The sequence below is a fragment of the Castor canadensis genome, chromosome X, assembly GCF_047511655.1.
Source record: "Castor canadensis chromosome X, mCasCan1.hap1v2, whole genome shotgun sequence".
Lineage (NCBI taxonomy): Eukaryota > Metazoa > Chordata > Mammalia > Rodentia > Castoridae > Castor > Castor canadensis.
The window spans coordinates 137,795,599-137,919,778 of record NC_133405.1 but is presented as its reverse complement, the minus strand read 5'-3'; the positions used below and the strand labels follow the sequence as shown (position 1 = coordinate 137,919,778).

General features: G+C 35.5%; 1 long non-coding RNA gene across 1 annotated transcript; it reads left to right on the top strand.

Annotated features, from left to right (window-relative positions):
* The first annotated feature begins 10,898 nt into the window (after positions 1–10,898).
* On the top strand, positions 10,899–97,400 carry LOC141419759 (uncharacterized). Its single transcript, XR_012444430.1, has 4 exons — positions 10,899–11,316; positions 18,761–19,070; positions 26,980–27,075; positions 97,154–97,400. It is a non-coding gene; the product is annotated as an uncharacterized lncRNA (long non-coding RNA).
* Positions 97,401–124,180: the final 26,780 nt, after the last annotated feature.

Here is a 124,180-nt window from a genome sequence, read left to right as displayed (position 1 = left end):
CCAGAATATATAGGGAACTTAAAAAACTAAATTCTCCCAAAACTAATGTAGTATGGCTCTTGATCCAAGGAGGGTTAGGAGTCTCTGTGGCTGTGTGATGAGTCTGGAATTCACTGGTTCAGTGTAAGTGAGGGTTGAAGATGTCTCTGCATAATAATTCAGTATCAGACTGGATTCTGGGATTTCAAGATCCATCTGGTTAAGCAGGAAAGTGGGCCCAGTGTTCACCTATTTGATTGAGATAAAAGATTTGGTTAGCAAACACATCTGAGAAGGGGAGATGCTTTAAAAAAACATTTACTCTATGCTTTTAACATTGATTGTGGGAGAGAATCAATTACAGGTTGAGTATCCCTAACCTGAAAATATGAAATTAAAAATGCTCCAAAATCTGAGAAGTTTTGAGCATAGACCGGATGCCACAAGAGGAAAATCCCACATCATGAAATATTATTTTGTGCACAAAATTATTTTAAAATACTTTATAAAATTACCTTCAGACCGTGTGATTAAGATGGTGTGTTAGTTGGGTTTCTGTCATGATAACAAATACCTGAGACAATCAGGTTTACTGAGAAAAGGTTTATTTTGCCTCACAGTTTTGGAAATTCCACTCTGACTAACTCCATTGCTTTTGGGCTAGTGGTAAGGCAGCAAATCATGGCAGGAGTGTGTGGTGAAACAAAACTGCTATTAAGAGAGGAAGAGGAAGGGACTGGGGCCCCACTATCTTCTTTAAGGACATGCCCCCAATAATCTGGAGACCTTTGCCCTTGCCCCCTCCCCCTTAAATTGCCCGCCACCTCCCAATACCTCCACAGAGGAAACAAATCTTTGCTACATGGACCTTTTGGGAGATACTTAAGATCCACACTATAGTGTATGTATATGAAATAGAAATAAATTTTGTGCTTAGATTTGGGTCCTATCCCCAATATTTCTCATTATAAACATGCAACTATTTCAAAGTCTTAAATCTGAAACAATTCTGGTCCCAAGCATTTGGAATATGGGACACTCAGCCTTTATTTTGAGCAGCTCAGATCCAAAACTTGTTTCCAGCCAAGTTCTAGGACATAGGTGTCAATCTTAAAAGGAGACAGTAGATATTAACTGTCCCAAGGGAACATTGTGAAAGTTAAAGGGATATTCAACTTTACTGGGCATTTTGCCTAGTTCCTGACATTTAGTAAGTGCCCAATGACTGTAAAATATAAAAGGAACACTTTGTTAAAATTGGTAGTGCACTGAAGCAAAAGCAAAGTAGTGTAAAAATCCTGTAACTGTATTATACACCAAGATAAGGTGCTCCTTCTCTCATCTTCTTTGTCTTTTTGGACCTCAATCCACTACAGTGAGTAGAAACCATATGTACTCTGAGCCTGTATGATGTTTCCTGGTAGGATTATAGGTGGATTGTTTGCTTGTACTCAGTGGGATACACCAGTTAGCAACCAGAATCTGTGTTGGATATTCTTATGTACCTTTTGGTAGAAGGACTTGGCCATCTTTAAGTCAAGAGGGAAAATTAGGAGACTTACTTGTCTTTAATGTAGCCATTATAGAAAAGCTGGTATTTTTGTTTTATCTCCTAACAATGCAAGGATAATTGACCAAAACTAAAATATTTCTTAAGGCAGTTCTTGAAGGATGGACATGTAATTTCTCACTTCTTATTCAAAGAAATTTGGGGTTATAATCATTTAACAAATAACAAAATAGAGAATAACATAAAATGATGCTTGCATACTTTATTATATTCAGTTATATTTATATGTACAGATTTCTTTCTATTCATTATCTCCCATTGAGACTTTCTTTTCTTTGTGTGTTCAGCTTGAAATTCTTCTAATCCCAGTGGTGGATCCTGACAGAGAATGGGCTACTCACTGATTTTTGATTCATAGAAATGCAAAGCTAGAAAATGTGTGTTGTTCTAAGCCACTAAGGTTTGTGGAAATTTGTTAGATAGTATTGATAACTAATCTTTTCTATGCAATTTCCAGTATTTGCTATCTTTAAAGTAGAAGTAGAATCTATGATACACATAAAGCAATCTCATGAAGAATTCTAGATTTTTTTGAATTTCTTCTCATAATTCTATAGTTACTTTGTTCACACATAATTTAGTAGATATATTTGCTTCTATTTTCTTTTCATCTCCCACCCTAAAACTATGTCATCCTGAAAATTGTAGCTCCTTTTCTTAATGTACTCAAATGTTAGTAGGTTACATATTGGCTAATTAAATCCCACAAACACAATAACAAGTGTAAGTAGTACAAACGGGTTTGGGATCAAACCAGTGCATTTATGGTAGGCAAAATATCTACCATAGAAAACTATAGTTAGTCTAAAGGATAAAGGGTTTCTAACAAGGGTTCAGTGTTTTAGCAAATTAGGCAAAATGCTTAAAAAAGGAATATGTTCTGTTATCAATCTGATAAAAAAAATTTAGTGGTATTCATTTTGCAGAAATTTTATGATCATAAAACCAATTATTTCTTATTTTTTTTTTTAGTTTATTTTTCCATTTATTCACAAGTGCATACATTGTTTGGGTCATTTCTCCACCCTGCCCCCTCCCCCACCCTTCCCCCCTCCCCCTCTCAGTTCCAGGCAGGTCCTGTTTTGCCTTTATCACTAATTTTTTTGAAGAAATGACATAAGCATAATAAGGAAGACAAAGCATTTTTGCTAGTTGAGATAAGGACAGCTATACAGAGAGATTCTTAGCATTGCTTTCATGTACACATGTGTTATGACCCATGTTGATTCAATGTTGATGTGAGTTTTTTTTCTTGTGTATGTTTCTTATATGTTAGGAAAACTGACATCCTCTCCAAGTTTTTGTTGTTGTTGTCGTTCTCTAAGCATTTAGTCTTATTTATTTATTTATTTTGTTCATTTATTCACATGTGCAAACATTGTTTGGGTCACTTCCCCACCCCACCCCCTCCCCCACTCTTCCCCCCCTCCCCTCCTCAGTTCCAGGCAGGTCCCATTCTGTCCTTATGACTGATTTTGTTGAAGAGAAGACATAAGCATAATAAGAAAGACAAAGTGTTTTTGCTAGTTGAGTTAAGGATAGCTATACAGAGAGATTCCTACTATTGCCCTCATGTACCCATGTGTTACGACCCATGTTGATTCATCTCTAACTGATCTTTACATTAGTTCCTGATACCCTGCTAGTGATAACCTGTCATTTTAAGGTTTCTGTATTAGTTCCTCTGGAGTGGGGAAATCAAATGCTTTCATGTTTTGGGTTTTCTACCTATTCCTATATTTCCCGTATGTGCTCTCCCCTTTTCTTGTGATCCAAGTCCAACAACATTGATGCATTTGCCCTAGATCTAAAGTCTGCATATGAGGGAGAACACACGATTTTTGGTCTTCTGAGCCTGGCTGACCTCGCTGAGAATGATGTTCTCCAGTTCCATCCATTTACCTGCAAATGATAAGATTTCATTTTTTTTCATGGCTGAGTAAAATTCCATTGTGTACAAGTACCACATTTTCTTGATCCATTCATCAGTAGTGGGGCATCTTGGTTATTTCCATAACTTGGCTATTGTGAATAGTGCTGCAATAAACATGGGTGTGCAGGTGCCTCTGGAGTAACCTGTGTTGCATTCCTTTGGGTATATCCCCAGGAGTGGGATTGCTGGATCATATGGCAGGTCTATGTTTAGATTTTTAAGAAGTCTCCAAATGTTTTTCCAGAGTGGTTGCACCAGCTTGCATTCCCACCAGCAGTGGATTAGGGCTCCTTTTTTCCCACATCCTTGCCAGCATTTTTTGGTGATGTTTTTGATGATGGCTATTCTAACAGGGGTGAGGCGGAATCTTAGGGTGGTTTTGATTTGCATTTCCTTTATGGCTAGAGATGGTGAGCATTTTTTCATGTGTTTTTAGACCATTTGAATTTCTTCTTTTGAAAATGTTCTGTTTAGTTCAGTTGCCCATTTCTTAATTGGTTCATTGATTTTTAGGAGAGTTTAGTTTCTTAAGTTCCCTGTGTATTCTGGTTATCAGTCCCTTGTCTGATGTATAGCTGGCAAATATTTTCTCCAACTCTGGGGTGGTCTTTTCATTTTAGAGAACATTTCTTTTGTTGTGCAGAAGCTTTTAAATTTTATGAAGTCCCATTTATTCATCCTTTCTCTTAGTTGCTGGGCTGCTGGGGTTGTATTGAGGAAGTCTTTGCCTATACCTATTAGTTCCAGAGTGTTTCCTGCTCTTTCCTGTACTAACTTCAGAGTTTCAGGTCTGATATTTAGGTCCTTGATCAATTTTGAGTTGATACTAGTACAGGGTGATAGACATGGATCTAGTTTCAATTTCTTGCAGACTGGTAACCACTTTTCCCAGCAACATTTGTTGAAGAGACTGTCTTTTCTCCATCGTATATTTTTGGCACCTTTGTCAAAAATGTGGTGGGTGTAGTTGTGTGGGTTCATATCTGGATCCTCTATTCTGTTCCACTGGTCTTCATGTCTGTTTTTGTACCAGTACCATGCTGTTTTTATTGGTATTGCTTTGTAATATGTTTTGAAGTCAGGTATTGTGATACCTCCAGAATTGCTCTTTTTGCTGAGTATTGCCTTGGCTATTTGTGGTCTCTTGTGTTTCTAAATGAACTTTAGGGTAGATTTTTCAATCTCTGTGATGAAAGTCATTGGGTTTTTGATGGGAATTGCATTAAACATGTAGATTGCTTTCAGTAGTATAGCCATTTTTACTATGTTGATTCTACGGATCCAAGACTACAGAAGTCTTTCCATCTTCTGTAGTCTTCCTCCATCTCTTTCTTCAAGGGTTTATAGTTCTCCTTGTAGAGGTCATTCACATCCTTTGTTAAATTTACTACTAAGTATTTGATATTTTTGAGGCTATTGTGAATGGAATTGTTTATTTCTTCTCAGTTTGTTCATTGTTGGTGTATAGAAAAGCTAATTATTTTTGTAGGTTGATTTTGTATCCTGCTACCTTACTGTAGCTGTTTATGGTGTCTAAGAGTTTTTGAGTAGAGCTTTTTGGGTCTTTAAGATATAGGATCATATTGCCTGCAAATAAGGATATTTTGACAGTTTCTTTACTTATTTGTATTCCTTTTATTTCTTCTTCTTGCCTAATTGCTCTGGCTAGAAATTCCAGTACTATGTTGAATAGGAGTGGGGAGAGTGGGCATCTTTGTCTCGTTCCTGATTTTAGGGAGAATGGTTTCAGTTTTTCACCATTAAGTATGCTGTTGGCTATAGGTTTGTCATATGTAGTCTTTACAATGTTGAGGTACATTCCTTCTTTTCCTAGTTTTCTTAGAGCTTTTACCATGAAGTGGTGTTGGATCTTGTCGAAGGCTTTTTCTGCATCTATTGAGATGATCAAGTGGTTTTTGATCTCCATGTTTTAGTTGTCAGACATCCTCTGCCTTCAGTAATGCTGTTTTGATTCTACCCTGGGCAGTTATTATAAGTATGAATTGAAAATTGAAAGCTGCTCAGTTTTTTTTGTTGTGTTCTTCTGTATCTGGTTTTACTCCAAAATTTTCTAATAACGATTATCAGGCAGCAAGTTTCATAAATGTTGAACAAACACAGCTTAATAAATAAATTCATGATTTTTATCCATCTGTTCACTGAGAGAAAAGAGAGGGCACCTCACTTTAAAGGGAATATTGAATAAGTTATTTGTAACTTACCATGTAGGAAAATGACCCAAATCTGCATATTCTACATGTGTGTGACATACCATGGATCTTGGTCTTTTGTTTTTTTTAAATCAAATGCAATATCTGTAAATCTCATAAATACTTGCTGCAAGAGATAAGTATGGTTTCTCTGAAGTTGATCTTCTTGGGCTTTTCAGATGTGTGAGTTACATGGAATACAGATCTTCTAAACTGAATCCAAACCAGCCATGTGAGAAAATAAAAGAAAGAATTCTGACAACAGCTGCTCATTTTACCAAGCTCTGATCCACATCCTAACTGGATGGAGAACACAAGTGACTTGGTGAAAAAAATTCCAAAGACCAGTTGCAATGCTGCTTTTCCTGAGTTATTAAGGTGTAATGGATGCCTTATCACCTCAAACACTTTGGTAGTTTTGGATATTTCTGTGTTATCTCTCAAGTGTGTTCTTCCTTTTCTAACAAAATCTCACTTCAAATCTTATCTCCTTCATGAAGCTCTTGGCCCCAAAACTTGCTTCTTCATGATAAGTTGCATGCTGTTTCATACCTTTATATAGTCATTTGTAAAATGTTGACAATAATATAATTTCTTTCATATTTATTGAGCTGTTGGGATTCAATGCAGAAATATATGTGCAACTCCTAACACAAATTGTGGCTTATTTTAGAGTTAACTAATGCAAACTTTTATTACCATTAATAGCTATTGCCATTGGTGCTAATCAGTACTACAGGTAGCCAGTCTCTGTCATCATTTTAAGTAACTCCTTAGTGTTTCACTGTACTTAAATTTGTATACCAGCTCTATTGATGATCACTTGGTGTTTCTAAACTTTTCGCTGTTTTAAACAAAACTGAGACAAATGTGTTTTCACCTCTGCTCATCCTCCTTAGATAAATTTTTATAGTGGAATTGCTGAATAGGAAGACATGCAAAACTAGGATTTTGGATACACATTTTCAGTGGTTCTTTCATAATTTTATTGACATTATGGATCACTTAAGAATGGGGATATATTCTGGGAAATATGTCATTATGCAATTTCATCCTGTGAACATCACAGAGTGAACCTATATAACTAAGACAGCTATCACCTTGGTAGGTAGGTCATTGTTAATTTTTCATCTTTGTCAATCTAAGTTGTTGAAACATATATATTTTGATTTAGATGCATGAGGAATCCTTAAAACTCAACTTTTTCTTTCTTTTTATTTTTTAATAAAAGATTCTACTTCATTGCCCCAGAGGGACTTTCTGTTTCCACCCTAGTATTCTAATGATACTCATGCAGCTTGGTCTTCACCTTACTGAATCTAAGTTTGATTCTGCCTGCCCCCTAGAAAATTTGCTTAGACCTTGTATGTGTACTTGTTTATTGGATGGAGATGTCATGGCTTCTTTCAGAGAACAGTGAAGGCAACAGTGAAGATTGGGCTGTTATATGGCACAAAAGATGTACATGAGCCAGCCTGATTTCTCTCTTTGCCAAACCTTCCACCACTGGAGCAGTGGAAAGGAAACAGACAGGAAAATAAATGGTTTTGGTACATATGAACTATCATTTAAAAATTCAATATCATTTGTTCATAGTCTCATGTATACATTTACTATGTAGAAGACTTGCAAGCATTCAAAGCTAAACCTTGAGTTTGGCATGTTTTTGTTTATATGAACAACACAGTGGTCTACATTGTTGTTTGGTCAAGGTTATCATATCCAAAATGATTTCCTCAATATTTCATGGACTAATGCCTCCTTCACACTTTCCATTAAGTTGTTCTTAGACAAGCTCCATTCTTTCCTTCCGTACCCCATTCTCATCATCTTCTCTCTGTTGCCATCTGCAACTTGATGCTAAATCTATGACTATAGATAGTCCAGGAATGTCTTGTTTTCAAGGAATGAATTCAAATTGGAGCTACTGGAGTGGCTCAAGAGGTAAGAGTGCCTGCTTAGGAAGTGTGAGGCCCTGAGTTCAAACCCCAGTGCCATCAAAAAAAAAGATAAAATAAAACTCTAGCTACTTCCTTGTAATATGGAATTAAACAGAATTGCAATATACTAGAGAGAAGACCCCCACTCCCAACACATTGGAGGGAACAACTCATAATTGGCACAGAGAAAAGAAGGGTATGAATCAAGAAATTCAAATTCTTTCTGTAACAATTGGGTCTATGGAAAGATCACTTGATTTTCTTGTGTTTCAGTTTTTCTATGTGTAAAATGATATGAACTTCCATAGGGTTTATCTATTTCAGGGTTTTTGGTAGATTTTATTTGAAAAAATTAATTTTATAACTAAAGAATGATAAAATATTTGATTACCTTAGAACTATTTTTATTTCTAGGGTAACTTCCAGTTATGAAGCTAGGAATCTGAACAGAAACTTTAATATGCCTCAGAACTAGAAGTACTCACATTTGATATTCTCTATTCAGCTCTTTGTTATTTTGAAGAAGGTATATCAATTAGAACGATACTCCTAATTTTACTAATAAAAAATCATTTCATCTATTTTAATTGTTAATTTTATATTACATTTCCATGAGAAAAGAATAAAGGTAGCTAAATCATTCTTTGGAACAGACAATATAATTAATAAGAAATAAGAAACAAAGGCACTATTAAACAAATTAATTTAACAGATGATAAAATTTTGAAATATATGTTTAAAATGTGTTCTCACCCTGGAAGTAGTGGGGTTTTATCTTGTGGTATTCTTCTTTTCCCTGACTTTTGTAATAAGGGGCTGAGTTTTAGTTTGCCCTGGAGAGGAAGTTGGTAGGTAAGGGAAGAAGAATTTGTGTAGAAATATGAACTATTGTTGTGCAGAAGCTTTTTAATTTTATGAAGTCTCATTTGCCCATTCTTTCTCTTAGTTGCTGGGCAGCTGGGGTTCTATAGAGGAAGTCCTTGCCTATACCTACTAGTTCCAGAGTGTTTCCTGCTCTTTCCTGTACTAACTTCAGAGTTTTGGGTCTGATATTTAGGTCCTTGATCCATTTTGAGTTGATTCTAGTACAGGGTGATAGACATGGATCTAGTTTCAGTTTCTTGCAGATGGATAACTACTTTTCCCAGCAATATTTGTTGAAGAGGCTGTCTTTTCTCCATTGTATATTTTTGGCCCTTTTGTCAAAAATAAGGTGGTATGTTCTCCCTCATATGTGGTCTTTAGATCTAGGGCAAATATAGCAATGTTGTAGGACTTGGGTTACATAACAAGGGGAGAACACATATGGGAGATATGGGGTTATATAGGAAACCCAAAACATGAAAGCATTTGATGTCCCCACTCCAGAGGAATTAATACAAAAACCTTAAAGTGACAGAGGTCAACATGAGAAGGGGAACAGGAACCAGTGTAAAGATCAGTTAGAGATGAATCAACATGAGTTGTAACACATTTGTACATGATAGCAATGCTAGGAATCTCACTGTATAGCTGTCCTTATCTCAACTAGCAAAAAGCTATGTCTCTCTTATTATTACTTATTTCTACTCTTCAATGGAACTGGAGAAAAGCGCAGAACAGGTTCTGCCTGGAAGCGAGGGGGGAGGGGGAAAAGGTGGGGGTGGGGGCAGGGGGGAGAAATGACCCAAACAATGTATGCACATGTGAATAAATGAATAATAATAATAATAAAAAAATATGAACCACTGGGAATCTTGGGTCAGTCTCTTAGTAGGTAAAAAGGCATTAAAAACATTCATTTCTGCTATGGATATAACTTGAGGAAAAATTAACTTACTAAGTTGATTCTGGGTATTAAAAAGCATTAAGTAAAAGTGTGTTCTCACTAGGGTAAGAGATAGCATTATACCTGGAGCTTCTGTAAAAATGTATTTACACATAGTATGGTCAAAACATATTTAAATAATGTTATTTTTAAAAGTTTAATCTGGTGAGTTTGATGCAAAGATTGATCCTGAATCTCTGTTTATGAGCATTAACCACATTGAAAATTGTTAGGCATCATGCATTTATTCACAGATCTTTGAGGGACCCTAGCAATTGTGACAAAGTTTCTATTGAGAGATAAGATAATCCTAGATGAAATGAATCCCAAAAGTAACCATTGACTCTTGAAGAGAATAGTAATAGTACTAGGTGAACATGTATTCTATGTGAGAGGCATGAATGGAGTGACATTCGCTATGGGCTAGACCCTGGGGTGGTGGTTCAAAGCAGAATATAGAGATTCTGAAGTCTTCAGGAGCTAGGAAGAGAAGCCCAGGACTATGGAATTGGGGACTTGACATTTAGGTGATTTAAGACATTTGTGTATTGTCTCAAGGGAACCTTTACCTAACTCCAATCCATGATTGTTAAGAAGAATGCTGGGAGCTAGGTGGGATGGCTCAGTCTTCTAATCCCAGCTCTACAGCAGGCAGAGATAGGATTGCAGTTCAAGGCCAACCTAGGCAAAAAGTTAGTGAGACCCAAGCCAAGCATGGTGGCACACAACTGTAGTTTCAGCTACATGAGAGGCATTGGTAGATGGATCATTATTGGAAGATTTCTCTAGGTAAAAGGCTGACCCTACCTGGAAAATAACCTAAAGCAAAAATGGCTGGGGCCATGGCTCAAGTGGAAGAGCGTCTGTCTAGCAAGAGGAAAGCCCAGGGTTCAAACCCTAGTACCACCACAAAGAAAGGAAGAAATGATGCTAATTGTATGTCACCATGTCATCTGCTTTTCATCATTTGTAATGAGTTTGATGTTGTGCCTCACAAAACATATTCCTATTACAAAAATATAAGACTACTGTCCTGCTTTCACTATTTATGCATTTCTGGATCATGAACCAGTATTGAGGCACCCTAGAGATATATGAAGTTATGTGTCTCTCTTGGTTTAACGAAAAATAGTTCTAGGAACCCTGGAACAGAAAGAAAAGTGTTCAGGAAGCCCCATTGGTGAGTATTGTCTTCTTTTTGTTTTGTTTCTGAAGAAATGAATGCTATCTTACTGAAGGTGCTTTTGTTTGCAAACAACAGGAAACCTCTTACATAAGCTCAACAAAGTAAACAGGATTTATTAGAACAATGTGCTCTGCCTCCTTCCAAATCTTGGGAGAGGATGTATAACTAGGTCTCTTGAGGACTGGAGCAAGGTGCTGCTAAGATATTACAAAATAGATTTATCTTACTATCCCTCACCTCATCGGCCTCTAGAGGAAAAGAATAACTGTACTTCATTGAAAAACTATACACTAGCTTTTACACATTTGCAGGCTGTCTGATTCTAGCCCTGTTCATTGTCTTTGAGCTATTTCATAACTCTTTGTAAACTGCAAGTAACTGATATGCAAAGTCTGTCTTGTTCAATAGAGTTTCAACTGACTCTCAAAAAATCGAACAGTTTTATCTCTTTTTGCAATTCAATTCCTTTGCTCAATATGAATTTTTACATTTTTTCCTTTGAACCAGTTATAACATCTGTCTGGTTGGCTCGTTGATTCATGAGTAAAATAAAATCCTTTACATGTGTTCATTTTAAAAATCCGTATTAAAAAAAGTCACAATTTTTACTTTTTTTTCTGAAACTTGTTTTTCTCCAGTCTTACTCATACTAATTCTGAATGGACATGGAAACCTGAGGATTTTATCCCTGGTGAGTTTGCATAATGAACAGTGTTTCTTAATTCCTTTTCTGATTCCCAATAGATGAAAAATATGCTTGTCTGTGTCTGGTTTGCATCATTCCATCCTTGTTATAATGAGATATGTCCAGAGAGTGATGCCAACACTGCTAACAAGTTTTCTGAATGCAAGACGCTAAATATGCTGTACTGCTGAGGAAGACGGTCTCAGCAGCACAAAGCTGTTTGCATTTGTGTGCTTGAATCCTTAGTGGTTGTGAATCATTCTTGTGTGGGACGAATAGTCAAACAGAAGGTGACATCCCCAAACATTAGGCTTAAGTCACTTGTATATTCCTTATAGAATGGGATATTCATGGGGCAGAAAAGAACCTTGAACAGGAATGGACAGCATACATTCATCTCATAAAACTTTATTAAATTATATCTATTATGTAAACTTGTTAGTAAAGCTTCTACTGCCTATCAAGGGAATGCAGAACAGACACATTGCTCACTATAATTCAAATTAGGGTACAGTAAGTGCCATAAAGAATTATAGACAAGTGTCTATGGGAATATGGGGGAGGAGAAAATTACTTCCTAGGCAAGGGAATTCAATCAGGCTTTATGGCATAAATAGCATTTGATGGGGACATTCAATAAAAGACCAAATTAGAAGATGTGGGACATGGTATGGTGGTGATGGTAGTTAGCAGGAGAATAGGTAGAAGGGTTCAATATGTCATATGTGAGGAAAAACCTAAGCAAATGTTCAGAAACAAAGAATTACTGCACCAGGGTGAGGAGATGTCAATGGTTTGGCCACATTGATATCATTGTGCAAGCTGTGGAAAATAATATTAATCTACAGAGATAAGGAGTGATTTGCCAACTCCAAAGCAAAGCATGAGTCTTCTGAGGTTCAACAGTCAGCCTTTTTGAGTGGTGTTTTGGAACCACTTTAAACAAATATGTGAGTATCAGAATCTAATTCAAGATAGTACGAGCAAAAATAATCATGTTTCTTACAAGGACAGAGGAGTATCTCAGGGCAGAAAAGGGGAAGTAGAGCTCGGAAAAAACAAGGACCAGGGACTAAGATATTGTCAACTACCCAGGCAGGGTCTCTGCTGCATTGCTTGTTTCTGTTTCTATCATCCTGTAGAAAAATAATATCTGTATTCTAGCAAATTTTCTATAGCATATTGGATTAAGCACAGTTCAGTGTCTCTGAGCTATTCTGTGTCTGCTTTTTAAATTGTAGGTAACTGATGCATATACAAACCATTCATAGATTTAGAGAGACTTTATTCCTCCTCCCAGTGAGGGGAAATGTTTGTGAGATTTGCAATTAAATTCCTTTTCTCTATATGTCTTGTTGATATTTCCTTTCAACAGGTGATAACATCTGATTGAGTTCCTCATTAGTCAGATAAAATCTTTAATAAATGTTTACTTTATATCTGTAGGAGAGTCATGATTTTGCCTTTTTCTCTGAAAAATTTCTTTTAATGGGCCCATGCTATCTTTCTCAAATTAGCCCCCAGGTTTATGCCTGTTTCAAGAGAACATTTCCTATTCAAGAAAGAATAGGTCCAGGGCTAGGTGTGGTGGTGTAATCACAGCTATTCAAGAGGCAGAGATTGGGAGCATTGCAGTTCAAGGCCAGCTTAGGTAAAATGTTAGTGAGACCCTCATCTTAACAAACAAGCTAGACATGGTGATGTAGGCCTGTGGTCCAAGCTATGTCAGTAGGAGAATTGTGGTACAAAGGCAACCCTGGACAAAAAAACACAAGACCCTATCCAAAAACTACCTAAAACAAAAAGAGCCAGTGCAGTGTGGCTAAAGTGGTTAGAATGTCTACCTAGCAAGTGTAGGGGATTGAATTCAAACCTCAGCACTGCCCCATCACTTCAAAAAAAAAAGGAATAGGTCCTTCCCCCAAGGAAGCTTCAAATTTGTGAATCTGATATATCTAAGATATTATAAAGTAGATTGAGGTAAAACTTTGGAAAAATATTTTTGAAACTTTTTCTTGCTCCATAACCATGTTCTTTTAACTACAGGAGTTCTTTTGACTAGAATTTGGTATGATAAAAATTATTTCCCATTTTTATTGGTAGTTTTATCCTTTTGGCATTACAAAATGATTTATTGTTTATTCATTCTTTTGCAATTCTTACCTTGAGACAGCTGTGGAAAGCCTTTCTATCCAACCCTGAGACAGTTTGATTGCCGTGCTCATACAAAAGCATTTTAACATTAAAAATGAATCCTGAGGGCATGAAAGATTGAAAAGTGCCTTGGCAGAAGAAAATCTTCTAGCTAAATTTCATTTATTCATTGAGAAGTTAGAAAACAAATGGAATTCAGAGGTACATGTAGCATCATCACTGAACTTCACAAGATAGTCTGGAGAAAGTAAACAGGAAGCATTTGAATTTAAATTAACCTTTCTAATCCATAGGCATATGGTATGGGGAAAAGTGATGAATAAAATGGTCAAGAAGGACAGATGGGAACAGAAAAGAGTCAAAGATAATCCACAGAACATGATCCATGACTGGAGAAGCAGTGGGTGAATTGCAAGGAAAACTTTGACAAAGTCATTTCATAAATTTACAATGCTTTTATTTCAAGCAGATAGCTGTAACTGTGAAACATAAGTGGTTCCCAAATATCTGTTTATTGGAAGAAGCTTGTATAGAAACTCTTCAAAAACTTTGTTAAAATTGAGAAATGACAATTCAATTTTTCTTTTTGATTTCAGAAAGTCAATACTGTATCCCATCACTTTGTTTCCCTTTATGTAGGCACATGCCTTCTTCAAATACATATTTTTTAATTCAAAAGAAAATTTTATGAATCTGAAATTCAGGAACAACAGAATAACTTCTTCAAATACATATTTTTTAATTCAAAAGAAAATCTTATGAATCTGAAATTCAGGAACAACAGAATAGACCAGGAAGGGAAGTTTGTGCTTTTTTGTTTTTTCTTTTGGAAGGTGAAACAATCGAGAAGATTGCCAGGGTCTTAAACAATACACATGCTACAAATGAATCCTCTAAGTTGAATTAATTGGAAGCATGTTGGATCTCAAATCTCATAAAACTAGCAACAGAAGATTAAATTAAATATAATAGAAAGTATTCATGTTTATCACAATCCTTATTTATTTGTTTGTATAGTCTGTATATTCATCATTTGATTTATGGCTAATATCTTCCTTTAAAGACAGCAGCTCAACACTTCATGTTTTTAATGTATGCTCATTATTAGATTTTATATCCCATTACTCAGAAGTCACATTTCCCATGCTTACAAATGTTTGCATGCACCTACATTTAACATTTTGGAAAAGTTTAATTTTTTAAATTATCTTGAAAGGTTACTTACATATGTTATATATTACTTAATAAATCTAATCCAAGACCACATACTGCATTTAGTTTTTCTTTAATCTGGAACATCTCCTTAGCCAGGTGTTTTGTACACTAGTTTCCAATGCCATTGAGTGACCAATATTTAATTATGATATGCAATTGATTCTTAACTGAGCTTGTGGCACAGGTATTGTACAACATGCACTTATAAGACCAATCTGAAGATAATAAACTAAAATTCAGTGTTCTGATCCTCAGAGGGGGCCTGAGATTAGTAATATGTTGACACAGTTTTGATCTCTCTCTAGGGTCTTCAGCCAAAAGATCAAAAACTTAATCTGACTTAGGTCACCCTCAGAAATTCTTAGGTTCTATAACAAGTATAGTCTGAATATTATTATAAAATGCAACAAAAAGCATATACTTTGTTTTTATTTCAGTACCTGTAAAGCTGCATAATGTCTTGTTGCTTCCTTTGATAGAAATTCACATCATCAGCATTCAGGTAGTATTTCACCTTAGCTCAAGACAGAAAATTCAAGTAACAAGGATCTCTGACCCCAAATAGGGCAGTGCCCTCACCTGCATAAGACCAGGAACACTTGCATAAAAGACTAATCCCTGGTTAGGAGAATTGATAGATTCCTGGTATTAAGCTTGCCATATTTACTATTAAATTTCAACTGTTAAGCTATAATATGTCATCTATTGCATGGGTTGAATTCTTCTCCAGGTAGCCTTTTATTTTTCTCAAAAATTACTGTGGTATACAACATTAATGTTAATATTCTGTAAATAAACCCAGATAAGCCAAAAGGGTTCATGGAACTCTACTGGAACACAAATATTATGTGACATATCACAAGGGCTCATAGAATTGGTGGCCAAAGGAATGACCATTTCCTTCTTAATTGAGTCATGAAATGAAAGAACTTCCTCAAATTAGCAGCATCTCTGGGAGGGGTGAGGAATTCCCAATTGAGCCCTTTCTGGGTAAGCAAATCAATTCAACAAACACTTATAGGATGCCAATGTAGTTGTTTGATTAATAGAGAAGCCGGTCTTGTCTGTAATACAGTTAGTGAATAATAGAATGGCAGTAATGAAGTAGCAAAGTAGTGGAAGTTATCTGGGACCAGTTTAAGAGAAATCCTGTGGGAGTCATAGTAAGCTGCCTGAATTTTATTATAAGTTGAATGAGAATGCATTATAGAAAGAAGAAACACATACACTGCTCTTAAATATTTATCTCAAGCACTTCTATTTTATTCACAAAAAATAGTGTAGAGGACAACAAGAGATGCTCAGACAAGGAAATTACTAGGTTATCATTCCTTTGAAAGCCCAATATAAAAATTCATAGCAGAATGTGTCAACTTTGGTAATATCAAGGACAAGGTGTTTAAAAAGACAAGATGATGGAGTATGGGTTTTTAATCTTAACCTTGATGAAGGAAATCAAGATAGCAACTGAAGTTGGGAATATATATATGTTTCTCTTTTTGTTCTGCAACTATTTAGTCAAAGGGACTAAAGGGAGAGTGAGAATGTAAAAGAAGAAAGTGCTTGTGTAGGACAGGAGGTAACTATTTTTGCAGTATCAATTGGAAAATTAGACCTTCTCCAACATTCTGGTGAGGATCTCACAGCCTCATAGATTAAGTCATGAAGACTTCTTGGAGGAGGGAAGTTGTAATTCTGCAGACTCCAGATTTTATTCCTAGCATTGTCCTTCCTAGGAGTCCTTCCTAGAAGTGTGATTTTAAGTAAGGTTTTGCTTGCTGACTCCTTAGGATTCTCAAATATGAAATGAAGAAAATGGTGGAAACTCTATGAAGGAGAAGTTTGAGGGCTCAAACAAGCTATTACTTGTACAGAAAAAAATTGAGCTGGGTTCTGTGGCACACACCTGTAGTTCTAGCTACTTGGGAGGCTGAGACAGGATCACTTGAGTCCAGGAGTTCTGGGCTGCAGTGTGCTATGCTGATCATATGTCTGCACAAAATTTAACATCAATATGGTACCTGCAGGGAGTTGGAGACCACCAGGCTGCCTGAGGAGGTGTGAACTGGCCCAGGGCAGAGAAAAATTGAATAATGCTTAATATGTTGTTAGAGCTCTGTAAGTGGTAGTTGCTGTTTTATTTTATTGATGTTTATAGTAGCTTTATTTGTAATTGCCAAAATTTGCAATCAACCAAGATACCCTTCAGTAGGGTAAATAGATAAATAAACCATGGTATATTCAAACAAGTGTATACTATTAAACATTTAAAAACGTTATTGAGCTTTAAAAACATAAAAGAACTGTGAATGCATATTACTTAGTAAAAGAAGCCAATATGAAAATGGTACATATTATACAATTCCAACTAAGTGACATTCTAGAAAAAACACAACTATAGACAATAAAAAGACTAGTGGTTGTTAGAGGTTAGGGAGAAGGGACAGATGAGTCAAGTGGGACACAGAACTTTTTAGAACAGTGAAACTATTTATTATATTACAATGGTGGATACCTGTTATCACACATTTACCCTTACCCAAACATTGTACAACACCAAAAGTGAATCGTAATGTAACTTACGGACTTTGGGTGACAATGATGTGTTATCGTTCATTGATTATAGCAAATGCACTATTCTGGTGTATGATTTGGTATTGGCAGAGGCTATATTTGTGGTGTGGTGGTACATGGGAAGTATATGGGAACTCTCTAGTCTCTGCTCCATATTGTTGTGAGCTTAAAACTGCTCTAAAATATAAAGGGTTGTATGTTTGTTTGTTTGTGGGGCTGGGGATGTGCAATAGATAAAATAACCTGGTTGTTCCCAAGTGTATTTGGCTAAGAGTAGAGCACAGTTAAGTACTGTTAAAGCACTTCTAATATTATGATAGGCACCTATATATTGTAAGCACCCTTTTTAAAGTTTATTTTCACCTCAAATATGCTAAGATGTGTGGGGCTAGGGCAATTTGACTCTCTGATGGTTGTTAGTCCCTTTCTTGCTGCCCAGTTTTCTTGAGCAGAAGACTGTCATCCAAGCAGCCTCTCTTTGGCAGCTGACTGGACTACCCTTATGGCATCCCATCTGCTTTGAGCATTCATAGATGCCTTGAGGAAGCTACACTGCAACCAGAGCTGCTTGATATGAAAACACAACTTCAGTTCCACAAGGCACTATTCTAGTGCTCTTTCAAACAGCTTGTGCTAGACTTTTTGCCGTCACAAGATTTGGTGAACTTTAATAGCTATTTTCACTCAGGCCAGAGGAGAAGCTCTTCCCTGGTGGCTCAGCAAAAATCCCATGATTGGTGCAAACCCGTTTCTTCATTTGCACCTGATGGATGCAAACACTCTTGCCACATACCCTTTCTGGCTATGTAAGCAGGCTGTTCATCTCACTTTTTGAGTCAGCTGGGAGACGTCTTTCTGTGCTGACCCTTGGTATTGCAACATCAGGGCTATTAAAAGGCATCTCTTGAGTGGTCTTTTCTTGCTTACTTTTGATTTTTACCATTAGTACAGTGGTCTAGGCTATTGATATGAACAGAAGATGGCAAAAATAGCAGCTGAGATGTAGCAGTATTTAAGGCAGCAGTAACAGCAGCAGCAGAGACAAAAGCAGTAGCTGCAAGCAGGTGACTGAAAAGTTCCAGAGAGCATCTGGAAGTGGGGGTAGAAACAATGGGGGTCAAAGGTGGTGGAGCAGAAACAAGAAATTGCAGACTTGGGTCATTGGAAGAATCCAGAGGGCTGCTAAGGACCAAGAGGCCCAAAGCCTTTGGCCCAAGAGCTATAACATTAGCCACTGTAGGAGCTAAGGCTTGTTCAAGAGCTATAACATTAGCAGGCACTGCTTGTTGATTAGCTGCTGTTTTAAAGGAACAGTGGAAATGCACTCAAGATCAGTACCTTGGGATGAAATGCTAAGCCACCAAAAAAACAAAGGATCACAAAAGGAGGCCACTAGTTAGGTTAAGAGTCAAAGTGAGTTAATGGTCAGCTTTCCATGACTGTAAACAAATACATGTGATAGTTAACTTATAAAGAGAAAGGTTTATTTTGGCTCATTGTTCTACAGGTTTCAGATCATGATTGGACAGATCCAATGCTTTGGGCCTGTGATGGGAGTGTTGGATGGCCACGTTGGAGAACACATGGAGGAGCAAGCTTTGCACTTTATGAGTATGGAAACAAAAGGAAGAGGAAGAGACTAGTGTTCCATAATCCCCTCTGAGGGCATGCTTCCAATGACTAAGGATCTCCTAAGGGACCCCATCTCCTTCAGGTCCACAGTACCTTTCATAGGACAATGATGGAAACCCGTGCTTTAACACATATACCATAGCACTGGGTTGAAAAAAAAAAGACAAATTCATCTCATGTGGCAGGTAAGCAAGCAAGCAAATACAGTTATTTCAGGTAAAGATGAGTGTTAATGAAAAAATTGCACAGAGGGAATCCAAGAAGAATCCCCTGTTTACAATGTTTTCTCCTTTTGTGTTTTTCTCCAAGAAAAAAGTTAAGACAAGTCTGATGGCACAGGTGTTAAGATTCAGGGACTTCCTCATATCACCTTGCTGAGGAATCATACTTAGGATAAATACTTTACGTGGAGTGAATTTTGAGTGTGAGAAAATCATCAGATGTTGTCTTCTAGGGCTGGATTTTCATGGAAGCAGAATGTCTAGGTATTTCTCAATAAACAAGAAATATTCACAAGTCCCATGGACAAAGATTTTCAAAGATCTACTAATGTATAAGCTGTTCAATATTTGTTATTATTGTGCATTAATCTAAGCTTCTATTTCACTCTATCTGCAATTTTTTGTGATGGTAGGATTGAACCCAGGTCTTACACATGCTAGGCAAGCACTCTACCACTGAGTTACAACTCTAGCCCTCTGCCAGCATTTTAACTGAGATTTACCTTGATTGTGTGATTGTGTCTGCTTGGGGTTTCTTCTCTTCCCACTTTCAAAATATCTGCTTGATTTTTTTTTCACAGAAAGGTCTGCCTGAAGGATATATGAATTTTTAAATCTTGTCCAGGGATTCATTGAATGTCTTTGGAAAAAAAGAGTGAACAAATTGCTTTTTTTCCCTTTTTTTGGTGCAGAGTATTAACTGTGCTTGTTCAGAGCCCAAAAGGAAGATACTGTGGGGAAATGAGGTCAGCAAAGGCCACAGTGAAGCACTTTTTCAGTTTCAGGATGATTTAAAGTTTTCCACACTGTGGAACTACTAAAAATAAAACAAGAAGAAAGACATTTTTATTAGAGTTTTCTCTTCATGTAGGTGACTCCCATTGGTTAAAGTGCTGAGAAAAAGATGTTGGCTCTGTGTACAGAGAATAATGGGGCTATAAAACTCTTCTTGATTGAGATACATATAAAAATAGTCAAACTTTAGACAAAAAACTTCTTGAAAAAGGTGCTTGAGGAAAGTTGAGCTTCAAATTGAAATATTTATATATATATTATATGTTCAATGCTCTGTATTTATAGGTCCACATCTGTGGATTCAACCAACTATGGATTGAAAATGTTAGAAAAATTTTGCGTGTGTAATGAATATGTACATACTATTTTCTTGTCATTATTCCCTTAAAAATACAGTATAACAACTACTGACACAGCATTTACATTGTTGTACCAGGTATTCTAAGTCACTACAGATGGTTTAAAATATATGGGATGGGGCTGGAGGCATGGCTCAAGTGGTAGAGTGTCTTTCAATCAAGCATGAATCTCTGAGTTCAAATCCCAGTACTGGGGAAAAGAAATCAAGTATACGGAATGATGTGTGTAGGTTATTTACAAACACTATGCCATTAAATATATATATACACACACTCACACACACACACACACACACACACACACACCACACACACACATGAGGGATTCAACATCCACAGAGTTTGGTATCCAAGAGAGGCCCTGGAACCAATTTATCATGGATACCAAAGAATGGAAGCATTTCTTTCTCTCTTTTTTTTTCTTTCTCTCTCTCTTTCTTTCTTTCTCTCTCTCTCTCTCTCTTTCTTTCCTGTCATCTGTCAATCAAGAGATTTATGTTATAAATTATTATAGTCATATATTTTATACTTTGTATAATTGTACTATAACAATGTGTATATATAACATTTAAGCATTTTATATTATATATGTTATATATGTAGTTTTGTATATATACATATATAATACTTTATATACATATATATGCATGCAGGTATATAACCACAAACATATACATACATCATGTGAGTACATCTAGCATGATAGAAGCAATGTTTTTCCCAACTTTTGTAACTGGAATAATCAGTAGACTAAATAGATTATCTTTTAAAATCTTTCTATCTATCTATCTATCTATTTATTTATTTTGCTTAAATCTCCTCAGCAAGCATTCTGTCATGTGAGCCATACTCCCAACCCTTTTGTTTTTATTTTGTTTCTGAAGTGGGGTCTTGCTAATTTTACCCAAGCTGACGTCAATCTCATTCTCTTCCTGCCTCTGCCCCAAAGTAGCTGAGATTAGAGGTATGTGTCAACATGCCTGGGTCTAATTAAAAGCATTTATGTATTGTATATGCCGCTTATTTAAATGTTACTAGACATGGTTAACCAAAACATACAAGAGGCACTCAGGAAATTCCAAGACAACAAAAGCAAAGTATATGAGAAAACCCAGAAACAAATAAATGAAATCATAGAAGCCCTAAATAAAAACCAAACTGAAACTGAGACCACAATAAACAGAGAGATAAACGAATTAAGGACAAAAATTGACAATATTAAATAGGAAGTAATCCATGGTATGGAAAAACTCAGAAAAAAGAATGACATAGAAATACAAAAACAAAATGGAAGGCCATTCCAGCAGAATAGAACAAACAGAAGACAGAATCTCAGAATGTGAGGTGAAATGTCAATTAAAGGAAAAACTGAAGAACTATTAGATAAACAGTGCAAGACCTGTGAAAAGAAAATGCAAGACATCACTGACTCCATCAGAAAACCAAACCTGAGAATCATGGGCATTGAAGAAGGAGAAGAGGTGCAAGCAAAAGGAACACATAATATATTCAACAAAATAATAACAGAAAATTTCCCAAATCTAGAGAAAAGTATGCCCATTCAAGTACAGGAAGCCTCCAGAACACCAAACAGATGTGACCAAAATAGAACTACCCCATGACATATTATAATTAACCCAACAAGTACAGAGACCAAAGAAAGAATATTGAAGGCTGTAAGAGAGAAAAAACAAATAACATACAAAGGTAAACCCATCAAAATCATAACAGACTTCTCAACAGAAACATTAAAAGCAAGAAGAACATGGAGTGAGGTCTTCCAAGCACTGAATGAAAATAACTTCAATCCTAGGATACTTTACCCAGCAAAACTATCATTCAAAATATATGCAACAATAAAAGTCTTCCATGATAAGCAGAAACTAAAACAATATATGACCACCAAGCCACCACTACAAAAGATTCTCCAAGGAATTCTGCACACAGAAAATGAAAGCAAATAAAACCATGAAAGGGCAGGCATTACCAAATCACAGGAGAAGAAAAGGCAAGAAAGTAAAGAGTAACATTGATTCAGCTATACATAATCAAACTCTTAACCAACAAAGACAACTACATGACAGGGATCACCATGTACTTATCTAAATTCCTCCATCAAAAGACACTGACTGGCAAACTGGATTAAAAAGGAAGATCCAACAATCTGCTGCCTACAGGAGACCCACCTCATCGACAGAAATAAGCACTGGCTGAGAGTGAAAGACTGGAAGAAGATTTACCAAGCCAATATTCCCCGAAAACAGGCAGGTGTAGCAATACTTCTCTCAGACAAAGTAGACTTCAAACCTACATTGATCAAAGGAGATAAAGAAGGACACTCCATACTAAAAAAAGGGGAAATACAACAAAAAGAAATAACTATTGTCAACCTATACGCACCCACTGTCAATGCACCCAATTTCATCAAACATACTCTGAAGGACCTAAAAACATACATAAACTCCAACACAGTGATAGTGGGAGATCTTAATATTCCCCTGTCACCAATAAATAGGTCATCCAAACAAAAAATCAGTAAAGAAACCCAAGAAATAAATTATACCATAGATCAAATGGACCTAGCTGATGGCTACAAAATATTTCATCCAACTTCTGCACAATACACATCTTCTCAGCAGCCCATGGAACATTCTCAAAAATTGATCATATCTTAAGCCTCAGCAAATATAAGAAAATAGAAATAATCCCATGCATTCTATCTGACCACAGTGCATTAAAACTAGAAATCAACATCAAAAACAGCAGTAAAAAAACATGCAAACAACTGGAAACTGAACAACACATTGCTCAATGACGAAAGGGTCATCGATGAAATAAAAGAGGAAATTAAAAGGTTCCTGGAAGCTAATGAAAGTGAAAACACGACCTACCAGAACCTATGGGACACATAAAGGGAGTCCTAAGAGGAGAGTTTATAGCCATGACTGCATAAATTAAAAGGGCAAAAAGATCTCAAATCAATAACCTAATACTACAGCTCAAACTCCTAGAAAAACAAGAACAAGCAAATCCCAAAAGAAGCAGAAGAAAAGAAATAATTAAATTAAGGGCTGAAATCAATGAAATAGAAACAAAAAAAATACAAAAAATCAATAAAAAAAAAGCTAGTTCTTTGAAAAAATAAATAAGATTGACAGATCCCTGGCACACCTGACTAAAATGAGGAAAGAAAAAACCCAACTGAGTACAATCAGGAATGCAAAAGGGGAGATAACAACAAACACCACGGAAATCCAGGAAATCATCAGAGACTACTTTGAGAGGCTATACTCTAACAAATTTGAAAATTCTGAAGAAATGGACAGATTTCTAGAAACTTACAACCACCCAAAACCGAACCAAGAAGATATTAATCACCTGAATAGATCTATAACACAAAATGAAATTGAAGCAGCAATCAAGAGTCTAAGAAAAAAGAAAAGTTCAGGACCTGATGGATTCTATCAGACCTTTAAATTAGAACTTATACCAATCCTCCTTAAACTATTCCATGAAACAGAAAGGGAAGGAACACTGCCTAACTCGTTTTATGATGCCAACATTACTCTCATCCCAAAACTAGACAAAGACACCTCCAAAAAGGAGAACTATAGGCCAATTTCCTTAATGAATATCAATGCAAAAATCCTCAATAAAATAATGGCAAACTGAATCTAAAAACACATCAGAAAGATCATACACCATGACCAAGTTGGCTTCATCCCAGGGATGCAGGGGTGGTTCACCATACACAAATCTATAAATGTAATACAGCACATTAATAGAAGCAAAGACAAAAACCACTTGATCATATCAATAGATGCAGAAAAAGCCTTCTACAAGATCCAACACCACTTCATGATAAAAGCTCTAAGAAAACTAAGAATAGAAGGAATATACCTCAACATTGTAAAGGCTATATATGACAAACCTACAGCCAATCAACATCACAATTAATGGTGAAAAACTGAAACCAGTCCCACTAAAATGAGGAACGAGATAAGGATGCCCACTATCCCCACTCCTATTCAACATAGTACTGGAATTTCTAGCCAGAGCAATTAGGCAAGAAGAAGAAATAAAAGGAATACAAGTAGGTAAAGAAACTGTCAAAATATCCTTATTTGCAGATCATATGGTCCTATACCTTAAAGACCCAAAAACTCTTAGACACCATAAACAGCTACAGTAAGGTGGGAGGAAACAATATCAACCTACAAAAGTCATTAGCTTTTCTATACACCAACAATGAACAAACTGAGAAGGAATATATGGAAACAATTCCATTCACAGTAGCCTCAAAAAAAATCAAATACCTAGGAGTAAATTTAACAAAAGATGTGAATGACCTCTACATGGAAATTACAAACTTCTGAAGAAAGAGATCGAGGAAGACTACAGAAGATGGAAAGATCTCCCGTGCTCATGGATCAATAGAATCAACATAGTAAAAATGGCTATACTACTGAAAGTAATCTACATGTTTAATGCAATTCCCATCAAAATCTCAATGACATTCATCACAGAGATTGAAAAATCTACTCTAAAGTTCATTTGGCAACACAAGAGACTACGAACAGCCAAGGCAATACTCAGCAAAAATAAGCAATGCTGGAGGTATCACAATACCCGACTTCAAACTATATTACAAAGCAATAGCAATAAAAACAGCATGGTACTGGCACAAAAACAGACATGAAGACAAGTAGAACAGAATAGAAGATCCAGATATGAATCCACACAACTGTACCCACCTCATTTTTGACAAAGGTGTCAAAAACATACAATGGAGAAAAGACAGCCTCTTCAATAAATGTTGCTGGGAAAAGTGGTTATCCATCTGCAAGAAATTGAAACAAAATCCATGTCTATCACCCTGTACTAGTATCAACTCAAAATGGATCAAGGACCTAAATATCAGACCTGAAACTCTGAACTTACTACAGGAAGGAGAGGAAACACTCTGGATCAAATAGGTATAGGCAAAGACTTCCTGAACACAACCTCAGCAGCCCAGCAACTATGAGAAAGGATGTACAAATGGGACTTTATGAAATTAAAAAAGTTCTGCGCAACAAAAGAAATGGTCTCTAAACTGAAGAGACCATCCACAGAGTGGAGAAAATATTTGCCAGCTATACATCAGACATGGGACTGATAACCAGAATATACAGGGAACTTAAGAATCTAAACTCTCCTAAAATCAATGAACCAATTAAAAAATGGGCAACTGAACTTAATGGAACTTTCTCAAAAGAAGAAATTCAAATGGTAAAATAGCACGTGAAAAAATGCTCACCATCTCTAGCCATAAAGGAAATGCAAATCAAAACCACACTAAGATTCCACTTTACACCTGTTAGAATAGCCATCATCAAAAACACAACCACCAACAGGTGTTGGCCAGGATGTGGGGAAAATGGAACCCTGGTACACTGCTAGTGGGAAAGCAAGCAGGTGCAACCACTCTGGAAAAACATTTGGAGACTTCTTAAAAATCTAAACATAGACCTGCCATATGATCCAACAGTCTCACTCCTGGGGATATACCCTAAGGAATGCAACACAGGTTATTCCAGAGGCACCTGCACACCCATGTTTATTGCAGCACTATTCACAATAGCCAAGTTATGGAAACAACCAAGATGCCCCACTACTGATGAATGGATCAAGAAAATGTGGTACTTGTATACAGTGGAATTTTACTCAGCCATGAAAAAGAATGAAACCTTATCATTTGCAGGTAAATGGATGGAACTGGAGAACATCATTCTGAGCAAGGTCAGCCAGGCTCAGAAGACCAAAAATCATATGTTGTCCCTCATATGCAGACTTTAGATCTAGGGCAATTGCAGCAGTGTGGTTGGACTTGGATCACATGACAAGGGGAGAGAACATATAGGAGATATAAGAATAGGTAGAAAACCCAAACATGAAAGCAGTTGATGTCCCCACTCCAGAAGAGCTAATACAGAAACCTTAAAGCGACAGAGGTTATCATGAGAAGGGGATCAGTAACCAGTGCAAAGATCAGTTAGAGATGAATTAACATGGGTCATAACACATGTGTACACGAAAGCAATGCTAGGAATATTTCTGTATATCTATCCTCAACTCAACTAGCAAAAACACGTTGTCTTCCTTATTAGGCTTGTGTTTTTTCCTTCAACAAAACTAGTGATAAAGGCAGAACAGGACCTGTCTGGAACTGAGGGAGGGAGGGGGGTAAAGGGTAGGGGATGGGGGCAGGGGGGAGAAATGACTCAAACAATGTATGCACATGTGAATAAATGATTAATTAATTAAAAAAGTTAAATGAGATCATAAGAGTGGGGCCCTGATCTGATAGGATTTGTGTCTTTATAAGAAGAGACACCACAGTGCTCCAGCTTTCTCCCTGTGCATGTAAGTGAGAAGAGGCCCTGTAAAGATGAAGTGAGAAGGCAGCCATCTGCAAGCCAAGAAGAAAGCCTTCACTCAAATCAGTGCCCAAATCAGTCGGCTCCTTGATTTTGAACTTCCAGTCTCCAGGACTTGAGAAAATAAATGTTTGTTGTTAAATTCACCCAGTCTATGGTATTAGGTTATAACAGCCTAAGCAGAATAATGCAGAGAGTCTCCCCACAATTCTTCTCATGATGCCCCTCAGAAATTTTTAACCAATTTCTCATATTAATGTATCTTTAGTCACATGAACCTACTTCTGATTTCCTGATTAGATCCTGGCAGATCCAGAAGCTGGGGGAGAGACAGGAAGATCATACTTACCGGTCAAGATGGCCCCATCTTCAGAAAATGGAGCAAAGCAAACTCAGGTAAAGACAGGATCCTAGCAGCACAGCTCCAAGATGCTCTGGTCACCTGTACCAGGAGCTCATGCTGCAAAAACATTAGATGTAGAACACCACACTCAAATGGGCAAGCTGTGGCCAGAGCAACCCTTCAAGGCATCTCCCCCATAGAGGCAATTGGGCTCTCTGCTTTCTCACTGCTTCCTTTAAACCAGTCATTCAGACATTTCCCCATGAACTGAAAGTGACCTACATCCTTCTGCCTGACTCTTCATTCCTGCCTTGTGTGTCTGAGAGACAGGGGACTGTGCTCCTGATTCCTTGCACCCTCCCTGCTCTAAGATGTGTTAGTAATAAATCTTTGAACTTAAAAAAAAATATATATATTCCTAATTAGGAATATTAATTATCTCCTAAATTATCTGCAATAGAGATGATAACTAGCTTTGATTTCCAATGAGGGCAAACATTGTAATTTGTGGTAAAGTGCACTAACTCAACAGGGTTCTATTTATTTATTTTATGTTGAAATTCAATACATAGTGATTGTAAAGAGAAGAGCATAATCTCTGTGTGAGAAGTATAAACATTCATGTATCCAGATATAAATAGTAAATCCCTTTTATATTGCATACTTGAATGAGGGCCCATGGGGGAGAGAATTAGAGGGAGAGATAAAGATGAGTAGGAAACTTTCCTTTCATTTAAATTTTCTTCCCTTAAGCATTAATCTAGTATTATGAATTTTTTCCAGCAATATGCAAAATTATTTCCTTTTTTTCCTTATATTATTCTGAGCTGACATGAAAACTCTATCAGTTCTCATCTTTTTTTATCCTTTTTTGAGCTATGGAAATAAAAATTGTTATTCCTGAGTTTTTTCTGTCTTGTTCTCCTCATCCCCCTCCTCCATCTTTTCTTTCTCCTCTTGCTCCTTGTCTTCTTCCTCCTCATCTCCATCCTAGGATTTACTTTTCTCTTTGCTTTGTAATCTAAGCCCATACCTTCCAAACTCCATGAGACATATTTTAGTTTGTTTATATAGTGTCTTTACATCCCTGCCTGATGTATTGTGAACGTCCTGCTGTCCTTCTTGGCTTTTCCCAGCTAAGCTCATGCATTCATAAATGCTGTCATACAGGTATACATTTTATGTGCATCTATAAGGTAAACTCCTGATGGTAATGAAATTTCTGTCCTAGAGACTTCAAACTGAAGAGGCTTGATGTGAACTCATGAATGACTTGATGGAAGTACAGAATATTTAGAGAATTATGTATTATTCATCTTTTTACTGTGTATTTCTTGAACATCTGTTATGTGAAAATACCTGTCCAAGAGTGAGGTATTGTACAACAGTATACACAATGACAAAAATCTTTTCTCTCCCAGAACCAATATTGCTGGGAACATGGGAGAGAAATTTTACTCACAGAAATATAGATAATAGAGATTTTAATTACAAATTATCATTTTGTTATTTAGCTACTTAGAGTAATAAATTGACCTGAGGTTTATAAGAATGTTAGTACAATAACTTTGTTTTGCATTTTAAATTTTGCTTTTGGGAGGATGATTGTGTTTTTTCTGTTTCATTTTGCTATTTTTTTAAGCAATGTCTTGTTGTATATCTCTGACTCGCCTCAAGATTACTATCCTTCTGCCTCAGCCTCCCGAATACTGGGATTACAGAAATACAACACCACACCAGGGCAAAAAGCTTGTTCTATTTGATTTGTTTATTTATTATTTATTTATTCATTCATTCATTCATTTATTCATTAATTTGTTACAGTGTGAAAGATCCAACCGGGGACCCTAGACATACTAGGCAAGTGCTCTACCTCAGCCTGGTCATTCTTTTAAACTTGTCTTGTATTATTATTCCCTCAACTCTTCCATTGTTCTTCAGATCAGCCTCAAATTTCCATATCTCCTTGGTAGTAAATACTTTAAAATATATTGTGTGTGAAAGACAACCCCACAAATTCATTGTCTGAGAGTGGATATAATAAATGCTCAAAAATACCTCAAATTTACATGTTTAGGGGTATTACATTGTAATTATATACTTACATTGGTTGAGCTATGGGAGTGGTACACGAAACACATTCCTAATGTAGGCTTGCTCTATCAGAAAAGGAAATTTCTTGTCTCATGGAAACAGAATGCTTAGGCCAAATTGAACCCATCAGGTCTGCAAAGTGACCATTTATGCCTCTGTCATTTCTATCACATAAGTCCACACCTGACGTCTCCCATTGACCAGATTTTTCCTAGCAGAAAGAGCTTTCTCTATATGACTGGGAACATGGCCACCATAAGCTCAAAGTCATCCACTCAACTTGACTTAGTAACCCTAACACAAGATCCTGTCACTCTTAGCTCCCACAGACAAAACTGCTCTAGAGGACAAAGACTGGACATGTTAAGGTACAACAAAATTTCAGTTATATAGAAGGAATAAATTCATGAGATCTATGATATGACATAATGAATATAGTTAATAACAATATTGTATACTGGGAAATAGCTCAGAGAGTAGATTTTAGAGTGCTCTTATTAGAAAAAATGCTAAGGTTTTGAGTTGCCTTTGGTTCTATTTTGTGTTGCTATAGCAGAACACCATAGATTGGGTAAAGAAGAGAAATTTATAAAGAAAAAATTCTTTATAAATTAGAGGCTGGACGGTCCAAATTCAAGGGTTTGCATCTGGTGATAGCCTTCTTGCTGCATCATCCCATTGCAGAAGGCAGATGACAAGAGAGAACAGAAGGAGAGAATGTTGAACTTGCTTTTACAACTCACCTTCATAATACTGACATTAATCCATTCACCATGGCTCTGTCTATAATCACCTCTTATTAAGTACCATCTCAACATTGTTGCACTGGGGATGAAGTTTCCAACAAGGAACTTTGGGAGACACATTAAAATCATAGCAAGACATAATGTGTAATTTAATTAGCTCAATTTAGTCATTAAGCCATCCCATAATGTGTTCATATTTTAAAACATCATGTTGTATACCATAAATATAAATGATGTTTATCTGTTATTTTAAAGAAACAAATCATTTTTATAAAGAGGGACTATAAAGTGACTAGACCAGGGCTTAAAATGAAGTTTGTATTCAGTGACTTTTAATTCTTATAATCAATTCCTACTGATTATATGACTTTCTTGTGGCATACATTAGCTATTATAATCAGTCTCATGGCATGTACATGCAGATATCCACTAAAAGTTCTGAAATGATTATAATTTCTCTCAAGACAATATAGGTCAGAGAAGTTACCTTTTCTAAAAATATGAAGAAAAGGAAGAAAGTGCATCCCTTTCTGTTTTCCTTGGCATGAGCCTATTGATTGACTTCCAAACTCTTTTAGCATGTTGGATGTTGTCTTGAATATATTTTCCCATTATGGTCAGTGGATTTTTTTCTCTTTGTTTGCTACCTTCTATCTCAAAAGCTCATTATTCTATATGCCCTAAACATGTTTATTTTGATTTCAAGAAAATTGTTATAGTCCTAATAGATGCAAATGATATCTACACCACTTAACATCTGACACTGTTTGTAAGCTGTTAGCATATATTTTAGTAACCTTAGCAGATCTATCCATAGGCTTTAAACCTATAAAGTGGTTATGAGGACAACCAGATCTTTGTCCCAGGCCTGTCTTTTTCTTCATGCTTAGATACTTAATGTTCCCGTTCTAAATTGTGCATTATGAACTCTAACAACCTCATGGAGATTTTATGGAATATTGCAGCCAATCCTTTGTATTTAATTTTAAGTAAAATTTTTCTTATAGTAGTATACAGAAAAGTACACAAATCTTGATGAATTTTTACAAAAGGGACAGCATGGTGTCACCAACAAGAAGAGAAAAAGTATAACCGTATCCCCTTTCTGAAACATTCATTTGTGCCCACTTTGAACCACTACAGTCCCCCAACATGGTAATACTGTTCTGGCTTCCTTTACAATGGATTCCTCCTGCCTGTTTATAATGTCAAGAGAGGCACAAGGTGGACTTTCTTCATTTCCACCCTACTTTGGGCTTGGAATCTATTTTTATAATTTAATTTTCATTTTGATAGCATTCCAGTTGTGAGATAGGCAAATGTGTGGGCACAATCACCCTTAGACCAGAAATCCTAACCACAATTTATCATCTGACTTCCAGAACAGCCTAGTAGATGGTATATCACTTTCTTAAAATTTTCTTTATAAATATTTTATCATTAACTAGATGATCAGGTCTGGTGTTATATCCCACATTTACAAGAAATAGTTTGTGGATTTTCACATGTTCTCTTTAGACCAAAACTATTTACATGTGATGACCCCAAGTCACATTTATCCACATTGGGCCATAGCCAACTTTCTCAAGGCTACTTAGGTCTTTGGGAGATGGATCTTTATCCAATTTCAATTTAGCTTATATTTTACAATCAGTTCTTCAACCTATGGACTTTGAGTTTGTACTTTCAAATATTTTTCACATGATTCTCTCACTAATTCTTTTCTCTCTCCCATTCACCTCACCTTCCCCCCACCGCCCCATTTTTCTCTTTTCTATTTTATCAGCACAACTGTACAGAGAATATGAGTAATTATTTAGCAACAGAAGGTTGACCATATCTCTATCAGGAAGCTTAAGTTTTATGTTCAAGCAGATTCTTTTTCCACTAACGAGGAAACATAAACATCACTTCATTTGCAAGTTCATACCCTCCTTAACACAAAGAATAACATGGGCTTATCATATTGAGCTATTTCTCACAGTTAGATTTCCTAGTTCTGATAGGGAACTTTGAAATAGATAAGAGGGCACAAATTTGGAATGTAAGATGATTCTCCTATTAACATTTATGAGGTCATATAATGCTTGAAGCAAATTAATCTTTATAAAAATTCTTTAAAACTGCATCTCAGTTTATATATTATGGCTACTTACTAAGATCATTTCACCCAAAATAGTGAAATATGGGCTAAACTGAAACTGGTAGTTTCTTAGAAAAGAGAATATGTCAATAAGAGAAACACTCTATTAACTATTCCCTCATGTATAAATATACTAAATTATTTTCACGTAGGGTATTAACACTTGAAAATGTACTCACCAGTTATTTTTGAACATTAAAAATTAGATTTCCTCAATTCATAGCATGAGCAAAGGAGATATATACTCAAATTGAGAATTCCTTGAATTGGTTCAATGTACCTCATGCAGCAAAGAATAGAGTTAATATACTTTAAACCAAAATGAGATCATCATTTGGACCAGAAACTAATAGTTTAGGAACTTTCCTGATTCTAAATTCAGCTTGGAGTATAGGAAGTTGGTGCTTAAAGCTCTTTGAATGGTAGTAAAATGTTTCCTGCTATGTGCTGTAGAGGTAAAGATACACACCAATCTCATGGGGGAAGCAAATCTCAACCCTTTCATCATAGCCAGTGATATATTAATTATGGAACTTCTCCTACCTTCCTATAGCTCACTAAAAGGCATTCCAGTCATTGTTGAAACTGGATTTCTATAACTTGGCTTCTCAGGATTCTTCCATTCCTCATTAGGCAAGATACAATTTATTCATTTGTACAATTGGGATATAGGAATATAGGAGTGTATCTCAGCATGGTGCAGGAGGATTGAGTAGGGGGTAAGACTTTGTATTCAGAGTTTTGCAGTGGCCACATGTTGAGGTCAAAGAATACAGGTGGCCCCATACTTTCTTGGTAGGGAACCAACGGTCAATGCACCATCTTTCTGATGATGAAAATGAGGTTGGATGCAGGAAACTGTAATAAAAGCCAACCTCTATCTACAACAAAGCAGAACAAAATACCAACGAAAGGAAAGACTGGTTGCTATGCCTTAGTACATGATGCATTCAAAATTCCAAGCTATATTTTCCCCTTAAATTATGAATTGAGGAAAGTTTGACTACTATAAACACTTTTTCATGGCTGGATGCTAGTGCCTTTAGACTCATTTGCCACCTAAAACGACTTACCTAGAGTTTATCTGATAGGGTATGTCAGAAATTGATTTCAGTGTTTCGAGCAGTTCCTCCAATAATTGATCAAAACTTTTGCTTTTAATTTTTATTTCTGTAATTTCATATTATTACCACATTTTGGTTAATAATATTATTTGGTTTCTGGATTTCACATTAAATAATACCATTAAAACTTAATGTTGAAAGGACTTTTTGTAAGTATACTGTTATAAATCAAGTTGCTTGGTAACCTGGAAAATCTTGCTCTGTGTTTAGTTGATACTTCATGTCTGAATAGATCCTTTCATGGAAACAAATGCATTAAACTTTTCAGAAACCACATTGCATGGGGAAAAAAAGAAATGCAGCCCCACTCCTTCTAAACACTGTTAATAAACACGTGAAATGTCAATATAACAAATATACAAGTAAATGTATTAAATGAGGAAAATACATGTTTCATATACTAAGAGGTGGCAAATGTGCATTCTCAGGAGGAACTCATTTTGGATAAGGGGAAAAAAAAGCAAGTGTTTGACAAAAAAGTGCCCCATAAATCAAACATTTAATAGTTCAGGTGAGACAATGATAAATATTCCTAAATGTCAAAATTAATAAAATTGCCTGGGTCAAAGAAAGGAGATTTTATTCAGATGCTGCTTTTCATTAGCAATCCAATGAGTTTGAAGGACTTTCCCAAAACTGTTGTTAATCCTTATAGCAATTGTGCAAGAAAAATCTTATTACATACACTGTAGAGATGAAAAATAGAAACTCACAAGGCAAAAGGCATTTATTGGTGCCATCTGTGGCTATTTACATTAAGCAACACCCTGGGGCAGGTGAATTTGATGTTGAGTATGTTGGTTGTGAATATGGGCCCCATAGACACTTGAAAGGTCAACTGAAAAAAATTTAATTTTGATTAATGTCACCGATGCAAGAATATTACTAATATTTCTTGGTTATCATCCTGAAGGATTCTAGTAAGCAATTGATTCAGTTAGCATTCAGTTTTTCCTTTTTCCTGTTGTCACCCTAGTCATTCCTTTATTCAGCATTTGCTCATTCATTCTGCATTCACTCAACAAATATGCTAAATATCAGCCAGAATCTAGGCTCCCCACTTCATCTTTCTGCATTGAGCTGAAACAAGGATTTACTTTAACAAGGGAGGTTTTCCATTACTGGCCAGTAACTTGTTTCCTGCCACAGTGGTGTTTTCTCACCAAGTTTAGTTAGTAATACCAGTGTCTGAGTTCTTAAATCACATGCCATTTTTTAAGCTATTAGGTCAATTTCCATCTCCTGAAATAACTTTTAACCTTTTTTATATGTAAAAGCACAATACAATTATTTCATGTACCTCAATACTGCAATTATATCATGCAATTATCTTGGAATTCTTTTCTTGGAACATTGCTTTATGTGTTTGGAGGATTCCAAGCTCAGTCAGAAAAGTGGATTTTGAGAGACAACACATGCTACAGCTGATTTGAAAAGTTATATTTGGTGGGTGGTGGAAATCAAATGAACTCACAGGTATTCTTTGCCACCGACACTATTTGCCAGTTTTAAGTACCTTCTTTAAGTGCAGCCATTCAGAGATTCTACCATGCAAAATCATAAAGGAGTTTATGCAGATTTACTTTTAAATGAAGTAGGGTTGTTGCTAATACTGGCTGTAAGATGTTGCATAATTCCAGAAGAGGGGACTCAGGGGTGGAAGATATCTGTAGTGGCTGGGGTGGAAGCCAGGACTCAGAATCATTGTAATTGTAGATGAAATAATAATTATTTGAGATCACTTGCTAATCAGCAAAACCATGGAAGAGGCTGCTGACAAGGACCAGTGAGGTAATTAAGGTGAAGCACTGTATTTGCATACATTTACACTTTGATCATTGTTTGTAAAATTCTCTCTCTAGAAATAGACTTGGCTTCTCTGAAGTTGCATACTAAATCAAAGGAGCGGGTCAATGAGGAGCTGTAGCACATCCATATGCTTTCAAAATCCCACCCAGAACTCTCTCACATAGACAATTATTTAAAGACTCTCTTATCTTTAACTATAATACTTGGTTCACCTTATGCTTTTATGTAATTATTAAATATCACTAATTAATAATTGGCTTTTTGGCATCTGCAATACATATTGAAGTTGGGAACTTTGCAAACACATTTCATGTGCTTGTGAAGACATATCAATATTGATCATATAAGTCTTATATTCTCTATTTGTTGAGTGACCTGTTCTAACATTTAATCAGAATTGTTTTGTACCACTTTACATCAGATGTCAAATACTTTAGATTAAAGGAACACAATGCAGGTGGAAGTTTTAGATGTGATTGGAACTTTAGCATTACCAAAATTACCATGTGTATTTCAAATTTAAAGTGAAGCTTAATTGAAAAGGAACCCTCCTGAGAAAACCCCATGTCAAAATATTTTAAAGATAGCATTGCAATTTGAAAAGTCAAGCATGGAACATGTGGTATGGACCATGCCTTTTAGTAGCTGTATAACCTTAAGGAAGTCAATTTATCTTTCTGTTCCTAAAATCCTAATTTAGAAATTTAAAGAATTGGTCTCTAATACTCAAATACCAGTAGGATATAGTCTAATGGCTATACAGCCAGCAATAATCATAGTAATAACACACATACACAGAAAGAGAGAGAGGAATTTACATACATAGGTACATGATCATTCTAAAATTCTGTTCCGTTAATTAATGATTTGCAACTTATTTTTTTAAATATGTTTTCTTCTTGTAAATATTTATTACTAATCCTAACTGGCAATAATTTCAAATTGATGGGACTTTGCAAATGAACTTGAGAGACTGAATATAGAAATGGCAAAAGGATAACTGATATACGACAAAAGAACACTGACTTACCAGCTATTCAGCAACCAGTCCTTGAAATCCAACCACACCCTCTGCAATAGTCATTCCAGAATCGTCAAGACTTCATCAATTTCTTCCAGATTTCCTACTTATTGTCTTCTCTTTGAACTCTGGACCAACCAGAGAAAATGAGATAAGCTTCCCAATCCAATTACATGAGATTCTCTACCTTCTAGTTTGGTCCATCTCTGGCGCTCCCAGCCAACGGCTTCTAATTACAGCATCTCCAAAGTCTTCCATTTTTTCCCTATAAAGTATTCACTGAGTCTCCACCTGTCTTCTAGTCTATGCCAAATTCAAGTGCTGAACCTCTTGCTATATCCAGTTCTGAATGAAGAGCCCATTCTGGCTTTCATTTGGAGGAGACACAGAAAGGTCTTCTTTTATTTCCATAAACTCGAGATGGTTTTTAGTAACTATGAATGAAGTAGGTATACAGACTAAACACATCACCATAATTATTATGACACAAGTGCTATTGGGAGGTGATACAACCTTCAGGAGGTGAGACCTACTTGGAGGAAGTAGGTCATTGTAGACATGCTCTTGAATGGGATTTTGGGACCCATCCTCTTTCTTTCTCTTTCTACTTTCTGACTGCCATGAGGTAAGCAGCTTTGCTCTACCACTTGCCCCCGACCATGATGTTCTGCCTCACCACAGACCTAGAAACAGTGAACCCTGCTGACAATAGACTGAAACCTCTGAAGCCATGAACCAAAATCTTTCCTCCTTTAAGTTGATTTTCTTAGGTATTTATTTTATCACAACCATAGAAGCCTGACTAGTATGTGAGCTAATTTCCATTTTGTACTATGAATGTTTCTATTTGGAGGAAATTGGGAATAATTATGGTCAACTCCTGAAAGAATGGAAGAGTAATGTTTTCTGCTTTTTTGTTTCTTATTAACAATTACATATAACTTTCCTACAAATCCCAGTGGTATTGGTGGTGGTTTTTCTTCTTGTTTTTCTCTGGTTTATCTGAAAATCCACAGCTTTAGAAAGTTTAGTCAGCAAGGCAAAAAATAAACATGAATGTAGAATTCAGGTTGTTTGCATAGTTGATTTTGTATAGAAACAAGCTTTTAGGGTGAGTGATCTAAAATATCTTCCCATGGGAAAGTTTAACAATTGGAAGGCAATTCATCAGATGGTTGTACAGAAAGGACAAGATTTAGAGAAAATATGTACAGCTGAATAGGAGATTTTCTCTGTAGTTCACTGCATTTAAGTGATGCCAACAGGAGATCAAGATAGTTGACTCCAGGAGTTCTTTTTGTGGGTTTGTTTTGTCTGGGCTTTTTTTTTTTCCTGCTGGATCATGTGATCCTTGGCATTGACCTCTGAAGGCTCTCTCCCTTGTAACATGGTTTCTTACTTGTGGGCATTTATAAAAAAAAAGGAATAGAAGATGAAGCACTCAGCTTAGACCTGTGTGATGTCTCTCAGCCACCCAGGTTTCACAGAGAATCTAATGACAGCCCTTTGGTGTGTCCCATTCTCAGAGACAACCCTTGGTCTCTCCAGGAATTTCACTGTTGGTGCTTTGAAGAAGCAAGGCATTATACAGTTTAATTTTAATGCAATTTAAGCAAAAGAGACTCAGGAGCAAGTTGTGGATTTGATCCCTCTGAAAGGGAAAGACAGACAATGTTTCCAAAAATAAAAGCTTTTGAACATAAAATAGAGAAATTTTATCCTCTGTGTTTGATGCTACTTCACTGCTGTTTCCACCTGTTTCAGATAAAATTTCAGTGGAGATTGCCTTCCTTTTTAACCAGTTTCTGGAAACAAACTCACCCATAATTTTAAGTTATTGACAGGCTTTGAAACATTTCTTATAGAAAAGGCACCTTTAAGACTTAGCTCTCTTATATTTCCTCATATAAAGAAATCCCAATAGACCTATAGGTCTGTATCCACACAGTTAGGCATAGTAACGTGAAGCATTAAAGGCAGATCAGACAAAAGGGCTCTGTTCAACCTCTTACACAAGCTCATTGAGACCTTTTGGATAAACTATTTTGGGAAAACAAGAATGGGAAGTTGGGGCACTTGTTCACTGATTTCCATCTCTGATTAGTTTAGGGGTGGTCTCCAGGGTGTTCCCTTCCTGGTATGCCATTCTGTAGGCAGGAATGTAGTGAAGCAATGAAACTGATTACAGATTATCAGATGCTGGGCAAAGCCCAGGTGCTGAAGTTGTCTGCTATGCCAGGGCTGAAATCAGAATCACATAGAGGGGTGCCAGGAAGGTGGCAATGTAAGATAGGTTTTGTGATGTTGCCATCTGTTCTATGAAATAAATGTAATTCAGGTTGAAGAAAGCCACAGCACATTCATAGAGAAGTTAGTTATCTGTATTTGGCAAGTATGATGTATGGAAGTCAAAATCAAGAATAATTAATTTATACTAGATTTTATAAAGGTGAAAGTTTTAAAGTAAGGTAATTCTGTGGTCAGGGAATGAGTATTATAATCAAACCAGGGAAAAGAGGAGGAAAGATGACAAAGAACAGACCTTGTTTCCAATGCTTTCTGGAGAGAGAACGACCCAAGTTTGGTGGAAATATATGTTGTGGAAGAATCAGATTATGGAGAATAAAAAAAGACCTAAATGGGAAACATGAAATTAAGAAGTTTTAAATCTCAGTCACAAAGTGGATTAATTTTGACTGTATTATATTAACACATGACTGCGTTTTAGTTATTGACCAGTAAAAAATGTATGAATTCTACTGACTTCTTGGATCAAAGGCATTTTCTTGTAAGCCAGTCCTTTTTCTGTTTGCAGAACAATGATATAGAGAACTGCTAGCCATTCTGCTTGTTTAGAACCTACTGTACCATGAATATTTTATTAGTGTATATTAATTACACAAAGTAGTTTCATTGTGATATCTCCATACATACATAGAATGTACTTTCATCAAATTTACCCCCTCCATTACTCTTTTTATCTCCCATTCTCTTTATTTGTTTTTATAATTTTTAATGAGTATTTTGATGTCTCTTATCTTAAGTGACCATTCTGGTAAAATTGACAAAATGCCATAAGAAGAAATACCAGTAATTTTATATTCTGATTACAAAATTATTTTTCATTAGCTATCTAATGGCATTATATGTTGACCAAGATATATAATCCTGAATGTTTTCTACCAAAAATATAGAAATGGAGGCAACAAAATGAAACCTATGCCAATGGAACAACCCAGAAGTAAAAACACCTTCTGAGATGATAGTCATTGCTATGAAATATAATGCTTATATCCCACATACCAGTGTAGTGAATTAAAAATATTTATCTCTCAGTTTTCTCTATCATAGCTTAATTTGCCTTTTAGATGCAATTACTGTGTTATTTATTTTAGAAGTACGTTATATTCTATTTTGTGGCTGTTAGATTACAGCTTTACATACTTTATATTTGTTTTGTTAAAGTAATGTCTAGCTTATTCTAATTTTGTTTATTGCCATATCCTATCCCCAAAGTTACACAAAGCATTAAATAAGAAAGTGCATCTTTTTGTTCTCCTAGAATATTTCACACATTAATTAGCAGCTGGGCTTCTTTGAGAGTTGGTTAAGTGTTATATCACCATGAACTATCAATGCTGTCTTCCATATTGATTTCCACTTGATGTGGTACTTTCCACAGAGCCGAGAAGCATCTTGGCTTTTAATTTGCACTCTTCCTTCATTCAATTCTCATTTAAAGAGTGTCAATATGATGCTTGGCACTTCAACATGGCTTATTGGTCCTCATTCAGCATTTTAAACATACTTTTATTGTGGTAGAATAACATTGTTTCATGATTATTCATTTCTGCAGCTTCAGTAACCTTTGAACTCTGTGTGGTTAGAACTATATCGCAAATATTCATGCACATTTCTCCTACCATTTATTTTTCCCAAATACACATCCATAAATGAACACATCATACTTACTCCATTTCTTGCCTAGATGAAGACCATCAATAACCACTTGTCAAATGACTTGAATCATGGTACCCAAATCACAATATGTCCCTTCCTCAGAGAGCCTGTAAACTGAAGAGGTATAGTCAAAAATCATATGTCCAATTGGGTATGTAATTATGCCTTGCTTCTTAGTCCAGACAAGCTGGGAAAAGATATCAGAGAAAAAGTGATCACTGAAAGATGATTCTTTAGCTGGAATTCATTGGATTTTGGTTATTTGATAAATTTGATTGCAATTTTCTTCTTGAATTTTCTGTCATTCTCATGGGAGTGCTTCTTGCTTTGGAAAAACATGGTGAACACCTTTGATCCAGCAAGATAATACCCTGTAGACCCCAGATGGTACGTTCATAGAGACTTCAAGCAATAGGACACCTCTCCTGAAAGAGTCAGAGATATAAATTGGCCAGTGAGTGCATTCTGCTCCATGTCAGCCCAGACCCAGTTTCTGCAAGAGAATGATGACTCTCATTCAAATATCCCTTTCCCTGAGCTCCACAGCATTTCTCATTGATACTCCACTTTTAGTGCTTGATTACACCCAGCTTTTTTCCTTTTGTTAATTCCTTCTAATGTGAGCCTTAACGTTTTCATTTATGAGTTTTAGTAAAAAGCAAGGTTTCATTTGCATAATTATAAGCTTAAGACTGACAGGAGGAATAAGGTATTGGAACACTTGATAATTGCTTTGACCACTACCTCTTGTGTTTAAAACCTAGTCTATATTACCTAAATTTAAATATTTCAAATTTGAAATTTTTGAAAGAGAATTGATATGAATTGCTGGGTATCAAATTTATGAGAGCATCCTGTGACACTCTGATAAGGTTGTAAGAGCCCAACATATATAATTAAAGACAGGTAAGAAATCATTCCAGAGCATCCAACTTTGCAATGAACATTATGGATAAATTTAACAGGGTATGTGAATCCCTTGTAAGTGTGTAAAATTGTGTGTGCTTTTGTGTATTGAAAGTTGCCATACATTTCATCCAATTTCCAAAGGGACATTTTTAAGAATAAGCAGAAGAAAAGACCCATTGTTTTTCCAAAGAGAGATATTTATTTTCTAGGCTGATTCTAGAGGTAAAGAAAGTGCTGCCATTGCTGGGCCAGGACAGGAAAAACCTCCTCTGAGCAGATTTCATCTTCAACATTGTTTAGCATCCAGCTTATCAGTTCAGTAGTTCTACTAAGCTTCCATACTCGAGATGGGAAAGGCTCCTTGGGGTTTCTATGTAAAGACTATACAATCATGCTAGGATGAATAAGTAGCTAAAAGTATTTTCAATGTTCTCTTCCACTAGCAAAAAAATCTCTGGATTATTCAAGTTGTCAGTTCACTGGGCTGAAATGTCAGTTCACAGAAGGGTGGTCAGAGAAGGTATTAGTCAAAGCTTTGCTTTTCTCTTTCAGGAACTTCTTCTCTCTGGCCTATATCTCTTTCCTTTCTAATTCCTCTTTAGAACTTAATCCTACAGAGCAGTTTCTGCTGGAACTATTAGTTTCTCCAAAGTCATCCAGTGATGGATTGGTATGAACACTGCTCTGCTTGTCTTTCATTCTGTACTTTCCCTGGCCCAGCCTAATTTGATTTCACTAGACAAGCATTTTTTCTATCAAATAAGTCTTAGAGATCAATCATTTTGTTATAAATCATAACTATAATTCATAGCAACTTAACGTTATTCATTTTGGAGATTGGACAATGATTATGTTTTGCAATGATTTTGCACTTATTGTGGTACTTTTCTGAGATTCCTCTTGGCATTAAGGAATGATAGCACATTTTATAAATACAAATGCTTCATACACGGTAGGATATCAACCACAAATTAAGACATCTTCCAGGCAAGTATCTTTAAAAATTTGTCAAATGCAGGAGCAATTATCTGGTAATAACAGGGAAAAAACTCCCACACCATATATCTGTAGTAAAAAATATTGCTGAGAACCAAGCAGTCTTGACATTAAATGCGGTCCTTAATGTATGGTGTTCAGGTCCCTTGGAATCTCTCAGCCTTTTCAGGGGTGAGTTAAAATTGTCTTGATGATGATATTGAGGTAATGTTTGCCCTTTTTAATCACTGGATTGCCTTTTGAGTCAGAGTACAAAAGTAGCACAGGAGAAAGCTATTGGTTCTTTAACCAATTCATGATAATAAACTTTGCTAGTTGTCATAGTATTCTGCCTTGATATGCACTGATGCCTTATAAAAAGACAGCTTCACTTAAGAATGTCCTCAATGAAGCAGAAAATGACACTAATTTTACTAAACCTTAGTCCTGAGGTATATATTTCCCCAATATTTGGTATGACAAATCAAAAGTATACATGTAGTTCTCCTGGTACCAGTACTTTGTTTATGAGAAGAAGTATGTTTGCAGTTATTTGAGTTGTGTGCTGACATGGCCACTTTTTTCATGGAATATTATACCACTCTGTAAGGGTTCCTTCTGAGTAAACTCTGATCCTTTCAACTTACAGATATTTTCTTGAAAGTGAGTAGAGTGAATTGTTCATTTTGAGGATAATAGCTGGCAGCAAATGTTGTCAGTGATGACACCAGACTGCTTCCCAATACTTAAAGATGTCCTTAGCAAGATTAGTGGTGATTTTAACAAATGGTATATTTTTAATACTATACAATAAAATATAAAAATATCTGAAAGATCTGAAATACTTACTGAAACACGATTTTTCAAATTGGTAATGCATGATACAAAATCATGCAGTAGCTAAAAGATCCATTGAAAAGGCAAGATAGATGCATGGATTTTAATATCAGAGTAATAATATAATTGTGGATATTGACTATAGATCCCACATTTTAAGCAATCTTTCAGAAACAACCCATTTTTACCTTCTAGGTAGAGTGCCAAAGAAGGATATCTACAGTTGCCTGAAATGGCTATTACATTGCTCCTTCCTTTTCCAACTACTTACCTGTTTCAGATTGGATTTTCTTCATAGGCTCAAACCAAAACAATATGTCACAGATAGAATGCAAGCATCCATATTAGAATCTATCCATCCTCTAGGAAGCCAAAAATAAAATATATTTATGAGAGCATAAATGATAATGCACTTTCCAGCTTTTTATTTTCTGGTGTAAATATGTTTATTTCCTTTTTATTATAAATATTTTTATTAGGATATTTTCATTATACAGGGAAGAGGTGAGTTGCAGTGACAATTCCAATCAGTCTTATATTGCACATTATTTAAATTACCCCATCGTTTCTCCCCCTTAACCACCTCTCCCCCACTTAAAGCAATTGCAAGTTTTTCAGTTTTGTTTCATATAGGTATGTGAAGTCCATCAACTATATACCATCACCTTAATCTCCTTCCTTCACCCTCCTCCCTCCCACTAGTACCTCACACACATACTGTGCCTATTTTATAGTCCTGGTTTTCATTATTAATATTTGAGCTGACATTCAAAGGGATGTCTCAATGCATGAGCTTTACTTTGGTCTGCTCAATCCCTTCAAATACTCTTCCTTACCCCTTTACCTCTCACTGCCCGTTTTCAACAGCTTTCAATACACATCCTTATATACTCTACCTTCACATCTTATTGTATATGATATTACTGATGCTCTATCATTCTGTTTTCCTTCTTTCTTTCTCCAAGTTCCTTAGAGTGGTTCCACTGTTACAAATATGTTCTACATCTGGGTTTGCATATGATCATGCTTGTTCTTGTGTGTATGTTTACCTTTGGATCTATCTTCCATATATGAGAGACAACGTGTCTTTTGTGTTTCTGATCCTGGCTAACTTCACTTAAACTGATGTCCTCCAATTGCATCCATTTACCATCAAATCCCATGTCATTATTCCTTGTGGCTGAGTAATATTCCATTGTGTATATATATCACAATTTCTTGATCAATTCATCAGTTATAAGGCATCTGGGTTGTTTCTAGAGCTTCGCTATTGTGACTAGTGCTGTGATGAACATCAGTGTACAGGTGTCTCTACTGTATCCTGTCTTATGTTCTTTTGGGTAGATTCCCAGGAGCAGTATCACTGGATCATAAGGCAGTTCTATCTCTAGTTGTTTGATGAATCTCCATACTGCTTTCCATGGTGGTTATACTAATTTGCATTCCCTCTAGCAGTATATAAGGGTTCCTGTATTGCCACATTCTCACCAGCATTTGTTGTTGTTATTACCCTTGATTATGGCCATTCTAACTAGGGTGAGATGAAATCTAAGGGTTGTTTTGATTTGCTTGCATCTCTTTTATAACCAGGGAAGTTGAACACTTCTTTGTATTTTTACTGGCCATTTTAAATCTTCCTTTGAGAATTCCCTGTTTAGTTCATGTACCCATTTCTTCATTGGGGTGTTGATTCTTTGGGGGCTCATGTTTTTGAGTTCCCTGTAGATTTTGGATATTATTACCTTGTCAGATGAGTAGCTGGAAAAGATTTTTCTCTCATTCTGTGGGCTGTCTCTTGAGTCTGGTGACTGTTTACTTTGCTGTGCAGAAGCTCTAAAGCTTAATTCAGTCCCATTTGTTCATTGTTTCTCTTAGATGCTGAGCCTTTTGAGTTCTGTTTAGGAAGGTGTTCCCTATACATATCTATTCCAGTGTATTTCCTGCTGCTTCTTGAGGTTGTTTCAAAGTTTCAGGCCTTGAATTAAGGTCTTTGATCCATTTTGAGTTGATTTTGGTATGGGGTAAAAGACAGGGATCTAATTTCATTCTTCTACATGTGGATATTCAGTTTTCCCAGCAGCATTTGTTGAAGAGGCTGTCTTTTCCTCATCCTGTGTTTTGGGATCCTTTGTTGAAGATCAGTTGGCTATAGATGCATGGGTTTATGTCTGGATCTTCCATTTTGATCCACTGGTCTTCCTGTCTGCTTTTGTGCCAATACCATGCTGTTTTTTTGTTATGGCTCTGTAGTATAATTTGAAGTCAGGTATTGTGATGCCTGTACCATTGGTCTTTTTGCTCAGAATTGCTTTGGCTATTTGAGCTCTTTTGTTTTCCATATGTGTTTCATGATTGTCTTTTTCTATTTCTGTGCTGAGTGTCATTGAAATTTTGATAGGGGTTGCATTGAACATATAGGTTGCTTTTGGTAGTATGACCATTTTTACAATGTTGATTCTACTGATCCACAAGCATAGAAGGTCTTTCCATCTTATGATATCTTCAATATTTCTCTTCAGTGGTTTATAGTGTTCATTAAAAAAGTCTTTTGTTTCTTTCATTAAATTTATTCTGAGGTACTTCATTGTTTTTGAGGCTACTGTAAACAGGATTGTTTCCCTGATTTCTTTCTTAATCTGTGCATTGTTGGTATATAGAAAAGCTACTGATTTCTGTATGTTAATTTTGTATCTTGTTACTTTGATCAAAGAGTTTATGATTTCTAGTAGTTTTTTGGTAGAGTTTTTGGGGTCTCTTAGGTGTAGGATCATGTCATCTGCAAATAGGGGTAGTTTGACTTCTTCCTTCCTATTTGAATCCTTTTTGTTTCTTGCTTTTGTCTTATTGCTCTGAGTAGTAATACCAAAACCATATTGAATAGTTGTGGAGAAAGTGGACAATGCTGTTTTGTTCCTGACTTTAAGGGGAATGGTTTCAATTGTTTTCCATTTAGAATGATGTTGGCTCTAGGTTTGTCATATATAGACTTTATTATGTTGAGGAACATTTCTTCTGTTCCTAGTTTCTTCCAAGTTTTTATCATGAAAGGGTGTTGGATTTTGTCAAAGGCTTTTTCTGCATCAATTGAGAGGATCATGTGGTTTTTGTCCTTGCTTCTGTTCATGTACTATATTACATTTATGGATTTATATATGTTGAACCACTCTTGCATCCCTGGAATGAAACTGACTTGGTCATGGTGTATGATCTTTTGACATGTTATTGAATTCTGTTTTTCAGTATTTTGTTGAGAATATTTGTACCTATATTCATTAAAGAAATTGGTCTATAATTCTCTTTCCTGGTTTCATCTTTATTGTGTTTCAGAATGAGTGCAATGCTGGCTTTGTAGAAAGAGTTTGGTAGTGTCCCTTCCCTTTCTATTTCCTGGAAAAGTTTGAGGAGTATTGGTGTTAGTTCTTCTTTAAAAGACTCTTAATTACTGCTTCAATTTCACTTCATGTAATTGGACTATTTAGGTGATTAATATCTTCTTGGTTCAATTTTGGTTGGTTATATGCATCTAGGAATTTGTTCATTTCATCTAGATTTTCCAGATTACTTGAATATAAATTTTCAAAGTACTCTAATGATTCTCTGGATTTCATTGGTATTTGTATTTATGTCCTCATTTTCATCACTAATTTTAGTAATTTGGGAGTTCTCCCTCCTCCATTTTGTTATGTTGGCTTAGGGTTTGTAGATCTTGTTAATCTTTTGAAATAACCTACTTTTTGTTTCATTGATTGTTTGTACAGTTTGCTCAGTTTTGATTTCATTGATCTTGGCCCTGATCTTTATTATTTCTCTCTGCTGGGTTTGGGTTTGGTTTAATCTTGTTTTTCTAGGAGCTTAAGGTATATCATTAGATTCTTTATTTGAGAGGTCTGTTTTTTTTTAAATATAGGCACTTATAGCTATCAACTTTCCCTTTTGCTGTGTTCCAAAGATTCTGGTAGGTTGTATTTTCATTTTCATTGGATTCTAGGAACTCTTTGAATTCTTCCCTTATTGTTTTGGTCACCCATTATTTTTTAGCAGTGTGTTGTTCAGTCTGCATGTGTTTGAATATTTTATGGGGTTTCTTTTTTTGTTGAGATCTAGTTTTATTCCATTGTGATCTGATATGATGTGGAGGGTTATTTCAATTTTCTTGAATTTGTCCAGGAGGCTTCCTTCCCCACAGAGCTGGATAGAGTGGTCTAGATTGACCATTACTTTCTTTCAGGGCCTGAATTATGTCTTTCCATGATCTTTTTGCATTTAGAGTTTAAGTTGTGAAATCTCTTGTTACTCTAATGGGTTTGCCTTTATATGTGACTTTTATTTCTCTTTTGGAGCTTTCAGAATTCTTTATTTGTTCTGTGTATTGAGTGTTTTGATTATGATGTGTCCAGGGGTGTTTGTCTTTTGGTCCTGAAGGTTTGGTGTTCTGTAAGTTTCCTGTACCTAGGTGACTCCCTCTTTCTTGAGGTTAGGGAATTTCTCTGCTATTATTCTATTGAATAAGTTGTCATTGTCTTTAGTTTGTATCTCCTCACCTTCTTCTACACCCATAATTCATAGGTTTGGTCTTTTCATGGTGTTCTGGAGTTGTTTTTTTTCTTATGGTATTAGTCTCTTGTGCCCCTGTAGTTGATGTTTTGAGTTTTTTTCTTGGAACTCCAGCAGTGTCCCTCAGAGAAGAGAGTGCTGGATATGTTACTGCTTGCAATGGTGTTGCTGTGGTGGCAATTACTTTTCTCCCCTCAGTGAAGGGACTGGAATGCCTACTCTTTGATGGGGCACAGAGGCTCTCCCGCAGTTGCAGTGGGGACCGCTGGGTCTCTATGCACTGTGGGGGTAGGCCTTCTAGCATCAGCAGAGTAGCAGATTGCCACTTAGTGGAGGAGCTAGGATTTCAGCTCTTGGACAGGAGAGACATGACTCTTCTGCAGTATGAAGCACTGGGCTTCTGTGTACCTTGGGGGAACAGGGCTTCTGGTGCTGCCTGCAGAGTAGCTGGTTATAGCTTTCCTCCCCTCAGTGGGGAATCTGGTGTTCTCACTCTTTGACAGGGGAGTAAGGGCTCTTTTGCTCTCAGGGACAGTGGAGAGTTCTGGGCCTCCATGCTCTATGGGGAGGGAAGCCTCCTGGAACCAGAAGAATAGCAATGCCTGGAGCCTGGGGTTCACTGGGGTGTAGGGTAGCAGGCTCCTGGCACTTTGTAGCAAGTTGAGGGTAGCTGTGAGGTACCAAGGCCAACAGGCTTGAATTGTCTGGTGCCCACAGGGCGGCAGAGGCTCTGTGGTCTGTGTTGGGTCATGGGCTTCCAGGAGCCACACAGCTGCTGCAGGCAAGGAGATCAAAGCTTGTGGGCAGCAGGTGTTCCAGGGCCTGATTTCCCACATGGGCTTCAGGGAGTGCCTGATGGCATCTGCTGCCATCTCAGCCTAAAGGTGGGGGTGGCAGGAGTTCCAGGGCCTGATTTCTTGCACAGGCCTCTGGGAGAGCAGTTCTGTGGCTCTGTTGCTTGTGCAGGAGTGCAAAGCCTGTGGGCAGTGGGTGTTCCTGCCCGTTTCCTGCATGGGCTTAAGGGAGCTCAGTTCTGTGGTGCTACTGCTGATCCATGGAGCAGCGGATGCCAGTTTCCCTGGCGTTTCAGGGTGTAGGTGCAGATCGTGTGTTGGGGGAAACGTGGAGCTCTGAGTTCCTGTGTGTGCCTGGGAGTGGGACTTACTGCCAGTAATGGAGCCTGGAGCTGCGCAGCGACCTTAGGGATGGGGAATCGGGAGTGTTGAGCTGCCAATTCTTCTCATTCTTTCTGTGGTTAGTTGTTTCTCTATTTGTGCATTTGGAGAGGGCTTTGCTTTTTGCTGGTTTTGGGACCCTGTGTGTGCCTTTTGGCGTCCTCTGATCTTCCTTTTTCAGGGTAGTTGGTCGCTGCTGGGCTATAAGAATGTCAACAATCCACCTTCTTCATGTTTGTTTCTATAAAGGAATTCTTTATGCTGTGGCATAAATCCCAAAGCAAATGTTATAGAAATGCATGAGTTTTAATTTCCAATGTGGTAAGTAATAGCGGATATACTTTCTGAAGCTCTTTGGGGTACTCAATAACCTTGAAGAATATAAAGAGGTTTGAGACTGAAAAGTTTGAAAACCTCTGCTTTAGTGATTTTGAAACTGACATAATCATTGAAATAAATGGAGAATTTTAAACATCAGAATCTTTTGCCTTGTCTCCTGAAAATTATAATCTTGCCCTGGGGTTCAGGCCAGTTGTCCTTAACCTACTGTAGTCAATGCAGTGACTGAAGTGCTTAGAGGAATGATTCATGTGATAAACTTTGAAAATCAAATTGAAATTACATTCTGTGCTAAGCAATTTCTAAGTCTCCAAGTAAATGCCAGTTTCTGATTTCTCCACCACAGTTTTTCAACTTTATTAAAATAAATGAATACGGCTGTTGATTTGGGAATCTATAAATGACCTTTTGTTGTTCTTTCATGGGGCTTGATTGTTACATCTGGAAAAAAAAAACCGGTCCCCTTTATTATGCACATTTCTTCTTCTTTTTTGGTGGACTTGGAATCATGTTGTTTGGATAAAATAATTAGAATTAAAATGCTTGCCCCACTTATTTTATTCAGCCAGGCATAAAACACAAATGTTATTTACCGAACTAGTTATAACTAAACAAAAAAAGCTTGTTAAAAGCTGTCATTTCAATTGAAGGAAAAAAAGTACATAATTCAAACATCATTTCTTTAAAATTCCTATTATCCATTTTTGTATGAAACTGTGCAAATTGAGGAATGAACTTAGACATTTTATTTCTACATGTAAAAAATGACTAATAGAAAACTTAATAGTGTAAGACTGGAAGTTGATAAAATCAGGTTTGATTAACAGAGGAAAGGACTTATACTGAGGGTCTTGGAAAAAAATTCTGCTCAAGATTCAATTTGACTCAACAAATTTTGAGTACCTGCTATGAATTCTACCTATGAGAGAGAGATGTAGAGGGTAGAATTGTTTTCTTTTTTTTATGCATTTCAAATCTAGAGCAAGGATTGAACATTTGAGCAGTACCACACACGATATGATATATTGTAGAAATATTTCCAAACATAGCTATAGAGTAATATTGCACTATGAAGATTAGGGGCAATCTCCAATTAAAAGCCAACAAAGGACTTCCTGCCTGGCTGAAATTCACAAATCAAACAGGAAATGCAATTCCGAGTGTTAAACTGACCTTAGCCTGGTATCCATTGGTGTGTGTGAATAACCCCAGAAGTCTTCTAAAAATGAGCTTTATGGTGGTTTTCCTTTGAAGGCCATGTCTGTTGTCACTTGTGGAATTTTTCTTGGAAGAGTAATACTTGGAAAATCCATTATGCATGGACGGTTGATAAAATTCACAGAAACAGCACCTAGTTTGACATGGAAGAATGTAATAGGAAGCTGTTCATTATGAGGAGTTTACCTATTAAGTCCAGAAAATCTATGCATTGTTTGCCAGGTAAACTGATAAATTTCAAAATCAGAGCAAGAATTTCTATGTTTGGCTTTTTTAATTCTGAAAGTCACTACAGTTAAATTCTTGTCAAGGTTTTGGATGGTATGCTTTGCCAGTGGAGATTATTCACAGATGATGTGGATGGCTTATGACCTCAAGGATTTCATGGTGTCATGGCATTGTATTTAGATATGGGACTCAGAGCCATGTAGCACAGACACATGGAATTCTCCTTCAGTTTATGGTGTGCTGGATTATGTTTATCTATTTATCTATATCATAGTTCTTGAGACAGAAATCATGGCTTTGTCAAAATAATAGATTGTCTTTCTTTAATTAACTGTGAGAAACATCTCTCCAACTTTTGGTATATATTCTTGTATGATAACAATTGAGTGAATTGTTTGGGAAACAGAGACTTTATCAATGAAAACAGCAGATCAATTTAAAATGAACTGCCCCCCCAAATATCTAAACCACCTAAAATATTACTTATTCTCCAAAATGTTTAGAAAATAATGCCAGTGCAATTAAAGAAGAAGTTGCTCTAATTCAAGACATCTTAAAAAGCATGGCAGAAGGATTATAAAAGGATTGTAAATGTCTTATACTTAATTTTACAGGGGAAATGGATGGTTTCCTAGGAAAATGTGAACTTCCAAATTTGACCATCGAGAAAATCTTAATAAATGTGAAAAACATTGGTAGAAATGGTAGAAGACCTTTTTATGGCTGAATTATATATTCCCTTATTTGATTAATTATTCCAATGTGGGAGATAGCATTGTTTCTGGAAATGGTATGAAGTGCTAGCTCACTACCAATAACAGCATCACCTACGGGCTTGTTAGAAGTGAAAATCCTCAGAACTCACAATGTTATATCTGATTAGAAACTAAAGGTGTTGGAGGTGGGGCTAAAATCTGTAATTTAAAAATCTGTCCACATGTGATCTTTGTACAAAATTTAAGAAACCCAGTCTAAAATACCATAGACAATAGAAAATATGTATACTGTCCAAATTCATTTTATATAAGAATTCAACATTAACAAAAAAAATTGTATGGTTACGTTTTTTAAAAGATAGAAAGAATACTTGTTCTTTTATGAGCACAGATGAAAAATTCTCAATAAAATGTTGGTAGATCTTATGCAAGTCTAGCTCTGAAGAATAATATATTATAATTGAATAAAATTTATGTATTCTATGAATGACAAAAGGCACAGTATCAGGAAGTATTTCAACACATATAATTAATAACAAAATTTGGAAGTGAAAACACCATTTAATTACATCAATGGATGCCACATAGGTAGTTTAATAAATAAAATAACTTTCACAAGTAAAAATGTTAGCAAAAACACATATAGTAAGTGTTTAAATATGATAAATTTTATTTACCCACAATAACAATTGTGAATGCAATAGTGATATTCTGGATACAATTTAATATAATTAGATACGAACATGGGATATTCATTTTCATCACTATTAACATTTTTGCTTCCACAATAAAACACAAAAAAGAAGGAAAAATTAAAATATTATTTCCATTTGCAAGCCATTTGTAGACTAGCAAAAACCAGCTAGAATTGAGTTTTGTCAATGTGAATTAACATCAATCCAATTAAATAGTTTTACCCCATAGTCATAATAATCTCAGAGAAAATGAAAAAAATTAACTCATAATAATACTAAAATGATTAATTCATACTAGCAAATCTTGTAAGAAAAATTTAGAATTTATATATGAAAATCTATGAATTATAAGGACAAAATATGAACCCTGAACATAAGTAGAGATAATTTATTGTATCAAATTTGAATGTTTAATTTTATAAATCAAAATGTCTAAATTTGAATTCATTTCAATAAAAATCCCAGTAAGTAAAGAGAAACAGAAGAAATTGCTGACATTTGGGGGGGCAATATTGGGGGTTGAATTAAAGGCCTTATACTTGCTAGGCAAGCATTCTACCTCCTGAGTCATGCCCCACGTTCTTTTTCTTTTAGTTTATTTTTCAGAGTGGGTCTCATCCTTTTGCCCAGGCTGGCCTCAGACTGCAATGTCCCTACCTCTGTCTCCCAAATAACTGGCATTACAGGAATGGACCACCTTGCCTGGCTTGGTTTTGAGAAAGGGTTTCACTAACTTTTGCCTAGGCTGGCCTTTAACCTCAATTCTCCTATCTTTGCCTTCCTAGAAACTGGGTTTATAGGTGTGCACCATCACACCTGGCCCTTCAATTAAATATTCCTAATGTTCTAATAATAGCCAAAGATAACTTGAAAAATAATTTTGTTTTTATAATGATGTCTGTGTATAAACATATTTATTATTTACTAGAAATTAAAATGTATCATGAAGTCATTGTTAATTAAAGCAGGTAATATTGATGAAAACATGAATAAACATGTTAATTAATTAGAAGTGATTACCTACTTATGTGTATACACACACACACACACACATTCACATATTTAAATAAATAATACGTACTAAATACTTAATCAAGATAATACTAGGAAAAACCCAAAATGGCTAAGTTCTCTGATAAATGGCTCTGTCATCATTGGTTATCTATGTAGCATAAAAATTTTGAATATATGTTCCCACATCCAACCATGTTTACATGCAAATTACAGATGGCTTTGATAGTTAACAGAAAATATATGCTATCAGGAAAAAGTTGAACAAATGACATTGTTATGAGTGGGTTTACCTTACCACCTGGACTTTTATTATATAAGTTAATACATTTTTCTTATTTTTAAGTCACTTCATTGCAGGGCTCTTCCATTGGTGGTGGAAAGCATCTATATTGCTACATTGTACAAAAAGATGTGTCTACTCAACCTCTGTCACCATAGTGTCTTATTGCCTAAAGCTTATAGTCAACAAGCTTTAAAGTATATTTTAAGAAGTTTCAAATGCAAGTTATTTACATGTAATTATATACACGTACATTTACGGACAAAAAAGAGAGACAATATTTTAATGTCAGTCAATACACAAAAGTCTCCATAAAAAGCCTGTTTCATTTTCCTTGCTCTCTGAAAAGGTCTGGGCCATGTGAATTGTTCTTATAGCATGAAATGGTGATGTGTGATGGGTGCTAATAAAAGGATTTGTGAGACAGGGCAAAGACAAAGAAAGCAGCAGAAAACATAATTTACAACTTTGCATAATGTAGAAAGGAGCTTGAATACCTATATTAAATGTGGCACACAATAGATTTGCCAGCAGCAGAAGAGAATATGGAAAAAAGGATGTGGAATTTAGAAGAAAAACACAACGATGGCTGACAGTGAATTAATGGTTTTGAAACATCTCTCAGGAATTCCAGAATGTTTACTGCTAGGCCATGGGTTAAGATCTGTGTAAGACAGAAGAATATTGAAGAATCACCAGGTATATAAATGCATACACTGTGAAATAGTATAAATTCAAGGTCAAGAATCCAATTCTTAAAGAGTATTATAATGATAGAATTTATTTAAAAGTAGTAGACTGTAGTACATGTGATGGACATTTCCAAGAGAAAGAGAAATGTAACTAAGGAATTAAGGACACTTTGTTTCTTCTCATGAGGAACTAACAGCTAAGAGAATTGCTCTGCACTGCCACCAAATAGGAAAAAAATAAGTGAAACAGCAGTTTGCAGACTTTGTACAATACACTGTGATTATTGATACAGGAAAACAAGAGACAAGCCCTCTGATGGCCCAAGATTACTAGCCGAGACAGTTTCTAGACTCATCATACATTTTCTTCCAATCAACTTAATTATCCACTGTTTTCCAAGTTTAGGGCATCTCCGAGTCATCCTTTCATCAATGATTTCTCTGGATTGACTTGATCATGTATTGCTTTCCCTTATTCAGCCACATTCTCATTTCCCTGGAGTAACTTAGTGAATTCTTTTCCCTGGAAAGACTCAGTTGTCAACTGTTTTCCTAAGAATGACTTGGTAATCAATTGCTTATTTTCTCTGAAATGGCTTGATCATCAACTGTTTTCCCTGGAGCAACTCAGACATCTGCTCTTTTCCCTGGAAAGTGATTCTGTGATCAACTGTTTTCCATGGAATTACTTGGTCATCTACTCTTTTAACTGGAGTGACTTGGTTATCTACTCTTTTCCTGGCAGTAACTCAGTGATCAAATGTTTTCCCTGGAGGGACTCTGTCATTTTCTCTTTCTCTTGGAGTGACTTAGTCAGTTTCCTGTGACTCACTGGTTCGCTGTTTTCCATGGAGTGACTCTGTCATCTTCTCTTTTTCCTGGTGTAATTCGTGATCATTGCTCCCTAGAATGATTCAATCAAGTCTCTTCCCTGGAATGATTCAGTGATTGATTGTTTTCCATCGAATGACTCAGTCATCAACTCTTCCATGGAGTGACTCTGTGTTGAACTGCTTTCCCTACAGCAACTCAGTAATCTGTCATCTGTTGTTTTCCTACTAGTGACTCTGTCAGTGGTCAGCTGTTTTCCCCACGGAGGACTCAGACATTGACTCTATTCCCTGGGAGGACTTGGTGATCAACTATTACTGCTGGGGTACTCGGTTACCAACTGTTTCTCCAGAGCAATTCAGTCATTGATTTTTTTCCTAGAGTGACTAGGGGGTCAATTATTTTCCCTGGAAATTTCTCAGTCATCAAATCTTTTCCCTGGTGTGATTCAGAGGTATTCAACTCCTTTCCCTGGACAGATTCAGTCACAGATTCTTTTCCCTAGAGCAAATTGTTACCCATGTGATCCCTGGATTGAGGGAGTCACTTCCTGTCATCTTTTTGTTATCTGTTTACCTCAGAATGACTTATTCATTCACTTTGCCATGCAGAAAGTATCTCCCTGGGATTATGTCATTAATGCTTTCTCTGGATTGACTTGGTCATCTCTTTTTTCTGTGTGAACTGACATAGTCATTGCCTTCTCTTGAATGTCCAGTCCTTACTTTCTCGGTTATGACTTGGTCATTTCCTTTCTTTTAATGGACTGGGAGCATCAGTCCCTATCAGCACAACATGAATTAGTTTCCAGGGAAAATAATTGGAGTGTTTTCCCAGGGTTGAAGGTATCTGTCTGTCATTTCCTCATTAATGACTCAGACATCAACTGTTTTCCCTGGATTGTTTCAGTCATGGACTACTTTCCTTGGACTGAGATAGATCATTTCTCATGAGCTGAATCACAGCTCTTGGAAGTTCAATTGCCTGGAGTAAGAATATATTTTTTTATATTCAAATGAAGCACACGGAATATGTTTGTGTATACTTGTATACCTGCATACACCTGTCTTCTTCCAGAAGAGTTAATGTATACAACCAATCCAAAAATGCATGAGGAATGCCTTGCTAAAGCATATGGATTGCAAACTTTTAATTTCCACACCCCTGGTGTGATAGGGAAGGGATGGTGTCTAAATATATTTCATACCATGTTCAATTTTTTCAACTTTTAATTAATTTTATTTTTCAAAAACCCAATAAATAAAGAATATAAAAGTTAAGAGGATTATTGATTGCTGAAATATAAAACTAGACATTTTGGCAGTACTGGGTTTGAATTAGGGTTCACACTTGATAGGTAGGAGCTCAACCACATGAGCAAGGCCCCCAGCCCTTTTATATTTTTAACTATTTTTCAGAAAGGGTCTTGATTTGATGTCCATTGTCATCCACAGACCATAGTTATTTCTCATACCTATGCTTCCTGTGCAGCTTGGATTATAGGAGTGTGTCACCATGCTTAGCTCTAGAATGATTTGATATTATTCATCTCATACTATGTTTTCTTATTCTTTGTTATCTGATATTTAAATAAAAATTAACTGGTTATGTATTACTTATATCTCTGAGTGTACCATTTTTAACTATAGTTATTTGGGCCTAAAGAGGAATTCTTCCACAGTATGGAAGTCAGTTTATTGGGCTTGTTTTCTGTTAATGTTTATGCATTGCTTTCTTTTAATTTTCAATATTTTAATGTGTATAAGTTCTTCCTTTATTAAGCTTCTTATCTTCAATTTGCCTAATATTTTATAGCTTTTAATAACACTTTTTGTCCAACAAATTTCTTATTAAATTATATATTCAAGTTCATAAATTTGATTACATTTAGATTTGGAGTGACTTAGATGAAACCCTTACTGCACACCAAGGATATAGGACAACTAATTTATTTTTCCTCTAGACCTCATGTAGTTTACATATATAGGTATACATACATGTAGGTATGTGTATAGATATCTATGTTTAGATATTTGAATCCTTTGGAGTTAATTCCTTTTTGAATCTACATTCCTTTTTGAATCTACATTTATTATGTTTTGAATGGCTAGCATAAAACATTTTTTTAAAAATCCAGTTTGATGTTTTGAGATGCCATCTTTATCACGAACTAAAGCTCCTTATGCACCTCTACATGAGAGTTCCTTTTATTACTCTAGTTTTGTTTCTGGTCAGATGTCTGTGGCACATTATTCTTATTATAGATGATGCTTTATGGTATGTTTAAAATCTGAACAGGCTTGAACTTATAGGGTTTTTATGCCTGTTCCTACATACTGGCTGTTCCATATGAACTTCACTGTCAACCAGTCTAACCCCCAAGACAGTTTGTGATTTCTTCAGGTTGTAATAATATTAATTTTGATAAATCAAATCACATCGAAATGACATCTTTATATTTTTATATTATATATCTATATACATGGAAATGTCATGAGGAAACTTCCTGTGTACCTATCTTAAACAAACAAAAATGCCATTTTTTCTTTTACAAAATCAAAGAACAGGAGTGCGGAACAGGTCCTGCCTTAGGGTTTGGTACCAGTGGGAGGGAGGAGGAGGTGGGGAAAGAGTGTGGGAGGATAAAAAAAGACATGTGTGTATATATATATATAATAAAGTGGGATTTATTAGTGAGAAAGGAAAGGCTACAGCTAGAGAAGTACAGCAGAGCCCAGAAGCCAGTAGCTGAAGACATCTGTATATTTTTAAGACATCTTATTCAAGAGTCTAACTCTTGAATTGGTCTAACTATTTTTCTTTTAGGATATTCTAAAAGTTTTTGTATTATGGATTTTGCACATTTTATTCTGTTTATTATTATAAGCATGTCTCTTTTGTTGTTACTGTACTTATAGTTTTCTCTAACATCCCTAAATTTTAATTTTTGTCCTATATTAATGAATTCTTTATGTTATTCTCATAGTTAACTTACTAAATTGTTTTATCTGAATTAGGTATAACATTGATTCTCCCAGGCATCACAAATATAATCAGCAAAATATTAAGAATTAATTTTTCTTTTAGTCCTTATGCTTCTAATTAGTTTTTTTCCCCTCACATTATCAAACACCTTCAGCATGATATTGAAGAGCAATGGAGACATTTTGCATCCTTGCTTGTGTTTCCAGGATGAATCCAATTGATCATAGCATTTTTTTAATGTGGTGCTGGATTTTGTTTGAAAATTTAAACATCAATATTCATAGCTGATATTGGTCTGAAATATTCTTCCATTAGTCACTGGTATACATTTTAGTTCACATAGAAAACTTTTTATTATTAAGGCTTGCAGAGTGACTCAAGTGGTAGAATACCTGCCTAGCAAGCATTAGGCCTTGAGTTCAAACCCTGGTGCCACAAAAAAAATGCCTTTCATTATGAATGTTTACACATTTGAAAACAATATAGTTTTCAGTTGTTTATATTTTACATATTAAAATAAAACTCATATTACTCTTATAAATATTATGAAGTACATATTCAGTTTTGGTTTTTTATAACAGGATTTGCTTATGTAGCTGAGATTGGTTTCATAATCCTGTCTCAACTTCCTCAGTGCTGGGAATAGAAACGTGTGTCATAATGGATTGAAAAATTGCTATCTGTTTAAAAGTATATCATCCAACTATTCTTTAACAGGTAGAAATTTTACTTCCCTCTTTGAATTAATAATGATAATTTGTATTGTCTTTACCAGTGAATTTTAATAGACATTGAAATACTTTGATTATGTTAATAACCTTCCCTATATTTGCATATGTATATAAATTGAATATCTTTTTTCTAATTACTAAAGCAATAGTGACTCATATGTTAACATTTTCCTTCTGATTGAATTATCATTGAGCTTACCTATAATTTATCAAATGATAACTACATAGCACATTTAGTCTCATTAATTTGTCTTGAGACACTTTTTATGGGAGATAATCAGAGAAAGAAAATCTCTAAACAAATAGCATTCTTCTGGCTCAGTCATTCAAGATTGGACCAATCAATTTGTCACCAATCAATATATAATGAATTTTCATTTAATAAACTTGTCTTAAGACATAATTTTTATGGCCGAACAATCAAGGACAGAGAAATAGCAAGAAATTATGCATAAATTTCAGGGCACCTTCTATTTGGTTCAGTCATCCAAGATTGGGCACCCATCAATTATCTGACTCCTTGATGCAATGGTATTGTACTAGCAGGTCACTGACACAGAACTTCCACCTGTTATTTAACCGGAGTAAGTAATCACCATCTATAGATTATTTATAGATTCTTTTTTGGAAGCAGGGTTCACTAGGGACACTTGTATAGACCATTATTCAGGCTCTAAGACACATGATCATCTGACACTCAGTTTATACACTGTTAAACTTAATTGCATCATAGTGGGATTTATTGACTCTCAGGAAGAACTATACCTACAAATAAATTTCACTGTCCAGGAACAAAAGTATACATGATTACGATGGAATGAAACTTGTGAGAAAAGATATGCAGAAGTTACCTGACTTATGGTGGATTATGTATCAATAAACTTGTCATAAGTTGAAAGTACATTTTTACACCTAACTTTTTGATCATCATGATTTAGCCATACTGGTTCATGGTAATAAGGCTGTTTCCCTACACTCCCACCTAGCACCATAAGACAGTACTGTACTAAGTACAGTCAGTCCAGGAAAAGATCATAATTCAAAGTATGATTTCTACTGTATGTACACTAACTCTGCACCCTTGTCAAAGAGGAAAAACCTAAGTCAAACCACTGTAAATAAAGGACAGTCTGTAGTAGATGGGTATTAAAGTAAATAAATCTGGTGCAGATACACTAAGGATAATGTCATTAATTAAGATAAAAGCACTGAACAGAAGGCAAAAATGCATTTTATTCACTAAGAAAGTATAAAAAGTGCTAAACTTGTATGCAATTAGTAATATTGCTCAAAACAAATAAATCAGAAGCACAGAGATGTTGACTAATGCACATCACTTTTCTTATAATTCATAGAACATAGGATCAAAAACGCAAGAAGGAAAAGGTAAAATGAATGTAAGTAAAATATATCACAACAATTAACATGTTGATCTAATGGATATAAGCTAAACCTTTGACTCAATGATTGCACAGTATATATCATTTCCAAGGACAAAACGTGTATAGAACATGCTATGCCAATCTCAATACTTTAAAACAATAAGAATCATGCAGATATAATTATATGAACACAATGAAATTAAGGAAATCTAGTGAAAGTATAACTAGAATTCTTAATTTTTCATAATGAAAATATTATTTTAAATGCTAATGGGTAAAAGGGAAATAGTAATGAAAGTAATAAAATAAGTAGGCCTAAAAATTAATTGTGTATTAAAATTAATTCTAATGAAACAAAGTTGGAGAGAAAGTTATAAACCAAAATGTTTATATTAGGGGAGAAAAGAAAAGCTAAAACTTAATGAAATAATGGTAAGGAAATGAAAATGAAAAGTAAGATAATAAGAACAGAAACCAAAGGCAAACAAAACCAAAAAGTAAAGCAAAACAAAGCAAAAAGAAAACCTTAGGTCTTCAGCATTGCAAAATTCTTAAGGTTATTATTTATGTTGTAGCATAGCTATTCACTACCCTGTCACAAATTGTTCATCTCAGCAATCTTACATAGCAGCCTTGACACAATTATAACATGAAATAACAAAGTCAAGGGTTGAGAAAATAGTAAAAAATATCACTATAGTCATTAAACACACACACACACACACACACACACACAGAATCAGCCCGTTATATCCTTGGGTTCCAAATGTATAGACTGAACCAACTGTGAATGAAAAAATATTGGATCTATATTGGACATAAGTGCTGTCATAATCCCTAAATAATACAGTATAACTACTAACATAGCATTTACATTACATTAGGTATAATAAATCACCTAGAGATGATTTGAAGTCAAGGGATGATATGTAGGCTATATGCAATTAACATGCCATTTTATCTAAGAAACTTGAGGATTCACAGATTTTGATATCATGGCAGTCCTTGAAACAAAACTTGTGGAATCAGAGGGATCACTGTATTTGGTTAACAACAGCAACAGCTAAAAACATGCTACAAATTACTACTTCACACTATACACTAAAATCAACTCCAACTGGGATAAACATGAAAAGAAAAATTGAAAAATATTGGAAGACGACAGACAGATATATTATGGTTTCCAAGTAGAAAAATCATCCTTAAATATGACATCTTATCTACAAAGAAAACACTTGATACTGTCAAGTGTTTAAATTAAATATAAGCTTGTATTCTTCCAAATAAGTAAATTAATCAAACATTCTAAGAAGAATCCAGAGGGAAGAACAATTCAGTAGTCATTAATCCTGTTTACAAATACCTAGAACAGCTCTTTGGTGCACCTGGTGTTTTGCACCCATTGGAAGTTGGTGTGGCCATTTGGCTTCCTTTGCACAGCAGCATTGTAATCATGCATGTATACTCTATAGGAATGTGCTTTCTGTTGTTTGTCATTATGGAAACATATGGGGACAGAGGACAGTGACACTAAAACCTAAGACAAAGCTTGGGTTCCTGTTTGGGTCAACATAGGTGTCTTTTTAAAATTGTTACTGTTGTGCAGGGGGTAAATTGTGGCATTTACAAAAGTTCTTACAATATAGCAAGTACATCATAGTTGAATTTACCCCATCCATCATTCTCTCCCTCCCCAATTCCTGGAATAGTTTTGACAGATTTCATTTTTCCATTTACATACACGTGTACACTGTGTTTATACCATATTCACCCTCCTATACCTTTTTCCCCTTTTCCTTCCTCCCACTGCTACCAACCACAGAGGACCTATTCTGTCTTCTTGTTCTCTGATTTTGTCAAAAAAAAAAATAAAGACATTTTTGTTTGTTTAAGATAGCTATACAGGGAGTTTCCTTGTGACATTTCCATGTGTATATGTATTATAACCCGAATTGGTTCATTTTCTCTATTCTTCTCCTTTCTACCTTAGTCCCTTTCTTAGGGTGATTTCAACAGGTTTAAAAATTCTATACTCATATTTGCATAGGAAGTACATCACCATATTCACCTTCTTAACTTCCTTCTTTTACCTTCCCTCTCTCGTATGTGATCCCCCCTTAGCATGACCTGTTTTTCACACTATCGCTTATAAATTAGTACAACCTTTCCATTAGGAAAGGAGTATGGAAACTCCACAAAAAACTAAAAATAGAACTGCCATATGATCCAGCAATTCCACTTCTAGGAATATACCTGAGGGAATGTAAGTCAGGTTATAATAAAGTCACTTGCACACCTATGTTTATTGCAGCACTATTGGTAACAGCCAAGATGCCTCACTACTGATGAATAGATTTTAAAAAGTGATACAATGAAGGTTTGTTCAGCCACAAAGAAGAATGCAATTTTTTCATTTGCAGGTAAGTGGATGGAACTGGAGAACATCATCTTAAGTGAAGTTAGCCAGGTTCAGAAAGCCAAAGGCTGCATGTTTTCTCTCATATGTGCAATATAGATCTAATACAAATACAAACAATATTATTAAAAAAAACAGGTGTCCTTAATGTGCACACTATGTCCTGTCCATCCATTCACTAGCTGAGTCCTCAACACATTAGAAAAAAAGAAACAGGGAGGTTTCTGCATTCTCCCTATTTTCTATCCCTGACTTTAGGTTTCTAGATATTTAATTGAGACCAAGGGACTTGAGAAATGGAATAGAAGTTAACTTGTGATTATCTATGCTGATCAAATGAAGCAGCCTGGAAACACATTTGTTTTGGTAAAGCTCAGAGAACAGGGAAGTCATGCAGCCTTCTGTGTGGTATTAGCTTGGGCATGTGTCAAAGGGATGATTTACAGGGCATGTGCACATGGACCATAAACACAGAGGTGCTCACTAACTGCCACATCAATGTGTGCCATAGTCAGATCATCCTCAATGCCCTAAGTGTACCAAAAAGCCATTTTCAGTGAGTTTATGGAAAGATACAAATGTTTTACTTGTTCTCAGGGTATGGTCTACCATTGCCTGGAGTACCACAGGAACTACAGCCAGCTGATCAATGGGCTGTTAACAATTTTACTATCAAGAGCATGTTAGAAAGTCATATGGCAAGACTGAAAAAAATTGATGGTCAGCAACAATTGCATCCCTGGCCTATAGGAACTTTCAAATTGGTGCAGAGGAGGATATGCTTATGGGAATTTGATGAGTATAGTTTGTCAAGATGTGGAGACATGTATTTAGTAGATGCATGTAGGGTACAGCTTAAAGAAAAAGTTGCATGCATATGTGACAATGGAGAGAGGGTTCAGTAAAAATGTTATATATTAGTGAGAAAATTATATAGTAGAATAAAAAAAAAGTTTTGCAGGGAAAGAGAATGACCAAAAGACTCCAGTGAAGAAATAAATAATATGGAACTGTAAAATATAAGTAAGAATATATGGATACATATATGCATACAATATCATTGCAAAGATACACCAAAAAGGGGCTTCGTGCTCCAGATGTAAATTAAGAGCCAATGTCCAGGTGAATCTTCCAAATCTGTTATAAACATCCAACATAGCTTTTGGCTTGTATATACTTAACCAAATGATATAGGTGGAAATACATTGTTAAAAGAGAAGGCATGAAATGAAGCTAGATTTAAAAAAAGAAATTTATGAAAATCAAATGTGCAACTTTCACTTACTATATATTTTCCATAATGAAGTCTCTATAATTTAGCACTTGAACATTACACATGATTTATGAGAATTTGTTTTTTTATTCATCGAAAATATGTGACTCTATATTTCTCTCATTTGAGATTCATGCCCAGAAAGCCAATCTGTTGTTTTGTATCCTTTCATCTGCCAAGAAAAAAAATTCACTTTCACCTTATGCTAAAAATCCTCACATGGTTAATTTTTTTCTTAAAAAAAAGTCCCTCCAATTCAGTACAATTCCTAAGAGAATAGTTTGTACATTAACTAGAATGAAAAGATAAGTAATTCATGGTTCTTAATTTTCATTGTGGGGTTCTCAAGTTAAAAATAAATGGAAATGTTTTGAGACTGTATATTAATATTACAGTACAAAAACCTGTTAACAGTTTGCTTTAAAACTAGGGAAAGCTGGCTATAAAAGTAGTTGAAACTAATCCACAAAGTACTTGCAAAGTAATTGGAGAGCCAAAGATCACACACATGAAAATAAATGATAATCATATCCTGAAGACAATAAAGTTTGTAAGGTTTAGAGAAGACAGTAATAATTGGAGAAATTCATTTATACAAATATAAAAACAAAGAAAACATAAAGTCATGGATACATCTAAGTCATTTGCAATGTGAACCTTGGCCAGACTTAGAAAATCTCAAGATTTACATCAGTGATGAAAAACAGTGCAGCCAGAGTTCTGTTAAACTTTAGGTTGCTCCAATTGCTAAACATTAAGATAGGTATAAGCAAGCAGTGGATTCTGCTCCAAAAATATATTATTCCCAAAGGAGAATTTTTCCCATCTGGGCATGTAAAATTCTTCTTCAACAAAGCTTCCAGCATGAGAACTGTTATTCTGAGTTGTTCTTTAATTAGTTACTCAAGACAGACCTTTGTAAAAACAATTGTTCAGATTTAAATGTCGTTAGCTTTGATTTAAACTCCAAGATTATTTTTGGATAAAAAAAAGAGAATACATCATTGAGGCACACTATGAACATATGCTTAAATCTCACTGTTCTTTAATTTTTTTAAGAGGTCTATTTTTCTTGGAGTGTTTAATTTCTTTAGAAATGTTCTAGAAAAATTTTCAGAGAACAGGCTAGGGGTTTTGATGGGATATTTTTCACAGAGATTGGTGACAGGAACCTCAAATTCTCATGAATCATGTTATAATGTTCAAATGCTCAGCTATGAAGAGGAGAGTTTGGTAAATGAGATGGGTTATTATTTACTAAGAATTTGCCTTCAGTGCAAAATTTAGCTCCATAATCGAAATACAAAACGTTTACTGTGATACTTTTTTAAATTAATGGTAAAACATCCACAGAGAACAAAACATGAAGCTTTTAAGTGAATATATGATCAGTAGTCTTTCAGTACTTAGCCAAATTGAAGCTTAAAATAAAAGTCAATACTAATGTCTTCTTTTCAAAGTTTAATGTTTTGTTTATCATGGGTGTACTGCATTCAAACAGATTTAAAATAATATTTACATTGAACTATTATTTATCTTAATGACTGGGATTTTTTTTGTGTGTGCACCCCATTAAATTATGCCCAAAGCAAGTACCTCATTTGCTTACCTTCTTCCCAGTCCTGGCTTACAGAAGAACTGGGATTCTCTTGTGTATATGGGATGCTACTCTGTACTGAATGTGACAAGTGTAAAACAGAGCTTTATTCACGTCCAGCACATGAGAAATGTTTCTCATTGTTTGTTTCCGAGCAGGTTTAGAATTGTACTTCTGTAGTATTTATTGAGTTTTCTTTTTTAGGATTCAAACAAAACAGCAACTACTTGGCTGTAGAAGGTTAGATGATAGAGACCACACATGGTCTTAGAGAGCACCTAATGAAATGCATTGAACAATTATTTAATGAGCATCTGCTTTGATAAGAAAAATGATTCTTGTAGCAAATATGTGTTCATTCCATATATGTATGTTAAATATTCTTATGTACCAAGCACTATTTTTGGTGATAAACAAACTGTTTAAAATGATTATGCTCTTAGTTTGCTACAGTATGCGTGTGATAGAATGCACACGTCTGTATGCAACTGCACACACACCTCTGGGCACTTATTTTGTGCCATGTCTTGTGGATATAATGGCACAGATTACAAAGATGGTGGGGAGAAACTGACAGTGGTTCCCTGCCATGTGGAATCTTCTAGTTGAGTTTGTCAAGGACAGTCTGACATGGGAGTTCTCTCACACAAAAGAAACACTGCGTATAAAGGCCCTGAGGCAAAAAAAAATCTCTAGGCCGGGGCAGCAGTGGAGTGGATTTCTAATTTTCTCCTAGAAGAAATAAGAACTTACTGAAGGCTGCGCAGTGGGAGAGGGACACAATCATAGTCAGTTTGGGAAGATAGGGCAAAGACCAGAGGGCTTGGTGATTACCATGGAGCCATAAAGCTTGGAGGTATAGAAGAAAGATGTGAACTCAGGATTTGATGGATTTAGCAAAGTCAAAGACATTTGACTTAAGTGGAGTAATTGAAGCAATGGTGAGAGTAGAAAATTATTGTGAGTTGAACTGGGGTTCTTTATTTGAGTCCTCTCCAGTTTTATTACAGTATAGTTGATAAATAAAATTGTATTAAATGTAGTTGGGCTCATACCTGTAATCCTAGATACAAAGGAGGCAGAGAGTAGCAGAATCATAGTTCGAAGCTAGTTTGGGAAAAAGTTATTAAGACCCCCATCTCAATCAGTAAAAGCTGGGTATGGTGGCCTTACATCATTCCAGCTACACAAGAAGCATAAATAGGAGGATTGAGATCCATTAAAAAAATAACTAAGGCAAAAGGGCCTGGAGGAGTGGCTAAAGTGGTAGAGTGCCTGGTTAATAAGTCAAGACCCTGAGTTCAAACTTCAGTACTGCCAAAAAACAATGTATGTATGTAAAGTAGACAATGTAAGGATTTGGTTTACATGATAGATTTGTTGCTACCATTTTATGTTCCTTTTTAAAAAGATAATTGACTCTTTTTGTCCCTTCAAAGCTGCTCATGTGCTTATCCATCCACATTCATAGAGCACCTACATCTTACTCAGTGTTGGAAACACACTAAAATAAACATGAAGCATAGAACATGCTCACTAGCAACTTTCAATCTCTCTGGACCCAGCACAAAATACATACCCACTCACACTCATTAAATATAAGTAACTACAATGGGATATATTGTATTGTACTGGCCACAGCAGAACATATGTGCATAAATAAAACAATACTTTATTTATATATTCATACCTCTGAGATCTGCACATTTACACAAAAACAATAGCTATTAAGTGCAAAGACATTGTGTAAAGAAGTATATTAAATTACTTACATTCCTTCTCTTAAAGACATTTTCTTTGTTGTTAGAGGGTGAGCAGATGTTTGGGATGATGAAAATAGATTTGCAATAGAATTCAATTCATTTTCCAATTATTTATTGAATGTCTTATTTTTAGCTCTGAGATGTGTATTTCTTCTTGTTCAAAAATGTAATAAATTTTGAAATGTTGATTTTTGAAGAAAATTATTAAACTGTGTTGGCTGACAATAAAACAATAGATCTATTGAATATAGAGTGTGTAGGTGAATTCATAATTTTTTCACTGCTGATGTCCTATCATTGACAGAACACCTCAACAGCAAGCCAAAGCTTCACTAACATAATCATGGTGTCTGAGTTTTACTTTCATAAGTCATAGTGGGGATAAATGCTGACTCAAAGATCTGTGCCCAGTTCTATTTTACCCCTAACAAGCTTAGAAGTTTCTTTAATATCTTTACAAGTTCTGTTTTCTCTTCTGTAAAGCTGCCAAAAATTACACGTTCACTATGGAATCATTCTCAGCATTAGCTCATAGACAAATGTCAGATGTCTAGCACATCATAAATCTTCCCTAAATGTTAGACATTATGGTTGCCTTCCATGCGAACATAGCATTGGCATGACTTAATAATAACTAATTATATGAACACAGTCTTGTAATATAATACTTAAATAGAAGTATTCATACATGTACCTAAGCTTCCAACTTCAAATTGATTGGATATGATTTTTTCCATTGGCCATATTTAGTATGTTTATTATATGTATTTAAATAACATAAATATACATATTTACCATTCAATATGTATATAAACTGTATAATCATTGTCATATATGTTTCATTATATTGAATGATCACTGTGTGATGTGTATACACTGTATAATTAACAAATTAGGATGATTAGCCTTTCTATCTGTATTATTTCTATTTTTGGAGGTACTGGGGTTTCAACTCAGGGCCTCTTGCTTGCTAGGCAGGCACTCTACTAATTGAGCCACTCTACCAGTCATATTTTTGTATTTGCTATTGTTGAGATAGGGTCTTAAGAACTATTTTCCCCGCTGGTGAGGATTACAGGTATTAGCTACTGGCACACTGAATCGTATGTATTATTTATTTATGTTGGGAAGATTTTAGCTCTTTTCTTCTTGTTTTGAAATATATAATAAATTATTATAACTATAGTGTACCTATAGTCACCCCACTACGCTATAGAACACTAGGATTTCTTCTTCCCATCTAACTGTATTTTGGTACCCATATTCTAACTTCTCTCTATTCTGTCTTCACTTACACTTCCTAACCATTAAGGACCCCTAGTCTACTTTTAACTTATGTGAAATCAACTATTTTAGTTTCTACATATGAGTTTTTAGAAAATACTCAGTGTTTGTTTGACTTATTTCACTGGAGATATTTGGACTGGTCATTTCTTGAGCTATTTTAAACTAACTTCTTAATAATGAGATTTCTTAAATAATAAGATTTTGATTGACCCAAATAGTTAAAGTACTGGGTTCATGAGAATTGGCTAGGAACTTGGAAGGCAGGAACTCTGTCTAATTACTATGGTACTTTTCCTGCTCTTCCTTTCTATTCTTTCATTCCTTCTCGTTTCAGTACCCCGTAGTAGAGCCAGTGGTCTACCATAGAGAACACTGGACTGGAAATACAAAGACTCTGATTTACATTGGCCATTTCTATGTTCTTGTGATGAATTTTCATCCATTGTAATATCCTCTTAATAAATCAGGTGTTGATAAACCACATCACTGAAGTTCTAAAGAGAAACACATTAAATTATAGCAGGCAATCTATAAAGATACAGAAAAATAAAAATGATAGAGTCCCTTTTTGAGACAGATATAAGTCAACAGATATAAGGTCTATTGTATCTAACACTACTATTTGCAGCAAGCATTATTTGGGGTAAATATTCCCTGAATTAAGCATGAATAAACAAGTAAACATTCCCTGAATTACACATGGTGTATTAGTTAGCTTTTCCTCACTGGTTTGGCCTCTGGAGGAGGGAGCACATCATGGTCAGAATGTGTGTGTGTGTGTGTGTGTGTGTGTGTGTGTGTGTGTATGTGTGTGTATGTAAGAACTTATATCTCCACAAAAGAAATACAAAAGAGACTGGCATATCATACTCCCTTCAGAGAGCATACCCCCAATGACATCTTTCATGAAATTTCACCTTCCATGTCCATCACTTCCCAATAGTGCCACCCAAGGATAAAAATTTAATCACAATGGACCCTTAAGGGATGCTCAGCCCACATCCAAACCACAGCAATATTAAGGTGTCCATGGTAACAATTGATGTATGGTGAATACTACTGACAGTTAGATGTGACAAGGATTATACCATCTCTGTTGTATAGAAAAGTCATAAAGCATGGTAGAGATATAGACAGAACCAGAGACTTGATGTAGGTGGAAAATCTGTTAGACATGGAAGACTGAGTTGGGAGCTCCACTTATAAATTGCTATCCCATCTCTGAAACTTTGAGAAGACAGTGTATGCTACCAATACCATCCAAAGGATAGTCTAAGGGAATACACACTGCTTCTCTCTTGAAATACACCAAAATTATTTGTGTTTTAATTTTAGCTTTAGAATGAGTAAATGTAGGGAAAAATAAAGGATAAGCTGTATTGAAATCATTTGAGATAAGTTGGATATTTTGTTATATTGTTATTTATTTTTCTAAGTCCTTATTCACATATGAATGGCAATTTTCCTATGTGAAAGAGAAAGTTGTCATTGGGACAAAGTATCTCAAGAAAAAATTCTGGGAAGGGCTTTAAGTCCAAATCACATATGTCTATGTGATTTCAGTATGTAATCTATAAATCACTATAATATCAAGTAATAGCAAATTTATAATCCAGAGATCTTCTGCTCTTTCCAATCATATTTATTATTTTCTTAGGTGCTAGAGTATTTGACCAAAGAAACATGGAAGTAAATCCTTCATATGTGAAATATCCAGAACTGAACAAGAATTACAAAAGTGAGGTTATAACTGGCTGTAATAATCATATTCTTCCACTGGTGCCAAGGCCCATTTTTGGAGAAAAGGTAAACTGTAGCAGTTAGTTCAAAACCACACTGATCTTTAACCAGTAAGCAAATAAACCATCTGAATTTTTATGGGATAGTTAATGTGGGCACTCAAGAAGTTTGGAGATAATAATCAACAGGACCCCAGAAGAGTTGTCTCTAAATATACCCCAACAAAGCAGAAATGATCAAGGAAGTCACTGCTCCCACCAAAATATGGCATGTTTGTTTCTCATTAGCAATGCATGATATTGATCCTCCCTGAAGGCAACTGCCAATGTTTTAGATAAAATAGATATCCCCTATGGCATTCTTCATGCTGAGGGACAACTGGGAGCCAATTTTTAAAACGTGATTTCAAAGGATAAACACTTGGCTTCCAAACAACTTGCAAGTGGTCTCATAATATAGGCAAGAAAATTAATTACTTGTGGATGGAATCTCAAGGGTGTGATATATTGTGTGGAGTATTTCTTTTGACACAGCTGTGAGTTCAGTCTCCAAAAAGGAACTAAAAGTTTTGATGGTTAGTGAGGTACAGTCCCTCTTTGCCCTCCAGAAATCACATAAACACAAAACACAGTATTGTTTTGTGTTGTGTTCATGCCTACCCCAATATGTTTATTTCATGAGATCAATTCCAGCCATGACCTAGAAGAAAACCTTACCCATCCAAAATCAAAGACATGTAGAGTTGGCACAATTGTTTACAATTTGAATACATTTGATTTATGCAGTATAATGCATGAAACAGCATGATATTCCTGCATAGGACTGTGGGTGTGGGAGATATATGTAATTTGGTTCTCTAATGAGAAATGTGGCACTCATTTGAAAAACTATAATATTATTTTATCTTCCCCCACAAATGCATCTTCTGACATTTAGTGAGTCCAATCTTTCCTTTAAAAAACTATCATAAAAATGAAATTAGACATTTGTTGAATGTGGGAGAAAATGTTCGCAGAAGGAAATTGTGTGAATTAGATGTAAGCAGATGGGGATATTCAATGGCTGCTTGCCTGCTTTTCCAATGGAAAATAGTCCTCACAAGGTGAATAAGGAGGTGAAAGAACCAACTTTTCTGTTGTCCTTCACCAGGGACCTGAGAAGCTAACTGATTAACATTTGACTTCATCTTCATTACTTTAAAGACACAGTCCTGAAAGGACACTTTTTTATTTTCAGTTAATATTTTCAAATGAGAAGGAAAAGAAAGAGAGAGAGAGAGAGAGAGAGAGAGAGAGGAAGGAAGGAAGGAAGGAAGGAAGGAAGGAAGGAAGGAAAGAATTTTTGGATCATCTCAATTTTCAGGATGTGATACCAAGAAGAAGTATTTTCCCTTTGAAATTAAATCTAGAAAACAAATTGTCATATTGAATAGGGCAGTGGTCCCCCAGGAGACATTTATCTATGTGTGAAGACAATTTTGGTTGTTACAACTTGAGGAAGGACAGGAAAAAAACCTATAATCTGGTGAATAGAGACTGGGGATGCCACCCAACATAATATAACTCACAGGGCAGCCATTCCTCCAGCAAAACAAAGAATGGCCCATCCCAAAGATACTTTCCTCTAAACAAAAACAGAAACCCTGCATCAGAGTATTTAAGGGCCAAAAATTCAGGTGGCTACAGGTTTCAGGCAGGTGATAAGGACTAATTAATGCCAAAAGCTGGGTGTGCGCCAAAAGCAATAGGAGTTGTAGGAGTGTGTCTTTAGTGCTGCCAAGGCTAGGAATTCTCACACAGAGGATAGGTCCACAGTACCCTAGACAGATTGGGAAAGATTCTAGGGTTTCTTAAGTCTTGTCTTCAAAAAATCCTTCTTTGACAGTAGCAAATGCATGTTTTGCATATACTGTATATAAGGAAAAGAATCCATAATTTTGAAAAAAATTACCTCATAAAACCAAATGAATTATTTCTTTAAAAATTAATGCATAGGTTTTCCTAATGTAAGAGACTTTCTCTTTTTTTCCTCCCCCCTTCTTCTTCTTCACCCCCTCTTCTTTCACCTCTTCCTCTTTCCTTCCTCTCTTCTTCTTCCTCCTTTTTCTTCTCCTTTCTCTCTCTCTATATATACATATTATATATTATTGTACATTATATAGACATTACATATATACATATGTAACACATTATACATTATAACATGTTATATTATAATGTGTGTAATATATAATATGTTTATATATTTTAATAGACATTTCCTTACCCCCTTGTGTTATTTGTTGATTGAAAGTGCTCTCTGTCTTATAAAGTTTTTTGAGTTTTAAAGCATAATTTGTGCGAGTACCTATTAAACTTTTAGCTATAAATCTATTGGTTTTCTCTCAAGGTCAACACCAAAAGCTTAATTCATAAACTTTCCTGGGATATGAAATTTACCAAGGAATGATACAAATAAGTGTCATCAGTCACCATCATTCTGGCCAAACATTTCTCTTCAAAAGTTCCCAAAGAAATAAATACACTCATTGTTAATCTTTAAATCTACAACCTGAAGCTAATGGGTATGAGTGGTGGATTATTTATTAGTCATACATTCATGCCACTGGGTGGTTGCTTAAAATCTCTGAAGCATTGTCTCTTCATTTTACCCATTCTTTCACTATAAATTCTGACTTTTCAAAGTTAAACCAAAGAATGATAAGAAAATCCAGTTTTCACTCTCCTAGTGTAAATGGCATAGAAAGAGCCTATTACTGGAGTTGGAATGTGAAATATCTGTATCTTCCCCAGACTTTTCTCTGCTTAAACTTTCTAATGGATTGTGTTATTTACAACCAAGTGTCTTGGCCAAGTGAAACTACAAGAAGTAACAAGAAGAACAAAATTAGTGTCTGTTGAATGCTCTAGGAGGAGGTGGATAGCCAAATCTTCCTCTATATAGGTGGAGCTTGGAATTTGGGCATAGGGAATGTCCCATATAGGAATAAAAATAAATCTCCTGAAAGGAAATACCTTATCCATTTCACCAATTCAAGTTTGCTGTTAACAGTGTATACCACAGGCTTCACTAGTCCCTCTTCTCTTGCACCTAACCCTTTGAGGACTGAATGATTTAGGAAGTTGAGTTTGTGACTCTTACGTATTCTAGTGAAAGGCCTTTTTTGTTTGTTTTATTCAGATGTGGAACAAAAGCCCAGAGAGAACAAGCTATTCAAAGTCTCACTGTTTGCTAGGAGCCCTGACTACTATGCTTTCTATTCAGTCTCTATATTATATACATGCAAAATGTTATTCCCTATGGTGTTTATACAACACATACTTTTCCTATTCCACATCTCACTTGTCCACTTTTTGTAGAATCACCAAGCAAGTGCCTGCCTCAGTTTTCCTAAAACACACAGTGAATATTCCCACGGCTTTGAAGTATATGAATGAAGATTCATATAAAAGAAGCCAAGAGGCCAATGAAGAACAAGTTGTCAATGATGCACAACTCAGATTTACATCAAGAATATGTGACCTTGAAGCCTGTTTATCTGTGTATCGCTTCTCACAGCCACTCCATTTGGAAAAATTTTAAAACATTTTATTACTAATTAGGCATAACCACCACATCTGAATTTCCTTCATCTTTTTTTTTTGAATAAGACATTTACTCTGTTTACAAAGTGGACCATATACAGGAAATACTAAGTGAGTTGAGTCCCTTCCATGCATGAAGATATCTGTCCAGTAGGAGAAAATGTGTTCATAACACTGTTTTGTCAGCAGTACAAATGAAGTTGGATGCCAAATACTGCCAACCACAGGAGGTGTGTGATTTTTAACAAGGATGTAAATTGGATGCTTAGCAAATAGTTCAGAAACATAGTATTCAAGGCAGTGTGTCTGTATGACCATGCTACCAGCAATGGCTAATGCTTCTTTTGCAATAAAAATTTCCTTGGGAACCATAGCATAGCATTGCCTCAAGGTTGAAATTTGCATGAAATAGGAGAATTTTTTTGCCTGTTTTGTAGACTGCAACGTTTCTACCTAATTAGTTCTTGACACTTATATAGGAAATACTTAACTACATTTGTTAAATAAATGAATGAACATATTTTTCATTATCACCAAAGAAGTAGAACATTCTTTAAAACTGAACTTTCTATTGAATGTGGATTTCTTAAAGTCTGCAATTCCAGAAAGCTCCCTTCAAAATTTTTTTTCAAAACATATATTTTTAGTTACACTTGGTGGCACACACCTGTAATCCCAGCACTCAGGAGACTGAACCCAGAGGGTCATGAGATCAATGCCAGCCTAGACTACATAGTGACACATTGTCTCAAAAATCATGACAAAAAAAACCCCCAAAAGAAAAAGTATATTTTCTGGATAACAGTATATTTTCTGGCATATCAAACTTTCTAAAAATGATTTCATGTATTTTTACTGTATAAAATAATAGTTTTCATTGTGAAATTTTCATACATGTATGCAATGTGCTTTGATCATATTCCCCCTTCCCCATAACCCTCTTCATTCCCCCTCACTTCTCCCACTGATCCTCCCTGCCAAATAGTCCCCTTTTTATGTTCACGGGTTTTATTTTGTTCTGTGTTTTTAGTTCTAGATTCCTCAAATGAGAGAAAACATCCAATATTTGTCTTTCTGAATCTTGCTTATTCAGCTTAACATGATGATCTTCAGTTCTATCCATTTTCCAGCAAAGAGCATAATTTAATTTTTCTTTATGATAACCATGGTGTATATATACTGTATTTTCTTTATCCATTCATTGGTTGATGAGACCTACGCTGATTTCGTAGATTGGCTATTATGGAAAGCAGAGATAACAATAATTCAAGTCCATTAGAACAAAGTCATTTATTTACCTAGCAACCCACTTCAAATGACAGAATTAAGAGCAGAAATGAGATGGGCATGGTGGCTCACGCCTGTAAATCCTAGTTTTCTTCATTAACACTTTTTTGTGGCACTGAGGTTTGAACTCAGGGCCTACACCTTGAGCCACTCCTCTAGCCCTTTTTTGTGATGGGTTTTCTCAAGAGACGATCTATTGAACTATTGCCTGGGCTGGCTTCAAACCACTATCCTCCTCATCTCTGCCTCCTGAGTAGCTAGGATTACAGGCATGACCCACCAGCACCCAGATTCTTTAACACTTTTGTTATAGATAATCTGCTTATGTTTCTGGAATCTAATGTCAAATTTCATGTATTATTCACTAAGTATTTTTTTAACTTAAATCAAACCCAAAGGGGGATGGGATCAGTAATCTGAGAGAATGCATTAAAATTTCTCCCTAAGATTTTAAAATTTCACACCAAATAAAGAAGTGGCAGCTGACATCATTCTGATATAACAGATGCATGAAGGACAAGGAGAGGAATCTGTTTCTGACCTTGTAAAGTCAGCAAAACCTTGCAGATGTTATAAATGGACAGTGCATTCCAATATACATTTTAGGCCAAATGAGATGGTAGGTCAGATACAATGTTTTTGCTTTGATTCTCATATTTTGTTTTTCCCAACTTTTCTAATTCATACAAATAAAACCAAAAAGAATATGTTTTTGCATAGACAGAATTTAGATTGCAAAATCTTTTGCTTAGATTTTCTAATTTAAAACTGGCATCTAAATATGTACTGTAAATGAGCATGGTAGAACAAAGCAAGGATTTCCTAAAGGGTTTTATTTGCTAGTTATCTTTCACCTAAATGTTTCCTCAAATCCAGTAAGTGGAACAATCACACTCCCTTTGGAATCTGCATGCTTTCATGTTTTTAATTTTGATTATAAGGAACTGATTACATTTCTGGAATCTTATAGTGGCCACCAAAATGATTTTCTTCTTCCTGTCATCTGTTCTAACTTCAAATGAACCCCTCATTACCAAACAACTTTCCAAGTCATCTATTTGACCTCTGATTTATCCTACCCCTCCCCCAATTTAAGAAGTTCCAGTATTTTTTTTCAGGAGGTAATGTTCAAACTTCCCTTTCAGAATCCCATAGTTCATAGAAGAACCTTTAAAATTAGCCTCAGTATTCCTGGAAAGTCTGATCCATTTAAATACATTTTCCGAGGATGGTTTGCACCCTAACCTTCCACAGACATTCTGATGTCCATGTGATCCTTCTACCTAGATGAACTTTGCCTTCCTTGTTCTCCTGGAAAAATCCTATTTATAATCCAGCTCAAATATCACATTTGATGATGTTTTTCCTTTTAACCTTTGCAGAATTCTCTTTTCCTCTCCTCAAACACTTTGCAGGACCTTTCTCACAGCACCCATCATACTCAATTGAAATGACTTGAATAGCATAATGATTCTGATCTGGGCGTGATCACATTCCCCAGGGGCTTTTTGGCAACATCTTGAGAATTCTTGCTTTTCACTAGTGAAACAGTGAAAGTGAATGGGGACTGGGAATGCTGCTAAATACCCCACGATGCACAAGAACCCCTCAAGACAAAGAATGACCAGATACAAATTACCAATAGCACTGAGATTGGGTACCACTGCATTAGAGCATGAGGCATGCATTATTCTTGATGCCATCCTTCCCTCCCTTCTTTCATCAAAGAGCCTCACACCAGATTCTCAAGAAGTGGAGAATAAAAATTGTATTATTTGATTGTTTCTTAAATTACTTTTCTTGCCTGGGCCAAGTTCTCGTCAAGGCAATTTTCTTCCTCTCACTTCATTGCTTTTCCAGTGTCTTAAGTGCCATTCTACATGGATGACGAGGTATAGTCTAACATCACTGCTATTCATTCATGAAGTCACTGGTTACAAAAGTTGACCTCTCTGTTCTTTCTGCCACTGATCAACAAGATGTACTCTTCCTCATTTTCTCAGATATCAGATTCAACTTTTCCCTAACATGTCTCAACTCCATTCCATTTTGGAAACCTAGAAAAGAACCTGCTATCTGCTTATAGGACTGCAGCATTACCCGTATAATTTTTTATTTTGCTATTTTTTTTTTACCATTCAACACATCACTCATATTTAAAATCAGTTTTAGTCCTTCATTCTCCTTCCAAATCCTCTTGGTTTCTCTAGTATCAGATTGTGCCCTTCCTCATTCATTAATGATTTAAAAATTATAAACACTGCTGGTTACATTAGGGGATAATTGGTTTAATAATGTGAGTCTTATTAAAAAAATAAGAAGCATTTTATTCTTGTAGAAAAGGTTTTGGTTATTTGTGAGAAAAATCTCATTGCTACTATAACCTCTCACATCATTTAAGAAATTTCTAGGTAGTGAAATGAGTTTTTAAATCAGAAACTCCATTAAAAAGATGTATTGGTATATGTAAGACCAAAAAAAGACAGAGTTTCTTTATTTTCTTCAGTTTCCTCTTCAAACTATCTTTTCTCTACATTATAAAAATATGCTTTTCTTTTCAACATTCAAATACAAGATTGCTATGCACAGCATTAACCTTATGATTTTGTTATTCTGTGAGTGCATCAGAAAATTCATTAAGGGTGGCAATTTAAAGTGACAAGCTTAGAAGAATATTTTTAACTACACAACAAAGCAGCAGTATAGTGAATATGTAATGAGCAACAAGTATGTTTATTAGCATTATTTGTAATAGTTAGAGATACAAAATCATCTGAATGTCTTACTATAGGGAGTTGGCAGAAATCATATAATGGAATATTAACACCCACATTATAAGGCATAATGCAGAAAAATGTTAAATGATGTGACAGAATGTTCACATTTATTAGCAAGGGGAAAGAGGTTGAAATCATATATACATGCAATTCCACAGACTGATGCGCTCACACACAAGTATATATATATATATATATATATATATATATATATATATATATAATTTAAATATAGTTATCAAGTTATAAAATCAAATCATAGTTATAAAGAACTACACATGAAAAGAATAATTCACTTATGTTTTTATTTTTAAAATTTCTTCTTCCACTGAGGTATAAAGTACACACAGCAAAATGAGAACACTTTAATTATATGGGTTGGCAAAATTTTATCCATAAAATCCCTCCATAACACATATCCAGATGAAGAAGATGGGGACACACACCACCTCAGAGGGTGTGTGCTTCTGATTCTTTCCTAAGTCCCCAGACAGTATCTATATTACTCTAAATTCTCTCATAATAGTTTCACTTTACAGGTAGTATTTTTCTTTTTGTATCATTGTTTTTGTATCTTTTTCATATTTTCCATGGTTCTCAAATATATCTTATAGACACACTATAAATTAAGTATTTATTAGAGTGTGAAAAGAGTGAGAGATAAGAGATGATGGACAGGAAGGGAGGAATAAAAAAAGAAGGAAGGGAAGGAGGGAAGAAGAAAGGAATGGAGGGAAGGATGAAGGGATAGAAGACAGTTGCAAAAGACACCAATTTGGTCTAAATTATCTGTGGAAGCCTATATACTTGCCTGCCACAAACCCCCAAATTCTTAACTTCACCTTGGGTTTATTTATAACTGTCAGATTCCCAAATCAACTGCCCTTTCCAAATACATGTCTTAGTCATCTCATTTTAGGGATCTTTAAGGGAACAAAATACTTTGATTTTTCTATAAGGAATTACTTTCTATAACCTCACAGTGACATCATGTCTAAAAAAATAATTCTTGCACACGAATTTTTCACTTCCAACAAGGTTCCAGGATTGGTGCCAAATAGAAAATCTATTTCTGGGTTCTTCCCACAGCAGGCAAAACCCTTAAATGTTGTTCTCCTTTGTTAGATTATTTCCTCAGGAAAGAAAACTTTATTATGAACTCCCTGCTATATACCCTTAAATTCTTCAGAGGAAAACCAAAACACTTATAAATATTAATAGTTGGTGATCTCCTGAGAGAACACATGGTAGTCTTCCTCAGCTAGGCTGGATAGAGGATCTATAATGGGAGCAATTTTCAGAATAGAAATTTTTCTATTTACTTTGAAATGTAAACTCACTGTTGTTTCATAGCTACTTTCTATTTTTATTTTTATTATCATACTATTATTGTACTGGGGGTACATTGTGATATTTACAAAGGTGCTTACAATATATCTTAGTTAAATGTACTCCCTCTATCATTCTTAGAATAGTTTCAACAGATCTCATTTTTCCATTTTCATACATGAATATGTTATATTTTCACCATATTCACCCTCCTATACCTTTTCCTTATATCCTCTCCCCTTCCACTGGTTCAAACCCCAGACAGGACCTGTTTTGCCTTCCTGTCCTCTGTTTTTGAAAAAAGACATTTTTGTTTGTTTAAGATAGCTTTACAGGGAGTTTCATTATGACATTTCCATGTATATATGTATTATATCCCAAATTGGTTGACCCCCTCTATTTTTCTCTTTACATCCCTAGTCCCCTTCTTATGGTTATTTCAACAGGTTTAAAAATTCTATACTCATTCCTGTATAGAATGTATATTTCACTTCACTCCTGTTAGAATGGCTGTCATCAACAACACAAACAACAACACATGTTGGAGAATATGTGGGGGAAAAAGAACCCTCATACACTGCTGGTGGGAATGTAAATTAGTACACCTGCTATGGAAAACAGTATGGAGGCTCCTCAAAAACTAAAAATAGAACTATCATATGATCCAGCAAGACCACTCCTAGGGTTATACCCGAAGGAATGTAAGTCAGGTTACAATAAAGACACCTGTACACCCATGTTTATTGCAGCACTATTCACAATAGCCAAACTATGGAAATAGTCAAGATGCCTCACAACTGATGAATGGATTAAGAAGATGTGGTATTTATATACAGTGGAATTTTATTCAGCCACAAAGAAGAATGAAATTTTGTCGTTTGCAGGTAGATGATTGGATCTAGAGAACAATGTCTTAAGTTTAGAAAGCCAAAGACTGCATGTTTTCTCTCAGATGTGTAATACAGGCCCAATAAAAATACAAGCAATATTATATATACATGGCAATATATACAGAAGATGTATCCAAAAGTGGGACTGGTAGAGGAGACCAAGGGAGGAGGAAAAGAAGGAAAGATAGTGAATACTAATGAAGCGCATCACATCTGTGTAGGAACAAGACACAAGAAAACACACTGAAAACTGTTAAACGAAAAGAATAGGGGGGAAAAGGTGAGGAAGTACAATGGAGGGGGATTACACTGATTTAAGTACAATGCATGTACAGGTATAATACCAAGGCAAAAATCCTAGTAAACAGTGAATAGACACCTAAACAATGAAGAAAAAGAACGAAAAACAATTCACGCTAAGGGAAGGTCACAAATGGGAGAGGGAGGGGAAGAAAGTAAAGAACGTGACTATATCAAAGCTATTAAAATAAGTTAGGAGCTGGACATGGTGGTACATATATGTAATCCCAGCCCACAGGAGGTGAAGCAGGAGTATTGTGAGTTTGAAGCCAGCCTGGGCTACACAGGCAGAACCTGTCTCATCAACAACAATGATAGAAAGGAAGGAAGGAAGGAAGAAAGGAAGAAAAGAAGACAGGAAGGAAGGAAAGAAGAGAAAAGAAAAAAGAGTAGAGAAGGTAGATGGTAAAGCCAAATTGCCTATTATATTGGCAATGTTTTAAAGTAGTTGTGAGCAAGTGGATAACACAAATTCCATAATATTCCACTAAATTAAAATATTATTGTGTTGAATTAAATTAAATTATACAAGACCTTATAAACATACCCAACTCATTCCTCTCACTCATTACTTCAGCCAACCTTATCTTCTTGCAGCATTCTATGAATTTCCATTCACTAAGACTCGATGGAGCGCTTGCTCAGTGTTGTCTAGCTGCCATTAGGCTTCTGTATCTTGTTCAGATGATTTGGGCTTCACTTTTGGCTTACAGAGTTTGCTTGAACAGAAGCAGTGAGTCCAGGAGCACACAGATCTAGAGCTCCATCAAGTGACAATGGGGTCAGATGTTAAAACTTTTCTTTGTAATTTCCAGAAAATTAAAATGCAATGGTCGCACAATCCAAGCTCTATTTTGGCCAATTCTCTTCTTTCTTTTGAAGGGAAATGCAAAAGCCCTCAATAACAAGAGCAGACTAGTTATATTCCCATCTTCGTTCAGTATTCTTCTGTTATATTTCATGTTTTCTCTCCAAGATGCTTCTGCAGAGCTTTCATCCAATTTTGTTTCTCTGGCATTTTCGCACATGTGGACAGCAGGCTGCACACAATATCTCAGATTCCATTTTATCCGAAGAGTCTCCAGCTTCTGAGGACTGCTTTTCCTCCATGGAGAAGAAGTTGTTCTTGGGACTCGACAGTCCATTTTCTAGTAGCAGAGCCTTTATCTGATATGACCAGGAGCAAGTGGAAATGTTTCAGTTTTCCCTGGTACCCAATTAAATTGTTAAGTTAAACATTTTAATCTAAAAAATCATTTAAAAAATATGAAATTGCAAATAAACACTAAGAAGAGCATTAAGAGGTGTCCCCTCCTTTGTGTGCAGAGTACCTGTGCATGTATTAAGCTCAAGCAAACCTTTGGCTTACTGTATACTTGTTGACTTCTTCCCACTATGTGTTCCACTTGGGTAATCTTTACTGGGTTTTCTAGTGACACTTCCTAAGAAAACTATCTTTTCACCTTGAAAGCTTCTGGAAATTCAGTCTACAATAACCTGCCAATTTACCTTTTATCTAGCTAATGCTAGAAGGGGTTAATTTAAATTATGTAAATAATGTCAGAGGGTGGAATAAAAATGTGGCATGTAAAAAAATCACTTTTGCATATGTAGGAAACATTTAACAGTCGGGTACTTCCTGGAAATACCTTTGGTTTGTGTTCCGTCTGATAGGACATAATTCAGTCAATAGAATAAGGACAGCAGTTGTCTATTATATTAAGGCTCCTTTTTATGGGGACCATTTAACAGTGACCCAGGTTGAAAGTACTTCTTACTGATTAAAATTTATGTGGTTGACACAGATAGAGAATAAACTTGACCCAAGTTGGTTAGTGCCATACAATGCATATAAGAGCTGGGAGGACTGTGTACTTAGATTACAGCTGGCTTCCAAGGCAAGCCCCTTACTCATCATAGCTCCTTTTCTTCTTTGTTTATTTGCAATTTCATATCTTTTAAATGATTCTTTAGATTAAAATTTTTAACTTAACATTTTAATTTTTTAAATTAAAATGTGAACTAGTGGAAATACTGAGAAAATTCCTTTAAAGCTGCAAATTTCTCATTCTATTTCTTTGACTTCTCATGTACCCCAGCCACCAACAGAATGTCAGATGGGTTTGTATCAGATACAGTACCGTGAAAACATGCTGCACTTTTTTCTTTATAAAGAATTTTGTTTTAAATGTAATTTTTTTCTTGTTTGATACTAAAGAAAAACAATGGAAGGGTAATAAAAACTGACACACACAAACAAATTAGAAAGGCTTGCATCAATCTTTACTTAAAATATGACTATAAAACTTCTTTTCATCCTGTTTTATTTTCCTCCATAGATTTAAGCACATTCAAATATGGTCTGTAATTAGGTTATTTATTACTATTATCAACTGTTGTCCCTTACCAAAAGATAAGCATCATGAAAGTAAGAATTTTGTCTATTTTTTTGTTCACTGCTATACATTCAGTAAGTCCCTGGCCCATACAAGGAGTCAAATGGAATGGATCCTGAAGGTCTTTCTTGTCACTCTTTCAGTTTATTCATTTAGATTGTCATATTGTTCTGCCTCCCTCCATTCTTTCATTCCTTCTTTCCTTCCTTCCTTCCTTCCTTCCTTCCTTCCTTCCTTCCTTCCTTCCTTCCTTCTTTCCTTCCTTCCTTCTCTCCTCCCTTCCTCTTCCTTTCTCCCACCTCTCTCCCTCCCTGACACTGCCTCCTCCTCCTTCTTCTTTTCTTTCTCTCTCTCTCTCTCTGTCTCTGTCTCTCTCTCTCTCTCTCACTTTTTTATACAGGGTTTCCCTATGTAACCCAGGCTACTCTCATACTCATGATCCTTCTTCCTCAGCCTCCTGAGTGCTAGGATTACAGATATGAACCACCATGTCTGGCATGCTTACCTTATTTTTGAGAATGGAGCTCATGGTTGACCTGCTGGTCTTGGCCAATGACTAGCTGTATGAATAAAAATGCATTTTCCCTGGGGGAAATAGAGAGAGAGAGAGAGAGAGAGAGAGAGAGAGAGAGAGAGAGAGAGAGAGAGAGAGAGAGAGAGAGAGAGAGAAGAAGAAGAAGAAGAAGAAGAAGAAGAAGAAGAAGAAGAAGAAGAAGAAGAAGAAGAAGAAGAGGAGGAGGACGAGGAGGAGGAGGAGGAGGAGGAGAAGGAGAAGGAGGAGGAGGAGGAGGAGGAGGAGAATAGAGCCACACAAGGGAATGAAACACATGCATATGTGCAGTTTGGAGGAAACACACTCATATGTATAGTTTGAAAAAGCACATTTATTCAATTATCTAATAGATTTTTACACTGTAAGACCTGTGTAGTCTTTTTTTTTATTGAAAATCTCAAGTTCCTTGCACCAAAATGTTCTAGCCTGGGAAAAATTCAGGGAAGTTGGAGCCCTTCTCCTCATGGGTCTGTGGATATCTTATTCCTGATTTATAATTCATATAGCTTTCTAGGAGATAAAGAGCTTTCTAGAAAGACAAGGAAAATCATAACATAGGGACAACTGCCATGGGTTTTGAAAGTGGTTCTTCCCTTTTTTTCATCTGATGTAGTACTAAATTTTTCCATATGCTTTATGGGGTATTGTGAGAGGTTGATGGTGTAAATCTATAAAATTATGTAACAGAAATATACCCTCATAAAATATGACTATGTTCTCTACACAGTGTCAATGCTCAGTCAAAGCTTCACTTATTTATAATAGGATGGTTCTGAGGATTTCCTGAGACTGTTTATTTGCATCCACTGGAGTGGTTTGTCTTTTATAAGTAGTCAGGCAGTGGAAGAATCCTGTGATTTGAGCAAAGCCTTTAGAAAAATATAGGACTGACAAATTTTGACTATTTACTTATGCTTCTTTCTTCCTGTTAACTGGAAGAGGATCATTACCCAATGCCACCTGCACATTATTTAACTTTATTTACAGTATTAGATTCTCTGTGAGCAACTGAGTTTTGCAGAGAAGCCATTGGAACAAAATACTAACTGATCAGCAGTGCCTATCCTCATGTCTAATTATCTCACATAGCTATTTCTGAACTGGTGGCTATTTTTTGAATATCCATAGTATGTAGGCACTATCCTTATAAGGACAAGGGATATGGGAGAATATGTAAGAAAAATAATCAGCAAGGAAGTAAATCAAACTCATGTACGTTTGATTCCCTTTCTTCCTTCCCTTCCTCCCCTCTTTGCAACCTTCCTTACACCCTCCTTCCTTCCTTTCCTTCTTTCCTTCCTTTCTCTCTCCCTACCTCCCTCTTTTCCTCCCTTCTTTCCTTACTCCCTTAATCTCTTCCTTCTTTTCTCCCCTTTCTCTTCCTTTCTCTGTTCTTTCCTTCCCTTTCATTTTTAGAATGTAATCCAAGTTAAACAATAGAGAAGATATATAACTCTATCACTATAGAAATGACATTCACATGTGAAGAATTTATCAGCTAGTAGCATAGTGTTCTTAGTAAACACTTTATTTCAACTTCTTCAAACACATGTTAATCAAATTGCTCCAGTCATTTGCACATTTGGAAAAATATGATGCAGTTTAATCCATCTAGCATGAAAAAAATGTTTTCCTTTGTTTCAACTCTAATACTTAGTGGGGAGCACAGGAAGGCTACACTTGAATGATTAAATAAATGGAAAAACTGTAGGAATGCAACTTCTCCCCCCAACAATACTGTGAGATAGTGTATTTTAAGTCTGATTTCCCACTGACTTGTGAATAGTGTATTATTCCCATGCTTATACTTACTATGTCTAGTTTAAATTAAAAACAGTTCCAATTCACTAGCTCTTGATAGAATTTGAAATGAAGTAAGCATACATGGTGTGTGCTCACTTTTGATAACAAAAACTTTTGTGCTGCTGGTAATATTTGGTAGCATTGTTAGTCCAAAAATCACCATCTGTAACATCTCAGGTTGATGTAAATATGCTTTTGTAACAGGCAGGTTTAGCCAGCCTACACCAAGCACATGAGTCAGACAACCAATAGTAGGGCTGGCAGCAGGTAGTTTTTTTCTTGAGGGGAAAGCTGTCTATTATTTAATTATGTATATTAAATGAAGCTCCTTGTATCCTCTTCTCTCCTTTCCCACCCAAGATATACACTGTATCATGAATCAGTGTTGAGCATCTTTATTCATGTCTTTACATTTTTCAAACAAATGTGCATTATTAAATAATGCATTATTTGCCTTGATAAATAATATAGTTTTACATATTTATAGTATTTGTAAATATAGTTAGACCATACATCTTTCAACAACTCTGAGTTTGAATTTTCTCCTTTAGTTAATGGGGAATCAGTGGCAAAGATTTAAGCAAAAGAAATGATTCATAAGGACTCCATGAAATAGTTGTGCCAGATGCACCAGATGCAAAGATGTGATGATGGAGAATAAGGGAAGTCAAGGAATTTCTTCAAGATCGTGATGATTTTGAATGAAGATAGGAAATGAATGAAACTCCACAGATTGTATTGAAAGTTGGAAAAAGGACATGCTTAGAAGTGTTGTCTGAGTCTCAGCCTTCTCAACATCTGCTGGCTTCGATTCTGGATTAGATCCATTGAACCCCAGTCCATGCATGCACCTGAGTTACTTGGTGAAATCTGGAGTGGGAGAAACTTCTTCATTTCAGAGACCACGTACATCAGTGAACAGATCCTGGAAATAGGAAGTTCTGTCTTGTCATGTCTAGAACCTTCTGATACTGGGTTTGTTCTCTGTTCATATGTCCACCAGATGACGTGGGGCCTTCTGCTTCCTGTACAGTTGGTCAGGGCCACCCTCTCCTGTCTCTGGAATCCTGGCCTTCTGCAGTTGGGTTGCCAACTACAAATGAACTTAGGTTTTAGCCCTCAATCTTTCTTTTTCAAAGTTCATGATAACTACAGCACAACTAAGTCAACTTCACACTTCAGAACTTACCTGGTTATGATCCTCTGATTAGAAAATCTAACATGGAATGCAGTTCTGACAATCCTGTAACAAAAAATCAATCTAATAAATGTGAAAGTGGAGTAATCTTTAAAAATACAAGTGGATACTTAACCTAGAGTACAACATGACAAAGAAATATGGTATAGTTGTAAAAAGAGTGAGAAAATGCTATAGGTTCTGGTGTGTAAAACCTCAAGAGAGTTTTACATAAAAAGAAGTGTGGGCCAGGAGAAGAATCTATATAGTATTAGCTCAGGAAAGGTGAGTGTTTTAAAGAAATACTGGAAGCTTACAGAAAAAAGTAGGTAGGATGTAACTCAATAAATAGGGAATGACTGCTAATGGGTATGGGTTCTCTTTTGAGAGAGATGAAGATATTCAGAAACAAGACAGAGGTAGCGGATGCTCAACATTGTGCATGTGATAAAGCCAGTTATGCCCATTATATGAGTTTTACTCTAAGCCATATAAACAAGAAAAATTTAGTTGAAATGTAATATGTCAGTTTTAATTTCCTATTTATTGTAATCATGCTATGATTATGTAAGATGTTTATATTGAATGTGTGGGGTAAGGGCAATTTTATTTTTGCAACATTTCTTTTAAGGAAATCTAACATTAGTTCAAAATAATAAGAATTTTTAATAAGTGATGCACAAATAGCTGACAGGCACATAGGAAAGAGTTCACATCACTAGTCATCTGGGAAATATGAATTAAAAGCAAGGTCAGGGTGAAATGTCATTTGCATAGCAACAAAAATGACTAAATTTTTAAAAAACTAACAACAAAATGTCCAAAGCAGACAATCTCATGCCTGCTAGTTAAATGGTCCAACGACATTGGAAAACATTTGGCAAATTCCAATTAAATTTGTGTCTACACCTGACCTAGAAATTCCAGTCCTATATGCTTATCCACGAAATGTGATTGTACAAGAATTATCATAACAACTTTATTACAATATTGAAAGCACCCAAATGTGCAACAGGAGGATGGATAAACTGTCTGCATGTTCATACAGTACAAATACCACTCCACAATCAAAAAGGACAATAGCATGGGTGAAGCTTGCAGACGTAGTGATTAATGAAAGAAACTCAATGATAAAGACATCATACAGTATGTTCAAACTATTTTATGCTTTTCATTAGCATATAATATTTGTATAGGAGCTACATTGTGATATTTATGTATGTGCTTAAAATATCTTAGATTTATCCCCTCCATCATTCTTCCCCTCTTCTTAGAACAAGTTCAATAAGCTTCATTCTTCCATTTTTATACAAATACAAAATTTATTTACCACATTCACCTCAATAACCTTTCCCTTAAGCCCACCCCTCCCATGAATACCCATCCCCAGAAAAGACCTTTCTTACCCTCCTGTCCTTCATTTGTTTTAAAAGTATATATTGATAGTTCAAGGGGGTTTCATGTTGGCACTTTAGGTCTATATGTATGGTGCTTTAATCAAATTAACACCCCATTACTTACTCTTTCTTTATCATCATAATCCCCTGGTATTCAATAGCTTATGGTGCAGTACGTTATATTATATTCATATTTAGATGGGTTGTTCCAGTAGTTTTCATTTTTTAATATTTTCTTTCCTCTCCTACCTCCTGTAGCCCTTCAAACAGACTCACTAATACTTGCTCTCTCACTATATGTATATGTGTATGTAAAACTAATCTGAGGGATAAACAAATCAGAACAGTAATTTCCTCTTGTAAATTAATCTCGTAGGAAGATTAATTGGGGCAAGGCAAGAGAGATGAAAATGTCTTATATATCATGGCATGGTTGTGGATTGTGGAAGTGTATCCATTTGCCAAAATTGTGCAGTTAACTTTTGTGTATTTCTATGCACACATATATTATCTAAAAAAAAGACCTGAAAAAATTATACATACCTGTGAAAATTATACAGTCATACCTCACTGGCCCTCTCTCCATAGCAGACTCTAAGGACGGTCCAGTTCCTTACATAAATTGGTCGTGTTTGCACATAACCTATGAACATCTTCCTGTATACTTTAAATTATCTCTAGGTCACTTATGATACGTAATATAAGATAAATGCTATGCAAATAGTTGTTACATAGTATTGTTTAGGGGATAATGACAGGAGGAAAAAGTCTGTATATGTTCAGTAAAGACACATTTTTCCCCACATTTTTGATTCATGGTTGAAATCCACAGATGCAGAGGGCCAACTTAATACCATAGGGGATATGGATGGAAGAGATATTTGTGATACAAAATGGTACAATATGGATAATTTTTGAGGTAAGATAATGGATTCATGGGGATTCATTATTCCATCCTGTTGACTTGTTACAAATTTGGTATGTTCTACAATAAAAGTTAAAAATAATTTTTAAAAGAAAGAAAAAGAAATACAAACTTTTCTATGAAGAGAGACAGTAGTATGGAGCAATATCTGGCATTTTTATGATTAAGATGAGAGCAGTTACACAATGTGTTATGCTGACAGGAGTCACAGAATTCTAGTGGATGGGGAGAGCATGTGGTAATGCAAGATGTTCCCTAATGACACTGAAAATTAAATGAACATTTTAAAATGTACAATGATCAAATGATAATAAAGGAAAGTCAAGAACACTGAATCCTAGGCCTACAGAAAATGCTAAGGTAAATTAAAAAGTATTTTGGAGTAGCTTTTAGGTTAAAAAGAAAAGAACGATAAAACAAAAAAAAAAGTCCATGCATATTGCCAAGAACAGATGTTATGTTAAGAGACATTAAAAGAAAGTCCAGGACTTTAAATCCTGACATTCTGCTTCTATTTCTACACAAAAACATGGTCTTCAAATCTGAAAGGTCAAAGCAAATAGAGTTGGGAGGGATTTAAGCCTTTTATAAGTGAGGAAACAATGAGAGAGCATGGCTTCTTAAAATGAATTCAAGTTCACATGAATTATACCTCATGGCCAGAGAATATTTACTAGCTGACAGTGAGTAATCCTGGTTACGAAGAGAAATATTGAAAGATCAAAGATGGGTAAATGTTGACCCAGTTTTTCCTTTTATTTGTTCTTCAGGTAAAGACAATATTATGGAAATTTCAGACTGGTAAAATTGACAATAATTCTCAATATTCTAGAATAGATCATTTAACAAATGTAAACTCATAGTAAATGGAATAGCAATGTCTAGAATCTCAGTTAGTTTGCTGAGAGCAAGCTTCTGTCACACTGGTTTTATTAAAATCCATGGATATAACTTGTTTAGATGTCAATGTGCCATTTGGCAATTTCCTTCCTGCTATTCTAGAGGACAAGACAGATGTAAAATTGAATGAGAATGAAGCCAGAGAGTTAGGTAGCTCTGCGTTTATGGACATTTGAACAATGCTGGCATTAATTTTCGATGCATGTGTAACCTCATATTTGGAAAGCCAGCCTAAGTCTAGTCATGAAATGACCTATTACCACCTGCATTTATGCCTATATTTACATACTCATCAACATATATTGGTATCTATTTACCTATCTATATGTGGTAAAATTATTTAACTCCTTTTTTTCACTTATACATTAAAAATTAGTCTGTACACTCAAGGAATAGAATGTGTGGCTGTGAAAATACTCTGGGCTGGAGAACAGGAACAGTTGGGATTCACATCTAGGAGTTCTGATTAGAATTAAATTTTAAATAGTGTCTCATTCTTTTATATGGAAAAAGGTAGAATTCTAAAGTTATTATGATATGCTTCAAGATATTTGTTTTTTGAGTCACCTGTGTTTTTTCAAAAAATTTGTGATATCTTAAAATAATCACAGCTAATTAATATGCTATTGTAAGGGACTACCTCACTTTATGGAGAAAAGAGAAATATAAGGAAATAGCTTGTTGTTGATGTTCCTATTCTCATGTTGCCATACTTCATATTTACATTATGTTATGCATGTAGCCTCCTAGCTAATAATCATCAATGCATTAGAGAAGGGAAATCACCATGGCACATGCAACTCCCAGAACTGCTAATGAGCTTTGCCAATGATTATGCACTGATAATGCTAGAGTGAATTGCCAAAAAATACTGACATGCTCATAGCCTTCTCATTTGGGGAAGTAAGCATTGCACTGTGATTTTTAAGTGTCATCTTTCTTTAGGCATCAGCAATTTAGTGAGGAAAATCAGTTCTGTTTTTAAGACATCTTCCAACTTACCACTCAGTTACCTTCTAACTTGGAATGATTATTTCTGAGTGTGTGAACTCATTGTAAAAATGAGTAGACACTAGCATAAAATTATATGATGTTTGGAGTATTTCTTGCAATCTCTTTGGGAATAGGGATAGCACCTGATCTTTGATATCCTCAATTAGACAATAATTTTATCACTGTATTTGGTATGGCAGAGAGTGAGTGAGACTCAGGGTCAGAAGTCCTGGGTATTTTACATCAGTAGCCAATGGCTAGCAATATCTTCTTCCAGTTTAGAGGGTATTGTTGTCGTTACCTACATCAATGGGAAGTCATGATGTGGTGCGGGTTTGGTACAAGAACTGAGCATGATAGTGAGCAAGACAATTTTTTCTTTTCTCTAAAGTGTGCATGGTGGCACAATCCACCTGAAGTGATTTTCATGGTTGACAACAGCTGAACTCACTGTATATTTCTTATTCTTTCTTTCTTTAAAAATGAATTTAGGCTTTAGGATAGGTTTATTTTTGCAGAAAATTACAGTGAGTTATATAGTGAAGAGTATCCATATACCCACACCTGGTTTCCTTTATTACTAACTTCTGGTACATTTATCAATATTTTCATTAACCAAGATTGATAGATCCTGTTAGAATCCCCAGTGTGGTGATGTTGATGTGTTGGGAGTTTTAAGAAGTAGGCCCTAGTGGGAAGAAATTGGAGGCACTGCAATGGCAATGAATTAAGTAGTTCTCATTGTACAGCTCTCAAAGGAGTGTTGCTAACCCCCCTCCCCCAAATCTGACCCCTGAATTACTCTCCGGCTTTTGGCCTGACAACATGATGTCTTTCACACACATATGATCCTACTGTTTTTTGTGTTGCCATCTGCCATGGGGTTCTCACCAGAGCCAAGCTAATGCTGGTGCCATCCTCTTGGACCTCCAGAACTGAGAGCTAACTAAGCCTCTTTATATATTAATCAGCCTGGGACATTTTGTAATAGTATAGAACATTAGTGTTATCTGAAGTCTTCTCTATCTATATTTCCCTTAAAGGTTTATCTGATATCTGTGTTGTATTCTAGCACGCCATGCAGGGTGCATATCACATTTATTTGGCATGTCTTTTTAGACTTTTTGTGGTTGTGACAGTTTCTCAGATTTCCCTTGTATTTGATGATCTTGACAATTTTGAACACTACTGATCAGGTATTTGGTAAAATGTCCTTCCACTGGCATTTTTCAAGTAGTTTTCTCAGAATTAGACTGGAGTTATTGGTTTTTGAGAGGAAAATCAGAGACAAAGTACTTTCCATTCTCCCTCCTTTTTTTTCTGTCCCTTACTCTCTTTTCCTTTTCTCTTTACTCCTACTTCCTTCCTTTTCTTTTTTTCTAAATAGGTTTCTCTTTTCTGGTTCACTGAAAACAAATTTTTCCTACTTTACTTTGTGAGCAGTCTTAGAATTCAAATCATGACTGTGCAATTGCTAAACCTCTGCTACTGGTAAGCCATAAAATGGAATTGTGTATTTAGACATCAGAAAAACAAGTAAAAGCCAAATATTCTAAATCACTGGACGTAAGAGTTTTGCTTTAATGTACTGAGCCAGGAATAAATGGAAACATGGCAAAGTAAGTATTAGAAGTGATCTTCTTAAGGTCTTAGCATTCTCTTCTGGCTTCTTTCAGAATTTTAATTTCAGACCTTTAGGAAAAGTAGTGGCAGATTCATTACCAAAATAAAATGTGAATTGTAATTATTCTTAATATTAGGCAAATACACTCTAAAATACAATTTGTTTATTTGTGTTTATTTGTTTCATGGGTTTGACAAACAACAAAGATAATCACTTCTGGGCCTTGGTGTTGATTTTCGACATAGTCCAGTAGGCTAGAGACTATAAGCAACTTCATATGCATTAATCTCAAAAACTACCAAGGCTGACTTTCAAGACTACTGTATTTGCTAATTGGAATTGTTGAATTTCTAGTTTTAAAACATAATATTTGTGTGACTGTTGTACTTGCATGTCAAAAGTGTGAAAAATTGCTTGATCAATTCTCTTGATGTTCAGATATTTGGTCATATATGGGGTGTCTCTGGGAGGGCAGTTTTTGGAAAAGACAGACATTTGCATCAGTAGACTGAGTAAATAAGATTACCCATCACAACACGGCAGGGTATCCCCAGTTAGCTAAAGGCATGATTAGAGCAAAAGGTGAGACTCCCTTAGGAAGAGAGAATTTTCCCATCTGATGGCCTTTAAAATGAGACTTGGGATCTTTTTGCCTTTAAATCTGCCTGTCAATCTCCAATAGGGAGACCAATTTAAAGTTTTGGAGATTTTAGACTTATCAGCCTCCATAATTATATGAATTGATTCCTTTTAATATATATATTCTCAAATTTATAAGATATATATTCGTATATATACACATATGTAAAGAGAGATTTATTTTAATGAATTGGCTCATGCAACAATGGAAACCAAATACATGTGTATGGAAATGTTCTATATATCATACTATGTATATCTTTATTGGTTATATTTATAGATGCATATTGATTTGAAATATGATTTAGAAAGGAAAAGAACAAAGATAATTGAAGTATATATGGGCACATTCTCACAGTTGATGACTACACTAGAAGGATATACAGATTATTTTACTAGAACCACTACTGTTGTGTATTCATGAAAAATTATAATCAGCATATTTAATGAAACAGATGTGAATGCAAGAAATATCTCTGCATTTAAAACCAGTTTCAGAAAAAATAAATCCAATTCAGGTAAATTTCCTGCATCAAACACTTCTACACCTTACAGAAATGACTACTGCACTGATTTTGGTGTTTGTTATTCCCTTGGTGTTTTTTATGTTTACTACACATTTATATACTCCTAATCAATATATCCCATTTTTGTATGTTTAAAACTTCCTCTGTGCAATATCCAATTGTATGTGTTCTTCTGCAGCTTGCATTTTTGGGCAGTCACCATGGCATATTTTGTGATTCATCCATTTGGCTCCAAAGAAGTCTTCCATCTTCTGTTCCCATCTCAAACTAAAGCTAATGTCATATATATGTACACATATGAATATATATGTATGCATCTAACTACATAAATAAATTGTATATGTGCATATACATACACATATACATATATATGCACATATATATAATTTCTCTATGTAGTTAGATAGATAGTTAGAGGTAGGGGTGCGTGTAGCTCAGTGTTAGAGCACTTGCCTTGTGTGCAAGAATTCCTGGGCTTAATCTTCTGCAATGCTAAAACAAACAAAAAAGAGAGATAGTGATAGCTCCTAATGATTCTGTTTCTCTAGAGTACTCTGAACTAAGCTGCTGTCTTCTATACAATGCAGACATCCTGAAAATGGATTGATGTTTTCCCCCAAACCCTCCCGTGTCACAGATCAGTACTGACAGTACTAGTATAAGTTATTTTTCTAAACTTCATTTGAAAATGAATAGCAGAATTCAGAATTATCTAATGAAATAATAATCACTGATATCTTCATTCTGTGCTCATTTTCTTTAATTTAAATAAACATCATTAAGCTCGCACTCAACTTCCCTGGGGTGATTTTATTACCTGAAAAGTTTCTTGTACTATTGCCCTGGACTGTGTAAAATAAAATCATTCCTTTAATGGCTTGGGAAAGGGTCTGAACTGGAAATATACAGAAATAGACAAAATCAGAAATACATGCTATATTGAGAAGTTGCTGTAAGCTGAAGTTAAATTTTAATATGGAGAATGAACAAAACCTCCATGTTAATTTTCCTCTGTGCAGTCAGAGCTGTGAGAGGTACAACTTAACAGGTCTGGGAAAGGCACAAGGGGTCACCAAAGTTTTTCTGCAAAAGGCTTGATAGGAAATATTTCAGGCATCTCAGGTCATTTGGTTTCTGTCACGGATACTCAAAAATGTTATTTATCCTAAAAGTTACTGTAGACACAGGCACAATAACAATGAGCAGGGCTGTGTTCCCATACAACTTCATTTATGCACAATATATTTGAATTTCATATATTTTTAACATGCCATAAAATGTACTTCTTTGATTTTTGAGGGTGGAATGAAAACTATTTCCAAACATAAGAATCACTCTTAGCTTGCAGGCAGCAAGTTGGATTTGGTTCATAGGATGTAATTATCATTCCTATTAACATCTTATTCACATTGATGTATATCTAATTAATTTAGTATAACAATAAAAAAGAATGATGGAAAGAATCCTATTGCATTTTTAAAACTATACCTATGTCTATCCCTCTTTGAAAGCTATTGAAGAAAGCCAATTATGCAATTTTCTATAGCACTGCTGCTGTAGATAAAGCTCATGAAGTTAGAAGGATGGGCTTGCAATTGTTGTTATTATTATTATCATTATTATTATTATTATTATTATTAATACAATTAAGATATGGAGACTGGAACCCAGGGAATTGCACATGCTAAGCAAAGACTCTTCCACTTATTTAAATTTCCAGTCCTTATATGTGGAGACAGGGTCTTGCTATGTAGCCCAGACTGGCCTTCAACTCACAACCCCTCTGTCTGAACTTCCTACGTGTTGGAATTACAGGTGAGCTCCACCATGTCCAGCTGTTTTTTAGCTAGATTTCTGCCTGGTTTAGGTGGGTTCCTCAATCTAGATTCCTATCCCTAAATGAGGAAATTTGTCTAGATCAGGCTTACACACACTTTTCTTAGAAATCTAGAGAGTAAATATTTTTGGGGGAAAGTCATACCATGTCTGTTGGAACTATTAAATTCTGCAATTGTAGATCTCAGAAGTCTGAGGCCATATGGACAATATGTAATTAGTTGGTGTAGCTGTTTCCTAATCAAAGTTTATTTATAAAAACAGACCACAGGCCAGGCTCATACAATAGTTTGTTGACCTCTGATCCAATTCGTCTTTTTAAAATAAATTTTTATTAGGATATGTTCATGATGCAGGAGGAGTTTCATAGTGAGAATTCCTATTAGATTTAAGTTGTGCATTATTTACATTGCCCCATCGTCTCGCCCCCTCACCCTTCTCTCCACTCCACTTAAAGCAATTGCAAGAGGTTTTCTAGTCCTGTTTCATATAGGTATATAAAGTCCATCTACCATATATGTCACCTTAGTTCACCCTCCCCCTCCCACTCTTATCCCCACCCCACACATACTGTGCCTATTTTAGAGTCCTGGTTTTCATAATTAATATTTGACTTGACGTTCAAAGGAGTATCTCAGTGTATGTCCTCTGTGTATGTGTGCTTTACTTTGGTCTGTTCAATCCCTTAGAATATTCTCCTTTACTTCCCACCCCCCATTTTTCAACATTTTTCAATACACATTCTTATATCGTCTACCTTCACATCTTGGGGGAGGGAATTAGCAATGGGTGCATTTTTCTTATTATAGTGGACAGCCCTCACGGTACATTTCCTTGGAATACAAGTCCAATGAATCCAGATAGTCTCGATATTACTGTTATCCAGATGTGATAATACTGTTGCTCTCTATCATTCTCATTCCCCAAGGTCCATAGAGTAGTCTTAAAATTGGTCTTAAAATACCTTTACAGACCTAGAAATCAGAATAATGTTATTTCATATCACTGGACCACCAGAACAAACTTAGCAATGTTATTTAACTTTCCAAGAAATTGCTTTTAATTTATAGTTTATAAACAATGAATAGGTACATAGAAGTGCTGTTTTTAGGCAGCATTTATATTAGCTATATCAATGATTCTTTCCTTTTGTCAAATATTTCTTGACAGGAATTGCACATCCCCAAGCCCCTATGTTTTCATAAAGACACATTAATTACTGAGGGATAGCTTATTGATAGAGATTGCTTATAATTACATCATTCTTTATTTGATATGTAGGCTTTACTCTTGCGAAATATTGTCAGCATCAAATTTCTTACATCTTCTCCTCTTTAGGTCAACAAAGTAAGATAGGGTTAAGTTCCAATTAAAATCATAACAAAATTCAGTATTACTGATTGGAACCCTCATTTCATTATTTCTCACATGTTCTATGACCACTTAGAGATAGAGTATATTCAGGCTACTTTGTTAAAACAGCTGATGAATAAAAATTCAGGAACATTGCAAATTACATTGAAGTGACTTTAGAAAGTGTTAACCATGATTCTTGATCTTGAGTTGGAAATTCTAAATTACTCTTCTCCTAAACAATGGTAATTTCAATGGCTGTTATTCTCTGCACATATGTGCACAGAGTGTTCTTGTCATTGGTTTGCTGGATGAAAGACTATCTGGACAATGGACTTGTATTCCAAGGAAATGTACTGTAAGTGTTGTCCACTATAATAAGAAAAATGCACTCATTGCAAATTCTCTCCCCAAAATTGCTGAGTTAACAAAAATTAAATTAACTAAGGAGAAAACCATTTGCTCAAATGAGCCAGGATGGCAGATGACAGTAGTTTTCCATCATCTTGACACAGTGGTGCTTGCATAAAACATTGTAGGCATGTTTCCCAGGTCACTGCCATTTTCAGTTTGCATTTTCCTTATGAAATAGCTCAGTATGAATGTCTTAAGGTGCTTCCGGCAGGTGGTGTTGGAAAATCATTTTTCAAATTGCCTCCTGGATAAAGTGGCACTTGTAAAATCTTGTAGCTATGAACCAATCAGCAAGCTGGAGTGTTTGGTTGCCTGCTACTGTCCATTTTTCCATTTTAGATGTGGCTCTTATTGGTTGGTAGGAGACTAAAAGCATGCATTAGGTCCAATGATAAAATTTTAAATTTCTGACTCAGAAGAACGTTTTCTAAAAGTCATTTTCCATGTTTAATTTAAGATCGTAAAAGCAGTGAGTGATTTGGGTTACATTTTAGTGATCTTAGATGACAAGTGTGTCCTCACATGGCCTGAAGACATAATTAAAATAACATGGTTAAGCATATCAGTTACATTATTTAATTTCTGTTTCTATATGATACACATGAAATGAAGACTGAGACTTTGTAACTCAGCCTGTAGTAGTAGGTGTTCAATGAATATTATGTAAATGAATTTAAAAATATGAATATTATCATCTGAATATTGCATTTAGGTTTCTCTTATCTCTGTAAAATAGTCAGTAAAACTTACACATTTTAAGGATTTAACTTAAAGGGTTTGAGCTTATATTCTTTTATTTCTAAAATGCTACTCATGGGGATTATGTTACCTGTAAAAGAATATGGTCATTTTAGATTCGGTAATGTTTCCATATTTTTTTCCTTCTCATTTAGGTTCTGTAACCATGCCAAAGGTATTTAAAACACAAGAATTCTATTTCACTCTACTTCGTGAGACTTGATGTTTGTTGGGACATTAATACTATGTGAGTATGGCTAACAGATACTACATTTTCTCCTGGTTTAAACAGCAATCTCCTTTATCAAATGAAGCATACTTATACCAAAGCTTGAAACCAGATATTTGGTAATCTTAATTCAAAAGTTATTCATTATTTTCAAATAATTTATTTAAAAATTTTCACACAGCATTTAAAAAACTTCAAGTTTGTATTTGCTCATTATGGAGAAATTACAAGACTCAATTGTAAAACTTTAAAAAATGCAAATGTTTAAAGCATCACACAAAATTTATCTCTCTAAGCATTTTCTGCATTCCCTTGCTTATGGTGTTATTCTATTCATGGAAGAGCACATTTTATGCATAGCCTAAAAGTTCACTCTATTATCAAATTAATAATATTCAAGTGTTCTTTACATTGAGTGGGCATTCTGGACAATAAAACTTAAACCTTCAGAAGAGTGAAAAATATAAAGAAGAAAGCAAAAATTATATTTAATTCCACCAAACTCAGACACACCCTGTGCTATCTCCCTTTTCAATGTCAGATACAAAGACACACATATGGTGAATATTTTTCTCCCTCTTTAATATTTTGTTATTAATCCTTTCCACGTTTTTAAAAATTTCAAATTCTTAAATTTCAATGGATACATAATATCCTGTCATATAGAAGCCATATTGTTTCACTTTTGTAACTGAAAAATTTTGCAAATTAGCACAATAGAATCAACCTAATTATGTATGAGTTGTTCTCTTTCCTTGTGATTACTTTCTAGAAGTGAGGTTATTGGGCGAAAGTGTATAGACATTTTTAAGGTAGCTGAGATATGTTTTGCATTGATTTAGAAGTTTTGGATCTATTTACACCAATGGAGAAATTTTATAAATTTTCTTTTTCATTTATTCATATCTGCATATGTTGTTTGGGCCATTCATTCCCCCCTTCCCTCCCACACCCACCCTCTTCTCCCCATCACCCTTGCTTCCAGGCAAACCTGTTCTGCACTTATCTCTAATTTTGTTGAAGAGAAGACATAAGTAATAATAAGAAAGCCAAAGTGCTTTTGCTAGTTGAGATAAGGATATCTATACAAAGAGATTCCTAGCATTGCTTCCATGTACAAATGTGTTACAACCCAAGTTGATTCATCTCTACCTGGCCTTTTCACTAGTTCCTGATCCGCTTCCCATATTGACCTCTGTCACTTTAAGGTTTCTGTATTAGTTCCTCTGCAGTGGGGACATCAAACACTTTCCTGCTTTTGATTTTCTACCTAGTCCCATATCTCCCATATGCGCTCTCCCTTTGTCATATGATCCAAGTGCAACCACATTGCTGCATTTGCTGTAGATCTAAAGTCTGCATATGAGGGTGAACATAAGATTTTTTGTCTTCTGAGCCTGGCTAACCTTGCTCAGAATGCTGTTCTCCAGTTCCGTCCATTTACTTGCAAATGATAAGATTTCATTCTTCTTCATGGCTGAGTAAAACTCCATTGTGTATAAATAACACATTTTCTTGATCCATTCATCAGTAGTGGGGCATCTTAGTTGTTTCCATAACTTGGCAGTTGTGAATAGTGCTGCAATAAACATGGGTGTGCAGGTGTCTCTGGAGTAACCTATGTTGCATTCCTTTGGGTATATCCCCAGGCATGGGATTGCTGGATCATATGGCAGATCTATGTTTAGATTTTTAAGAAGCCTCCATATTTCTTTCCAGGGTGGTTGTACTATCTTGCATTCCCACCAGCAGTGTATGAGGGTTCCCTTTTCCCCACATCCTCACCAACACCTGTTGTTAGTGGTGTTCTTAATGATGGCTATTCTAACAGGGGTGAGGTGGAATCTTAGTGTGGTTTTGATTTGCATTTCCTTTATGCCTAGAGATGGTGAAACCATATCTTTCGAAATTGGCACATGTACTATCCTGAAAAATTTAAAGTACAGTCATAAAAACTTATTGGGTAACTTTGTTCCAAAACTTTGAAATACAAAAATGTATAGTGTAAGTTCTGAGGTCAATTTTCCCAAATGTAGAAAAAAATATAGTTTTTATGGGAAATCAATTCGATTAAAAATAATTGAGAGGTTGGAGATGTAGCACAGTGGTTGAGTGTTTGCCTAGCACACATGAGGCCCTGGGTAGGACCTCCAGTACCAAAAAACAAAAGCAAAAACAAAACTAAAACAAAAACAGCAACTAAAACAAAAACAAAAAACCCAAATGAGGCTCAGGCCTATAATCCTATTTAGAAGGCAGATTGGGAGGATCATGGTTCAAGACCAACCAGAGTAAAAATTAGAAAGACTCCATCTGAAGCAATGACTGGGTGTGGTGCCTAGCATACATGAGGCATCCTAGGTATGCCAGGTAACAAAAATTAGAAAATCATGGTACAGGCTGGCCATAATGTGATACAGTTTCTCAAAGTAACCAAAGCAAAATGAGTGGAGTGTGTGGCTCCAGAGACAGAGTGCATGCCTTTCAAGTGTATGACTCTGATTTCAACCACCAGGATTGCCAAAATATATTAAAAAATAAAAAATAGCAACAACAGAAAAACAAAGCAATAACAGAAAATTTCCCAAATCTAGAGAAAACTATGCCAATTCAGATACAGGAGGCCACCAGAACACTGAACAGACCTGACCAAAATAAACTACTCCACGACATATTATAATTAACACAACAAGTACAGACACCAAAGAAAGAATATTGAAGGCTGTAAGAGAGAAAAAATAAATAACATACAAAGGTAAACCCATCAAAATCACAACAGACTTCTCAACAGAAACATTAAAAGCAGGAAGAGCTTGGGATGAGATCTTCTGGGCACTGAATGAAAATAACTTCAATCCTAGGATACTTTACCCAGCAAAATTATCATTCAAAATATATGCAACAATAAAAGTCTTCCATGATAAGCAGAAACTAAAACAATATATGACCACCAAGCCACCACTACAAAAGATTCTCCAAGGAATTCTGCACACAGAAAATGAAAGCAAACAAAATCATGAAAGGGCAGGCAATATCAAACCACAGGAGAAGAAAAGGCAAGAAAGTAAAGAGTAACATTAATTCAGCTACACATAATCAAACTCTTAATCAACAAAGACAACTACATGACAGGGTTCACCACGTACTTATCAATACTAACACTGAATGTTAATAAACTAAATTCCCCCATCAAAAGACACCGACTGGCAAACTGCATTAAAAAGGAAGATCCAACAATCTGCTGCCTACAGGAAACCCACCTCATCAACAGAAATAAACATTGGCTGAAAGTGAAAGGCTGGAAGAAGATTTTCCAAGCCAATAGTCCCCCAAAACAGGCAGGGGTAACAATACTTCTCTCCAACAGAGTAGACTTCAAACCTACGTTGATCAAACAAGATAAAGAAGGACACTCCATGCTAATAACAGGGGAAATACACCAAAAGGAAATAAAATTATCAACCTATATGCACCCAATGTCAATGCATCCTATTTCATCAAACATACTGTGAAGGATTTAAAAACATATACAAACTCCAACACAGTGATAGTGGGAGACCTTAATACTCCCCTATCACCAATAGATAGGTCATCCAAACAAAAAACCAATAAAGAAATTCTAGAACTAAATCACACCATAGATCAAATGGACCTAGCTGATGTATACAGATTATTTCATCCAACTTCTGGACAATACACAGTCTTCTCAGCAGCCCATGGAACCTTCTCCAAAATTGATATCTTAGGGCACAAAGCAAGCCTCAGCAAATATAAGAAAATAGAAATAATTCTATGCATTCTATCTTACCACAATGCATTAAAACTAGAACTCAACAGCAAAAACAGCAGTCAAAAACATGCAAACAATTGGAAGCTGAACAACACATTGCTCAATGATGAATGAGTTATCAATGAAATAAAAGAGGAAATTAAAAGGTTCCTGGAAGTTAATGAAAATGAAAACATGACCTACCAGAACCTATGGGACACAGCAAAGGCAGTCCTAAGAGAAAAGTTTATAGCCCTGAGTGCACATATAAAAAGGACAGAAAGATCTCAGATCAATGACCTAATACTACTAGAAAAACAAGAACTCCTCAAACTCCTAGAAAAACAAGAACAAGCAAATCCCAAAAGAAGCAGAAGGAAAGAAATAATTATATAAGGGCTGAAATCAATGAAATAGAAACCAAAAAACCATACAAAGAATCGATGAAACAAAAAGCTGGTTCTTTGAAAAAATAAGTAAGAATGACATACCCCTGGCAAACCTGACTAAAATGAGGAAAGAAAAAACCCAAATCAGTAAAATCAGAACTGCAAAAGGAGAGATAACAACAAACACCATGGAAATCCAGGAAATCATCAAAGACTACTTTGAGAGCCTATACTTTAATAAATTTGAAAATCTTGAAGAAACAGACAGATTTCTAGAAACTTACAACACTGAAAACTGAACCAAGAAGATATTAATCACCTGAATAGATCTATAACACAAAAAGTAATTGAAGCAGCAATCAAGAGTCTCCCAAAAGAGAAAAGTCCAGGACCTGATGGATTCTCTGCTGAATTCTATCAGACATTCAAAGAAGAACTAATACCAACTCTCCTTAAACTGTTACACAAAATAGAAAGGGAAGGAACACTGCCTAACTCATTCTATGAAGCCACTATTACTCTCATCCCAAAACCAGACAAAGACACCTCCAAAAAAGGAGAATTATAGGCCAATTTTCTTAATGAATATTGATGCAAAAATCTTTAATAAAATAATGGCAAACTGAATCCAACAACACATCAGAAAGATCATTCACCACGACCAAGTAGGCTTCCTCCCAGGGATGCAGGGGTGGTTCAACATACAAAAATCAATAAATATAATAAACCACATTAACAGAAGCAAATACAAAAACCACTTGATCATCTCAATAGATGCAGAAAACGCCTTCAACAAGATCCAACACCACTTCATGATAAAAGCTCTAAGAAAACTAGGAGTAGAAGGAATGTACCTCAACATTGTAAAGGCTATATATGACAAACCTACAGCCAACATAATACTTAACAGTGAAAACTGAAACCATTCCCCCTAAAATCAGGAATGAGACATGGGGGACCACTATCCCCACTCCTATTCAACAGAGTACTAGAATTTCTAGCCAGAGCAATTAGGCAAGAAGAAGAAATAAAAGGAATACAAATAGGTAAAGAAACTGTCAAAATATCCTTATTTGCAGATCATGTGGTCCTATACCTTCAAGACCCAAAAAAACTCTACCCCAAAACTCTTAGACACCATAAACAGCTACAGTAAGGTGGCATGATACAAAATCAATCTACAAAAGTCATTAGCTTTTCTATACACCAACAATGAACAAACTGAGAAGGAATATATGGAAACAATTCCATTCACAGTAGCCTCAAAAAAATCAAATACCTAGGAGTAAATTTAACAAAATATGTGAATTCTACAAGAGAATTACAATCTCTTGAAGAAAGAGATGGAGGAAGACTACAGAAGATGGAAAGATCTCCCGTGCTCATGGATCAATAGAATCAACATAGTAAAAATGGCTATACTACTGAAAGCAATCTACATCTTTAATGCAATTCCAATCAAAATCCCAATGACATTCATCACAGAGATTGAAAAATCTACTCTAAAGTTCATTTGGCAGCACAAGAGACTGAGAATAGCCAAGGCAATACTCAGCAAAAAAAGCAATGCTGGAGATATCACAATACCCGACTTCAAACTATATTACAAAGCAATAACAATAAAAACAGCATGGTACTGGCACAAAAACAGACATGAAGACAAGTAGAATAGAATAGAAGATCCAGATATGAATCCACACAACTGTACCCACCTCATTTTTGACAAAGGTGCCAAAAACATACAATGGAGAAAAGACAGCCTCTTCAACAAACGTTGCTGGAAAAAGTGGTTATCCATCTGCAAGAAACTGAAACTAGATCCATGTCTATGACCCTGTACTAGTATCAACTCAAAATGGATCAAGACCTAAATATCAGACATGAAACTATGAAGTTACTACAGGAAAGAGCAGGAAACACTCTGGAACTAATAGGTATAGGCAAGGACTTCCTGAATACAACCCCAGCAGCCCAGCAACTATAAGAAAAGATGTACAAGTGGGACTTCATAAAATTAAAAACCTTCTGCACAACAAAAGAAATGGTCTCTAAACTGAAGAGACCACCCACAGAGTGGGAGAAAATATTTGCCAGCTATACATCTGATAAAGGACTGATAACCAGAATATACAGGGAACTTAAGAATCTAAACTCTCCTAAAATCAATGAACCAATTAAAAAATGGGCAAATGAACTTAATGGAACTTTCTCAAAAGAAGAAATTCAAATGGCAAAAAAGCATATGAAAAAATGTTCACCATCTCTAGCCATAAAGGAAATGAAAATCAAAACCACACTAAGATTCCACCTCACCCCTGTTAGAATAGCCATCATCAAGAACACCACCAACAATATTTGTTGGTGAGGGTGCGGGGAGAAAGGAACCCTAATCCACTCCTGGTGGGAATGCAAGCTGGTGCAATCACTCTGGAAAAAAAAATTGGAGGCTTCTTAAAAGTCTCAACATAGACTTGTCATATGATCCAGCAATCCCACTCCTGGGGATATACCCAAAGGAATGCAAGACAGGTTGCTCTAGAGGCACCTGCACACCCATGTTTATTGCAGTACTATTCTAAATAGCCAAGTTATGGAGACAACCAAGATGCCCCACTATTGATGAATGGATCAAGAAAATGTGGTACTTGTACACAATGGAATTTTACTCAGTCATGAAGAAAAAGGAAATCTTATCATTTGCAGGTAAATGGATGGAACTGGAGAACATCATTCTGAGTGAGGTCAGCCAAGCTCAGAGACCAAAAATCATATGTTCTCCCTCAGGTGCGGACTTTAGATCTAGGGCAAATGCAGCAATATGGTTGGACTGGGACCACATGACAAGGGGATAGCACATATGGGTGATATAGAAATAGGCAGAAAACCCAAAACATGAAAACGTTTGATGTCCCCACTCCAGAGGAACTGATACAGAAACCTTAAAGCAACAGAGGTTATCATGAGAAGGGGATCAGTAACCAGGGTAAAGATCAGTTAGAGATGAATCAACATGGGTCATAACATGTGTACATGAAAGCAATGCTAGGAATATTTCTGTATAGCTATCCTCAACTCAACTAGCAAAAACACTTTGTCTTCATTATTATGTTTGTCTCTTTTCTTCAACAAAACTAGTGATAAAGGCAGAGCAGGACCTGCCTGGAACTGAGGGGGAAGAGGTGGGGAGGGTGGGAGGGAGGAGCAGGGAGGAGAAGTGACCCAAACAATGTATGCACATATGAATAAATGAATAATAAAATTTAAAAATTTTAAAAAAAGAAAAGATGAATGCACATCTATAATTTGTATGGTCAAATGAAAATTTCCTGTAAATCACTAGAAATTCAGATGGTATGTTTAGGAGAGAGTTTAAGGTTTATCTCAATGGAGAATTTGAGGAGTCCTACGTATTATGGTGATGTTTTATCATGAGAATCGTTAAGGTTGCTCAGTGAGAGCATGCACAGCATAAAGGCAAAGGAGCAAAGTACTCAATGCATTAAAATTTTAAGCATGCAAATAACCAAATACTTGCCAAATTCTCAGATATGAAGCCAGACAACTATAACCAACTTGTCATTGACAAAGGAGCTAAAAATATACGATGGAGAAATAGCAGCCTCTTCAACAAAAACTGTTGGGAAAACTGGTTAGCAGTCTGCAAAAAACTGAAACTAGATCCATGTATATCACCCTATACCAATATTAATTCAAAATGGATCAAGGACCTTACTATCAGACCACAAACTCTAAAGTTGATACAGGAAAGAGTAGGAAATACTCTGGAGTTAGTAGGTATAGGTAAGAACTTTCTCAATGAAACCCCAGCAGCACAGCAACTAAGAGATAGCATAGATAAATGGGATCTCATAAAACTAAAAAGCTTCTGTTCATCAAAAGAAATGGTCTCTAAACTGAAGAGAACACCCACAGAGTGGGAGAAAATATTTTCCAACTACACATCAGACAAAGGACTGATAACCAGATTATATAGGGAACTTAAAAAAACTAAATTCTCCCAAAACTAATGAACCAATAAAGAAATGGGCCAGTGAACTAAACAGAACTTTCTCAAAAGAAGAAATTCAAATGGCCAAAAAACACATGAAAAAATGCTCACCATCTCTAGCAACAAAGGAAATGTAAATTAAAACCACACTGAGATTTCACCTCACCCCTGTTAGAATAGCCATCATTAGCAACACCACCAACAACAGGTGTTGGCGAGAATGCGGGGAAAAAGGAACCCTCTTACACTGTTGGTGGGAATGTAAACTAGTACAATCACTCTGGAAAAAAATTTGGAAGCTACTTAAAAATCTAAACATTGATCTACCATTTGATCTAGCAATACCACTCTTGGGGATATACCCAAATGACTGTGACACAGGTTACTCCAGAGGCACCTGCACACCCATGTTTATTGCAGCACTATTCACAATAGCCAAGTTATGGAAACAGCCAAGATGCCCCACCACTGACGAATGGATTAAGAAAATGTGGTATCTATACACAATGGAATTTTATGCAGCCATGAAGAAGAACGAAATGTTATCATTCGCTGGTAAATGGATGGAATTGGAGAACATCATTCTGAGTGAGGTTAGCCTGGCCCAAAAGACCAAAAATCATATGTTCTCCCTCATATGTGGACATTAGATCAAGGGCAAACACAGCAATGGGATTGGACTGTGAGCACATGATAAAAGCTTTAGCACACAAGGGAGGGGTGAGGATAGGTAAGACACCTAAAAAACTAGATAGCATTTGTTGCCCTTAACGCAGAGAAACTAAAGCAGATACCTTAAAAGCAACTGAGCCTGATAGGAGAAGGGGACCAGGAACTAGAGAAAAGGTTAGATCAAAAAGAATTAACCTAGAAGGTAACACACACACACAGGAAATTAATGTGAGTCAACTCCCTCTATAGCTATCCTTATCTCAATTAGCAAAAACCCTTGTTCCTTCCTATTATTGCTTATACTCTCTCTACAACAAAATTAGAAATAAGGGCAAAATAGTTTCTGCTGGGTATTGAGGGGGTAGGGGGGAGAGGGAGGGGGCCTAGTGGGTGGTAAGGGAGGGGGTGGGGGCAGGGGGGAGAAATGACCCAAGCCTTGTATGCACATATGAATAATAAAATTAAAAAAAAAGAAATGTTTGCCAATATAAGGGATCATCACTTTACTTGAAATTCATATTTTATAAGATTTCTTAATTTTGAAAAATATGCAAATAACTTAGTATTGTAACACAACTAAATTAAACCTAATATGCATCAGAATATGACATTTTAACCCACCAGAATAGATGATTTTAAAAAGAAATAAAATGCCAAGTGTTGGCAGGCATGGAAACAACTTTCACACACAGCTGGCAGGAATGTAAATTATACCAAAAAATGTTGGGCAGTGCAGATTTGAACTGAAAATAAGCCTACTGAATGAGACAGAAATTGTACTCTTAGATGTGTAGTCTGAAGAAAATACCACATATTCTCACCAAAACACATAGACATGAATGTTTTTAGGAACTCTGTTCATCATAGCCCCAAGTAGAAAGATGCCAAATATTCAACATTAAGATAGAAAAATTATTCTTTTCTCTTTGCAAATTTGTTTTGCCATACTGGGGTTTGAACTCAGGGCCTTGTACTTGCTAGGTAGAATCTATCACTTGAGCTACACTTCCAGCTCTTCTTCTCTACTCTTACAATGGAATATTATGTAAAAATAAATATTGGATGAGTGTTTCATGAAAGAATTTGAATGGCATTACAGATATAATATTGAGCAAAAGAATCTAGTCATAACAGTTTGTGTTTCATAATTTTGTTGATATTACTTTCAAAATACGAAGAATTTTGATAGTAGCTAAAGTAGTATTTAACTTTGAGCGAATGTTGATTAGAAAGGAAATAGTAAAAATTTGGATGGTGAGCAAAATGTTTTCTATGATGATCTTAGATTTTGTTTCAGGGAAATATATGTACAGAAAAAACATTAATTCATACTAATGGCTTTAGTAGGAGCTATAGTATAAGTAATGTGCACTTTGCTGCATATGTTATAGAATCCATTATTTGTATTTCTCTATGCCCATGTTGGAAATCTTACCATTTCAAATTCATACATTTCACTCACATCTACATATGAAGCATTGGAATTAAAACATTCAATTTTTTAAAGAAAATAGCCTCCAAGTATTTCACTGCCCTCTTCAGTTTTTATTGACAGAGATAAGTCATTTATTTCTGTATGATTGAAAGTGGAGCAACATTTTTCCTTGTGGCTTTCAGCAACCATAATGAGGTCTTGGGAAAGCAAGAAAGCCAGTTCAAGAGCTGAATAATAATGCAATTAGTACCTAGTATGTGCAAAGAATGGTTCATATCCACTAATGCTGGAATCCTGTGTTCTTCCTTTTATAGGCTTCCTCTGGTAGAATGGCGGATAAGAACTTTTAGGATCAAGGGCAATTATAGGATTTCCCTGGAGTTTCTATTTCCTAATGAATACACTCCTTCATTGTAATGGTTTGGCCTCTGAACACTCATGTAAATCTTACAGCCAGTTATTTTATTAATTGCTAGGACCTTGCTCACTGAGATTGTTATTTCACCCTAAGGAAGGACCACCTGAAATTAATCTTTTTCTAATTCTTGACACCATGGTTTATAATTGTTGATTACTTTTTAAAAAATTAGATATTTTAGTCTTTTACAAACTGACACAAAACTGTATGTCCCTTAATTGATTTTAGTGTCAGAAGAAAAGAGCCCCTAGCAAGCCATCCAAGTTGGATCTATAATGCTTTAATTCATTTACATACGAGAGTGGCATTAACTCTGTACGCCAAGAGCATCCTTTGCAAGGAACATCTAAAAATATTCTGTTCACCCATCTCTTCCTGTACTCAGAGGGTGATTGACAAGAACAATTCAGATCTGCCTTGTACCTTATAAATCAGAGCTGACAGGTACAGACTCAGCTCTGCCTGCCATAACACTGTATCTATCACACTGATGTTCAACTCTTAGGACCATGGACAGAAGGGGAAAATACCCAAGTGCTTTACACAAATGCCATTTTTATTCTAAAACAAAATGGTATATGCTCATGGTCCAGGCCAACTGAAATGTGATCATGCATTTCATGATTTCTCACTTCTCAATTCACTTCTTTCTTCTGTGAAATAGATTTTTTAAAAACAGTAACTTCAATTTGGACAACAGTTAACAAATCATGAACAAGGGGAACATGAGGACAAAAATTTAGTGTTTGTAAGATTTATACTAAACTATCTCTTGAAATATCAGCTCCTTGCAGTGTCTCTGCTTACTGCCTGCCAACCCTTCAATTCATGTCTCAGACATCCTGTGTGCAACATTTTGATACCCTGACTGATGTGCTTCTCTAACTTTCTGCTTTTTGGTTTAGTATCCTTATGGATTTCTTCTTTCCTTTTGCTTGTGGTGGCAGTTTTAGTACTTTAAACATTTTATAACAAGTTTTCTGTCAGGCTTCCAAGATCCTCCCACATAAACATCTGCATAGGAAAGTTGATAAACCTTTCTCTCTTCCTGGTATTACCACCAGAGCACTGGATCCTGAATGTTGGTAGATAAATATTTTATCTTAGAGTTTATCTTCTCTGTTACTTGAAGATTTAGAGGAATATATTCTGAGGAAAAACAACATTGTCATCACATTTTTTTTCTAGGATTAAAATTATGTCAATTGGTACTTCTTCATTTCCAGAAAATATGGTATCCAATAAAGAAAATATGAAAGCATTAATGTTTACATAGTATGTTTTTTAAATACTCAATTGCTCTTGAGTCCATTCTGTTAGGATATTTGCTACCACCACCCCAATAAAACTTTTCCTGCCATGGTCACAAATGAACTTTGTAGTTTTTAATTTCCAGGTCTTAATCATCAGTTTATCTGTTCTATTAATATTAGTCGATATCATTGATCATTCTTTTACTTAACATAATTCTCCTTTACTTATATTCCAAGAAAACACTTTGCTGATTTTCTTTCTGCTGCTATGTCCAATCTTTATCTAAACTTCAATGTTTCTTTCTAGCTCCCCATTGTAAATCTTGGGCTATGTCTCTATAATTTATTCCTGGGATAGTTTCTTCTCATTCTACATTCACTGCCTTGATGGTATAGCCTCATCTTATGTCTAACTCTTAACTAGATGACATTGATTTTTAAATTATGTCTCCAGCTCTGAAATTCAGACTCAGAAATCCAACTTCAATCTCAAAATTTGTATTTGGTCTAGTGGTCAATTTTCAATTGCCCATAGTGTTCAAGTATGAGAAGACTAATTACCACTAATTTTTAAGATATTTTAGAAATTCCAATTATTTTTTATTTTCATCTAACTTTTAGAATCACCTGTCTAATTCCTGTAAAGAATTAGCTTCCTTTGGTTTATATTTGGATATAACATTGAGTCACTTTGGGGACAAATAATATTTTAAATTAATGGAGGAAGATCAAGATGGTGGATTGCCAACAGACCCTGGAACCCTGAGTTCTCACAATTCTGGAAGAATATTTCAGATTTGTGGTAGCAAGGGTCTGGTAACCTGGCTTTTTTAAAGAAACTAAGATACCACCAATACATAGGGTGCACATAATGCACAATGACTGACTTTCAAAATAGCTTTCTATAGCACATAACAGCCATGGAAGCCAGGGCACTGCACACTGGCAGCTGCTGGCCAGCCCACTGGAAAGCCATTTTTCCTTTTTTTTTCTTTTCTTCCCCTTCTTTTCTCCTTTCTTGGAAGAGCAAAAATACAACACAGAGAACTGCAGAACAGGTTCTGCAAGCATCCGGGATAACCTAGACCTGCCATAATATGTGATATAGAACCTTGGACTGCTGCCTGCCTGCACCATCCTGGAGCTGATCCACAATACCATGGAGTAAAACAAAACCCTACCAAGTGAGCACAACATATCATCTGCTCTGGAGGGAGCCACATAGTCCGGTGCAGCTGGTGGGCAGATTGCACCCCTCCTGGAGAAAACTCGGCCTAATAAATGGAGGGAAAATGTCACCTCTGCTTAGTGGGGTGGGGTGGAGTGCTGAGATAACCCAACCTGTATGTGGGAGGGGCAGCCCAGCCACAGTATGGGGAAAATAATAGCACATTGAACCACCTTGGAGAAACTGGTAATGAGCTAAAACTGATAGCCTTGCCAGAGAAAAGCAGTCATCCAAAAAACTCAGTTCTAGTTCCCAGGCTTGCCCTATGGGTAGAAGGGGCAGGCAACTAATCATATACCAGCTCCTCACAGGACCACTTCAGAAAACCTATATAGAAAAACAAGCTGACCCAGAAGGCCCATCACCCCAAGAAAAGTCTGGGCTCAAACATCTTAAGTGGAAACTCCCCAAAGTAGTCTGATAGAGAGGGGCACCATCCATTGCCACATAGCCTAGAATATCAACATTAAGAAGGGGCAGAGACAGAGAGAAAGCTCCCATCAAAGGGATCAACATCTGGATTAGAAATCAGAGGAAAGAGCCCAGGGCACTTATGGAACTGAGAGGAAACTCACTCTTCTCTACAGCGAGGAAGAAATCTGGATGATAAATATATATATTTTTTATTTTCTAAAAAATTTTAACTTTTTTTATTTGTTGTTACCTATCTCCCTCTTCGATTCTGCCCAAATTTAAATTTACTTAGCCCTCACTTGTTCCACTTTCCTTTTTCTTTCCCAATTTTTCTTTTCTTTTCTTCTTTTCTCTCTTCCCTTTTTTTCTTAACTTTCTCTCTTCCCCCTCCTTTCTCCCTCACTTTCCCTATCTCCTCCACATGAACTGAGTAGTCTATTATACCAACTTTATACATTACTCCCATCCTTCTTATCCTTCTGCAATCTCTGACAATAGCACTCTCCCCCATGACAATTGAACTGAATCTTCACACACAGTAGGGTCCTATTATCTTGAAGCCCCCAATACCTCACACTTCTTCTCTTTTTTGCCCCATCTCCTCTTCCTGCCCCCTCTTCTGGTGGCATCATTTTAATTACCTAAGTACCAATCTCTATACTCTCTCTCCAACACCCAATATTTATAGATAATATCCCCAAGGGTTTTTTACAAATATATTATGTAAATAACTGGTCTGGCATTGAATCTGAATTTGTTAGTGCTAAATTATACCTCCATGTCAGTGTACAGAAATATTAAAACAACCTAGCTGACAATTAAGTTAGTCAGAGCATAGAAATTAAGCCAAAGGAAAGATAACAGGTGATTAAAACCCCCAACTAACTAATCAACAGTATATAAGCAAAGCACAATATAGAAACATGGGGAAAAAGAAGGCAGGGGAATACAACTCAAAAGACTAACAGTAACACAATAGAGGATTTGATGGAAAGTAAAAGGGATGAATTCCCAGGTACTAATGTCAGAAGAATGATGATAAGAATGTTCAATGAGCTTAAGGAGGCACTTAAAGAGGACATATAGAAACAACTCAATGAATCTCAAGAGATTAGGATTAAAAAATCAAGAAAACACAGAATCAACTAATTGAACTCAAAAAGTATTTCAACAAACTCTGAAATGAAACTAAGGACATTAAAAAAAGAGATGAATGAAATAAAGAAGATAGTACAAGATATGAAAGAGGAGTTTAACAAAGATATGGAAAGTCTCAAAAAAAAAAGAAACAAAATTCCTGGAAATAAAAAGCTCCATAAGTCAAATGAAAAATACAGTTGAAAGCCACTCCAGCAGACAGGAACAAGTGAAAGACAAAATTTAAGGGTTCCAATAGTTATTAAAAAAACAAGAAGAATTCTTAGACAAAAGACTCAAGAGCCGACCACAACACAATAAAACTAGAACTCAAAAACAACAAGAAAACAGCAGAAAGTACTCAAAAACCTGGAGATTGAATAACATGTTGCTCCACGATCAGTGGGTCAGTGATGAAATAAAGGAGGAAATAAAAAACTTCCTGGAATTTAATGAGAATGAAAGCACAATCTATCAGAACCTATGTGAAACAATAAAGGCAGTCCCAAAGGGAAAGTTTATAGCCATGAGTGCATATATTAATTATACAGAAAGTTCCCAAATAAACAACTTAATGCTGCATCTTAAACACCTACAAAAACAAGAGCAAGCTGAACCCAAAACTAGCAGAAACAGAGAAATAATAAAAATAAGGGCTGATATCAATAAAATAGATACCAAAAATTACAAAGAATCAATGAAACAAAAAGCTGATTATTTGACAAAATAAATAAGACTTACAAACCCCTGGCAAATCTGACTAAAATGAGGAGGGAAAAGACCCAAATTAATAAAATTAGAAATAAAAAAGGAGCAATAACAACAAACACCAAGGGAATCATTAGAGATTACTTTCAAAATCTATATTCAGATAAATTGGAAAATCTAGAAGAAATGGAAAAATTTCTAGACACATACGACCATCCAAAATTGAACCAAAAGGATATTAATCATGTAAAGAGATCTATAACATGCAATGAAATTGAAACAGCAAAAAAGTTTCCCAAAAAAGAAAAGTTTAGTACCTGACAGATTCACTGCTGAATTCTACCAGACCTTTAATGAAGAACTAATACCAACACTTCTCAAACATTTCCATGAAATAGAAATGGAAGAAACATTGATAAACTCACTCTGTGAAACCAGTATTAAACTCAAGCCAAAACCAGACAAGGACACAACAAAAAAGAATCACAAGCCAATCTCTCTAGTGAACTTAGATGTTCGATAGATGTAAAAATCCTCAATAAAATATAGCAAACCAAATTCGACAGCATATCAAAATATCATACACCATAATCAACTCAGTTTCATCTCAAGGATGCAGTGATGGTTTAATCATATGCAAATTACTCAATGTAATACAGCATACTAACAGAAGCAATATAAAAATGACATAATCACCTGAATAGATACAGAAAAAGCCTTCAACAAATTTTAACATCCTTTCATTATAAAATCTCTGATGAAACTAGGACTAGAAGGAATGTACCTCAACATAATAAAGGCTATATATGACAAGCTTATAATCAGCATTATACTAAATGGGGAAAAACTGAACCCATTTCCTCTAAAGTAGGGAATGAGACAATCATGCCCACTCTCTCCACTGTTATTCAATATAGTGTTAGAATTCTGAGCCAGAACAGTAAGACAGAAGAAGAAATAAAAGGAATTGAAATTGGAAAGGAAGAAGCCAAACTATCCCTATTTGCAGATGATCTTATACCAAAAAGACACAAAAAACTCCATCAAAAAATGCCTAGACATTATAAACAGCTTCAGCAAAGTAGCAGGATAAAAAAAATCAATTTACAAAAATCATTAGCCTTTCTATACAGCAACAATGAAAAGACTAAGAAAAAATATAGGAAAATAATTCCTTTTACAAGAGCCTCAAAAAAATAAAATACCTACAAATAAACTTAAAGGATGTGAAAGACCTCTACGAAAGCTACAAACCATTGGAGAAATTGAAGAAGACCACAGAAGATGGGAAGATACCCCATGCTCATGGATTGGTAAAATCAATATTGTGAAAATGGCTATATCACCAAAAGCAATCTACATGTACATTGTAGTCTCCATCAAAATTCCAATGACAATCATCATAAGGATTGAAAAAATCAACCCTAAAGCTCATTTGGAAGCACAAAAGACAACAAATAGCCAAGGCAATATTGAGCAAAAAGAGCAACTTTGGAGGTAGCATAATTCCCAACTTCAAACTATACTATGAAGCCATAGCAATAAAAGCAGCATGGTACCGGAACAAAAACAGATAACGAAAACCAGTGGAACAGAAGACCCAAATATGAATCCCCCTGATTTTTGAAAATGCTCCAAAAACATATGGAGAATAGACAGCCTCGTCAACAAAAATTTTTGGGGAAACGGGATATTTGCATGCAGAAAACTGAAATTAGATCCATATCTTACACCCTGTATAAAGTGAATTAAGGACCTTAATATAAGACCTGAAACTTTGAAGCTAGTATAAGAAAGAGCAGGGAATAAATTGGAATTAATAAACATAGGCAATGACTTCCTCAATAGAACTCAATTGGCTCAGCAACTAAGACAAAGGACTGACAAATGGGACTACATGAAATTAAAAATCTTCTTCACAACAAAAGAAATGGTCATCAAATTGAAGATGCTGTCCACAGAATGGGAGCAAATCTTTGCCAGCTATACATTTGACAAGGAATTAATAACCAGAATACACAGAGAACTCAAAAAGCTAAACTCCCCCAAAATCAATGGTCCAATAAAGAAATGGGCAAATGAACTGAACAGAACTTTTTCGAAGAAAGAAATCCAAATAACCAAAAATGTCATGAAGAAATGCTCAACATTTGTGGCCATAAGGGAAATGCAAATCAAACCACTTTAAAATTTAACCTCACTCCTATTAGCAAGGCTACCATTAAGAACACAAACAACAATAAATGTTGGCGAGGATGTGGGGAAAAAAGAACCCTCATACACTGCTGTTGGGAATGTAAATTAGCACAACAACTATGGAAAACACTATGGAGGCTCTTCCAAAAAGTAAAAAATAAAAATGCCATATGATACAGCAATTTTACTCTTAAGGATATACTGTAAGGAATTTAAGTCGGGTTATAGTAAAGTACCCGCACATCCCATGTTTATTGCAGCATTATTCACAATAGATAAGCTATGAAAATAGCCAAGATGTCCACTACTGACAACAAGATTAAGAAAATGTGGTATTTACAGACAATGGAATTTTATTCATCCACAAAGAAGAATGAAATTTTGTTGTTTGCAGGTAAATGGATGGAACTGGAGAACGTCATCTTAAGTGAAGTTAGCAGGTTCAGAAGGCCAAGTTGCATCTTCTCTCTCATATGTGGAGTATAGACCTAATACAAATTCAGCAATATTAAGGAAAACAGATCACAATAAGGGGAGGTTACATACGAGAGAGGGAGGGTAAAACAAGGAAGTTTAGAAGGTGAATATGGTTGATGTACTTTCTATACAAGAATTTTTAAACCTGTTGAAATCACCATAAGAAGGGGACTAAGGTAGAAATAAGAAAAATAGAGGAAATGAACTAATTTGGGTTGCAATACATATATACATGGAATAATCACAAGGAAACATCCTGTATAGCTATCTTAAACAAATAAAAATGCCATTTTTTTTTACAGAATTGGAGAACAGGAAAGCAGAACAGGTCATGTCTGATGGGTTGCTACCAGTGGAAGTGGGGAGGATGTGGGGAAAGGGTGTAGGAGGGTGAATATGGTGGCAAATACTGTGTACACAGGTATGTAAATGGAAAAATGAGACCTATTGAAACTATTCCAGGAATGGGGGGGGAGGGAGGATAAAGGAAAATGATGGAGGGGGTGAATTCAAATATGATATATTGTAAGAACTTTTTGTAAACACCACACTATACCCCTAGCACAACAATAAAAAGTACAAAAAAACCCTTAAGTCTTACAATCCATAAAAGTGGTAATCCCATTAATTTGTGTCTTTGTTCATTTCTCTCAGCAATGTTTTTTCATTTTCAAGTTAGAGGCCTTGGCCAACTTCTGTTAACTATACATCGTATCTGTTTTTTGTTGTTGATGATTGTGTAAATGGTTTAGCTTTCTAAATGTCATTTTCTGGTTGCTTCCTACTTCTTCCAACATAAGAAAGATTTTTTGTGTTGACATTATATTTTAAGATCTTACTAAATTAAGTTTTATAGTGTTTCAGAGATCCCTTAGAATTTTTCATTGAAATATTATCTTAAAATATAGATCATTTGACCAACCATAGGTATATCTTCAATAGATAGAATTAAAGGCTACTAAATAAAGGTTCTTAGATATAAACATGAAATAAAATGCCTTAGAAGTAAAATGGCTTTTAGTTGTTTCTCCAGGCTTAGGACCTGCAATATAATCTTGATTAGAAGTGATTAGTGTTGATAACATTTTATTCCCAGTCTTTAGGAGAAATTGTGATGTTTGGTTAAGTAAAATTTTAGTTCTTTTCATAGATGTTCTTTATCTGGTTGAGAATTTCTCTTTCCTGACTACTTTCATAACACATCATTTTTACATGTACTTTCTCAGTATTTTTACGTGTATACCTGGAGACATGGCTTAAGACAGGCACATATTAGGAAATTGTTGTAAGCCTCTTGTCCAACATTGTTATGAAAAAAATCTTAAAGGACACTTTTATAGTAAGATTTTATCCTTTTTGTGTGTGTGTGGTACTGGGGCTTGAACTCAGGGCCTTCACCTTGAGACCCTCTACCAGCCCTATTTTTGTGAAGAGTTTTTTGAGATAGGGTCTGGAGGAAATATGTGTCCAAGCTAGCTTTGAACCAGATCTTCCTGATCTCTGCCTCCTGAGTAGGTAGGATTACAGGCGTGTGCCACTGGCGTCCAGTGATTCTATTCTTTTATCTGTCCTCTTCAGACAGGAAAAACACATGTTGATATTAGTCTCTTTAGATCCAAACTCTTTCTATGTTGTTTGCCAAAAGCATTTTTGTCTCTCCCATTTCTGTGTCCTTTTGCAGATTAATGCATTTAGTATACAATAACTGTTTAATAATAACAAATAACAATTCAAAATATATTTTGTATTGTTAGATAAATGGAGGAAAACATATGATTCATGTCATACATGGTTTGCAGTCCATGATACAGGCAAACTATTAGATATCTTCTCTCTCATCCATAAAGGCTATCAGTGTAGATTGTTGGTGAAGAAAATATGCAGTTCTTCAAGGATTCATGTATGTTCAGCTTGCTTATGACTCTACAAATAGTCTCCAGTCTGAATGAAATGAAGCAAAATTGGAACTTCTATCTTGTTCATCTAATGAAGTGCATTAGTAGTCATTTTCTATCTCTCCTGACCAGTATACAAGCTAAAGAATTCTAACTAAAATTAAAAAATGATTTCAAGAAAATGAGAACAATTAGAAGGCTGAAAATAGTGGAAGACAAATCTTTTTTCAGGTACATACCTGCTTGCCTTTCATGGCAAAGTGAATTATGATGCACATGATAAGAAGTACTGTTTGTTTTTAGTGCAAACTCAGCTCTGCTATTTATGTTCATCATAAACAAGGGGAATAAGAGTAAGTTACATCTCCATATAATCTAAAATCTAATTTTATTCAATTCCTTTCCACCTCAATACCTGTATAAGCATCATTATGAAGTAACTAGATTCACTGGATTGAATTGTGGCTGCTTTAATTTCCACTTTTCTCTGATGAGCAGCATTGTCCATAATTAATAAAATGGATTCAAGTGAGACAGACATGAGAATGATGGCTTAAATTATTTACTAATGGATGTCTACAAAAGAAAGGATGTGAATTTTTAATGTGGTTTAAGATATAGGTAGGAACAAGCCAGAAAACAGTAATGTGCCAGAGAAACCGAAGGATTTGGACACATTAGATAATTATTTCATACTTCTGTCACTTTAGTAATACAGCTTAGTTGAGAAAGTTAGTCATTTAGCATACAAATTGTGACAGTTTTCTGGATAGAATTGCCAACCTCCCCAGCACTCCAAATGCCTCTGTATTTATTCTGTGATTTTTCTCTTTCAACATCAAACCACACTCTGAATCCTTATTTTTTTTCCAAATCCTTATTTTTTTGCCTGGATATTTCTGTAGTTAAGATAAGGCTCGATTTAGCCCAAATAATCTAGATCAAAGTGAGATATTATCCACCAGTTCAGAAATCTGAGATTCCTCCATGTGATTTCTTACAATGTAAATTGTAGCAATTAAAACACTAATTTCAAACAAAGTTTGAAATTAAACTGTTTCATATAGACAGTCATCTTAATATTTTGGGTAAGATTACTCCCCAATTTTTATGTCATTTTTTCATATAATCTACTGCTATGGAATATATTTTACCTTCATGATTATTGATTATTAAGTTTTAATGCAGCTGGCTTAAACTTCACCTTCTATGAGAAGCCCTTCTTTTCCCACTCCCAGCATTCAAGAACTATGTTTTGTGCTCTTTGGGACTCAACTTACTGTTTGTATAACTGCAATAATTGGAAATTCATTGTAGGCTGAAAACATTTTGAGTTTGCAGTGATCCTAGAAAATTTATGAGTATTCCCATTAAATGAGAAATTTGTAACTCGAAGCTCAGTGGAAGTACAAAGAGACAGGATTACACTTAAATTCATGCACTTCAGTTGCTCTCTCCTTCTGTTTTCAGTGCTGCTTAATCCATTCCTTCTATGATCTTAACTATTTAGTGCTGAACCAACAAAATTAAAGTATCAAGTACACAATGAAGCCATGATTTAAAAAATTGGAGGTATATGGAAAACAACAAAAAAGTTAAAATGTTAACTTCTATTACTTCATTATCAAAGTCTTTTAGCTGGCAAGACTTTAGTAATTTCAAGGAATCTGTCAAACTAGGAAAATTGCTATGTCTTCCTTATTATTGCTTATGTCTTCTCTTTAACAAAATTGTAGAAGAGGGCAGAACGAGTTTTGCCTGGAAGTGAGGGGGTGAGGGGGAGAGGGAGGGGGTGAGGGGGAGAGGGAGGGGGTGGACAGCACGGGGGAGAAGTGGCCCCAATGATGTATGCACATGTGAGTAAATAAAATAAAATAACCTAAGGTAATTATGGCATCCATTAGTTAAATTCACACTTCTAGTTACCAAAATAAACAGTAGATAGGGATGTAAAACAGGTTTTGTTTGAAGGTGGGTATTAGTGTGAGAAGGAGGGTGAAAGAAGAGGGGAAAGGGGGGAGGATATGGTTATACACATATATGAAAATAGAATAATGAAGCATGTTGAAATTGGTTTTATGAAACATCAGAAAAAAACTTTATCAGAAATCAAATACACTTAACAGACATCAAGAGAAACTTCCATCCAAAAGCAGCAGAATACACCTTGATCTTAGCAGCTGAAACTGTCTCCAAAATAAATCATATTTTAGGCCACAAAACAAATTTTAACAAATACAAAAAATGAAATGATTTTTGTGTCTTTTTTGTTTTTCATTATTGTGCTGAGTGGAGGTGCAAGGGAAAGAGTGGACAAGTGGGAGGGATGGGGGGGTTAATTTTATGAGGGTACATTGTATGCATGTATGGAAGGAAATGTCACAAGAAATCCCTTTGTGCACCTAATGTATGCTAACAAAAATGAAAAATTAATACATAAATAAATTTTTCAAGTGCTTAAAAATAATAGGCTAATTTTAAACTGTTTCAACATTAAGGGAGTATCTATATAAACAACACTATATATTAAATGTGGTGTTGTGTAGTCCCCGACATAGTGATTATTAAAGTATAGAAACATGTAAAGATGAAGGCAGAAAGAGAAAAAGCAATGTAATACGTTGTTTTCTATATCACTAAGCTGTGATTTATTGCCATTTCATGAATCAATATCATGTTTGCTCTTCAACTGATTGAATCATCTAAGAATTACTATAAAATCACAACTTCGGTCAGCTCCTTGCTATGTTAAGTAAAAGGAAACATTAAACAAATTCCCTTGAGTTGGAAATGATTGTGTGGTCTTTCCAATAAAAAGGGTGAGTAAAAATAAAAACTACATCAAGATTCCATCTCACTCTACTCAGAGTGGCTATTATCAATACAACAAACAACAATAAATACTGGTGAGGATATGGGGAAAGAGGAACCCTTATACTTTGTTGGTGAGAATGTAAATTAGTGCAGCCACTATGGAAATCAATATGGAGGTTCCTCAGAAACTAAATTAAAACTTCTTTTTTTTTCAGATACTGCAATCTTTTAATTTTCAAAATGTATTTCTGGACCATAGGCTTAGAACAAAGTAGTAAATTTTCATTAAGTTGTTAAAAAAGTCTACAAAAATTTTAATCCCTGATACATAAAATACATTCCATTTTTTATATTTGCATATTTTTTTTCTCCTTTTATTGTAAAAATGATAAATTAAGAGGAGAGAGAAAAAGAAAAAAAACTTCTATATGATCTGACTATACCACTTCTGGCTATATATCCCAAAAAATCAAAGGTAGCATACCTGAATATCTAGGTCTATCATGACATTATTCACAATAGCCAAAGTGCCCATCAATGGATGAACGGATAAAGTAAATGTGACCAGTATACTAAATGAAGTTTTATTCATCCATAAAGAAAAATGAAATCATCCAATTTTCAGGAAAATGAATGGACCCGGAGATCACCATGTTAAGTTAAATAAGCCAGTCTCACAAAGGTAAATATCACATATTTTCTCTCATATGTGGAATCTAGGGGGAGATAAAGGATATGAAACTTTTTAGGAGGATTATTAGTGATGTGGAATGGGAAAGGACAAGAAGGAGAAGGAATATAAGAAACATCAATGATGAAACCACTCAAACCCTCAATTTACACAATTAACACAATTAATATACACTAATAAATTTGAGTAGAACACACATTTATGTACTATACTCTACAAAATGACAGTGAAGGAATAAAAGTGATAAAGAGAATAGTGACAGATATATTTGAATACATGTCAGAAATACTGATAGCAGAAGATGTATGGAGATAGAATGGCAGTTGGCATAGAATGAGGCAGAGCCCTTTTTATTAGATGCTTGTAGAAAGTTACTAGGTTGAGCAGGGAAAGCTTTAACTCTCAACACCTTGTGAACCAAACAAATGAGGTACATGATGTTTATAAGTGAGACATAATGGGAAAACAGGAGAACAAATATAAAATGAATATTCAATTATGGAGAGTCCATCCCTCTTTTTCCTTCCTTGATGTAGTATGCTAACTCAGTGCTTGAGAAAGCATGCAAGGGTTTCTTCCTCCAAGAACATAAATATGACTGCATCAAAACTAAAGCCATTGGCCATAAAAGCAAACCAGCAAATAACACAGCACATAACCCACAGACTGGGAATATATATTCACATCATACAAGTGACTAAAAATTTGTATCTAAAGTATCAAAATGTTTGCTACAAGTCAATATAAAAACACAAAATCCAATTTAAAAGTTGCCAGAGGATACAGCTAGGTTTGTGGGGAAAGAATGAGCCTGATTCTTACTTGCGAAATTGTCAATTAAAATAATAGGCACTGTCATAGTACAGAAAGTAAAATGAAACTGCCAACCAACCTTACAAAAATAGTTATCTGTAGGCAAACATAGAGATAGTAAATAGAAGATTGAAGCTGACCAAAGAGACTTCCTGCTATGTCTTTAACATTTATTGCCTCAAATAAAACCTTTGAAGCTAAGTAGAAAATAATGAGAGAGGGAAGAAAGGAAGAACTCCGTGGGTAATTATAAAAATGCTTTCAAGTTTTGAAACTTTGTGCTGTATTTTCTGCCTCCTGAAAAAGACTGCAGAATAAAATAATATGTTTATATGGTAATTTCTGATATACCATATCAATAGGTATGTTTACCAGATAACCTGTGATTTGAATATACTTTTGAATGATAATATTCTCTAAACATAAAGATATTCTCTAAACATAAAGACATTCCTGGAAATGACTATCTTCAAGCCTAGATGTACTATTTCCATAAAAGTTAATATTATCTATGTATTGGTAGATATAAATTGCATGATATTTTTGGCAACTTTCCTTTGCTCACACAATTTTGTAATACTGTGTTGCAAATCTCATTTTGTAAATTCTTTAAAATAAGATAGGAAATACTCCATCCAAAACTCACCACAATTCTTAGCAGGTTGGATAAAACATTTCATCTTCCATGGTCATTATTATTTAGAAGGACAGGCAATGGATAATCTGAATTATGTCTATTGACGAACTGTGTTGGAAAGGCGGTAGCTTTGCCTGGATTCTTCTGGTGTCAAGGACAATAATATTCATACCTAGAGAAATACCTGAAAAGTTCTACAGCAATTACCTATAAGTCAAATGAATAATATGTAAGGTTGTATGTGAAAATTCTCATAAAAATATAGATAGTGCGGGCAGCTGGTATCTAAAAAAAGAAAGAAAAGAAAAGAAAATGGCTTCAGTAATCAACCTGGAAACTCTATAGCATTGTTAACAGAAATATACTTGAAGAGATTTTTAAAAAAGAAGAAGAAAGATGATACTCTAAATTGAGTCTGTTTTTAAATATCTAACTATACAGTAGCACCTCTTATCAGCATTGTTTTTAATTATTGTTCACCTGGGAAAACAATACCGATTTTCCTGAATAAGAAAAGAAACAGCATTGTTTTAAGAAAAGCTGCATAATCTACCTTAGCAGTAACAGTAGATGAAGGGTATTCATTCGTCCCACCACACAATTACTTCATGTTTCATTAAGCTGACCACAGACATTCTGCCTTTATGGTGTGCTGCACTGTACAATGAAGCTATTATTCTTGGGTAATTCCCTGCGGGCTGACCACACTTTGGCTGGTACTTATGTTTATTTATAAGTTTTACTTGGGAAAGGATTTGTGGAATCTGAACAGTCTTTCTCAGGTATATGTCTAGTTATCTCCAGACTTAGACATGATAGGCACAACTACAGTGTCAATAGCTTCCAGAAAGAAGTATGCAGAAGCATGTGTCATTGCTCACCAGTCAGAAAATCACCTCAACATTCCAAGGTTAAATGCAGTTTTGAAAAGAGAAAAACTGGCAAGATTCCAGTTCCACCGAAATTACTGGGTTCAAGCAACATTGAGAAGAAACACTTTGGAATAATCCTCACAATTTAAAAATAATCATCAAGGAGAAACACAGCATTATCTCTCTAATAAGATTCTACGACATAAAGCATTATCACTCTTGCCTCTGCAGCTGAGGTTTCTGCTTCCTGAGCCTTGATTTCCTGTTCATGTAAAGGACTGCATCAATTACAGTCCTACAAACAATAGGTTACACCTGAGAACTCTTTCTACCTATCTCTATCTATCTACCTATCTATCTATCTATCTGTCTATCTATCATCTATCTATCTTTGCATCTATTGAGAAAAAGCTTTAAGGACTTGGTTCATTCAGTTGTAAGGATTGACATGACCTAATTTCATAGGGCAAGATGAAAGTTTCAAACTCAGAGCTATAGGTTTGAGAATCCTCGAGTTTGAATTTCATAGGGAAGGTCTGCAAGCTGTGAAATCAGATGTAGTCTTAGGTCTGAAATCTTCAGGGAAGGCTGGCAGGCTGGAAACTCAGGCAGGATTTCTATGTCTCTTTCTTGAGGCAGAACTCCATCTTTCCTGAGAAACCTCAGTTTTGGCGTTTATTTTATTTTAATTAATTAATTAATTAATTTTGCTGTACTGGGTCTTGAACTCGGGGCCTACACCTTGAGCCACCCCACCAGCCCTTTTTTGTGAAGGGTTTTTTTGAGATAGGGTCTCCCGAAGTATCTGCCCGGACTGGCTTTGAACTGCTATCCTCCTGATCTCTGCCTCCTGAGTAGCTAGGATTACAGACATGAGCCACCATAGCCTGGCTTGGCTCAGTTATTAATTACCTTCAAGTTGTTATATGACATCCACCCATATTATAGAGCATAATCTTTACAGAAAGTCAACTTATGGTGGAGTTTAATAACATCAACAAAGTACCTTCTTAGCCACATCTTGATTGTTTGGTCAAACTGGGCACCATAGCCTAGCTTAGTTGACACATAAAATTTAACTATCAAAAAGTGCATGCCATAATAAACACAAGCATCCCTAAAATTT